Source organism: Mustela lutreola, chromosome 2, assembly GCF_030435805.1.
Source record: "Mustela lutreola isolate mMusLut2 chromosome 2, mMusLut2.pri, whole genome shotgun sequence".
NCBI classification, from domain to species: Eukaryota; Metazoa; Chordata; class Mammalia; order Carnivora; family Mustelidae; genus Mustela; species Mustela lutreola.
Genome location: NC_081291.1, coordinates 120,614,712 through 120,758,890, shown reverse-complemented (window position 1 = coordinate 120,758,890; position 144,179 = coordinate 120,614,712). Strand labels below are relative to the sequence as shown.

General features: G+C 36.1%; 2 protein-coding genes, 1 long non-coding RNA gene and 2 pseudogenes across 8 annotated transcripts; 1 reads left to right on the top strand and 4 right to left on the bottom strand.

Moving 5' to 3' along the window:
- The first annotated feature begins 25,440 nt into the window (after window positions 1-25,440).
- On the top strand, window positions 25,441-83,693 carry FXR1 (FMR1 autosomal homolog 1). 5 transcript variants are annotated; one of them, XM_059163383.1, is made up of 18 exons: window positions 25,442-25,633; window positions 43,201-43,253; window positions 44,892-44,985; window positions 55,424-55,495; window positions 55,913-56,061; window positions 56,277-56,370; window positions 56,815-56,931; window positions 58,093-58,263; window positions 60,035-60,113; window positions 63,758-63,867; window positions 68,472-68,558; window positions 69,944-70,001; window positions 70,089-70,151; window positions 75,281-75,484; window positions 77,234-77,434; window positions 78,158-78,238; window positions 81,733-81,824; window positions 82,615-83,693. In XM_059163383.1, the coding sequence occupies exons 1-18, from the start codon at window positions 25,583-25,585 to the stop codon at window positions 82,783-82,785; spliced, it is 1,947 nt and encodes a 648-aa protein (XP_059019366.1). In that variant the 5' UTR covers window positions 25,442-25,582; the 3' UTR covers window positions 82,786-83,693. The 5 variants fall into 5 exon arrangements, with proteins under 5 accessions (XP_059019364.1, XP_059019366.1, XP_059019365.1 ...); XM_059163381.1 differs by having other exon boundaries at window positions 25,441-25,633; window positions 69,944-70,151; XM_059163384.1 differs by lacking the exon at window positions 78,158-78,238 and having other exon boundaries at window positions 25,444-25,633.
- Window positions 83,599-87,596, bottom strand: LOC131824833 (uncharacterized). The gene is made up of 2 exons (XR_009351002.1): window positions 85,567-87,596; window positions 83,599-85,524 (listed from the first exon to the last, which is right to left on the bottom strand). It is a non-coding gene; the product is annotated as an uncharacterized LOC131824833 (long non-coding RNA).
- A 2,696-nt stretch (window positions 87,597-90,292) lies between these two features.
- On the bottom strand, window positions 90,293-96,620 carry DNAJC19 (DnaJ heat shock protein family (Hsp40) member C19). 2 transcript variants are annotated; one of them, XM_059163387.1, is made up of 6 exons: window positions 96,437-96,613; window positions 95,577-95,628; window positions 95,427-95,500; window positions 93,788-93,867; window positions 92,798-92,868; window positions 90,293-91,614 (listed from the first exon to the last, which is right to left on the bottom strand). In XM_059163387.1, exons 1-6 carry the CDS (start codon window positions 96,437-96,439, stop codon window positions 91,544-91,546), a joined length of 351 nt encoding a protein of 116 aa, XP_059019370.1. In that variant the 5' UTR covers window positions 96,440-96,613; the 3' UTR covers window positions 90,293-91,543. The 2 variants fall into 2 exon arrangements, with proteins under 2 accessions (XP_059019370.1, XP_059019371.1); XM_059163388.1 differs by lacking the exon at window positions 95,577-95,628 and having other exon boundaries at window positions 96,437-96,620.
- A 5,465-nt stretch (window positions 96,621-102,085) lies between these two features.
- Window positions 102,086-109,279, bottom strand: LOC131825581 (cilia- and flagella-associated protein 44-like; annotated as a pseudogene).
- A 403-nt stretch (window positions 109,280-109,682) lies between these two features.
- Window positions 109,683-110,647, bottom strand: LOC131824829 (syntenin-1-like; annotated as a pseudogene).
- Window positions 110,648-144,179: the final 33,532 nt, after the last annotated feature.

Below are 144,179 nucleotides of genomic sequence, written 5' to 3'. Positions count from 1 at the left end.
AGATACCAGTCAAGTGCGGTGACAGATAACATTCCTTGCATGTGTAAGGAATTTTTGTTAAACAAGACTCCCTGCCAGGTTGATTTAACTTAAATAAAGAAAACTCCCAGAGACTTTGTAAATAGTTTCTTAGAAGGCTATAAAACTGGTTTGGCTCTCAGTTAAGACTTTTTAAAAATCTTAATTATACTCTCTCAGCATTTTCAAACTGACATCCAGAGCCTTCTCTTTGTATTTTGACCAAAGATTGTTTTAAAATGTAATGAAATAGAATTGGGTTTTCATTTGCATTTCCAAAGGCACCTATACTATATTAGGGAGAATTTTTAAAAAGCACTGGTAAATCCACAAGAGATTTTCATTCTAATTTTGATTCACTCTAAATAATATTAGGTAGCTGTCACAATTTCATATCACTTGTGATTTATAAATCATGAGTGCTTTCTCAAGTTTTGATTGTATGATGACATAGTGTTCCAAAATGATTCAGATTTTTGAAGCTTGTATTTTAATAACATAAGGGCAAAAAGTGACTACTATCAGCTCTTAATTTTGCAGCATGTGCTATTTATTAATTTATTTATTTTTAAAGATATTAGTTATTCATTTGACAGAGAGATCAAAAGCAGGGGGAACAGCAAGCAGAGGGTGGGGAAGAAGCAGGTTCTCAGAAGTCGAGCCCCTACATGGGGCTTGAGCATGACCTGAGCCCAAGGCAGACGCTTAACCGACTGAGCCACTCAGATGCCCCATCAGCATGCGCAATTTATTTGATTCCTGCTCAGTGGTGTATGGTTTAGATCACGAGAGGGGAAAGTTCCACTCATTATTCATTTTCTGTGACCAAAGTTTGCCAAATATTCACCATTAACCCCTTGTGTTGTGTTTTGTTTTTTTAATAGATAAAGAATCACAAAAGGGTATGGAGATGTTGAATAATATTTTTGAACATATTTTTCAATCCCACGTAACATGTTAGTGACAAATCAGAATAGTCTTTTTGGAAATTTCAAAGGATGTGACTTAAGGATGTGACTTAACATCCCAAATGATCTTAAAATACTAATGCATTGATTGAACATAGCAATGAGTTGTAGCTGATGTCATAGAGCAGAAACTTATTATATTTAAGTTTTCCTAAGAGAAAAAAAAGGGCAAAATATATAAAAAGAATAAAAAATATAATAGATAACCAATTAGCATATAAAAATTTGTACTCTCGGGGCACCTGGTTGGTCCTCGAATTGAGTCCCACATAAGGCTCTCTGCTTTGGGGGAAGCCTGTTTCTCCCTCTCCCTTTGCCTGGTGCTCCCTCTGCTTGTGCTCTCCCTCTCTGTCAAAGAAGTAAATGAAATTTTAAAATATATATGTTCTCTCACTAAGAACTAAAAAAAAAAAAAGTAGGTATACACAGGGGTGCCTGGGATGCTCAGCCGGTGGGGCTTCTGGCTTTTGACTTTGGTTCCAGTTGTGATCCCAAGGTCCCGGATCCAGCCCCACATCAGGCTCCCTGCTTAGTGGGCAAGTCTGCTTGGGATTCTCTCTCTCCCTCTCCCCCTGCTCTCTTTCTCTCTCTAAAATAAACAAACCCTTTTTAAAAATTAGGTTTACATAGAACAAAGGCTGGAAGAATACATACTACTTTTAATAGTAATTACGCTGAGGAACCAGAATTGTGGAAGACGAATCTTTTATTTTTAAATTTAAAACATTTCTCTATTGTTTACATTTGTTCTAATCCAAAAGTTATGATGGTCAACAAATACTTACTGAGCTTCTATGGTACCAGCTCTGTATTTGGACTACATCAGTGAACAAAACTTCCTGTTGCTCTTCCGCTTCTATTCAGCTTCTATTATATTGGAGTTCCAAATACAGCTGAAACACCTTTAATACAAGTTTAATGTAAACTGCAGCAGAAAAAATTAACCGAGAGAACTGCATTCTCAAGCAACATAGATTTGTTTGTTTGTTTTCAGTGACGAGGGGGAAAAAGCCCATGCAAAGGTGGAAAAGGGACAAAACAAACAAATTAAGAATGGGAGTTAGTGATAATATCATAATAGGTAAACTGTCTTTATCTCCAACACTATGTTCCATGATTTCAAAATGTTATCTAAAGGATGAATCACAAAACTTAAAAGTAGACCAAGAACTGGAGTTAGAGTTTATATTTGTAAAAGAAGACAGTTTTTGGAACACACTTAAGAAACTTGTATGTTTTTGTAACTTGGGCGTCAGGTAACATGGGAAAAGGAAACCTATAAAGGAAATGAAAGTATAAAATAGTGTAATGTGAAGATTTGAATCTTAGTCCAACTTGTTTGGACTTTGTTTGAAGCTTTGAATCTTAGTCCAACTTGTTTTTAGCTAATTTGCTGAACAAGGTAATTGTACATATTCCAGAGCAAGAGCGTGTACTGCGTTGCAGCTGAATAAACTGAGGGGCCAACAGATGGCTTCAAAATCTCCCTTTAATTAAAAATTGACTCCCTTCTTACAAGAGCCAGTTCCTATTTCTTATTTAATATTTTCCATTATCAAATAGTGGCTTATACTGTTTCACACTTAAAAGGCTCTAATTTTTATTTGTGATCATATACATATTTCTCAAATGACTTTCAGACATATACATGATATGTATTCATATGTGTTCAGATATGTATGTGAACACCATACCATCCATGGGGTGGATGCAATTAGGTTTGATTTTTAAATGTTCTTAAGTGTATATTTGAAGATTTTCTCTGCTGCATGATACATGTTATCTGAATTTGTTTTAAATGCTACAAGAAAGTTCTCAAAATGCTATATATATCCTGTACTTTATAAGTCCTAATGAAGAAAACACTAGTTTCCAAGTACTCATCCATAATAATCATAGTTATATTCTTATTAAATACAATAAATTATGCTATAGAAACTATTCCACATATGATGGTGAGTTTTGTATCATATATTCATTAAACATTTGTTTTGATAGTCTTAGATTGTAAAAAATATATTTTATTATATATAGTATACATTTGAAACTGTTAATATTTATATATTTATAATATGTTAAAATATATCAAATATAACCATATATCACATATGTTCTTTTTGTTTTGTATGTATGTATTTTTTTCTACTTTATTTAACTAGCAAATAAGAAAAGAGGCAAAATAATACCAGTGGACAATGATTTCTTAATATTAGAAGAAAGAAAGAATATTCTTGGTGTACTTAATATTATTTTTCAAATGTTAATACTTATCAGTTAAGCATTCCACATTTTTAAGATCACATTTTCCTGGGAGTGAGGTGAATTATATATTATGAAGTAAATCAAAATACTCTTGATTCTTGTACACATGATTCTTTTAAAAGTTTCTTGGTAAAATCAAATAGTCATCCAAGAACTGATAGGCATGTTTTTTGGAATTCTCTATGACATTTTATTGTTAAGTTCTACTTTTGGTTTTATCTTCTTGAGCCAGAAGTTCTGTTTTATGGAATATGAACTAAACTGATCTGAATATAAACTAAACTAAATATAAACTGAATATAAACTAAACTAAATATAAACGGAATATAAATATAAACTAAATATAAACTGAATATAAACTAAACTAAACTGAAAGTCTTGAATTCATGCCTAAAACTCTGAACTTAAGAAATACAAGTTAATTGGAGCAGGTTAGAATGATTAATTAATTTTGCCATGATATTAGGAATCAGAAAGAGTAGGTTTGGGGTTTCTTTCAAATTTTGATTATTTAATGTCAGTGAAAATAGACACAAAATATTCCCATATTGTTTTAGTAGTCTTCAGTAAAGGATAGGGGAAATCAATCAATCACAATTGTTAAAGACCTAATTTGCCAGGAAATGAACACAAATGTTTTTTCTTCAGTCCCTACAATAATATTATGAAGTCAAAAATGTTATTTTCACCAGTTTAAATTTGAAGGAAAGTAACTTTCTCAATGTCACACAATACTAAGTCGCTGAGTGGTTAAACCAGGATTGGTGACTTCAGAAACTCAGCCCTTCATGACTATATCCTGATGCCCATCTGATTGGTCTTAATTTCCTCTTGTTTCCTGGTTTATGTTAACTTCCTTATTTTCATCCTACTTCTTTTTCTTCCCCCACCCCCTCTTCCTTTCCTTCCCCTTCCCAATATGAATGGAAAAACACAAGAGAACAAGTATAGCTTCATTATATTGGGAAAAATACATTATGAGTGTCCTAGACATTTTACTTTTGTTATTTTCAAATTATTTAGCATAAAGGTCAAAAGCAGCAGAGTCCTAAAGGATTTTATCAGTGAGGGACTGATAGGAAATTTAAGACATACTCAAACTAGACCATTCAAAGACAATTTTTTAAAAAGACTATTTTAAAAATGCCCTCTGGATGTAGGGCAACTACCATATGAGATAGTGCAGTAGGAATTGGGCTGTCTTGCCACTGGTAGGCCTACAGAGCGAGGGGGTTTGTGGCTTCCAGAACTAGGAGACTGGAAGTTCTGTGGAGAGGGCTGACAGGTACTCTGACCTTCAGCCAGTGGATGCAAACATGTGAGATAGTGGAACCAGTTCCCCATGGCTACTGCCTTCCTACCATTTCCCGCAGGGGCTCTCTCTTGGTGGCAACCACTCAAAGCTAGAAAGCAAAAAAGCCTGCTAGAAAGCAACCACTCAAAGCTACAGAGCAGGCTGAAAGAGAATGAAGACAGGGCCTAGGGAGGCAAACCGAAGATAATCCAGCACAAGGTCTAAATTGTGGTAAGAAGAAGCAGGACAGCTTCTCCAGCTAGGGATAATTCCTTATCTATCAGAAGCTTTCATTTTTGCTAATACCAGAAATAGCTTTTCCTGATTAATCCCACCAAAATTCATGTAACTTCTTCATACAAATTGCAATAACATTAAATATTTTATCTCTGCCTGATTAATTTATAATTTCTTTCATGAATATCATTGTTTCTAAGTTTTTGCAATGTATGTATTTCATGTGAGCTACTGCCTAGTCGTACAAAGGAGCAGGCCTATGACCTCTACATCAGATGGTTAGGCCCTGGACAATGCTCAAAACTGCTATGGTCCCTAGATACTAGCCGCAGGTAGACTGTATTGCACAATGCTTAAGAATAACGGCTCTGAGGGGCGCCCAGTTGGCTCAGTCAGTTAAGCAGCCGGCTCTTGGTTTTGGTTCAGGTCATGATCTCAGGGTTGCTAGATGGAGCCCCGCATCAGGCTCTGTGCTGAGTGTGGAGCCTGTTTGAGATTCTCTCTCTGCCCTTCCCCCAGCTTTCTCTCTCTCTCTTTCTTTCTCTAAAATAAATCTCTTTCTCCTTCTACTTCTACCCATCCCCCCTTTCTTTCTGTCTCTCTCTCTCTCAAAATAAATAAATAAAGTCTTAAAAAAAAAAAAAGATTAAGGGCTCTGGGGTTGCCTGGGTGGCACAATCAGGTGTCCAACTCCTGGTTTCAGCTCAGGTTGCGATTTCAGGCTCATAAGATCAGTCCTGGCAGTGGGCAACTTGCTCAGTGCAGGGTCTGTTTGAGATTCTTTCTCCCTCCCCCTCGGCCCCTGCCCCATGCTCGCCCACACTCTCTCTCAAACATATAAGGGCTCTGAAGCCAGGTTCTGCTACCTGCCACCTTTGTGCTATTGGGCAAATTATTTCTGCCTGTGCTACCTAGTCATAAAATCTGGAGTAATGGCACCATCAACTTCAAAAGGTAATTCCAAAGTTTGAGGAACTAACGTGAGCAAAGCGATTACAACAATGCCTGACACATTGTAAGCACTGAACAAATGGTAGCTTTATTATCTCAAAAACTAATGTTTCTGGTTTGACACAAATTGGCTGACTAAAAGGAGACTATGCATAACAGTAAAGATAGATTAGTATACATTACAGTTATAAAAGCAACTCAGTGACTTTGAGACCACATAAAGAAACATCAGAGCAGAAATCCTATCTAAATGGCCAATTTGCCACAAAAACATGATCCCAGAAACGAGTTTTGCAGTATGGGGTCTCACATCAAATCTGCTTTATATTTAAGTTGAGTATCATACTTTCCTTATCACCCAATACTTTACCAAGTATTTTTTAGTCATCCAAGTGACAGCAGGTCAAATCATTTTCCCCCAGCTCCTCCTAGCTGATCCCATATCTCAAATGTCTTGAACAAACCACTTTCCCTCTCTATGTCTCCAGTTCTAGTCTGGTTTCATTTAATGCCATTTTATTTTCCTTGCTCTTGGGGACAATTTTTTTTTTCACCATTTCTGTTTCCACGTTTCTCTTCTTAACTTTGTCTAGTTCACATTTAGGGCCCCGGATTATTCTCTCCAGAAACCTATAGCTTTATTGACTTTATTCCTGTCAAAAAATTTCTACCTCGTATAAAGTGATTGCTTTTGAGTAGTCATTTATGTATTCATCCTTAACGATTGTAGCTCTAAAAAGTGAAAGCACAGAAAGCATGTTATCATAGATAAATGAAAAAGTATTATTAGTAATCTAGCAAGCTCAGTGTTTTCTAAATTGTAGGCCATGACCTATTATATGTCATAAGCTATATTTAGTTGGCAGACTCTAGAAGTGTGTTAAACAAAACACAATGAGATAGGATGGGATTAAAAAAAAAGTAGAATGCAGCCATAAAATAATGTTATGTATTGTTTCATGAAATTTTGTTTTGGTTATTTATGTGTATGTATGCTTGGTCACCATGTAAAATGTATTTCTTACTCTAGCTCAATATATAAAAACTTTGAAAGCCACTCTAATATATCTCATTTAGTTGTTTGTTGCTTTAGAAATGCTCTTAGTCCTTTCTATAAGAACACTTTTATGTTTTCAATTAGTTGTAAGCTATTTGCAGGAAAGGACTCATTTCATTTACCTTTTGTATAACAGCTCCACCATTCAATTGACCAACATTACTGAAAATCTTAACACATACAATACACTACTAAGTATCTAATAAACATTGGCCATTTTGACATTTATATAGCTAAAGAAAATGAAGGCAGTGCTAGCTGAAAATACATCTATAAATGAAATATCCAATTATAATAGGTCTACAGTTTATCTTATTTGCTCAATATCATTAAATTAAATGAAAAATTCTCTCAATACTATATGCCAAGCCAGGCATTTTGCTGGGTGTTTAAGGGAGAGATGTCCCTGCTCCAAAAGAGTTCATGATCTAGAAGAGATGTGTGTTCTGATGAAAGAGAACTGAATTGTAAGTATTAAGTATTCAGTGTTTCCTCTCACACCTTTCTAGTAAAATAGCTATCATATTCCCATTTTAAAGAAGTGGAAACATGTTTAGAGATCTTAAGGTATTATTAGGATTTTAATCCCTCTAAATTCAAAACTCATGACTTTCTATTTTGTCCATATATTAGTTCTAAAATTTTTATGCGACTTACTTTGCCAAATTCCAGAACATGGAGAGCTGTAGAACTGTGACGTTCACATTTATTAACTAATCAATAATATTTTTTTTAGTGCCCACTATATGCTCATGTTCTAGAAAGAATATAAACATGTGAAAACTTAGGATAGAAATTAACTACCGAATTTAAGGAATCCCACAAAATAGACAAAATTGATTGCCAATCAATTTTGGCAGACTTTAAGAGAACTGCTACAAAAGTCAAATTGTAGAAAACTGCTATCGAATTCAAATAATTACAGTTAGGTCTGGTTACATACAGCATTGTAAAACATTTCAAAGAAGTCATAGCTCCCATCTCACAAAATTGGAATAGCCCTAGGAAGCACTGCTTGTGTGCCTCCCCCCAACCCATTCACTCTAAAATGTGTAAATCTGGACCAAAATGGCTGAGAATACCAGCATCAAGTAATTATGGTTTCCTGTAGTGGTTTTTCATAATTTTACAAAACTCACAGTTTCCTCTGTGGCAAACTTGCAATGAAGTCTGAAATGGAGAAAAGATAAAACCAAAGCTAATTACGTAGCAACAAATGGTCACATAGAGCAATACCGTTCCCTACCAAACAGTGTCCGATTGTTATACTATTAGAAACAATTCAATAGGGCTTCAATCTTGTTTACTTTATTACTTACTGGCATTGGTGCCAACCTTCAGGGGACAAGAGGAAGCTGGAGGAGCATAAATTTAAACAGCCTTTAAAAGTTTATAAAACACATTACTACATTTCATTTTCTCAAACAATCCTGTACGATACGTTCTGGCAGAGATTTTAGTTAATTTGGTGAGTAATGTGATTTTCTTTTTAAATTGGTTTTTCCTTCAGGGGTATTTACACAAGTGGCTTTATAAATATGTTCTTAAAATAATGCTGAAATCAAGAAAATATTTTGAAATACAGGATTCCTTGGTAATACCGAAATCCTTTGCATTTTATCTCAGAATAATTATGTATTGATGATTAGTGATGGTTAAATAAGTCTAAACTTTTTCATTGTCTTATTCAGTGTGCTTTGAGGCTTCCTGAATAATCGAACATTTTACATTTTTGGTTCTCTTGATTTTAAATTGCCAAGCAAGAAAGACTTAAACGTTTTTACGTCAGCTTTATATATTCATACCTTTTTTGAAAATACCTAAGTTCCATATACACTGATTCTTCAAGGGATTAGAATCCCAATTACACCTTAACATGTTTCCCGTTCTTTAAAGCGGGGATAAATTTGCTCACCTAAGGATAATATATTTGTAAAAATTAATTACCTGTTGGGCACTTGGGTGGCTCAGTGGATTAAGCCGCTGCCTTCGGCTCAGGTCATGATCTCAGGGTCCTGGGATCGAGTCCCGCATTGGGCTTTCTGCTCAGCAGGGAGCCTGCTTCCCCCTCTCTCTCTCTGCCTGCCTCTCTGCCTACTTTTGATCTCTCTCTGTCAAATAAATAAATAAAATCTTTAAAAAAATTAATTACCTGTCAAATGTCAAGTTTGTGAAGGCTTATGGATGTGTCTTTGAGTATTTTTATTTATGCAGCCTAGCCTTGAATGACATGGGTTTGAATTGCACAGGTCCATTTACATGCAGATTTTTTTCAATAAATATAGCATGGCACAATAAGTGTATTTTCTCTTTCTAATGATTTCTTTTTTAAAAAAATTATTCATTTATTTGACGAGAGAAACACATTAAGAGAGGGAACAGAAGCAGGGGAAATGGAAGAGGGAGAAGCAGGCTTCCCACTGAACAAGGAGCCCAATGTGGGGTTCAATCCCAGGACTCTGGGATCATGACCTGAGCCAAAGGCAGATACCTAATGACTGAGCCACCTAGGCGTCCCTCTTTCTAATGATTTCTAAATAAAATTTTATTTTCTCTAGCTTTCTTTGTTGTAAGAATATAGGATATAATACATATACAAAATATATGTTAGCTGACTATGTTATCAGTAGGCTTCTGGTCAACAGCAGGATGTTTGTAGTTAAGTTTTGGAGAGTCAAACATTATGAGGATTTTCTAATGTAGAAGGAAGTTTGCACCTCCAACTCCCTTCTTTGCTGAAAGGTCAATTGTAATTTCCATATATTCCAATTATAGATGTATTGTGTAATTTCTTATTTTAAGATCTCAGCTTAAACCTTACTTCCTCTGGGAAATAATGCATTGCATCTTCTCATGATTATATTATGATACACTGCCCTGGGGTCAAATAGAACCCAGTCCTTTCCCCATCTGGAACCCGCCTCATTTTATTGTAATTCCCTGTTCATTCACTTTCTTGCCTGATAAACCAAAAGCTCTTAGGGAAAAAGGACTCTATCCAGCATAACATACAACAGAATAAAAGCCTAATAAATACTTGCAAGGTGAGTGAAAAATCAAAGTTGAAGCTTTTTCTCTTTTTCATAAAACTTTATTTTCATTATTAAAGATTATTATTTAAAAAATAATTTTGTTAGTAATGCAATCCCCTAAGATTTTGATCACTTTACTCTTCTTCTAACCCATTAATATGAACATTTTTGCATGAAAAATGTAATCATAATAACAAAATAATATTAAAATGCCTTCACAACATATTTGCCTAGAAAGCTGGTGTCTTTGAATGAGGAGTCATTAAGATGGAATTCAGAGTTATCACACTTGTTGAGTTGCTATGAGTTAATTACATATTATTCTCTAAAAATGTCATCTTAGCAAGGACATCCTTTTCCCTAAGAAGATAATACTTAGTAGAGAAGAAAAAATGTTTCTATTTTTTAGCCATGGTGGAAAAAGAATTTACAAAGCAAAATCACAAAAAGAAATAAATCTATGGGGTGCCTGGGTGGCTCAGTGGGTTAAGCCTCTGCCTTCGGCTTAGGTCACGATCTAAGGGTCCTGGCATCAAGCCCCACAATAGAGCTCTCTGCTCAGCAGGGAGCCTGCTTCCTCCTCTCTCTCTCTGCCTGCTTGTGATCTCTCTGTGTGTGTCAAATAAATAAATAAAATCTTTAATATATATATATATATGTATCTTTTAAAAAAAGAAATAGATCTGTAAGCAACTTTCAGAAAACAGAATTGTAATAAAATATTAAGACTGCATTGCTTCTTTAACATTTTTTTTAAGTTTTCAAGCCATTTCTTAGCTGAATTGTATAAATTTTGGTCTTTCTTATGATGAATATCAACTCTATCTTAGTTTAAAAATACAATGTGACTTATGAATAAAAGCATGATAGTTTCTATTTTGATATTTAAGCTTATACACAATGTAATTTGTAAATTGGAGAATTCAAAGGAAATTGCAGATCCAAGAATGATCTCCTTTTTTTCTTCTTTTCTCTCACTGTTTACTCCCTGGGGAGAGGAGGGATAATTCACATAATATAAAAGACTTTACTTAACATATACCCATCAAAAGAATACAAGAGTCAAAGAAATTAATCATATATATGCATTTTTGTTCTTTATGTACTTGGCACTTAGCAAATGCTTAACACATTATATATATCCCAGAAGTGTTTAGTTGATGGTTGAAAGAAAAAGTTTTTATAAGAATTTGTTATTCTTAAGATCCCAGTAGAATTTTCGAAAGTGCTATTTTAATCTCCATACAAATGTGGATTTGCTTATATTGTTTACATTAACCAATACATCTAATAATACTTGGCAGAGATAAAAAAACTTACTTAGGGACAAGAACCTAGCTTTATTTAGTGGGCTGAATCCAATACAACTTCTGCATCCTGCTTTTATGGTTTCTTAAAAGCAGTGTGTCATTAGAACAATTACCGCAACTCCTTTTTCTTAAATCATTAGCCTATTCATGGGAAGCAGAATGGAAAACTCACAAAAGAAAAACAAACAAACAAAATAGTTAAACCAGGTCAAAAGATGCATCAAATCTAAGACAACCAAAATTTTTTGTCTACCCTCAGTTAGAGCAGAAGTCTTCTTTCCCATTTCGCCTAAATGAATCTACCTGATTTAATGTTCTTTATGTAGAAGTATATGCCTCTCAACATCATCAAGTATAGATTTAAAGCAAAACAATTTTAATCAAATTCACATGCAGATTATATGGGCTCCAGCCAATTCCTCTTATCATAATTGACCAGAACTGTGGTACTGCCGTACTTTATCGAGTTTTAGAATAATTTTCTTTGATGCACATTTCATATCATTATGAATGATACGGCCTGTTTAAAAATATGTCTTATAGGGGTGCCTGGGTGGCTCAGTGTGTTAAGACTACCTTCGGCTCAGGTCATGATCCCAGGGGCCTGGGATCGAGTCCCGCATAGGGCTCTCTGCTCAGCAGGGACCCTGCTTCTCCTCAACTCTCTCTCTGTCTGTCTCTCTGCCTATTTGTGATCTCTCTCTCTGTCAAATAAATAAATAAAATCTTTAAAAAAAAAAAAATATGTCTTATAAAATTGTTTCCCTCTCCTGTCTTACTAATTCTTGAGAATACTGAACAGTAAAAAATTTGGAAGTTATTTATTTCCATCTTTTTGGTTTTGAAATTTCCATTATATTGGAAATTGGAGTAAACACTATTAAATTTCAGCTGTTTCAAAATAGTTTTACTTATTCCAAATATATATAGATATATTTTAATAGATATATTTGTATGTATATACATATGTGTGTGTGTATTTATTTGTTTATCTTTAAGTAAACTCTAGGCCCAGTATAGGGCTTGAATCTATGACCCTGAGATCAAGAGTCATATGCTCTACTGACTGAGCCAGTCAAACACCCCCCAAATGTATTTTGAAAGTGTTACGAAGTATGTGTTATCTACAGTTATGTCTCATATAAATGGCATAGTCAAAGTTAGCCAAAGAAGTCCAAAAGACAAGGAATTGAATAGTAAAATTGGAAATGTCGATCATTTTTTTAGTTTGTAAATCATCTTTAAAACAGTTTTTAAGTGTTTAGCATTTTTAATGTTTAAAAAATGTTAACCATTTTTTAATGGCGGTATCAACTAACTTGCCAAAGATCATATAACAAATAGAAATTCAGGTCAGGATTCAAATTCAGTCTTTTTAAAAGTTCATCCACTGAACTGCTACATTATAACATTTGTACCATTACTAAGCTAATTAACTGGAATGGGCACAAGGGTTAGATGATAAGAGTTTCCTCAAAAGATGGTGGAGGAAGTCAGCTTAAGAGTGGCTAAATGGGGGGTGCCTGGGTGGCTCAGTGGGTTAAGCCTCTGCCTTCGGCTCAGGTCATGATCTCATGGTATTGGGATCGAGCTCCGCATCAGGCTCTCTGCTCAGCGGGGAGCCTGCTTCCTCCTCTCTCTCTGCCTGCCTCTCTGCCTACTTGTGATCTCTCTCTTTCTGTGTCAAACAAATAAATAAATAAATAAAATCTTAAAAAAAAAAAAAGAGTGGATAAATGGGGTGCCCACCTGGCTCAGTTAGTAGAGTGTGTGGCCCTTGACCTCAGGGCTGTGGGTTTGAGGCTCCTGTTGGGTGTAGAGGTTACTTAAAAAGAAAATCTTTTAAAAAAATGGACAAATAATGTCATAAAGTGAACCAAAAATAGGAATCTGAATTTGAGAACCAAATCTTATCTAATGACCTTCTGAACGTGCTTCTACTTTTTTCAGTCACCACTCGTGTTACCAGACCTCAAACTGCTCAGTCCTGGATTCTCTGCAGCACATAGGAGACTCTTTCTTTCTTTCTTTCTTTTTTTTTTTTTTTTAAAGATTTTATTTATTTATTTGACAGAGAGAGATCACAAGCAGATGGAGAGGCAGGCAGAGAGAGAGAGAGAGGGAAGCAGGCTCCCCGCTGAGCAGAGAGCCCGATGCGGGACTCGATCCCAGGACCCTGAGATCATGACCTGAGCCGAAGGCAGCGGCTTAACCCACTGAGCCACCCAGGCGCCCCGAGACTCTTTCTTTCTTTTGAAAAATTATATAGCTCCTCTTGAGTTTTTCTTCTTGTCAAAAATTATACTTAATTTAAAGAATCAGTTGATTCTCAAGGAATTTAGAAACTTCAGTGCCCCATGCCCAATATAATCATTTCCCCTTTCCCAGAGACAACCACTTTTAATTTTTTAGCTTATTATTTTGTATTTTCTGTATTTCTAAATAATATGTGGGCATTATCTACTAACTTTCCACTGTGGAAGAGTAGGCCTCAGCCCTCTTCTTTTTACTGCCTCTACTTTACATGCACACTTTCTATTGTTCTGTTATTATTCCTCTTACTTAGTGTGATTGGAATTTAGGTTGGATCAATATATTATATATTATAGTCATATTATATATGTATATAATATATATTCATATATTCAGAGCTGACCCTTAAAATAAATAAGAGTTATTTTCCTGGAATGACTTTTTTTTTTTTTTTAAGATTTTATTTATTTATTTGACAGACAGAGATCACAAGTAGGCAGAGAGGCAGGCAGAGAGAGAGGAGGAAGCAAGCTCCCTGCTGAGCAGAGAGGCCGATTGGGGACTCGATCCGAGGACTCTGGGATCATGACCCGAGCCGAAGGCAGAGGCTTTAACCCACTGAGCCACCCAGGCGCCCCTTCTGGAATGACTATATATTTTTCCTAGAGTTTTAGTATTTTTAAAATTTTGCTTAATGTTTTAATTACTAATCAACAATTAAATCCCAAACTCTTCACTAGTTGTCTATACATTATTTCCGGGCGCCTGGGTAGCTCAGTGGGTTAAAGCCTCTGCCTTAGGCTCAGGTCATGATCCCAGGGTCCTGGGATCGAGCCCCGCATCGGGCTCTCTGCTCCGCAGGGAGCCTGCTTCCTCCCCTCTCTCTCTGCCTGCCTCTCTGCCTGCTTGTGATCTCTGTCTGTCAAAAAAATAAATAAAATCTTTAAATAAATAAATAAATAAACATTATTTCAAGGAACACCTGGGTGGCTCAGTTGGTTAAGCATCTGACTTGGGTTGAGGTCATGATCCAGGGTTCCTGGGATCAAGTCCTGTGTCTGGCTTCCTGCTCAGCCCGGCAATCTGTTTCTCCCTCTCCCTCTGCATCCATCCACCGCCACCCCACTCGCCCCGCTCATGCTCTCTCACTCTCTCAAATAAATAAATAATTTTTTTTTTTTAAAGACCCCAAGATCATGACCTGAGCCAAAAACCAAGAGTTGGTCACTCAACCAACCATGTCAACTTGGCACCCCTAGAACCAGTATTTTAATTTAAGCATGAGACTAATTTATGTGAAATCACTATGGGTCTTTGTGCTTTTTAAGACTGATTCATCATTGGATTATGGAATCAATTCAATGGATCTTTATCAACATTAAAAAAAGTAATAATTAATAAACCAGGGTGTTTTGTACTAATAGGTGTTTATTTAAATGTTTGAGAAACATTGGCCTAAGCCTTGATGGGAATGAAGCATGCTATTTGAAGGTAGTGGCGGTTCTCTCCTTTTAAGTATAAACATAGTCACAGAAAAATAGGCTGAAGATGTTATAAATAATTGTGCTTTTAAAAGTTTTTACAGCAATAGTACATTATAATAAAATCTAAAGTCAAGTCCAATAAGATAACTCCTAGTTTTCAAAACTACTGAAGTCTAAAAAGGTGCTTTTTGGAATCCATTGCATCCTAGTTCATCTTGCATGCCTAAGAATAAAATTTGGAGATCTTATAAATAAATTTAGTTTATACAAGTGTCTGATAAAATTTCATATTTTTAAAGCTATATATTTATCATCCAGACTGTGGTTTCTAGATCTAATTCTACAATAAAAAGAATTGGGCTCTCTAGAGAAATTTCCATACCAGAGGGTGGAAAATTATAAAATGAACTTGGAACATGTTGTTGTGCAAGAAAGTAGATATTGTTTAAATAGTGATGAGCCATGTTAAAAGAACTTGCTAGCTAGTTTGAAGAGATTCCTGCTGGCCAAATCTTCAACAAATTGTGAATCAAGAGGAATATTTAGAAAACTATTCGGCTGAGGTAGGGAAAATACAAAATGAAACTGGGTCATCATATAGTAATAGAAAACAAGTAAATACACATAAAAAAATGAAACAATGGGAGTTTATCAAAAGACAAAGGAGCCAACCTAAAGAGCTTTCAATGGCCAAAGCTGGAACAATTTGAACAAAATAAATAAAGCAGTATTGGGTTATATCCAAAGTATAAAATAAATAACCTTGATTCTATATTTACATAATTAAATGATTGACTAAATAAATAAATGAGAGTGAAGGGACAAATTTCCCTTATGGAAGGATTTTAAAAAACATACGTAGATACTCTTTCTTTCTAGAATGAAGCTTAATCACACTTCTCCCTCTCTATTCTCCATTACCCTTTGCCTTGAGTATGGTTTGGATTTTTTTTTTTCTTTTTTAAGAGAGAGTGAGAGAGAGAATACACATGCACACACGGCGGTGGTGGTGGCGGTGGGGTGATGGACAAGTGGGCAGAGGGAGAGGGGAGAGAGAATCTTAAGCTGGACATGGAGCCCCATGTGGGGCATCATTTCACAACCCTGAGATCATGACCTGAGCCAAAATCAAAAGTTGGACGTTTAACTAACTGAGCCACAGCCACCCAGGCACCCTGGTTTGGATTCATTGGCTTCCAAAAAATATAGTATAGATAAGGAAGAATTGCAATGGAAAAATCCAGAAGACATAAGCTTACCCAAGTGATCTAGGTTAATATCATTAGTAATAAGTCATGTTGATGACATTTTACCTCTGTGGTATGATGTGATGAAGACACTTCACCTCAATGATATTACTCCAAATTCATAACTCCAGTCTAATCATGAGAAAACAATCAGATAAAACCAAACTTAGGGACGTTGTAAGAAATGTCTGACCACTATGTCTCAAAAATGGCCAAGGTCATGAAAAAAAAAGAAAGACTAAGAAACTGGGACAGACCAGAAGAGACAAGGAGACTTGACAACTACATGCAGTCTGGTATTCAGAGCTGGATCCTAGAACAGTGAAAGAGTATTAGTGGAAAAACAGTTGAAATATAAGTAAAGTCTGGAGTTTAGTTAATACCACTATACCAATGTCAATTTTTTGGTTTTAGCAAATCTATGATGATAATGTAATATGTTAACATTAGGGGGTACTAGGTGAAGGATATATGGGAACTCTGTACTAACTTTGTAATTTATCTGTAAATTTAAATTTATTCCAGGGGCACCTGGCTATCGGTAGAGCATGCAACTCTTGATCTCAGAGTTGTTAAGTTCCAGCCCCACACTGGGTGTGGAGCCTACTGTGAGACAAACATAAAAATCATTCCAAAATAAATTTTTTTTTAAAAAGAAGCAAATATAACTTAATAGGAAATGTTAACAAAGAACTGAAAGCAAAGACCTCTAGTATAAGGAAGCCCATAATCTTTCATGCAAGTTCTGGAAAATACTCAGAGATATGTGGAGGCCAGCAAGTTTCTAGAAATGATCACAGCCCCCAGATAATAAGAATTAGAGATCACCAGGGCACCTGTGTGGCTCAGTCCTTAATTTGTCTGCCTTCGGCTCAGGTCATAATCCCAGAGTCCTAAGATCCAGCCCTGAGTAGGGCTGCCTGCTTAGCGGGAAGCCTGATTCTCCCTCTCCCACTCTCCTTGCCTGTGTTTCTCTTTTCGCTACCTCTTTCTCTATGTCGAAAAAATACATAAAATCTTAAAAAAAAAAGAAGAAGAAGAAGAAGAAGAAGAAGAAGAAGAAGAAGAAGAAGAAGAAGAAGAAGAAGAAGAAGAAGGAGAAGAAGAAGAAGAAGAAGAAGAAGAAGAAGAAGAATTGGGATCACCTATTTTCAGTCTTTCATATTTAGAGACTTTGAGAATTTTCTTAAGGTCACACTTGGCCAGACAAGTCATATGAATAGCTATTTTGTGATAGTCTCTGCTCTAGGCTCCACATTTTGATGAAACCATACACTTTCTTGCATGAGCTTTCTGGCCTCATAAAGCCACACCTTTGCTTTATTTTACCGTTAGTGGGTTCCTATTGTTTTCAGGATAAAATGGAAACCCCTGGGCACCTGGGTGGCTCAGTAGGTTACGCATCTGCCTTGGGCTGAGTTCATGATCCCAGGGTCCTAAGATTTCCCTGCATTAGGCTCCCTGCTCAGTGCGGAGTCTGCCTCTCCCTCTGCCTTTCTCCCAGCTTCTGCTTGCTTGCTCGCTCTCTCTCCAGGTCAAAAAAATACTTAAAAATTTAAACCTCTTAATTTTTTGCCAAGGATCTCTACCCAGGTTCATCTCTTGTTCTCTATTCCCTATTCTCTATGCTCTAGCCATTCCACACTTTGGGAGCCTTCATGAGATCTTTTTCCTGACTAGAATATTGTGTACTTTACTACTGTCCCCATTCTACATGGCTAAATCAGGAATCATCTTTCTCAGGTTTCTGCATAATGGCACTTCTTCAGAGAGGTGAACTGACTACCCTAAGGTAACCACAACAGAATGGGGCCTGCCAAAGAAAACAGTTCTTTCACCATCTGGTCAAATATGCTTGAATAGTTTTCTTCCTCATTAAATTACATTATGAATGGAACTCCAAATAAATGCAGAAAAAGAGCAGCATTCCAATCATACTAACAAATTAAACTTTTTTCACTTGTCTAAGCACTTATTCTTACCTATTTGCACTTATAAATTTTACATAGTTATAATCACTATGCAGATTGACTTTTATATTCTGCTTTATTTTTTATTCACATATTGTTAAGCATTTCCCATACTGTTACATAGATTAGGTGTTTATTTTTATTATTACTATCTCATACATTCATTCATATTTAGAATCTACAATATTTGGAGTTCTAGGCAAGATAATGTTGTACAAAAGCAGAAATAAAATTGTGGCTCTAGAGGAGTTTATATCTAGTTTACATTAGTCAGACACTTTGCTTTCTATCTTTTATTAATATTATTATTTTAAATACTATTGTCTATATTAAGAAGATAATGTAAGATATATATAATATAATATAAGATAATATCATCTTGTTTTTACCCAACACAAGATACTATACTATACTATGTATCTTCTTTTTCCAGATTGTTCCATCTATAAATTACACTTACTCTTATTTTACTTCTCCTCATAAGCTTTCCCTAGAAAATCTTATCTGCTTTTTTTTTTTTAAGATTATTTATTTATTTATTTATTTGACAGAGAGAGATGACAAGTAGGCAGAGAGGCAGGCAGAGAGAGAGAGGAGGAAGCAGGCTCCCTGCTGAGCAGAGAGCCCAATGCGGGACTCGATCCCAGGACCCTGAGATCATGACCCGAGCCGAAGGCAGCGGCCTAACCCACTGAGCCACCCAGGCGCCCTCATCTGCTTTTCTAATATTTTTTTTTTTTCAAGATTTATTCATTTATTTGAGAGAGAGTGAGAGAACAAGTGGGAAGGGCAGGGAGAGGAAAAAAGAATCTCAAGCAGACTCCATGCTGAGCACAGAGCCCGATGTGGGGCTAAATCTCATAACCCTGAGATCATGACCAGAGCCAAAACCATGAATCCAAAGCTTAATCAATTGAGCCACCCAGGTGCTCCTACTTTCCTGTTCTAATGCTAAATATTCACCATAGACTCCCAAAACTTAATCTCTACCCTGCATCTCTATTAAAAGTTCACAGAATGTTTTGAAAACATCTCAAATGCAATGTTTCCGACAGAACTTCTTATCTGCCTCCACAACTCTTTCCTTAATGTTTTAAACTAATAATATCATTATGCACCCAATTGCCCAAATAAAAGCTAACATTTATCCTTGAGTCTTTCATTTCTCATTATATCTTTAGCTATTAGATCCCATTGCTTTAACATTTTAAATCTCTCAGTTTTATCTCTTTTTCTTCATTCTTATTGCTTTTATTTGGTTTCTATTTCTCTCTTACCTAGCTTACAATAGACTTTTAACTGGTTTCTGTCTTCACTACTGTGATTTGAAAATCTATCTTCCTCTCTACTGATAAAAACTTTCTTCCTTAAGACCCAAATGTGGTTAAATGATCTCCCTACTTCTTTCATTACCATCATTTATTGAATGCCTAATATATGCCAGGCATTCTTCTAAGTTCTTTATACATATTATTTCATTTAATCCTCCCTCAAGGTTTTAGCTAGCAAGTGGCAGAGCCAACAGTTTGACTGTAGTGTTGTTACTTTTGTATTATATTACAGCTGCCTTTCAGAAATATAATAATTCTAAACCTCTTAACATGATGGACATTCTGCAATAGTTGTTGTAGTCTTGAGTCTAAAGGCCTTACCCCATTCCTTTCAATGGTGTGTATTATTCAGTTTTATGGATAAGTTTGCTCTAAGTACTGCTATATGAAGAGTTAAGTTAGGCTCTGATTTTTATTTTCTTTCCTCTTTTATTTTTTGTTCTTAGTTGTGACTGGGAGTTCCTTCCCCCAATGAAAAATCCTTATGAAGAACTTTGCAACCTAATTGAGTAGATTTGTAAAATAAAGTCCTACAGTTTAAATTGCTGGCTGAAACAGTATGATTAATTTAAACATTGATATCATTTAAAAATGTCTCCTCAGAGATTGAACCAATTTACATATTTGTGTACTAATATGACCCTTTTCCAAATTTTTTCTACTTGTTTCATCAAACTTTATATACTATATATTTATTATTTATATATGTATATTATTTATAAATATATTTCAGAGAGGGAGAAAGTGGTATCTAGATCTATTTCTTTTGTTGAGAGTTTTAGTTGTGTTTTTAATATGTTTATTACCATTTATATTTAATATTATGTCAACTGTTCATGTCCTTTATTCATTTTCTTTGGGACTATTTGTGTTTCCTTATGATTTGCAAGAGATCTTTGGTAAGGAATATAATCATCTCCCCTTTCCCAGGCTACCTTTTAACTTTATGATAATTTATTTCCTTTGAGAAGTTTTAAATTTTCACGTGTTCAAATTTACAAGTCTCTCCCTATTGGTTTGTAGGTATTTTGCTTTGGTGGAATCAGTTAAAGGGACCTATAATTCCTGTAGTATTTTCCTGGTTATTTTTACAGCTGGTTTTGTTTCAATTATTTTGAAGCAAGTAGTAGAGTAAAAATTTTAGTAGCCTAAAATCATTGTCTTTACATTAATAAAATGTTCTTTCTCATATACACATAATTCAAGCTAGAAAATGACAGAGGTAGACTTCAAAGGGGCAATTCACGTTCAGAGCCCATGCTCTTAATTCTATTAATTATTCTTCAGTGGACATGTGATCTAATCCTTTTTGCTTTAAGTTCAACTTTGCATTAGGTTAGGGCCTTGGGGAGGAAGGAAATTCAATTCCTGACTTGCAAAATAAAACCAATATGGTTTCTTTCTTATTTCACCTTGATTTTCTGACATCCTAAGAATAGATTGAAGGATTTATTATAATATGAAGACGATGAACTCAATAGTTAGGTTTAATGTAGTTTTCTTTAATATTAATTCTTATACTCTATGTTTGATAATATCTAGTTAAGAAAATCAAAGATAACTGTGGAACAAAAGCTGAAATATTTTAAACTATGACTCCTGAGTTTTTCATTAGCTATTTATAAAACAGGGTGCAATTTGTTTTGGAAGCTGTTGGTTGAAATATTAAAAGTTAGTTCACACTTTTTTTTGAGTTTGTTTATTCTTTTCAGTAATTCTACATCCAACATGGAGCTCACACTCACAACCTCAAGATCAAGAGTTACAAGCTCTTCTGACTGAGCCAAACAGGCACCCATATTCCACACTTTTTAAATCTTTGTTTCTTCATGAAGGAAAACTCATAGTCTCAGTTTAGTCAAGTTAAAATTATTTTCCAAGGCAGTACTTTGAGAAGATTTAAAACGATGATAGCATGTTTCCATATCACATTTTATTATTACAATTCTTAGTGCCACAAAGTTGATAAAAATCTTGAATTCTTAGTGTTTTGGTATCTGTGATACAAAGTTTCATTACGCTCATGTTTAATTCTGTCTCTAAAGAACACTTTCTCCCCCCCTAAAGATTTATTTAATTATTTTAGAAGGAGGGAGGGGCAGAGAGAGAGGCAGAAAGAGAATCTCATGCCAACTCCCCCCTGAGCACCAAGCCCAATGTAGGGGCTTGATCTCATGACCCTGAATCATGACCCCAGCTGAAATCAAATCAAGAGTTGGACACTTAACCAACTAAGCCACCTAGGCATCCAAAAAACACTTCCTTATTTAATTTATAATTTTTTAAAATTAGAAATGTTACTACTTACCAAGACAGAAAATTTGTAAAACAGAAAACATGGAGGAAACTGATTCATCATGCTATTGCCTTAAGATAACCATTGTTAATATTTTGGTAGAAGTCTTTACAATGGGTTTTCATGCAATATATGTATATATTTTCTGTACGAAATTGGTTCCACATACAGTATTTAACCATCTTCTTTTTATAGGTATATTATAAACATTTTCTCAAATCTCATATAATAATCTCATTTCTCATATAATAAATATTACTCTAAAACTTCATCTCTAATGACTGCAGAATAATCCGTGGCATAGTATTTAAAACATGGTAATACTTTTTCATGTGAGAATCAAGTGATTTGCTGATTCCAAAAATTCCAAACAGTGCAAAAAATAACAATTATAAAATTTATGTCAACCGTAAGTCTGCTTTCTGAAAATATATACTATTAAAACACACACTGTTTTAAATGTGATTATGCAAGCTGTTTTGTGCCTTTCTTTTCCTTTAGAAAACTATTTTTACTTTTCCTTTTTTTCCAGTTTTTTTGAGATATAATTGACGTTCTTTTCTTTTAATAACAAAAGTCTTTTCAAGATGATGAAAATAGATCTACATCAAAATTTAAACTTTGTGTAATATTTCACTGTGAATATAACAGGGTCATTGATGGGGGTTTTAGAAATGGAAAAGAGAGAGTGTTCCTGGGTGGCTCAGTTGGTTAAGTGTCCAACTCCTAATTTTGGCTCAGGTCATGATCTCCAGATTGTGAGATAAAGCTGCATCGGTGGGGTGGGGGGTGGTCTGTGCTCAGCAGGGAGTCTGCTGGAGATCCTCTCTCTCCTGCTCCCTCTGCCCCTCCTCATGCTGGTGCATGCTCTTTCTCTCTTTCCCAAATAAATAAATTTTAGAAAAGAAAAGAAAAGTGAAGAGGAAGACTTAAATCCTAGTCTGCTACTTAAAACTTGTGTGATTTTAGATAAACGACTGGTTGCTGTGAATCTCAATTGCTTAATGGAAATCATGAGGTCTACCTAGCAGTAGTAGTAAAGTGTTAGCAGGAACAGGTTGGGGTGGGGGTAAACTCAAATGTTTTTAGCATCCATGTCCTGAAGAGGACCAACTTTAACTCTTCAAATTTCAGATAATATGGAATGCTTTAGTTTGTGTCCAAATGGAATTTTTGCAGCCCTACCCAAAGTCACTCACACTGGGAAGCAGAAGAAAACAATACACTGAAGGCGAAAAGAACAAGAAAGAAAGAAGGGAAGAAAGAAGCAAAGAAGAAGAAGAAAGAGAGAGAGAGAGAGAGAGAGAAAGACAAAGGAAGAAAGAGAGAAAGAAGAACTCATGAAGCAAACCAGATCCTTCATCCATTGCTGATGGAAATGCAAATGGTGCAGTCACCTTGGAAAAGAGTCTAGCAATTCCTCAAAAGGGAAAATGGAGTTATGACCACACTGAGTCAGGGAAAGTGAAAGACTCCATAAAAATATGCTTTTTGCTCCTTTTTCCTGCTTCCTTTCTTGCTAGGACCTGCACCTCCGCCCCATGTTACACATGTCTTATAAACAGCATCTATCCTCTTTGTAAAGGACAAGGAGTTAATCGTTCTCTAGAATAAACGGCATCTAAAGAAGGACCAGGGAAGCTATCCTAATGAGCATTCTAGACCACTGGAGCTAGACATCTGAATGCAAGACCCCCTAACTCCAAGGAATGACACCTGGGCCTTGTCTTTGTTCTAACAGGTTCCTGGATGCCTGAGAGGCGGATACACCCGACTCTGCCCTCAGCAAACCACCCCCTTCCCCCAAGCTCCAAACAAAAATGAGACTCCCTCCTTTCCTGTCTGAGTCTCCTAGACACTCACTCTGTTAATTGCTTTCTCTTTATCTTCAATGAACTCTGCTTTTACTTCCTGCTGGCTCATGTTTGATTTCCATCCAGTGTGAAGCCAAGGACCCTCTTGGCTGGTCCCAGCCTGCTGCATCAATATGAACCAGCAATTTCAATTCTAAGTATATACCTAAGAGAATGAAAACATACATCTGTTTACAATAACTTGTACAGGAATCTTCATTGCAGTATTATTCCTAATAGCCAAAAAATGTAGACAACTCAATGTCTATCAAAAGATGAATGAATTAATAGAATGATGTTACATATCCATGCAATGGTATATTTGACAATAAAAAGGAATAAGTAGTAACATGCTACAACATGGATGAATCTTGAAAAGACTATGCTAACTGAAAAAACTGTTATAAAAGACCACATACTGTATGACTTATTCATGTATTTGAAATGTCTGGACTAAGCAAATCTATAGACAGAAAGTAGGTTAGTGATTGTATAGAGCCTGGGCGTGAGTGAAATGGGGGGACTGCCCACAGGTACAGGAATTCTTTTCGGACTGAGGAAAATGTTCTAAAATTGTTAGTGGTGGTAGTCGCACAGCTCTGTAAATGTACTAAAACCTGTTGGACACTTTAAGTGGATGAAATGCTGGTATGTGAATTATATCTCAATAAAGCTGTTGGAATAAAAAGCAAACTAGGGCATTGTAATTCTGAAGGATCATAATAAGATGGTATCTAAAGTGTTGGACAGATAAAGTTCTTAACAAATGGTGGCCTTAACTCATTGAAGGAATTGTTTGTTTACATTTTCCTCACCATAATCAACATTTTAAAAAGATCATTTTATATATATAGCAAAACAATACTGAACACTGTTGCGGACTGTTTTCCTTCTGAACCTTTGGAGATGTAGATGTGTTGATGAGACGTTATGTACGTTATTTTTAGGACCCCGTGTCCTCAGAAGGGCTGGACCCATGGACAATTCTCTGAGTATACGGCGCCAGCAAAGATTTTTTAAAAGAATTTTTCTGTCAAAATGGTGATAAAACATCAACATCAAAGAGACTTAACATTTTTTCCAAAGGCCTTACTTTGGGAAAAGATTTTGGTATTGTTAGAATAGATATTCAAACTATCTCCGACATAATGCTTGGTAGAAAGCCATACAAGATGATTCTGCTTTGATCCTTTTCGTGGAAGTTTACAGGCGTTGCCGAAGGGGAAAACGTGGTGTCCAGCTCAGTACCAAGTTTCCCTGACTACTTCTAACAATGGGTATTAACGCAAACTCTCATGCAAGTTGTAAACCGTCTGAAAAAACTAGCTTCAATACTTAAGCCTGACTTTAATCAGTTGAAATGTTAACAGGTGGGGAGAGGGCTCCAGCGAACTGTGTGAGGAGGCGTGGGACTGTGAATTTGAGTGAAGAGAAGGCCACCGATTTAAATAAAAAACAGCGAAGTGAAAGAATTTGGGGGACACAGTGTGTACATTTTTAAGCTCCCTCTCCCGCCCAAAGGCTGTGCCAGTGGGCAACTGGAGCCCCCAAACTTGCTCTTCCCTAGATAACGAAGCTAGTCCGGGGCTGCCAGCGCTTGCCAGAAGTTTAGGGGCAGAATGCCCGAGCGCCGCGGAGAGCCGACGCGTGGGGCAGACGGCCTGCGGGCAGTTCACGCCGGGGCGGCTGGAGGTACCCACCGGCTGGGGCCAGGAAGCTGTGGGTACTGGAGGGCGGGGACGTAGGGGCGGGTAAGCAAAGGTCTGGCGATTGTGTCGGGAGGCGAACGGGGCGTTGGCAGCGGCGGGCGGAGCCCACGACCAGTGATGTAAGGAGTAGAGGGACCCCAGTGGGTGAGTCGGGGTTGCACTGTGAGACTCCAGGGGTGTGGGGCGGGGGATCCCAGTCCCCGCCCTGTTTTCCCCGCCCCTCCCCCGCCTCCTTTACGCCCCTCCCCCCTCCTCCCCTCTGGTTGGAAAGTTTCTAGAATCTCTTCCCAGCGGCCTTTGCGGTTCCAACATGGCGGAGCTGACGGTGGAGGTTCGCGGCTCCAACGGGGCTTTCTACAAGGTATTGACCCTGTTGCCGCTTTGTCGGGTGTTCTGGGGGCTAAGGCAGGTTTGGGGGAGGGCTGGTGGTCCCAAAGAATGAGGTTTGGAGTCGAAAAGGGCGGCCAGGCCGAAGCCGGGGCTGCTGGGTTCCTCGCTTCTCCCCCCTCCACCCGCGCGGTTTAACGGTCTCGGGGGCCAGGGCTCCGTTATGTTTTGAAACAACACGTCGGACACCTCTTGCGTTTTCCTACTTATGAACCTTATTTTTGGATGCTAGTGCGGCCCTTGGTGGGCCGGTGAGAAGAAGCCGAGTCGCTGCGGGGCGGCGAGGAGCTCCCTGGGAGCAGGCCTGAGCGCCGGGAGGTTGGGGAGTCGTGAAAGGAGGTGGTGGGATTGTGTGGTCACAGCCGCTCCCCCGCCCCTCGGACTGGGCCGAGCGGGAGCGCCTCGGCCCGCTGCTCCGACCCCTCCCCACCCCTTTGCTGGGGGTGGGGGGCGGTGTGTCGCGGAATCTTAAGAATTCACCTTTGTATTAGGGTCTGGGGCTAATAAACTTTAGTGTCTGACTGCGAAGCGGGTTCCGAATTGAGGGTTGAATCGAAGAGAAAACTAGAAAACCCAAGGTGGCGGGTTGAAATATTTTTGCGGCCTGGGAAATTGGGCGGCGCCTTACCCCTTTATTACGGAAGAAAAGGCTAGAGTTAAAGGCTTTAAAGTAAGATTGAAAAAATGAAATCGATCAGGGAGACTGCTGGGGAGGTGACTAATTTTTTTATATTAGTTATTCAGTGTTTTTGGAAAGAATTGTTGCTTTTTGTTTCTTCCCCACGAGGTTTTTTGTTTGTTTGCACCGGGAGATGCATTATTATGGGATGGGGATTGGAAAACAGAAGAGGAATTCGAGAGTAGAGGAATTCAGTCGGGGCTTCCAATGTAAGGGAGGGGGGTGTCACATTACTGAAAATGAAATCCTTTCAGTTTAGTTTTGCCATTGTAACTGTTTCTTGTCCTGATTTTTTCTCCAAAAGTATGTTACAAGATCAATACAAAATCTCCCCAGCTGTGTCTGTCAGTCAATCTTACTAAGTAAGCCAGGATCTCAAATGTTTGAGAGTCCTGGCTATTTTTATGAAGGGCCTCTCTTAATACAAGAGTATTGTGTGTACTCAGAATATATTCTCTCTGGGTTTCATTTCGGCCTACCTTTTGTCCCACGGGATTTATTTTATTTGGTGGTCGTAATTTCCTCTTGTTAGTGTTGTTTTCGTTTTGTAGGTTACTGATAAGCTGTATGGATTTGGTTTAACTGTCACGTGGTGATAGCATGGTGGGGAGTCACATTTGGCGTCTAAAAGGATCTCCCTAAGCTTTTTACCAGTTGCCTTAGGTGGTCAGCAAAGTAAAAACAGTGACTGCCTGGTGGAAAGGAGGCTTTTTGCTTGACTGGATATAGATTTAATATTTGGTGTCAAAAGATCTAAGTGAAATTTGAGTAGATACTTCATTGACTTCTTATTGAAACCTAGTAGTTGACTTCTCTGAGCCCAGATACAGTTGTGGCACGATGCACAAAAAATGGGCTTGCCATACTTTTGCTGTCCAGGGTAGGTAAGGTTCATCATTTTTGCACACTGCCCCCCGTGGAAAAGTTTCATATTCCCACTGTATGGTGATACAGTTGTGTAATGGATGTATGCTTTTTTTCCCCCTCCTCTAGGAAATTGAAAAATAAAATTTTTTTGCCTTTAGCTATTTCGTAGCATGTGGATGGTAGAAGATTCCTTTTTTAGTCAAGTATTGGTGTTGATCGCTATAGAAAATACTTATTTCTTATTTTTATTTTGTAAGATTATTTAAGGTTATCAGCTTGAAAGTCTTAAGATTGTTTACAGCATTTTTTTGTTTGGTTGTTGTTGTTTTTTTTTTGTTTTTTTTTTTTTTTTTTTTAATTTTACTTTGAGAGTGAGAGAGCATGAGTGGGGAGAGAGGGAGAGGGAGAAGCAGACAGGGAGGACGGCAGGGGGCTCCATCCTAGGACCCAGGGATCTGAGCTGAAGGGAGACCCTTAACTGACTTGAGTCACCCAGGTGCTCTGGTGTGGGTGTTTGTTTGTTTGTTTGTTTTCCCTTTTTTGTTATGTTTCGTTTTTTAATCAAATTCACAGTGAGTGTCCTGTCCTTGTTTTGGAACTCTGAAGTATTGTTGATCCTTATCCTTACTCTGCAGATCTGTTTGAGTCTACCTAGACTTTGAGTGGACTAATTTTTACTTCACAAAGAAAGGTATACTTTGGCAAAGGTTGGGAGGGATCCTAGCCACATTGTACTAAAATAATTGCACTTGAACGTTAGGAATTTTATGTCCTACCATAATCCACTTGCACATTGTGGAAACTGGGGTCTTCAGAACTCTGGAAGAGGGAGAATGGTGAGGTGGGAGGAGCCCTGGATTTGAAGTTAGGTAATGGTAAACTGAATCCCCATGTATTTATCTGTGCGTGCCTGAACATATATTTTCTGTAAAATGAAGGGTTTGAGTTCGTTCATATCCCCAATTTTTTAATCCCGTGGAACTGCTTGCTCACTTGGAAAAAAATTGATTTACTGCACAATTATTTTTAACTACATGGATTTTTTAGATTAATTTGCATGTGGTAAAATTTACCTTTTCTGGTACATAATTACATGAGCCTTGGTACATGTGTAACAACCCCCAACACGATGGAGATCAAAGAGTTCCACTGTTCCCCAAATTTCTCTTACGTACCTTTGTACGTACTCACCCCCAGATCCTAGAGCGTTTTCCTGTCCCCATTCATAGAGTATGCTGAGTGTTTTGAGTCTGGCTTCTTTCATTTAGCATAGCAGCAATTTAATTTTAAGTAAAATCCTCTAATTTAAACAATAATAGTGGTCAGTGAGGGCATTTTGGAAAGAAAAGTTGTCTTTGAATAACAGCTGTTAACATTTTGGTTTATTCTTTCGGTGGTGTTCTTCAGTGTGCAGGTGATTCTGATTTTCCTTCTTTTCTTCCCTTCCCCCATATACAGACACAGCTGTAAATGCTAATCGCAATAGAATTTCAAAATCATGGGTTTAGTAGAATTTCAAAATCATGGGTTTAATAAATGTAGACATTTATTAAAGATACTCTGGTGGAACTGAAACTTCTTACAAATTAATTGGAACCAGTGAAAAGCTAAAAGAAGATGTGACCTAAAATTAGGATGGTTCAAAAAAAAAATACTATGTTTTCTTTTTTTTTTTTTTTTTAACAGTGAATCTGTAGTTTGTTAAGGAGGTAAAAGCTTGATGTGCTTCTCTTCGCTCCTCAGCTTCTAAATCTTTGGGAATTGGGAAGCGATGTTAAGTACTTGATAGGGGATATAATTTTATATAAAAATTTGTTTATAGCCTTTTCTACCTAGAGTGAGGCATCTTAGGGTTTATACTATTGGCCATTGAAAGTGCTTTTATTTAAGAAAGAATTTACATTTTATGGTTGTTAGTGTATTTATAGAGTTGGGTGACCATTACCATAACCTTACTGTAGAACATTTCAGTTATCCCCCCAAAACCCTCTGCCCATTTGGAGTCATTAAAATGCTTAGCAACTGATATGTATGATACTGACTTTGTAATAGCATTCCAATTTGCATAGCCACGGGCAGAATATAATTTAAGTAGAGGTTGAAAGTAAGTCCCTCAATTTCTGGCTAATACAGAGGAAAGTTTCCATGGTGTTCCAAGGAAATGTGTAATCCTGAGTTGGCTGAGTGAAATTTCAGGCCTTCTGTAGAAGACAGGATTACTTTCAGGGGCACCTGGGTGGCTCAGTGGGTTAAAGCCTCTGCCTTTGGCTCAGGTCATGATCCCAGGACCCAGGGATCCAGCCCCGCATCGTGCAGGCTCTCTGCTCAGCGGGGAGCCAGCGAGTCCTCCTTTCTCTCTGCCTGCCTCTCTGCCTGCTTGTGATCTCTGTCAAATAAATAAAAAAGTTAAAAAAAAAAAAAAGACAGGATTACTTTCAGAGCTCTGCAATTTCTTTGACTGACTACAAATTTCAGAGTGCTACAGTATTTCCAAAATTTCCTGTTACTTTGATATTAAAATGAAATTTGAGAATAATTCAATTATGCAGTAGGTTTATTAGTATTAATGATGACCGATAGAATTTTAGTAGAGGAATTTCTTGAGAGTACTGAGTTTTCAAAGTTCGTGCTGAATATTGATTTCTTTGTGCAGATTAATTGAGGAAAAGATAGATGGTGGTTGCTTTAATATTAGGGACACTGTTAAGTTAAAAACACATTTCCACGTATTTTAAAGATAATTCCCAGTTGTACATTTTTTTTTTTAAAGATTTTATCTATCTATCTGACAGAAAGAGAGACCACAAGTAGGCAGAGAAGCAGGCAGACGGGGAGAGGGAAGCAGGCTCCCTGCTGAGCAGAGAGCCCAACATGGGGCTCCATCCCAGGACCCTGGGATTATGACCTGAGCCAAAGGCAGAGTCTTAACCCACTGAGCCACCCAGGCGCCCCCAGCTGTACATTTTTTAATTGAAAATTGTTTTTTGGCAAAAGATTTAATACTGTATGTATGGGGAGTCCACAATGGGAATTCCAAAGATCGCCCTAATCATTCATGTTTTAAAATGTGCTTTTATAAAAACATAAAAGAACTAAGATTTAACTGAAGAAGTCAATTTTTAGAAATTATACTTTTTTGTAATCTTATTTTTATATTATAAAGGCAATATGTAAGAAAAATCTGAAAACAAAAATGAAAAATATTTTTTATCTACCTAGAGGTATATATTGTCAAGGCCTTGGCTTTATGTACTTAAAACATGCTTTCTTCCATATTTTCATGCACTTGTATGTTTCTTGTAACATCATATGTCTGTGTGCATTTTGTAAGATAATAGTTTACTGTGTCTGTTCCTTGTTAGTCTATGAAGCTTATACTAGTATTTTCTGATTTTGTTCTTTCAAAAACTCCATGATATAGGTGTTTTTATTCCCATTTTATATACTAGGAAACTGACAGTAACAAGTAACTTATCCATACATACAGTGGAGCTAAAATGAGATTTAACTCGAGGACTTCTCATTTCCAGTGCCTAATTTAGTATAGCATTAAGGTTCTTCAAAGGAAATCTCAGAGTAGTGGGCATATACATAAGTACTTTTTCACAAAGACAGGGCAGGGTGCATGGGTGGCTAAGTCTGTTAAGTGCTTTTGGCTCAGTTCATGATATCAGAGTCTTGGGATCCAGCCCCTTTTTTGGGCTCCCTTCTCAGCAGGGAGCCTGCTTCTCCTCCTCCCTCTCTGTTCCTCCTTGCTGCTTGTTCTCTCTCTCAAATAAAATCTTAAAAAAAAAAAAGATAAAGCAAACACTTGATAATTCAAGAAGCATGTTCTCTACCACAATGTTAAGTATGTAACACACTAGGTTTTTATTTTTATTTTCGTAAGTTTTATTCATTTATTTTTAGTTATCTCTGCACCCATCATGGGACTCAGACTCTTGACCCTGAGATCAAGACTTGCGGGTTCTTCTGACTGAGCCAGCCTGGTACCCCAAACTAACGTGCCTTTTGTTTTGTTTTAGGATTTTATTCATTTTTTAAAGAGAGAGGTAATGTGAGAGAACACAAGCAGAGATGGGGAGAGGGAGAAGTAGGATCCCCATCCCAGGACCCTGGGGTCATGAGTTGAGCCAAAGTCATGAAGTCATTTAATAGGCTTAACCGATTGAGCCACCCATTTTTTTTTTTTTTTTTTTAATAGTCAAAAGGGTGATACGTGTTCCATGAGTGATCCTAATTCTTGAACTAGGGGGTCATAAGACCCTTTTTTTCTTTCATCTGCAGTATTAGGCAGTTTGATTGCTTTTAACAATTTATCTAGTGGTAGTATCTGCTAGGTTCTGTTGCTTAAGGTCCTGTCTAGTTCTAAGAAAGCTATTACTTATTGAGCACTCAGGTACGTATTAGACTGTGCAGGTACTTTATATGAATTTATCTCATTTAGTTTTCAGAATCACAGTGAAGGGGAGGTGATGTTAACAGCAATTGAGGAAACTGAGGCCAAGTGAATCTAGATCCATAAAATTAATAGACTGATTCAAGGTTCAGATTGGTTTTTCAGACTTCAGTAAAATATGACTTTTTAAAATACATATGTTAAAAAAAAACCCCAAATGCAACATTCTAAAAAACTGAAAATTTACTATTGATGGTAATTCCTACAAGTTTGCTGTGCCGCAGTACACAAGTCAAGAAATTAAGAAAACTGCTAAATATTTAGAAACATTCAACATCAGAAGCTTTAAAATCTTAACTATAGGAGCCCTTCTAAATTTGCAATCTCCATTTTTATTTTTTATTTTTTGAAGATTTACTTATTTTAAGAGGGAGCAAGCTATGCATGAGTGGGAGGGGCAGAGGGAGAAGAGAGAATCTCAAGTGGATTCCTTGCTGAGCCGGATGGGGGGGCTAGATCCCAGGATCCTGAGATCATGACCTAAGCTGAAACCAAGAGTCAGATGCATGATGACTGTACCATCCAGGTGCCCCAACTACCTGGGTTTAAAAAATATATATATTTTCTCTAAAAAGAGTCCTGTCAGCCGTACAAAAATCTGAACAGTTGTATACTGAAGCTAATACTGAGCTGCACTTCAATACACATTCTTAGCAGAACAATTTTCTAAATATACGTACACATTCCTCACATTACAGGATAGCTGTTCATCTTCCTTATTATTATCTTCCTCATCCTTTGAGCCTTTCGGCCTGCCAGGGCCCTTTTTTCCTCCTTCCAAGTGATTTTCTTTTTTAAGTTTAAATGTATGGCTTCTGAAGTTATTAATTACATACTATTCCTAATAAGGTGTTAATACAGTTGGAATAAAGAGAACTGATTGGGAGGATTCTTGGAGAAGTGATTTGATCTGTGTCTTCACTTGATAAAAATCTGTTCTTTTCAATGTGGTAGCCACTAGCCGCGAGTGAAATGTGCTAGTGTGAATTGAGATGTGCTTTAATTGTAAAACCTATACTGGATTTCAAAGAGTTAGTATGGAAAAAAAGAACGTAAAACAATTTTAAAATGGGATTACCTGTTAAAGTATTTTGAATATGTTGGATTAAATCTTTTTTTTTCTTATTTGAATATGGTATATGCTTAAAACTAGGTATATGCTTCAGATTAATTTTTTTTTAAAGATTTTATTTATTTATTTGACAGATCACAAGTAGGCAGAGAGGCAGGCAGAGAGAGAGAGAAGCAGGCTGAGCAGGGAGCCTGATGCGGGGCTCTAGCCCAAGACCCTGGGATTATGACCTGAGCTGAAGGCAGAGGCTTAACCCACTGAGCCACCCAGGCGCCCCTTCAAATTATAATTTATGCTAGGCATTTATTTATTAACAATGTAATGATTTTGCCTTCTTTTAAATGATTTATTTATTTTTTTTGACAGAGTGAGAGAGGGGACACCAGCAGGGGGAGTGGGAGAGGGAGAAGCAGGCTGAGCAAGGAGCCTGACTTTGGGCTCAGTCCCAGGATTCTGGGATCATGACCTGAGCCAAAGGCAGACGCTTAAGATTGAGTCCCCCAGGTGCCCCTAGACAGTTTTTTAAAAATGCTATTCTCAGTTGCTAGCCTCATATTGCTTGCTCTAGAAAGTATTTTGGGAAATACTTGAAATGCTTTTGTGTATGCATTTGCATTTTGACCATTTAACAACATGTAGGTTTAAACTACATGAATCTGCTTATATGTATAAATGTATTTTTGTCAATGATTTTACCATTTTTTCCTGGCTTTACTGGAAGAATACTATATATATGTGTTGATAGGTTGTTTATGTAATTGGTAATGCTTCTGGTCATCAGTAGGCTATTAGTATTACGTTTTGGGGGGCCCAGATGTTAAATGTGGATTTTTAGTTGTGTTGGGGTGGGTACCCCTATCTCCTGTGTTGTTCCAGGGTCATTGTATATGGAACTTTCAAATACCTTTTTTTTTTTAAGATTTTATTTATTTATTTGACAGATCACAAGTAGGCAGAGAGGCAGGCAGAGAAGAAGGGAAGCAGGCTCCCCGCTGAGCAGAGAGCCTGATGCGATGCGGGGCTCAATCCCAGGCCCCTGAGATCATGACCAGAGCCGAAGGCAGAGGGTTTAACCCACTGAGGCACCCAAGCGCCCCTTTTTCAAATATTCTTATGATGAGGCACCTCTGGGTAATCTTGCCACATAGTATTGCGTATTTAAAGGCTTTAGAATATTATCTGGCAGATGTTTATTAGTAGTAAGAGACTTTGATCTGTTAAATTTTCTAATATCAAGTCTTCATAAAGCAGAACAAAATGAATACAAAGGATTGCTTTGTTGATTCAAATATATATTATTTATACATACAACTTTATAGTTTATCTTATATTAAAAGATGCTGATAGCAGTGGCAAAACTGAGACAGCATTGAATCTTAGTTAAATATCAGTTGTTTTAACTTGTTTCCTTTACTTTAGCCTCAGCATTTTTTGCCAAGCTTTTTTGGGAGAATGAGTAGAGGTCCCTTCCAGTATTAATTGATGAAGTTTATAGTTATTTTTGGCAGATGAACATGGCATGCATGCGCTGTTGATTTCTTCAGGATCAAGACTCAGGCTTTCTGTATCTCTGCATTTCTTACAGGGCTTATTAATCAATAGTAAAACCTTTCTTTCCATTTTGTAACTTTTTGCTTTTATATGAAAGTTTTCAGATTATAGGATGTTTTTCAAGTCTTAAATTTTCCAGTGGCTTGTTATGTATCTTTAGTGTATAGTAGGGCTTCTGTACATGTTCATTGAATGAACAGCTGAATATCTCATCCTTGGCTTTGGGACACACTGATTTGTTTTTAATTTTAGGTAATATAATGGCATACATTCAAAATTAACTTCATTTTTGATTCTAATTTACGCAGTTGAAAAATTCTTTTTAGCTATTAATATATGGACCCTGTCGAGTTTTGGTGTTGTCACAGAACTTTACAGATACATAGAACTATGGGTAACTTCAGCCCTTTGCAACTGGAAAGTCATAATAGTTTCAGGTGGCTATGTGGAACCATTACGTAATTCCATTTCAAGAACTGCTGGATATGTGAAATTAACAAGCCAAGAACATTGATGTACAAGTGTTAGTAGGTACTTACACATTCTTATGAAATCTTCATATCTTCATTGTCATTTTTTAAAGCTCAGAATAGTTAAATGTTCAATATTAGTGAATGCTGAAGGTTGACTTGGAATTTTTTCCCATGTTAGAACTTACTCCATAATGCAGTAACTTTTCTAACGTAATCAGTAAATTTCTGGACTTTACTTGGAGAACATTTGTCCATTGATTTGCAATGACTTCCACTTGTAGATTGATTTGTGTAGGTCTTCAAAAAAAGTACTGCTTGAAGTTAAGAAATTTGATTGTAGTATTAGTCTTAAATATTTGTGCTTGTTATTGGAATCAAATTTCAATTCAAATCTTGTAGGTGGTGTAGGCATCAAACAAACCAGTTTGTTAATTAGAATGTAGATTTGAGATCCCTAGAGATGGAAAAATTAAAAAAGATAACAAAGTGGTGCTGTATATGTGTGGTGCTGGTTGATAGAATGCTTTAGGATATATCTCAGTTCTTTTAAAGAATATGCATACGTAGGCACTTGTGTAATTTTAACATGTAGGCATTAAGTGTTCATGAAGTTGCTTTGTTGTAAAGTTTTTCCCTTTTTTTCCTTGTTCCCCTTTGCCACGTACTCTTCTCTCATTCCCACTCCATTTCAGATAGGGTGTATAGCCAGGTATACACCCTACTAGATTTTTCTCTGCATTCAATTGTATGGTACATAGGTACATATTCATATACACATGAAGGTTTTTTTCCATCACTGCTCTATAAAATAGGATTGCGTTTTGGCTGTTTCCCCTTGAAGTGTAATTTATTTATATTTTTTAAATTAAACTTTTTAAGATTTTAATTTACTTATTTGAGAGCGTGCACATTACTTCCCAAAAGGCTTAACCCTTCCTGTTTTCTCTGTCAATAAATATAAAAGCTGTTCTGTACATCTTTGCCAGAAAATGGGTTCTGTAATCTTTAATTTTGGCTGTTCGGTTGGATATAAATGATTTTCTCAGTGGAACTTTCATTTGCAGATTTTAGATTCCCTCTTGTGAATTTTAATGTATGTTGGGCATTTTGATTTGCTTTTCCATAAATTGTTTGCCTGTTTTCCTATTGAATGTCTTTTGTCACTTTTTGAGACCTCTTAGGACTCATTTGAGTGCCCCTTCTCATTTAATACCTGTCGACTTTTTGGTATCTCTGGTCATAGAGAAGTTTTATTTTTTACATAGTGAACTGTTTTTTTTCCTATCAGGGCTCCAGAGTTTCCACTCCTGGTTAAATGCAGCATGTGTCATCTTTATACATAGAATTTCTTAAATTTTCTTGTGTTTTTATTTATTTTATCTTCACTATACGAATTATTTTTTAATATTTAGGCAAATGTGCTACTAATGTGTATTTAAAAAAAATTGTTTTCGGGTTTGTTTTGTTTTTGCACGTGAGGGAATTAGGAGGAGGATGCCCAGCATCCAGGAAAGCTCAGTCTCATTCAGGGTTGATAGAGCCTCCTGAGAATTGCTCCAGAAAGTCTCTGGAGTGCTCCGGAAAGAATGTAGAGATTCCTTGAAGGAGGACATTGTGACTTGCTTTGTGGCAAGAATACAGCCAGTTAGGAGTTTTATTATCCTTTAGCCCTCTTGTTTTACCTATCACATACTAAGTAGTGGATCTGAGACCCAATCTTAACAGTGAAACTACTGTACCTTAGTGAGATTTTTTTTTCCCCTTCCCTAATGAGTTCTTAATGTATCTGTTACTTGAATACACAGTCCAGGAACATAACATAAAATGTTTAATTGTAAATTATTTACATTGCTTGATATAAGAGCACCAGGAAGAAGATTTCTCATGGTATTTTTGGGGAGAGGAGTAGCTTTAAGTACTTTTGGCACTTGAGTGTCTTGGTATACATTAGTTTAAGAAGCTTTGATTCCTTTTGCAAATTGAGACATGTACAAAATTACTTGGACAATGACAATCATCTGTGCTAGGAACCTCTAAATTTCTTAGCATAATAGGGTGTCTCATTCAAATTATTACACAGAAGCATTATTTCCTCAATTCTTGTAAGTATAGTTCATTTAGCTAGTACCATTCTAGATCCATGGAAGAGAAGTTAGTTCGTTACCCATTGTGAATGCCTTAGTGATTGGGCTGTATTCTCTTAGAAGCCTGGTTAAAATATACTGTGCTGTATTCAATTTTATTTTATTTTTACTCTTGTCAAGTGGATCGTAACCTGTAGAGTGCAAAGCAGGACAAAAGACGATTCTGATTTTTGACATGTTTGATTTGAGGTATGAAAGTGAGCCAATGACAGAGGTATCTCTACAGTTTAAATTGCGGTTTAGAGTCTAAGGAATAGGTTAGTTTTCTATACAGATTTGGGAAGTTAGTGGAAGATCTTGTATAGTTTCATCTAAAGTGGTATTAGTTCTGAGAGACACTAAGAAGTGTTGTCAGTTAATCTGAGTGGTATTTCATACTTATCAAAAGATACCGTTATTTTTAAGATCTTCTAAGTAATCTCTACAGTCAGCTGGGCTCAGAAATAGGACCCTGAGATAAGAGCCGCATGCTCCACCAACTGAGCCATCCTTCCAGGATTCCCTGAAAGATGTCTTATAAATGCTTGCATGAATAAAATGGAAGATATAAACAAAATAAATTGGAGAAAACATCTTCACATTCAGATGATAGTGTTTCTTCTTACAGTATATTCCTCAGTGTCATGGAGAGCATTGATATTGTAAGCATACTTTAAAAGAGCTCTCTATTATCTCCAGGATTTTCTTGCAAGAATTTTCATCCACTCTGCAAGTTTTGGTGCTGGTGCTTTCTTGATTTTATCAGAAGGTGTCAACAGAACAACCTTCTGGTAAGAAACCTTAATCCTTCCTAAAATTGGCCTTCATTGGTTTGCTGAATGAAGTGTCAGGAGGTTGCAGTCAAGTGCTACAGAAAATTGCAAGCAAACCAAGTTTGAACAGGCTTGAACAGTGACATTTATACCCTGATTGCTATGTGGTTATCTGGTGTTCTCTAAGATTTGCTATCAGTTTGTAAGAAGTATCTTGATTTCAGGAATGCTAAATTACTAAATTTAGTATCTAACAAATTGGGCTGGGAAGGTAGGCTGGGGCCAACGGATGAAATCAGTAAATAAAATGGATACTTGATCAAAGGATAACAAGTGATAATGAGATCTCCAGTGGCAGTTCTTGGGAGGAGGAAGGAGGGGTGCATGGAAGGACCTGAGGTGAATTTTGCATAAATTATGCTAGTAACTTTTCTTTTCTCTTGGGTTGTTTTCCTTCCTCCCTCCCTTCCTTCCTTCCTGTCTTTCTTTTTAAAGATAGATTTATTTATTTATTTATTTGAGAGTAAGAGAGTGCATGAGAGAAAGAAGGTGGTCAGAGGGAGAAGCAGACTCCCCACGGAGCTGGGAGCCCATTGTGGGATTTGATCCCAGGACTTCAGGATCATGACCTGAGCCGAAGCAGTTGCTTAACCAACTGTGCCACCCAGGTGCCCTTTGGGTTTTCATAATAATTTTTATTCACAACGGTAACTGATACAGCTGGGGAAAACGGAGAGGTAGCCCATTTAGAGGAAACAGAGTTTAACAAACTGAGCCCAGTGTCTTTATGGAGAATTTATTTTAGTCCGCATATTTTTAGAAATACAGTATTTTTGTCAAGTTTGCCTCAGTAATTAAGTCATCAAATGAAATTTTAAAATTTCATGAAAGTTTTAGAAAGACTTCAGAGAGAAAAACTTTGATAGAAATATTAAAGGTAGAGTGAATCTTATATAAGAATATTTTGAAAGAGGAGTGCTGTGTGAGAACTTTTTACCTTTTGCTTATGAGAATAAGTGTGAACTAGAGACTTTTGATGGATCCTTTTGCTTTTACTACTTGAGTCTGGCGTCTCAGTAAACTCTTCTGAGAAGAATTTTGAGGTGGCTCAGTAGGTTAAGCATCTGCTTTGGACTCAGGTCATGATCCCACCTACCTAGGTTGGAGTCCCACCTCAGGCTCCCTGCTCCGCAGGGAGTTTCCTTCTTCCTGTCCCCTTCCCTCTCTCCCTCTCCAAAGAAATAAAATCTTTGGGGAAAAAAAAGAATTTTCAGGGCCTAAATCTTAGGTTTTGGATCTGGGTTTCCAGTCTAAAACCTTAGTTTAAATCAAGGATTCAAGTTGTCTGGTTCTGGGTGGTGTGCTGAGTATTAAGGTGTTTGAGTTTGTTTTCCTTTTGATAAGGAATGTAAATTTTGTGATGTAATGAGTTGCCATTACTAGTGGGTTTTTGAGAAATTTAAAGAAATGGCTGGATTTATTTGAAAGGACAGTTACCTTGCAGTCAAAGGAATTTTTCTGGATTAAGGTGTGTTCTTAGTGATTTAGTGGGAAAGTTCTCTTAAAGAAAGGATTCATGCATCTTCTTGGATTTGTAAATCACAGTTCAAAGCAAGGGCTTTTGATAAATTGGTTTTAAACACTAAAATTTTGTTTTATTTTGAGCGTCTTTTGGGTAATATCTTGCCTTTCCAGTCGTGAAGTGTATATTGAGCACCCCCCCCCCCCACCAAGAACTTTGTTTTGAAAAGGGTTTTTAGGAAAGATGCTTTTATTTCTTCAAATTAGTATTGCTACTAAAATTAGCCTTTTGGAATTTAAAAGTACAAATCAGGAAAAGCACTTTATCATCTGATTGAAAAAGAGTTACTGAGAAGAGCTCCAGAGAGATGAGTGTTTAAATTCAGCATTTATAGCCTCCTAGGTGGTGAATTTGGGGGTTATGTAGATACATGTGGTTTTAGCTTTCCTTTCACTAAAATGAGGGCTCTGGAAGGTCTGTAAATGAATTAAAAAAAATTTTTTTTTATTTTTTAAAGTAAGCTTTATGCCCCGTGTGGGGCTTGAACTCACAGTCCTGAGGTTCAAGAATCCCATGCTCTACTGATTGAACCAGCCATGTGCCCCATAGAAATTTTATTTTTAGAATCTGGTAACTTTCCTGTAGACCGGGTCCCTGGTTATTGTCCTTATTTATTGCTGTATTTATAATCTTGGTCTTTCAATTCCTGAAATAATTCATACCATGTTTCTTTCTGCTTAACCAATAGGATTTTTTCCTTCTAAAACTGCCCTCATCAAGCTGAAAACCTGTTTCTCAGCTGTAGTGTTCTCTGTCATCAAAAAACCACCACCAACAACAAAAGAACACAACTTGCTACCTTGAGTTATTAAGTTAAAGTAAACTGTTTTTAAGGCTGTATTTTGAAAAAAATCAGTTCTTCAAATAGTACTTACTCAGCTTAGGGATTTTCGCTGTTCTCTTTATTTCATCCCTTACCTTCATTTCACACAGTTTGTGACATTTCTAGGTTTTTAGTATGTAATGTTCTGTTTGTTGCTTTGTTATGGACAACATTCTAAAGATATTTTGATCACATTTTTGATGTGTTATATTGCCTGTTTCTTATTGATGATACTTTGTAGTTAAGAGTTTCACATATAAACATACAAAGGACCATCTTATAATGATGTTTTGGAATTTGCATGTTTGCATATATGTGGGAAGAGGAAAAAGAAATGTAAAAGATTTTGTTCTGAGAAATACAGGTCCTGGGCAAGATGAATGGTGACTGTGAAGAGACAGAATCCCCAAAGGTTGGATTAAAACACAAGGAGGTACAGAAGTTGTGGGGACATAAAATCATAAGGCCCTGCTATTGTCTTGTGCAGACAAATATGACCATTGTTATTTACTGTCCCCTGATTCAAAAGATTTTGGAAGTGCCTTACCCTGCTCTTTTTGGGCTTGAGTGTATAGGGACCTAGTATCATCATTTTGGTGACTTCGAGCATACAGAAAGAACCATGAGAAGTGATATCTGAGTCCTGCGTCAGATGGACACAATTTCATAGAGATCTGGCCATTAGAAGCACATTATCCCTAGAATCTAGGGTTTGGGGATTAGAGCATTTTTGCTAAGAGTTCATTCCTAATCTATTTAATCTTACGCTTGAAGGATATTAGTAATTTGAGTATGTGTCTGGAGTTGTATTTTTTCTTAAAGTTTTTGGAAAATGTGCACCCAAACAAAGCTGATGCTGGTGGTGGAAGTAAAGTGGGGATGGGTTGGAAAGAGTTGAATAAATGTTGACATTTAGGTAGAAAAACAGGATTCTGTTATAATGAAGAATGTAGAATTTCCCAGTGGCTTAGAGCTCTGATTTGAAGGAACTCATTTTGTAAATTATACAGAAATAGCAAAGATTTCTTGGTGAAACATTCTAGACTCTGAAAGTTGTTTGTGAAGGAGTAGAAAATTTTAATGAAAGCTGAAGAGGACTAACCTCTGATGGTAAGGTATATTTTACTTCATATTCATGAACTTGGAAATTCTGTTTCTGAAATATTCCTTACAAATGTTAAGGGTATTAATAGAGATAGATTTGCTGGTAGCATAACTGTTAAAGTGCTGATCAAAATCATTGCAGAAAGTGGTTGTGGTTGAACCTACTAGGAATAGAGAAATTCGTCAGGCTCTCATTATTATAACATGGTCAGATAATCAGAACTGGAATAGCAGCTCTTAATTTTTACCTTTGGGGAAGAAAGAGGAATAAAAATTGTCTCTGAAATTGCATGCAGGAACTGCTATAGCACTATTGGAAGGATTGTATCCCGTGTTTAGCCTCACATGAGGATATTTGCATTGAAATGTCCCATAGCATACAACTAAAGCAGGTGATAGACGTTTGAAGCTGAAGTGAGATCAGGGCCAAATACAAAATCATGCAATTGAGTAGCAAATGTGAGAAGAATGCAATGACTTTAGTTTTATTAGTTACCTACGTTTTGTGATTGGTGAATCTATATTATGAAGGAAAATGATTTTATATTTAGCCACATCTATTACCCTCTCCTTTTCAAGAGTTTCTATGTTTAAATTTTCTGGGGTAGTAGTAGTGATCTGTTTACTTTTCAGCTCTTTTCGCTGCGTGTTTGTTTCAGTTTTTGGTTTGCTGTTTGCTTAGAATAATGTCTGACATAGAGTAAGTATTTCAATATTAATAATTGTTGCTTTGTTTTTTAAATTACTCATATTTCTGTTTCCTGAATTTCTGAAGTTTTGTTGCAGTTTTTTCTTTTCTCTTTATTGTCATTATTGTTGGTTTATCAAAGTTCCTTTAGTATTACTAAAGTGACTTTTGGACAGGAAGATGAGGTAAACTGGAAGTGTTCATCCCTGCCTCGTTTTAACCAGGTACTGCAAGTGTGTTTATTTAGCTAGTTCTTAGTGATATTATGGAGTCTCGTGTGATAAAGATGTCTTGGAAGATTATTTATTGTGAATACCTTGTGGCTCAAAGTATGTAGGATTTGACTAAGGTTGTCTTCTTGACAGTATATAAAGGGTCACTTAATGTCAGCTGTAATCATACAAGTGCTACATGGACTGCACTCCCAAGGTTACACAGTGGCAGAGCAGGTATTTGAAGTTACTCTACACTCAAGTCCTTTGCTCTTTTCTTGAATGTCAGATCTTAACAGCTTGTTTCAGCTGTATCAAATGAAGATAGATTAAAAATACTGGTTTCAAAATTAATTTTAAGAATATAAAATCATCACTGATTTTTATTACAAATCTTTACATTCATTCCAAAATGGCTTTGAGGCAGTGTACTTATTGTAGTTTTTTTGTTTTGTTTTGTTTTTTGTTTTTAAGTGAAGGTGGAAGGGAACTTGGTAGGAAAAATTAAATTAATGGAAGTTTAGTATTCAAAATGTAATAATGCTTTTTACTAATGGCGGAGTGTAGTATTTATATTTGTAATTTCACCAAGTAGTATGGTGAACATTAAATCTCACAATTTTCGTAATTCCATAAGGTATGATGCTGTAATGAACCATTAAGTTAAAATTATGCCGAAAAATGTGTAAATGCTAGAACTTGGGATATGAACCTTGGCAGCCTGATTAAGAGCATGAACTCCTAGTCACAGTACTAAAGACAGCCTTGCTCACTTTGAGTATAGACTAATACCTATGATGTTTCAGGGATGTACATTGATTTTTTTCCCAATTCCAGGGTAGGTGACACTATGTAGAAACAGATTTAAAGAGGCTAAGTAACTTCTGAGGATGTGTAGCTCATTATTCCTAATTCCAAGCTTTGGGTTCTTTTCAGTGTTCCATGTTTGTATGTGTAATATAGGCTTTTGCAATTAATGTAACTTTTTTTAAGTGCTCTCTCTAAAGTGGGGCTTGAACTTAACAACCTTGGGATCAAAAGTTGCATGTTCTACTGACCAGGCCAATGAGGTACCCCTAATGTAATGTTTAACTGGATATTGACATGCTTTTGATAATGTTTTTGTTTTTTGCAGGGATTTATCAAAGATGTTCATGAAGACTCCCTCACAGTTGTTTTTGAGAACAAGTAAGTCATTTTTTGATCAATAGAGATCTTAAAGATTGGTTGTGCTAAATTCGTGTTTGCTTCTGGGTGTTCTGATTGCCAGTGGAAAATGATTTTTGCTTTTGGGTGGGAGTCTTCGGTTGTTTGATCATCTTAAAAGTTCAGGTAGTTCTAGTTTTGATGACTTTTCACCTCTTTTTCTTTCACAGTATACTTGTTACTTTTTGCATGACTTTTTTTTGTAAAAACATAATATGAACATGAATTAGTATTTTTTTGCAAAAATCAGATGGCACAAATGGGATTATACTATGCATAATTCTTAAAATCCCAGAATGTTGAAATGATGATGTCGAAGGCTTTCCAAATGGCTGCTGGTTTGTATTGGGCTGCCTTTAATTTAAACTTGGTATTAATTAGGAGAATCAGTTTTATAGTTGTAGGGCCTAGGCCTTGTTTAAAAAATGTGAAAGATGGGCACCCTGGTGGCTCATTCGCTTAAGCTCTTTCGGATAAGCGGCTGCTTTTGGCTCAGATCATGACCCTGGAATCTTGGGTTTGAGTCCACTTTGGGGGGGGGTGTCCCTACTCAGCGGGGATCCTGCCCATTCCCCTGCTCCTAATCCTCTCTTCCCAAGTAAATGTGAAAGTATGTTGGGCTTGGTTTGGAAGAGTTGTAAAGGAGCACTGTATAATTGAAGGTCAAAAGATGTCTTCAACTTTAACTTTCAAACTGATTCTGGAATGGCCTGAAGAGAGATCTGCCCAGCAGCTTTGCGTGTAGAAACATGTGTTGGGGTGATTCCTGTCTTTGCGCAGCTGCCATTTAAATAGTAATGGTGAAAAGAAAGCACTCAAAAGTCTTGTTTCCTGATGTTTTGCATAGCATCTTCAGTTGGAAGCCATAGGAATTTATTTGATATTTTATGTGCTAGTGTACCTCCCAAGCATATGAATATTATTAGAATAGGGAGGAATTTTTAATTTTATCAATCCAGTTTATACAGTATGACACGAAAAATGTTAGTTAAGCAGTAGTGAAGTTTGTTTTAATTTGGTCATATTTGCTATAAAGATAGAAGTCAGCTTTTCCCAAGTTTTGATATTAACATGTATATTTATTGCAGAAAATGTAAATTCTGTGTAAGAAAATTAAATCTTGAAATTCAGTTATGTAAAATAGCAGTAATTTTCTGCATTTCTGTGTACATGTGCACATGAATTATGAAGTTAATATTCTGTAAGCTCTGAAATTCTGTTCCTTTGAGAAGTCATATACTTGTAAGATTATTTGAAATAAGTTGGTTGCACTGTTTATTGACAATGTAGATGTGACATTATTTCAAGTCTGATTTATTACTATGAACTTAGCCTATTTCATTTTTAGAAAACTGTATGGACAGTTACACATAATTAGTATTTATGATGTTAATTTATGAACTTCATCAAGAGTCATGCAAAAATTTTAACAGACTAATTACTTGGAAGAATGTAATATGAATGAAAAAAAAAGAATAATATGAATGAAGCTTGCTTTTCATTAGGGAAAGCTAAATGATTAATTCAGATATACAACAGTAAGTGTAGACTGCGCTTAAATATTAGGGGCTTTTCGAATAATCTGTTTCAAAATTGTTAATTCCTTTCCTGATGTTTCAGCTGGCAGCCAGAACGCCAGGTTCCATTTAATGAAGTTAGATTACCACCACCACCTGACATAAAAAAAGAAATCAGTGAAGGAGATGAAGTAGAGGTATGTATTTTAAGGTTTTTTGTGTGTGTGACTTTGTTTTAAATAAATACACTTTTAGGAAAATCTGTTTAGCTGATAGTTTCGCTGGTCTTTCTGTTGTTAATTGGCTGTGTAATATATATAGCAGGGCTTGAGTTTTGGAGTCAGTTGGGATTCATGTCTTAGCTTTAACATTTTTAGCTTTGTGTCCTTGCTCAAGTTTCCTTACCATGAAAATAATAATTTTGGAGTTAAGAATGATAGTGTATTTGAATTGGTTTGTATAGAATATGGCACAGAGAGCTGTGTGGTGTTGGTTGCTGTTTTCCTTTTTGCTAATTACTTTAAAACTTTTCTTTTACTTTTTCTCTTAGTATCTTTATAATATATTAATAGTCCTTTATTGTGATCATTAATATAGTTGATACATAAAAATGTGAAATATTGTATACACATACTGTCTTGTTGAATACTTTAGAAATGTCCAGAAGATTTTAAAAGTACAGAAAACCAAAAAGGACTAAATAGGAATTACATGAGAAGAAAAAAACCACTATTCACTGTATTTGTCAGTCACAGGCTGTCCCCTATTTTTAAAAATGAAAGTGGGATCATATAGTGCTACTTCTTTGTACGTTGCTTTTTTCACACTACTGGAGTTTGGATGTCTATTTTCAGTATGTTAATGTTGTTAAATATGCCTGATGTTATGTGAAATGAAACATGGAAGTAATTGTCAAATGGAGGTGTTGTGAGTCTGTTGGAAATAGGAAACTTGTGATTTTCAAGAAATTGATGTAATTCCTTTGAGGTGCTCTAATATGCTAAATATGTTTTTCTAGTTTATGTAGGGTCGGGTTGGGGGTATCTGGAGGTATAGGAACACTTAAACAGATGAAATAATCTGTCTTAAATGTTTTTATAAGCACTTAGCAGTATGTATTCTGTGCCAGACAGTGTTCTGAGTCTTGGCATATGAACTCATTTAGGTATGTTTTTTACTTTTTGTAAATTCTATTGGTAAATTTCGAGTTCCTATTAATCGTAGATGTTAATGTGCTAGGAACCCAAAGAATGGTGGCACTTTTAATTCCTGGTAGCCTAAATTCCTTTCCATTCTGAAATTTGGCCTAGATTTTAATTACTTGCTCTAAATTCACTAGGAACCCTTTTGCTTTTGCTAAATCAATTTTGTTACGGCTTAATTGTACTTTCTCTTTTATAGTTCATATCCACCAAAAGTGGAAACTAAGGACTTCTTTCTAAGGAGTCTTGTAACTGTAGTCTGGGTGTGATATGTATTTGTGTCTTTTAGGGAAGTATCATAGATGGTATGGGAAGACACAGGGAAACAAAGTGGCGAAGTGTTTGCAGTAAATTAAGGAGTGTGAAATATGAAATAGGCTACTGGTGGGTACTGTGAATTGTAGCGGCGATGCTGCTGATTACTACTGTACTTGTTCACTTGGACTTTAGACTCCAGTGAAAATGTTTTTCTCAGCAATGAATCCTTTTCTAATCAACATCTTTTTGTAGGGAGGGGTAAAAATTTATATCTGTTTCAGAAGTTTTTTCCTCTGGAATTCTTGTGATGAGTCGGGGCAGGCAAGGAATGACTTCGTTTTGGAAATGTTCTGGAATTAGAAATGTGTGGTGGTTAGTTGTGAGACTAGTGCTTTTCATAGTTTTTAAATTTTTCAGATAATGATCGCGTCAAGGCTCAGATTAAAGGAAAAACTTGGTGGTGTGCTTGTGGTGGTGTTATATTGTGCTTTCCCCTGTCTCAGACTAAGTTGTTCCTGGACCATCTTTTTAGCCTGCCTCCCCAGCTGTATACAAAATATTGGTGTAAGAGATGGAACGATTTGGAAATTGATGATTGCAGAGTGTTTTCTTTCACATTGTCTTTTATGGTTCCATTTTGGTGAAGTTTGCTCCTTAAATTACGAGAATCATTATCTGAAATTAAGATGTCATTTTTTTCCACTTTTGAAAAATTTGAAAATTTGCATAAAGAATTTTAAAATCAATCTTGCCACCCATAGATTCCAAATTTTTGAAACTACTTACTCTTTTTAAAAATTTTTAAAAATTGTAATTCTAGTGTAGTTAATATACAGTGTTTGATTAGTTTTAGGTATACAATATCGTGATTGTGTAGGTTTATATGTGTTAACTCAGGGCTTATCAAGGTAAGTGTATTCAAAATCTCCTTCACCTCTTTCACCCATTCCCCTACCCATTTCCCCTCTGGTAACCTTCTGTTCTCTATACTTACAAGTTTGTGCTTTGGTTTGTCTTTTTTTTCTTTCCCCTTTGCTTTATTTCTTAAATTCCACATATGAGTGAACTCATACAGCATTTGCCTTTCTTTAACTTTGCTTATTTTGCTGAACATTGTTCTCTCTAGCTCCATCTATTCTTTTTAATGGCTCAGGTAATATTCTGTTGTGTGTGTATCTTTGTGTATACACCCCCTCCCTATCTTTGTCCATTCATCAGTTGATCCGCACTAGGGCTGCTTCTATAGTTTGGCTATTGTAAATAATCCTGCAGTAAACACTGAGGTGCATATATCCTTTTGAATTAGTGTTTTTGTATTCTTTGCGTAAATACCCAGTGGTGTGATTACTGAGTATTTAGGGTAGTTCTCTTTTTAATCTCCTCTGCCTTTAAATTGTACTAAAGTTTAATGAAAAAATGAAATGATACAGTATTATATAAAATAAAAAAACAAACTTCCTCTTAGTGTAGATATGCTTGTTTGTACACTCTCGCTTAAATCTCATTTACGAGAATTGTATTTTTCTTGGCATTTTAAAAGAGTTTAAAGTTAAATTGGGAATATGTTATATATTTGTGATTTCTGTATTCAGTCAGTTGGGATATAATGGACATTTTCATGCTGCACATAACAGATTTACTTGATTCTTTATGACCACCCCATAATATTTTTTAGTACAGACGTATCATAATTAGAAATTAAAATTACTGACAGATTTTTTTGCTATTGCCAAAAAATAAACACAGAGTAATGTCCTTAAGTAAACTGCTCTTCTGATTGTATGGAATCTTAAGTGGTTCACTTGCTAAATTGGAGGCGTATATATTTAAAATTTTGATGGTACCAGAACATACAATTTTGTCCTCCAAAAGTGCTAATACACGAAGGTGTTTGTTTCCTCATAGATTGACTGGCTGGGTTATTATTAAGTTGTAAAATTTTATAAAACTGGTAACAGGAAAGCTGATGTGTTCAGTGTTAATATTTATCACTAGTGATATGGAACATCTTTTAGTTTATTGGCTGTAAGCCAATATGAATTTTGTGTGTTTTTGTTTATGTGGATTTTGATGTAGGAAATCTTTGTATTTTATGGGTAATTTTTTATCTGTGGTGCTTTCTCCTGGACAGTTAAAAAGTATATTTAATGGCTTTTCCCATGAAGTTTATTTTATTCTAGTGTGCTAAGTTTTTGGTGTGGCATTCAGGATACTTTTTTCAGTATTTCTACAGGTATGGTCTTTGTTGTTTTAAGGAGTATTTTTTTGTTGTTGTTTTGCTTTTTTAAGCTTTATTTATTTTAGAGATGGTGAGTGGTGTGCATGTTAGGGAGGGGCAGAGGAAGAGTGGGACAGATAATCCCAACCCAACTCCCTGCTGAGCATGTGGCCCCATGTATGGGGCTCCATCCCACCACACTGAGATCATGACCTGAGCTGAAATCAAGAACCACTTAACCAACTGAGCCACTCAGGCTCCCCAGGAGTATTTAGGTTTTTAATCTAACTTGATACTTTTCTCTAGACGAATTCATTGCACAGTATGTTTTAGTATATTAACTTAAGTCATCAGCCACTGTTTCTGTCAGTCACATACCATATAGCATTAAGTAACAGTTGACGTTTGTATAGCACTAACATGTATAAGCTATAACTGGCTTTTTAAAATTTTAAGATTTTATTTATTTGAGAGAGAGAGTGGGCACTTACATGTGCAGGAGCCAGAGGTGGGGGTGATGAAGTGGGTTGAGGTGGGTAGAGGCAGAGGGGAAGGGACAGACACCACCACTATCACCCCCCCACCCCCCCACCCCCGCCAAGCAGGGAGCCCTACCCAGTGCTCAGTCAGAGGACTCCTGGATCATGACCTGAGCTGAAGGCAGATGCTTAACTGAATGAGCCACCTAGCACCCCCAACTGGCTTTTTAAAAAGATTATCTGAGTTTGACATAACAGTTTTTTGAGGGCGTCTTCTAAGCTCTATGAATACTTACTAAGCTTTCCAAGGTCACACAGGCTGAAGGTTGGGAAACCGAGACCAGTTCCAGTTTTTGACTTGAATGTTATTCTCTGATACGTTCGTTACACTATATTCATAGAGTGTTGTTAGTTTTGTGCCAGACTCACAACTCTTGTTCTTTTGTACCTCTAAGAACCCTTCTTCTTTTAAGAAGGGAAAGGCGACTTTGATTTGGTCATCACTAATGGATTTAGAACAAAAAGATACAGGAGGGAGATTTTTATTGAGTCTCTTCAGTCATTTAAAGTTCAGTATGACAGTTTCTTTCTTGTAAGTCAGGAATGGTTGAATTTTGACAATTTCATATGGTTTATCCTAAAATTTTACTACTGTAAAAATGTTTGGCTACTTGAGGTTCATCTTTCCAGTCAATATATGAGGGCTTACATGGAATTATAGAACATAAATTAGTGTCATGGTCTAATGTCCTTAAGGAAGCACTATATGATTTATAAGAGAAAGGAGGTTTTGAAACAAAGGTTTAAAATCCAAAGCCTTATTTTTAAACCTCTTAGTGGCTTTTTCTTTGACTTTTTAAAAAAGTGGCATGTGTTTTAAGATCTTTAACATTTGATAGAAGAAAAATTTTTCAGTAAGTGCTTGCTTTGCTGACTTTGCTAACTTAAGATTGCTAAGAAAGGGGTGCCTGAGTGGCTCAGTTGTTAAGTGTTGCCCTCTGCTTAGGTCATGATCCTGGGATTGAACCCCGCATCAGGCTCTGTGCTCAGTGGGAAGCCTGCTTCTCTCTATCCCACTCCCTCTGCTTGTGTTCTCTTTCTCTTTCTCTCTGTGTCAAATAAATCTTAAAAAAAAAAAAAGATTGCTAAGAAAATGCTCACCTCATGAAATTGGAAATCATGGGAAAATGATTTCTTTAAATTTTCTTAAGCTGGATATATAATATAGTATTCTGGGATACTGGAAGTGCAATCGAGAATTTTTTTTCCTGAGTGATTTCACATGTGAATTGTTTTGTTTTTTAATTATAGATACCTGCTTTGTTCAGGAGGTTAGTACATGAGCTCACACAAACACATTCCGTAGGAAGGCTAACACTGAAGCCAGTATATAATTCTACAAGGTTTTTCTCTTGGGTTTAACATATTTGATTAAAAAAACTTTTTTTTTTTTTTTTAAATTGTGGTGCTTTCTGGTTGAGATAAGAATTGTCAAGTTTCTGTTCTTGTGGCATAAACTTTTTTTTTTTTTTTTAAATGGTGACTTGTCAGATGTTATGTTCCTATGTCTTTATATTTCAATTATAATGTTGGGATAGATGCCTTGAGAGAAACGAGTAATAAGAACAATTTGAGATAAGAGACTCCCATATCTGAAAATTGAAGAAAAACTTTTTTTTATTTACTGAGAGAGGGAGGGGCGGGGGTAGGACCTGTAAGCCTATGTGAGATGGGAGAGGGACATAGGCAGATGGAGAGAGAGATTCTCAGATTCCATGCTGAGGGTCCCAATGGCGGGCTTATTCTCAGGATCTTGAGATCATGACCTGAGCTGAAATCAAGAGTTGGATGTTTAGGGGTGCCTGGGTGGCTCAGTCAGTTAAGCATCTGCCTTCTGTTCAGGTCATGATCCCAAGGTCCTTGGATCAAGCCCCTCATTGGGCTCCCTCCTTAGTGGGGAAGCTGTTTCTCCCTCTCCCTGCTGTTTCCCTTGCTTATGCTGGCATGCACACTTGAGCGCGCTCTGTCTAATAATAATAAAAATCTTAAAAAAAAAAGTGTTGGATGCTTAACCAGCTAAACCACCCAGGTGCCCACCCTTACCTTAAAATTTTTAAAATTCAGTATTTTTTTATACAAAACATGAAGATACATGTAGTTTCCATTTTGCCTTTGTTAATTATTTTTTAAAAGACTTTATTTATTTGACAGCATAAGAAGGTGGAATGGCAGGGAGAAGGAGAAGCAGGCTCCCCCCTGAGCAGAGAGCACCTATGCGGGTCGGGGATTGATCCCAGGAGTTGGGATCATAACCTGAGCTGAAGGATGCTTAACCTACTGGGCCATCCAGGTGCTCCTCTGTTCTACCTTTAAAAAATGTCTCAATTTGATTCTTGCAACCAGTCTGAAAATTTTATCTATCTGTAATTAGTCTTTCTTATAATGCCAAGTTTACAGTTAGTCTTAGGGCATGGGAAATTTGCATATGTTTAAAGAAGAGGTAAACATTCTTGATTGTTGTTACATGGGAAATGGCTATTTTCCAAGACTTTAAACCCATTTGTTAAAAGTATCAGCGACATAGTTGAATGAGAAAATACTATGTATAGGTAGATAAAACGCCTCAGTGTGTTCTAGGTGTTAAAGTTGCTTTCCTAATGTACACTTTCCATTTCTTTATGATAGGTTATAATTGTAATGAGAGGATATAGTGAATATAAAGGAACAATTATAAAACTGGCTGTTAAGATTATTCAGTTTAATGGTTAACATTATTTAGAAATACTCTTTTCAGTTAATTTGGTGAAAACTGGTTAAAAACCGTCTATTTTTGGTGTTCATATTTGGTTGTGACTTTGAAAAGCATAGTTAAAAACATTATTAACTTGATTGAAAGGTTAATAACATGACTATAATTCATTTAAGTAACTGTACTTTGTGTGTTAGAATTTAGAGCCTGTTTTGTAGTAGAGCTTGACTTGGAGTTATTTGGTGGAAAGAACCCAGAAATAGAATTCTGGAATTTGATTTTTCATGTTCCATTATCCACTCCATGAAATTGGACTTCTTCAGCCTGAGTACTGTTGTGCTTTTAGGTCTCTCACGGGTCCTCTTTGGTTTTCTTCAAGCTCTTCCTTGGATTTGTAGAAACTTAGAATGTTAAAACAATGAGTGAGGGCTTTTGCTTTAGAGTGTAATTTGCTCCTTGGGAATAGTTTTGAAATTTAAAGTCTGAATAAAGGTAATTTCTTTGAGGTGCTCCTACTCCAGTGATGGAGTCATAAATACAGTGAGCAACATCAGGGACACAGTATACTATGGCACAGTTTTAATGAGTCATTAAAGTGATTTTTTATCGTGTAAGATAAACTGTTCATTTTGGAAAGAAAGTGATTTGACCCACTGCACTCAAGTGGAGCCAAATTCATAGTGTTTGATTTAAGCTCATGAACTTGGATTTAGTTGGCTTTATGAGAATGACTTTGTCTTTCAGTAGTAAAATTTTTAATGAAGCTTACAGAGATAGATGTAAGTATAAAATGAAATCCAGAATTTTAATGTTCAGTGAGAGATAAAGCTTCAAGGCAGTCCAGAATGATTTATTCTCTTTATTTGGTGGTAAGCTCACATAGGAAGTCACATTCCTAGAAAATTTTATTTTGGTGAAAGTAGAATTAGAGCAAAGGGATTTAGGTAGTTTAAAGACCCATTCTCCCTCCTCCCCTGAAACTTTTAAGACACCCATTCACTAGGTACCAACAGATATTCCAGTCTGTTTAGCTGAACTTGCCTTTCTGAGATAGTACTTGGAATGGGCAATTCCCTCCTGTTCTTAAGGGTTTCTTTTAATCTGAGGCATACTGAGGGAGAAGGTCATCAGCACTTATCATTTGGTCCTGGTGGGCCATTTCTGAAAAAAATTAAGTCTGTTTACAGATAATTTCACTGAAGTTAAGAATAAAAGGATGCTGAGGGTCAACATTAAGTATCTTAATGAGCATTTAAACATAGTAAATACGGGGGTGCCTCGGTGGTGTAGTCAGTTAAGCATCTGACTCTTGGTTTTTGCTTAGGTTGTGGTCTCACAGTGGTGAGGTAGAGTCCTGTGTTGGGCTCCATGCTCAGAGCAGAGTCTGCTTGAGTTTCTCCTTCCAATGCCTCCCCCACCCTGAATAAATCTTTAAAAAAAAATAGCAAATACAACTTTTTATGCCATATTTTCCTGGTTTTGGTTATATATATATATATATATATATGAGTACAGGTCTCTAAATACTACTTACTGCTCATCAGCTGTCATGCATAAACGCAGATTAAATTCTCACAAATACTTATAATCAAATTTAAAACACATCTAGTAAGTTCTAGTTTATCATTTCATTCTGGTTCATCTTATACTTGGGTTAACAGAAATGCAGTTCTTTAAGAATATTTTGGAACTCTTAGTGGCTTCTAATTTTACCTTTGTGCTATGATTTATCATTTTCATACTTAACCAGTTGCACTAACTCATTGCATTTTTTGCATGTCTTGATCATTTGTTTCTTTCTAGTCATCTTTGTATACACAGCTACCTTTTGCATTTGCCCACTTGTGAGCTGTATGGGGGTACATTTTGGTGTACAGTCATAAAAGATGAAAGAATATGATCATATGTCCTTTTAGAAAAACAGAATGGTCCCGAGTCTTGTTGCATGATTTTGTATGATGAAGTCACAGTTTGAATGATTAACTGGGTGAGGATATTAAATTTCCTTTTTCTTCTTAGAAGTATAATGTTTGGGACTATTCATCATCTAAAGGCTTCATGGTGGGAGATTCTGCTTGTAATTTCACATTCATCATTAGAATCTAGAGTGCTGTTGTCTGTCTCTGCATCAGTCCAGATTCCTCTAATAATTGTGCAAGCCCTTCCTCTGTAAATTTTGTCTTTGCAGTTATGGGTGGAAAATTAAAAATTCTGAATTCTTAACTGTTCAGTGAAAACCAGAAGTAGACTGCAAGAATGGTGTCTCCAGTCTTTTTATACTTTCTTGAAAGACTATGCAGTAAAGAAACCAGGATGATGCAATAGTAATGCTATATTTCACTGTTGTGTTCTTCCAGGTGATACCATCATTCTTCTCTCTCTTGTTTTTCTTTTTATAGCCTTTTTTAAAGCACAGTTGGGAATAATTGATGAATGATGATGAAATAGTGAAGTGTTTCAAGATATAGAAAAAAAAACTAAGATCATTAGATTTCCCTCTAGATTTATAAGAGGTTCCATGAATACGTAAAATAATTGCAAGATAGAATGAATTTTGTTTTATTCTTAAGAAAAGTAAAATTTATTGTTTTTTGGAGACCAAAAAGATAAAAGTTACAAGATAGATTTGCTCATAAAGAATTGCAAAGCTAAAATTGAGTCCACTGGAGCCTGATTGGTATGTAGGTTTTTTTTCTGATCATCATGCACAGTGAAGTTGATGTGAGATTTTGGCTTATTCAGTTACATTTCCAGTATTCCCCCACTTTCATGATTACTCTCAGATCACCTCACTGAGTCTTTCGCTTTCTCTCCAAACTCTTTGCTTATTATCAGGTTGTTTACATTTAACCCAAAGATAGGTGTTAACATATATTGATAGATTTCTCTGTACTCTTAATATAATAAAGATTTTAATGTGGTTCTTCTTGGTTGTCTCTTCCAATACCCCTCCCCCCCAGTTTTCCACATACTGAAGATATATCAAGATGCTGTACCATTAGAAATATCTCTAATCCCTAAGGGAAACTTCTCTAATGTGTTATGTTACAAAATACCTGGTAATGACAAATACAGAGGATATAAGATAATTTTTTTTTTAAAGAAGAGGTTTGTAAGATTCTTATGAACCGTGCTACACGTACTAAATGTGTATAATTTAAATTTTTATTGGTCAGCTAAACAATTTTAGTGCATTTGATTTAGGCTCTTCAGGAAGGAATCTAAATTCTAAATATCATATCCTTGAAGGTTTTAAAATTGGGTTTCTTTAAGAAAACCGTTGATTTCAGCATCTTAGAAATATTGTTGTGATATTTAAAATGTCTTTAGTAATTTCTAGCTTATCCTTGTGTCTGATACTTGAATCATCAGAGTGCAGTGCTTAAGAGTGAACAGGATTGACATAAACTGTGAAAGAACTCTGTTTTACACTATGTTAAACTGCCTTGTGAAGAGCATTCTTTAAAATAATATTTATGTTTGGAAAATCTCCTGAATTTGGAATTAGATTTCCAAAGAGCCAAATTGCCTCAAAAGGGTTCAGTTTGTTTTTCAGTAATAAAGTTTAAACAGACATAACTCTTTTATTAAGTTATGGTTAACTAATTTTAGGGCAGTGACATTTTTGATTCTAGAATTTGATGGGATTTGGCATTTATCATAAAAGTCATTGTGATGTTGAAATCTTCCAGGATGAATGGATAAGGGCCTTTTTTTCCCTCTCCTCAGGTATATTCAAGAGCAAATGACCAAGAACCCTGTGGATGGTGGTTGGCTAAAGTTCGAATGATGAAAGGAGAAGTAAGTGATGTTTACACTTGCTTTGTGACTAGTTTCCAAAGAAATACCTCAACTCCTGGTTTCTGTAAATGTTAATTAAGTTCTTAGTTTTGTTTCTGAACTCCTAATTTGGAAATAGTTGATCATAAATTTTAAAAATTCATTAGACCGTTTATTTTTATTTGTTTTCTGAGTTTACAAACCTCAAAGCTTCTCTTCAGGGATACACTTCAGGCATGTGAGGACCACCAAGGTTCATGCTTGTAAGAGCCTATAATCTAGTTTAGGCAAATCAGATTGACGTAACTAAGCTGTGCTTAGTATTTGTGCCGCAAGGGGGAGGGTCTGCTGGTAAGCTGAGCAAGGCAATTAGAACTTCATTTAAAGCTCATTATTTTTGTTCAGATGGGATTTTTAAAGTATTTTGATGTCTTTTAGTTTTATGTCATTGAATATGCTGCTTGTGATGCCACTTACAATGAAATAGTCACATTTGAACGACTTCGGCCTGTCAATCAAAATAAAACTGTCAAAAAAAATACCTTCTTTAAATGCACAGTGGATGTTCCTGAGGATTTGAGAGAGGCGTGAGTAATTTTGTTTACTGTTGAATTGCTTTGTGAATTAAGAAGAGTGCTACAAAAATCTTTTTCCCAAACACCCAAAAACTTATGATAGAAAATCTTTTTAGTAAACAATGTTTTAATGGGTAGTGTCAAAATAAAATACTTAGTTTGCATTATAATTGCCTTCTGGTTTAATCTGTTATTTAGGTCTTAAATATGAATCAATTTCTCCCTAGGTGTGCTAATGAAAATGCACATAAAGATTTTAAGAAAGCAGTAGGAGCATGCAGAATTTTTTACCACCCAGAAACCACACAGCTAATGATATTGGTAAGATAACTACATGTTTTAAGGTAGCCAGTGGATGTTGCACAGGTTTTATAATTAAATATTTGAAAAGATAAAATGAACTTGGTGTGCAGTAAGTTTGTTAATACATACGGAAGAAAATTTTTTCACAGCTATAAAATGTTAATTTCTATCTTTTGTGGAAGAAAAAAATCTTAATAAGGCATTCTGAACAACATGATATTATGAATGTGTGGGATCCTGGATCCTCCCCTCCCCTCCTAACCCCAATCATAATTTGAATAGCAGAACTAAATAATGGAATTCAGAAAGGGAATTGGGGAATAGGATTACCTTTGGGAGGGGGAAATGGTGGGGAGAGAAGTATAGTAGATGAGGATCAAGGAAGGTTTTATGTGGAAGGTTCTTGTTTGTATTGTCTTGAAAAATAAGATTATTTTGAATGATTAACTTGTTTGTTTATAGTCTGCCAGCGAAGCAACTGTGAAGAGAGTAAATATTTTAAGTGACATGCATTTGCGAAGTATTCGTACGAAGTTGATGCTTATGTCCAGAAATGAAGAGGCCACTAAGCATTTAGAAGTAAGTGGGTTTATCAGAGTTTTTTTGTGTGTCCCATTTAGTTTCATAAGTATATTAATCAAGTTCCTTGGCTTAAACTACTTGACTATTAAAAGGTACCTTGGGACCTGTTTTGTGGTTGATTCCAGGCATCATTGTGCCCTTAGAGCAATTATTTTTTTGTTACTTTCCCCAAATAGCTTTTGTTTGCTAAATACTATTGAGTTTTTTGTTAGGCTATAGATAACAGGTGCCAAAGAACTTAGAAACTCATTAGGGATATCCAGTAGAACTATATTACTAGTTTTTCTTTACTCTGTCCTTAACTTTTTTTTTTACTACTCTGTCAGCTGTTATTCATAACACACTTCCATTAGTTAACTAGTGCACTATAATAACTGTTAGATAAGACGAGAGGAGGACACATAGCATGTAGGTTTTAAAAAAGAGCCTATTACTGCTTTTCTATCCCATCCTAAGGTACTACTTTGTTTTCTCCTATTCTTCATTGCCACACTATTGGAGAACTTCTTATATCAGTAATTCTAGAAAATTGTTTTAGAATGAACTATTTTTTGTAATCATGATTAAACAGACTTACCAAACTGTTTTTTCCCCTTCTGTTATATGATCCCAAAGGAGTATTCTTTAATTTTTTCTTAGTTCTTTTTGTTTTTTTAAACATTATGGTAAATTACAATATAAGATTTACCACCTAACCATTTTAAAGTGTAGAGTTCAGTTGTGTTAGGTCTGTTCATGTTGTTAATTAACCAGTTTCCAGAACTTTTCATTTTGTAAAACTGAAACTAAAGCCACTAGACAGCAACTTCCCATATCCACCCCTCCACCCCCTCAGGCAACCACCATTCTACTTTTTGTTTCTATAAATTTGACTACTTTAGAAATGTCATGTAGATGGAATCGTAAGAGTATTCTTTTTTTTTTTTGTTGTTACTTCACTAAGTACAGTGTCCTCAGTCCACATTGTAGCATGTGTCAAAATTTCCTTTTGAAGGCTAAATAATTTTGTATGCATGTATCTCATTTTGTTTATCTGTTTAGTGCACATTTGGTTTGCTTCTGCTTCTTGATGATTATGACTACTACAAACGTGGGCATATGAAAAGCCATTTGTTTTTGAACTTTTGTAATAAAAATTTTAATATATCTCTTTTATAGTGCACAAAACAACTTGCAGCAGCTTTTCATGAGGAATTTGTTGTGAGAGAAGATTTGATGGGCCTGGCAATAGGAACACATGGTAGTAACATACAGCAAGCTAGGAAGGTTCCTGGAGTTACAGCTATTGAGCTAGATGAAGATACTGGAACATTTAGAATCTATGGAGAGGTAAGCTAATGTCTGTCCCCCATCTCAGTAACTTTATTTAAAGAATTTTTTTGTTAGTAACTTTATTATAACTTGCTTGATTATATATTTGGAATTTCAGTTTCCCAGTGAAATAGTTTTAAAAATCAGTCAGCCCCAGTAACCATTATGTGTATGCAGGTAGATTGAAGAACTGTTGTATTATATGGGTCAATAAAAGATTTATAGAGTATTTATACATACTGTTCTCAGAAGTTTAAGCAGTTGCTTCTGATTTTAACTCAGTTTTATGTGCATTACAAATAATTTGCTTTTTTTGAGTGCTTACTGTGCCGGACACTGGCAGCTGTGAATAGCATATAATAGAGGAGCTTTTGAAGAACTTGAGTTTGGATAATATTTTTTGTCTCTGGTTAATTATGACATTTGTGTGAATTGGAAAATAACAAACCTGAGAAATAATTCAGACTTTCTTTAAGACCATGCCTCACATTAAAAAAAGTGGATGAGGTTTTTAGGGTGATGATTTCAAGTCTTAACTTTTTTTTATTAAGATATTTATTAGAGGGGTGCTTGGGTGGCTCAGTTGTTGGTCATTTGCCTTTGGCTTGGGTCATGGTCTCGGGGTCCTGGGATCAAGGCCTATGTTGGGCTCTCTGCTCCGTGGTGAGTCTTCTACCTCACTTATCCCTCTGTCTCCCCCTATCTCTATTAAATAAATTTTTTAAAATCTTAAAAAACAAAAAAAGGTATTTATGAGAGTGTGTGCATCTGAGTTAAAGAGCACAAGTGAAGGGGGAGGGGCAGACAGAGACCAGCCAACTCCTTATTGTGCAGAGAGCCCAGTCCATCCTAGCAACTTGGGATCATGATCTGAGCCTAAGGTAGACACTTAACCATTTGAGTCTCTGAGGCGTCCTTCACATCTTGACTTTTCATGCATAGTTCTTCTCATGAAAAGTTGGGTCATAAAGTGAATTAGTAGAGGCCTGATTTTTAAATTTTATTTCTGAAACCTTTGGAGCCATACTAACTACCTGATTGGAATTGTCTCTACCAAGTGAGTGAACTTGGAGAAAGTTACTTAACTTCTCTGCATAATTTTCCTAATTTCAAAATGAAAATAGTTGTGCTTACATTGCAGCTTGTGAGGATTAAAAATGCTTTAAAATTTTTGTGTGTTATATGACATGATGGGTGCATGATATACTTCCACTATAAAAGTGGAAGGTAACTTCCCAAGAACTATAGATTGTATAGAGGGTCCCTTTTCCAGTCTTCCAGTCTTTTAAAATTATACCAGTTAGAAGTAAGGAATTTTAATCTTATTTGTAGGTACTTTTTAAAAAGTATCTCCACAAAAATAGCTTTTAAAATAATTTATGTTGAAAATGAAAAGAAAAAGTGTGGCAGTGTAGACAGTGACAATATAATTAATTTGTATTTAACATTCACCTAGAGAAACTTAACATGGGAGTATGGACCTAATATATTTAGGATTGGGTTAAAATTTGGCTAACACAAGTAAGTTAAATTCTGTTTTCTCAACTTAGGTTTTTTTTTCCCCTTCCCTTAAAGATATTCTAATAGTATGGTTTTTTTCCTAGCCTCTTAATAATTTTTTTTTCTTTTTAAAGTACTTCATGAGTTATTTGAGCTGGAATGTCACTTTAGTGGGCTGAACAGAATCTTGTACTAGAACATAGTAATTCACAGTTTCTCATTTTCGTGTGTGTGTGTTTGAATTGGGGTTTTCTTCAGGGTTATATTTTATGTTTATTTTCTCCTGCAGAGTGCTGATGCTGTAAAAAAGGCTAGAGGTTTCTTGGAATTTGTTGAGGATTTTATTCAGGTTCCTAGGAATCTTGTTGGTAGGTATTTCTACTTAATGTTAAATAAGTTAAATGTTATTACTAATATAGCAATTTAATTGAAATTTAATCTTGTCTGATACTGTATTTTATTTATGGTTACATGGAGCATTTGATAGCCTTACTTGTTTTCTATTTTTAGTAAAGTAGTATGTGACTTGTTTCTCATTATTATCATATGATAAAGTAAAGATATTTCTTTCTGTACAGGGTGACTCGCTAATAAGACCCATGATTTTTGTAACAGTTCATCATTATGTTTTTTAAAAGCCATTTCACCCCTTGGGCTTGCTCTTCTTTTTCACTTAATGTGTTTTTATCACTCATATGTCCATCAGAATTGTCATAGTATTTCTGAGAAGGTGTTTGTGATATTTTTTTTCTTTTGTTTAGTGCAGAAGAAAAAGTAAGAGTGGAGTAACAATAGGGTAATAAACTTCTACACAGTAGGCCCTGAATAAATAATAATTGGTTGTTGCAAAGGCATAGAATAAGGTAAGAAGTCATGGGTAGGAGAGAAGAATGGTGATGATGATAGGAGGGGAGGTTTCACTTTTAAGTTTCTGACACCATTAATGGATATTATTTACCCATGGGCTATAAGTTAAATGACAGTACTTTGAGTGTGAAGCTGTAGTTAAAGGAGCGTTACCGCTTGGGATGAGTTGTTTAATTGCTTTGTTATTAATATTCTCTATATCGGTGTTATCTGTCTATTTAAATGCTGTTTGAGACAAATGGAAAAATTTTGGTCATATATTAAGTAAATACTCAGTGATTATCCTAAACCTTTAATAAAAAAGTAAGCATTAACATAAAGCAGAGACATTTACTAGGAGGGGCTTGAGTTTTTGCCCACTGCTGTGTCTCATGAGTTTCTTGACCTCAGTGAAAGAGGGCCTTTTGGACTCCATTTATATATAATTTGGCCTGTTTTGCCTTTTGGAAATGATTTTTTGCTATATGTGTTCTATTGGTCTAACCCTATTTAAAAAAAAATTACAGAATACCCCCCAGAACTTCCATTTAAAAAGATGTTTGTTTTGCCCAGTTAACAACTTAGTATACTCTGGGACAATAACAATACTGTGGGACAAGAATTTGGACAGTTTCTTGGTATTCAGCTGTTTACCTCTTACTTTTCCCAAGCATTTGTATAGGTGTGACATACTGCCAGATAAGTAAGCTCCATGTTATTGGTTCTTGTTCACTGTAGATTGAACTGCTGGGGAGATGAGATGTTAAAATTGAGTGTAAGCTTGAAGTATTTCTGTATAATTCTAACAAATGATTATAGATACAGAGTATTATCAAATGTTTATCATTGTCAAATGAAATCACTTTTGACAGGCTGCTTTTGAAAACGAGTCCCCTATTTTCTTTAAGTCACAATTATTGACACCTGTTGGTACTAACATTGTGGTTTCTGCTTTACAGAGCATAATTTAACTTAGGTTTTTTCGCCTGTAAAACTGTTTTGGCGATGAGGGTGTGAAAGGAAATTGGGGTTCTTTCCAGTGCAGCAGTTCTATAGAAGATAGCCTTGGTCTTAAAAGAGTTTTTGGTAGTGCTAATTTTGAGTAAAAATTCCCGATATTTCAGATATAAGGAAATTGGTTATTTTTGTAGTTCTCTGGTTTTTCTCTTTATTCATTTATCTGTGCAATGATGTGAGTACTTGTCATATCTCTTTTTTTCCTCTACTCTGTCTTGGTTTGCTTTGGTGAGTTGGGTTGTTTGGGACTCTTCAGAAAATAGATATTAGCAGCAACTAGTATATGTTGGTGAAAAACTCAAAGGTAGCCTAACAATTTCTTGGTTGTTGTATATAATAATACTACATTTCCCTCCAAAATGTTTTATGGGTGAAGCACTCTTTTGAAAAATAGTACATTTTTAGTCCAAGTGAAAAAGAAAAAGTGGACTGAGGAGTAAAAGGGAATGAGGACTACTTGGTGGGTAAGTTCAAGAGAATTCTCTTACACATTCAGGTTCTACGAGTTTTAGACCCTGACCATTCCCACCCCTCCTAAGTCAGATAAAAAATATTATGTGAACATTAATTTAAAAATGAATTGAAACTTTTCACCTCCTGGAAGCCTTCCTTAATCACTTCTTTACTCTGTCCCTTCAGCATTTATGCTCAGTGCTCAATTTATACTACAGGTGTGCTTCAGTTTGTCAATATGCTTTGGAATTTAATGGAAATGATCAGTTAAAATATTGACGGTCTCTGGTGGGACTAAATAAAACTTGCAGGTAGGTCCCTGCCACAGACCCCAGAAGGGTGATGGATGTGCACTCACCACTGGTATAGTTCATAGAAGGAAGGGGCAAAGATTCTGGGGGAGGGATTATGATACATCAGTCTGATTACTGTTTTTTCCGAAAAGACATTTGCTTATTTTTAGCAGGGTCAAGGATGGAGTTGCTGCTTGAGCTTCACTGTGTTAACAATGAAGGTTGCTTTTATATACTGCTGCTAGGGCTGCTCAGAGAAGACCTACATCATGTGAATTCCCTGTCCTACTCTATTTTTTCTTTGTACCTCTTCAATTGCTGCTGCTTTTAAACTTAGGGTTATTAATGGGGAAGGAGTTTTGAGAATAGGGATAGAAAATCCTGTAATGGTGTCTTTGCTGTATTGACCCATTTGCTCTTACTATTGTTGTTCCCTTATTCTTTAATGGAAACTATGTTCTCAAGAATGTGATAGGAGTAACTTCCATTTTAACCTCTTTCAACCAAAATTAATTTACTCTGGAAATAGACTGCTGATTTAGTTAAAGAAGAATGAGGGACTTGGACTTAATAACCTTTATAAGGGATACATCTATTTCATACAGGGAAGGTTACCTGAATATTTACTTCTGTTACCTGGTAACACTGTCTAGTACTGCTTTGCTATTTTTACAAGTTTGCTACCTTTGTAAGAATTAAGTTCCTAAGGGGAAGAGAATTTTCTACCCTCCTTTTAGTTTCTCTTTTAGTTAGAAGATACTTAATAACTGCTCTTTGACACACTTAAATGTTAAGTGTGGAGAAGGTAAATAATTTGGATTTTATGTCACTATCATATTTCATATTTAGGAAGACCGCATACCATATATATACTATATGTATTTGTATAGCTGTGAAGTACTTAAAAACTGTGAAGAATGTTAAATGCAGACATTTTATTTTGTTGAGGAGTATTCATTTTAAAAGATGTGTTGTGGATGAGTAGCAACTTGAATATGAAAGCAAGATTGAATTTGTTAACATAAAAATACATAAACAAATTGGTATGATTAATGCCAAAATAAGTGTTTCGTTTGCCTTTAAATAATGTCCAAGTTTTGGAATGGGTTGCATTGATATTTTAAAAATACAGAAATGATGTAGAGCACATTAAAAAAAATGTTTTAGACTTGGAAAATGACTTGTGTGAGCAGCATTGTTAGTCCTCGTTAATAATAGCCTTAAGCATTCTGAAGAGAAGGAAGTTTCAGATCAAGGATAAACCGTGAATATATTGAGAGTAAAAAAATGAAGCTTTGTTTTGTTTTTTAAATTTGATAGCAAGTCACATTATTGGGGCTGGTATTGGAAGGATTACCAGTACTGGTTTTAACTTATTGTTATGTTTTTTTCTCTTATTAAAGGAAAAGTAATTGGAAAAAATGGCAAAGTTATTCAGGAAATAGTGGACAAATCTGGTGTGGTTCGGGTGAGAATTGAAGGAGACAATGAAAATAAACTACCTAGAGAAGATGTAAGTATTATGTCTAATTTAATTTGTCTTGCTTGCTTTTTTTTTTCTTTCATTTTTTTTTGGTAAACTGTTCTATTCCTGGCTGACGTAATAATGTTATTTTATATTTTGGGGAGTTATATCTAGTCTCTGATGCAGTGTTGTTGTTTTTTTTCTTTTTTAAAAAATTTTGTTCCTTATAATACTGCTTTCCATGCTCAAGAAAACAAGTCTTCTTTCAGTTGTGAGCTGTGAGATCTTGGTTGGTTTCTCAGTACTTCAGTAAAAAGCCAGTTTTTGATAAAGTGGTTTCAGTTTGAGAATTTTAAGTTTTGTACTTAACAAAACAGTTTGTTATAAAGGAATTCTTAGTAAATAACCATGTACTTAAACCTTTTTTAGAATCCGAAAACACCGATCATTTCTTAATTGAAATCTGTAACCTTTTATGTTGCTATTAATTGTGACAGCAACTTTCTGAAATTTCCTTTCCTGTCTCTTTTCACATGTTCCAATGCTGTTCTTTACTCCTCAAACATAACTTTAAGGATATCTTAACTTCGGTATCTCCAGTAGCTTAAACTTTGTATGCCTGTGAATGAATATAAGGCAAGGATTTTCTCCCAAATGATCTCTCAGGAAGTAGCTTCAGTTTTACACAATGGATTATTGCTTGGAGAGCTCGTTAGCCTGTTGGAAAGAATGCATCTTCCCTAGGAGAATGAAAACTGTTCAGAAATCTAGCCCAGATAAACTCATATCAAGCATTGGATGTTGTAAAGATGCCTATTAAGGAGCCACTTCCTTTATTCCTTTTAATTGGAATGTAGAGGAAAAAAAAACAAATGAAGAGAAACACATGACTTAGTATTACAGAAGTGAGTACTTGCAGCTGAGGTTGGTTTCATCCTATACTGCTTCCAAAATTGCCATAAATCGCAAGTAACCTTTACTCTTAAAGCAACCCTCCCTCCTCTTGCCTTTGAGTGGAGTATTAAAATTGAGGTATAGGGACGCCTGGGTGTCTCAGTGGGTTAAGCCGCTGCCTTCAGCTCAGGTTATGATCCCAGGGTCCTGGGATTGAGTTCCGCATCAGGCTCTCTGCTCTGCAGAGAGCATCTCCCCCCCCCCCCCCCCCCACCTCCCAACGCCTGCCTCTCTGTCTACTTGTGATTTCTCTGTCAAATAAATAAATAAAATCTTTAAAAAAAAAATTGAGGTGTCATTAAAATTCAGACTTTTCCCCTCTAGTACCCCCTAATTTTAATGTATAAAAGAATGGTGATCCATTTGGCATACAACTACTCCATAAAATTGGCTTGGATATCAAATGTTTATTGGTCAGGGCCTTATATGAGTCAACTAAAAATTTCTTAGTTTAATACGAGTAACTGCTCTTTTCTTAGATTGATGTATCCCTAGTTGCTTTCCAGTATTTAATACTTGTTGCAGAGCTAATTCTTTGAAGTCTTTTTTCATAAATAGGAACTTTCGTGTACTTTACTATTTTTAGTTTTGGTTATTGTTACCCACATTTCTGTGCTAGGGTTAAGAAACTTAAATGCTTACAGAAACCAAGCTGATTATTAAATGATGAAGCAGGTTGGACTATACAAAGCAAGATACAGGGATAAGAAGATACATGGTCTCTTTCTATAAAAGAAGCAGATGCTGCTTAGCTTTAATCTGGTTGCTGTATCTTTCGATATTAAGAGAAGCTGGAAACTTAATATACAAAATTTAAAAATTTCCACAACATTGCATATTAAAACAAATTTGAAGGTGGTTATTCACTTATTTGGGGCCACCATTTCATAATTTAAGCTGTTAAAGTCCCCCGACAGACTGTTGATAGCTTGTTTACACTGAAGTTTTTGGTGACCACCTTTAGCCTGAGATGACCTTGCCCACCTAGGTATTATAGCAGTTATTGTCTATATTATTACGTATTTAATGATTTTCTCTCAACCTTAAATTTTTTGTTATCTTAGCAAACCACATTATGAATTCTGAGACCAAGAAATAAAGTCTGAATTCCCATACTCTTTTTCTCTGGCCCAATGACGTGTATGTACAGTTGCTCAATATTTTCAATCTGTTTTTAAGATTGGATTTGAGTTTTTCATTAAAAGAAATATGCTTATGTAAAAGTTAGGGTATAGTATATGTGTATCTATGTAAATGTAAATTTGTATTGATACAAATGTAAATATGTATCTATGTCCTGTATATGTATCTCTCCTGTTTCCATTGTGTCTGATAGAATTTAGACTGTTGTTGGTTGCCTTTTCATGTCTTTATTTTGCTGCTAAAAATAGGGCTGCAGCAAATATTCCTTCACTGGAGAGTAAATTCCTAGAAGTGGGTTTTTTAAAAGATCAAAGGGTAAAAGGCATTTAAATTTTTAGACCTTAGTTTTCCCACACATTCTTTCTACCAGTGTCAGAAATGGGTCTGTTTTCCACATACTTGCCAATAGAGAGTTTTAATTAGTACCATTCCAGAAAGGTGTATATGTTATCTCTCTGTGTGCTTAAGACATTTGAATTGTTTTGTTAAGCAGCTTCTCTTGCATATTTTTTGTCTTTATTACTAAGTTGTTAGAAGTTTTGCATTTTAAGGAAGCTAGTCTTTTTTTATTTGTAACAAATACTACTTCTTTATTTCCCCCAATATAAATTTTTAAAAATTTTTTTGTTTGGTTTGTTGGTTGTTTTTAGATTTTTGCTGTATGACTTAAGATTTTCTGCATTTTGTCCTGCTTGGCAAGATATTTCCTACATATAGATCATTTAGAGATCCATTTATATTTCATTCTCCGGGTTTTTTAAAAGTGTGTCAATTATTAACTCCCGATGGGAATTTTTTTGGGGGGGGTGTAAGATATTAGAAACCAGGGATCCTGCTTTATTTTTCTGAAGTGCTAGTTGGTAATGTCAGTGCAATCTATTAAATATAAGTAATCAGTTATTAGTATCTTTTTAAAAATCTAGAAATTTCACTGAAATAACTTTTAGACACAAATTTGTATATTCAGTATTAATCACTCTTTAAATTTTTTTATTATGGCTCAATAGTAACCATTAAAATATTTTGTAAACTGTGTCTTTAAGGTTATGTTCTTACCTGTGCTTTTCTCTGGAGGGAACTGTTGGTGATAGCATCTCAAATTCTGGGTCAAGGTGCATTGTATTTCTCTTATTCCTTGCAGATAATCTGTCTGGAATGATTTTCCTACTTGGTAAAATTCTATTTAACATTTACTTTAATAATATTCTTAGGAGTTCCCCTTAAGTTTCCACATCTGGGGTGGCATAATCCAAATCCTATTTAATATTCCTGTGTTTTTCATTGATACCACTAATGCTATGCATAATTCAGTATTTTTTTAAATTGGAGTATTTCTTAAAGTTACTTTTTGATGACTATTAAATTAGATACAGGTGTAGAATAATAATATACTCCTATTAATATGGTATCTGCTTAAAACATTTTTTAGATCTTTTTATTTTTTTAAACCCCTCCTTCATTTTTTATTCAGTTTGCATTCTTTCTTATCTGCCTATGACTTACTGAAGACAGGGTCAAGACTTCTTCCTAAGCTTAACTTAGAGTTTTTTTTTTCATGCCCTCTTAAGCCAATCTGTTAAAATAGCTGTTAGGAACTCCTCTGTAGAATTAAGAAAACGAGAAACACTGGAACTAGGGGAGTTTATTTAGGCTTTACTCATTTTTCCTTAGCCATTAGGAAGCTAGAAGTGTATTTTTTTGTAAATTGAGCGAAGTTAATCCTTTGATTTGCTTTAATATTGGTGACTAAATATTGGCCCATATCAGTAATTCCTTTATTTTACACTGTGTAAATGTTTGTTTGTGGCACTTCTGTTAATGGTCAGGAAGCACTACTTCCAGCACATAATAATTGACAGTTTTGTTATGTGAGCACATATTAAGGATAACCTGTCTAATGTGCTTTACCTTTTTAAAACCATCACTACCAGGTGATCTGTCTGGTCTATACATTTATACCAGTTTAAGAAAAATTTCTTTAAGGGGCACCTGGGTGGCTCAGTGGGTTAAAGCCTCTGCCTTCATCTCAGGTCATGATCCCAGGGTCCTGGGATCGAGCCCCACATCCCGCTCCCTGCTCAGTGGGGAGCCTGCTTCCTCCTCTCTCTCTGCCTGCATCTCAGCCTACTTGTAATCTCTGCCTGTCAAATAAAAAAATAAAAATCTTTAAAAAAAAAAAAAAAAAAAAAAAAAAAAAAAAAAAAAAAAAAAAAAAAAAAAAAAAAAAAAAAAAGAAAAATTTCTTTAAAAGGTGGTTTTATATATGGAGAAGGACTGAATTAGAAATTAGAAAATCTGATGTTAACTGGTATTTTAAAAGTAATTTAAATTTTCAGCATGCTTAAGTTGTAGGGCAAATACAATATGTTATTGAAAACCTATTTTAAATTCTATTGATTTTTTTCCCCTTAGTTTATTTTTACATCTTGAATTTTAGTATTTAATTATAAATCCCTTGTATTAGAAAAGTTTTCCAAATTATTTATTCATATGTGAAATTCAGGCTAGAACTTCGTTAAAGTATGAAATACTGAGGATGTTGTGTTTTCTTACAGGGTATGGTTCCATTTGTATTTGTTGGCACTAAAGAAAGCATCGGAAATGTGCAAGTTCTTTTAGAGTATCATATTGCTTATTTGAAGGTTTGTATACTGTTCACATATCACTGTTGCTTTATATGTTTAAATTACATCAATTTTTTGTATTTTGTATTAAATTTTGTATTAAATTTCAGATCATCAAATATTTTTTTAGTTCAGCTTCAGATTTACCCTGTTCTCTTATATGAGAATTTAGGAATAAAAGGTCTGTTGCCATAATAAAATTACTGGTCTTTTGCACATTGTTTCTCTTTTTCTCTGAACTTTTACATTCTTTCCTTACTGTTTAAGAAATGGTCTCACTTGTGTTCCTGTAGTTTGACTGTCATCACCTTACGTAAATATGTGTGTTATACTGAAACCCATTTTGTTTTTAGCTTGATGTTTTAAATGCAAATAGGTCAGGGAGTAAGATGGGCTTTCTTTATAACTGGTATTTGATCAGAGGTGGTACCCCATAGCCATCATTTGATAATTCGTAACCATTGTTTTTAAGATAATCTGTTTGAGTTGCTAAAGAGCAAAGATTATAATAAAAAAAAAATGGCCCATAAATTATTAAAAGTTGGAATTGTCATTTTCTACTTTTATTACTAGGTTTCTTTTCTGATACCCTCAGCACCTCTGTCTCTAGTAGGTTTTCCTTTTAGTCACTCTGTCATTGCTGCTATGTTAATATTTTAAAAGCACACATGATGATGTCATTCTTTTAAAACTCATGTTTATAATCTCCATTCAGTTTGGCATTTTAAAGCCCATGCTTTATCTTCCAGTACTCTACTACTTCTTAGCCAGGAGCTTTGGTCTCATCATCTTACCTTCATATTCTGTGTGACCTCGGTTTCTGAATGACCAAGTCTCCTAATTCATCTAGGCCACAACTCAGGTGTCTCCGTTTTGATGGAAAAGTAGGTTAATAGTCCCTCTCATACATGGCACCTGTATTTCACTTATCAGAGTTTTAATTTCTTGAGGGCTGAGTCTGGTAATATCATGTAATTATTTGCTAATTAATAAAACATTCGTCTGTTCATTCATTGTGCCAGAACTAAAACTCGAACTGTGAATATTGCTCTAGCATAAAAAACATTTATTCTTCTCTGTAAGCACCAAAAGATAGTTTCTTTTAGGTTTGTCTGTTAAAAATAACCCTTGAAGGTGGAGAGTCGTTTTTCTCTATATTGTATGCTTTGTAGCACTTAGCATATTCGGTGCTTACTAAGGTATTCAGTAAATATTCAGTGAATTGAGTCAGCAGATCACCTTGTGAATTGTATTTATTAGGTACACAGTTGTATTTTACCAAATAATTGACCCAGATCACAGCTTCTTTCATTGGTAGGGGGTGTAGTTTTAACTGTAGATTTTAAGAAGGTGAAAATGGTATGACAAAGAATATTTACCCTTTTTTGTTTTGCTTATTACAGGAAGTAGAACAGCTAAGAATGGAACGCCTACAGATTGATGAACAGCTACGACAGATTGGTATGGGTTTCAGACCTTCTTCCACCAGAGGGCCTGAAAAAGAAAAAGGATATGCCACTGATGAAAGTACCGTCTCTTCTGTACAAGGTTCTAGGTCTTATAGTGGAAGAGGCAGAGGTCGTCGGGGCCCTAATTACACATCCGGTTATGGTAAAAAAAAGTTTTTTTTTTTTTGTTAGTTGTTTTAGTTTAGACACTTCAAAACTTTTTGCTCAGTGTTACTTAGTTTGTTGTTCTGTCTTGGCTTTGGGGGCAGGAGATAGTTTTGAGATACATCTATGGTAGTGAAGGCATAGTTTATGTTAATGATAGTAAAAGGTATATGATGTTCCAAGCCACTTTGTAATGAGATCAAACATTGACATTTTGTTAAGTTGGCAGTTCGTGATCATTTTTATTCTGAGTATTTAGAGTAAATCTAGGTGGCATTTCTGTATACAAAAATGTATACATATCAAAACCTAGTAATTGTGATGATGCTGCTAGGAATCATCTTTTGCCTACTCTCTAGGAAAGTAATAATGAAAAATAATGCTAATCAGTGGGCCAATGTTATTAGTACATCTGTACTAGCTTTATAAAATACACTTTATTGGCTCACTTAGCAGTTTTGAATATAAATATCTCACATCTGGAATTATTTTATGAAATAACACTTCATTAAAATGGCTTTTTAAAAAGCCAGAACCAAATTAGCATTTTATAAATGAATATTTTTTTAAAATGTATTTCAGTATGAGGATGGGGCCCTAGCCTGTGTAGGAAGGGGCCAGTGGATGGTGGTGGTCAACAATTCTCTAATCCTGAATTTTCACTTATTCTTCTTCAGCTTTGGAGTTGTTCCATTTTTCTGCATTTGGAGTTGGATCTTAGCAGTGACCTGATTTTTGTCTTCCCTTGTTACCTTCCCTTTCTCTTCCCTTCTCTTTTCTCCGTTCCTCTGTGCTCATGATAACTGCTTTAGAAAAAAATAATTCATAAGTGTTTTCCAAAATAGAAGGCATTTAGGGAAAAATGGATAAACAAAGCTTACAGTATGCAGATTGCACACCCAGATTTCATGTTTTAAGGATCATCTAGTGATTCCAGAACTATATTAAATTTGCCTTTCATCGTTGTGTAGCTGAAGGGTTAATTATACCTTCCCTTTCATATATTGCCGTGTTCTCATTTCTTGATAGTTTTTATTATTTAAAGTTAACTATTGAAACTTGAAAACAACATTCTAGTAAAGTAAGTGCTTATTAGCATTTGAAGGGCAGAAAATTGTGAAGTACTACCGTATTTCCTGAAAATACGTTTACTATAAAAGACAATTAACCAGTAATTTCTTTTAAGGATTTTATTTATTTCTTGTCAGACACAAGTGAGAGAGGGAATACAAGCAGGGGGAGTGGGAAAGGGAGAAGCAGGCTTCCCGCTGAGCAGGGTGTCTGACACAGGGCTCGATCCCAGAACCCAGGGATCATCATGACCTGAGCCTAAGACAGATGCTTAATGACTGAACCACCCAGGCGCCCTGACAATTAATTGGTAATTAAAGAGAAATTATAGTGAATGATTCTGGAAGTACAAATTACTAGTACAGATAATCATACTTGGCTTTTTCGATGATAGGATGATGAATTCATTGAAGACTTCTATAAGTCTCTGTGGGAAGTCAGCTTACTGATGAGGCCAGTCTTTTTGCAAAATGCCTTTGTTGACAGTAGATAAAATTTTTATGAGTTAGTACGTTGTAATGAGTGGTAGAGGAATAACCTCTGGATTGAAAAAGGTTATGCAAGTTGTTCAGTAGATGGCACTCTTACCTCTGAAACTTTGCAGACTGGTCATAGTGTTATATTTCTTGAAATGGCTATTGAATTTGTGAGCTTGAGAGAAAAACGATTTGAACTTGGTTATAAATCATCTCTTACCTACTTAATATCCGGATATTTAGGTGATAATATGTAAATTGTGTAAGAAACATTTGTTCAGGGGTGCCCGGGTGGCTCAGGTGGGTTAAAGCCTCTGCCTTTGGCTCAGGTCATGATCCCAGGGTCCTGGGATCCAGCCCAGGGTTGGGCTTTCTGCTCAGCAGGGAGCCTGCTTCCTCCTCTCTGCCTACTTGTGATGATTGTCTATCAAATAAACAAAATTAAAAAAAAAAAACAAAAAACATTTGTTCATAGTGCTCTGAAGTTGGTATTTTCCCTTAGAGTGGGTGATGCTTTAAAGCTAATGGGCAACATTTTAAGACACAAAATAAGTCTTAAAATAAATGGATGACATGTTGAAGTTGATAAAATATAGTACTTAGCTATTCAGTTTAATGTATGTGAACGTTAAAAAAGGATGTCTTCAGAAATGATTTTAGTTTCAGAGAGGGGAAAATCTGATATACAATTCTGTTAAAAACAGCTTTTATTTGTTAGAGTCATTAAAAATTGGATTAGGTTCGTGAATCATTTTAGAGCTGTTTTCTTTTTTCATTTTAGAGTTCTATTTTAAAAAAATTTGGGGTTCATGGACTTAATATTTTATAAAATTAAGAGATGGTTGTAGTGATTTCATCAGTGTTTTGATGCTTTAACAAATCTCAAACTTAAAATCTTAACATAAATTTTTTTATCTTACAGTTTTCTAGGTCAGAAGTCAAACATAAGTCTCAGTGGGCTAAATTTTTGTTTTTTAAAGATTTTATTTATTTGAGAGAGAGTGGGAGAGGGTCAGGGGGGAACCAGACTCTTTGCTGAGCAGGGAGCAGGATGTGGAATTTGATCCTGTGACTATGGGATCATCATCGGAGAGAAGGCAATCACTTAACCAGTTGAGAGCCACCCAGGCACCCTCAGTCGTCTAAAATGGTCAGCAGGGCTGTGTGTCTTTCTTTGAGGTTCTAGGATAGAATTTGATCCTAGAGACAACCTTCATTCCTTTTGCATGTGATGCCCTCCCTCTTGTCTTGTAAAGCCAGTGTCTGCAGAGTTCTGCTCTCTCTTTGGTTCTCTGCATCTGAGATTCATATGGTTAGTTTGGCCTCACCTGAATAATCCATAATTCCCCTACTTCAGTATCCTTAACCTTATCACATATGCCAAGTCGTTTTGCCATTCCAGAAACATTTAAGCTTTTTAAAATACGGCTAAAACAAGAACATTAGCCAGTTCATTAGCCCTTTTTGTTTTTGACTTTAGTATCTGTCTTTTTTTTTTTTTTTTTTTTAAGATTTTATTTATTTATTTGACAGAGAGAGAGATCACAAATAGGCAGAGAGACAGAGAGAGAGATGAGGAGAAGCAGGCTCCCTGCTGAGCAGAGAGCCCAATGCGGGACTTGATCCCAGGCCCCTGGGATCATGACCCGAGCTGAAGTCAGAGGCCCAACCCACTGAGCCACCCAGGCGCCCCTAGTATCTGTCTTATCTGTCGAAATCTATATATCTTTTAGACCACCCCCCTAAGTATTTAGAATAATAGATTAAGGTTAAAGTTTAGCAAAAGTTTCCTTGCTTGTGATAATGAGTTAAATATTATGCTCTATTTCTGGAGAAAATAAAATAGGGACATTTGTAAAAATCTTAAAAATGAAATATCTTCACATTTTGGTAATGTTATCATTTACTTGTCAGTAAATTGAGAAATTTCTTACACATTCCAAAAGGTGTTTTCATGACTCTTGAAATGATAAATTGCCATTATTCTAACAAATCATGACATCATTTAGTAAATTTTTTGTCATTTGGAGAGAGAAATGTTTGGGAGATTCATTTTCTTTTGTGAGATCCTCAGCCCCAGACACTTGGGAATACTAGAAACTTGCTATATTTTTTCCCTAAAATATAGTTCCAGTGTATTAATCATTTTTATATAGTTGAGTGGTTGCACCCATATTTTTTAAAAAAGAATTACCTGTAAAGGAGAAAGGAAGTTGTTAGGCTCCTTCATTTGTTAAACTTAAATTTTATTTTGGGTACCTTAATACTACTTAAGTACATTGGAAGAGTTCTTACGTTTTACTTTCATCATCAAGTGGTAGGAGTTTAAATGTAGGGAACTTATAGTTTAACATGGAATTACTTTTATTTGGGAGATAAACAAAGGAACTTCAAAATCATGCAGCAGATTCATTTCTCTCAAGAGAGAAATGTTATGCACATTGTTAGGTGTCTGGAGGCACTTAGAGGTCCACTGTTGTTTTAAATACAGACCAAGTGGGTTGTAAATCCAAGTGGGTTGTAAATCCAAAGGGGGAAAAAAATGGAAGACAACACATGACAACATTGCATGATAGACACATATTGCTTTTAAGAAAAGGAGGGAAGAGGTCTGTTTTCAGTTAAATTGGTCTTAAACTAGGAATTGAACTGGGCTGTGAAGGAGAAGGATTTGGACATACACGATAAGAAGGGGTGGAAGTGGCATCCCAGAATTAAATATTAGATGTAGGAGTGAGTATTGCAGTGATTGAGTTATCTAAATCTGGCACTTTAATTGTGATATACTAGTAATGATGTTGTAGGCTTTTACAGAATATTTGCGTTGTTTAAATTTTTAAAAGGTCAGTATTAAAATAGGTCATTGAAACCTTAGAAATACTCTGTCAACCTTTAGAGTCATGATGAATTTTTCTTTTGTCAGGTTAAAGTTGTGTTCTCAGCATTCTTAAAATTTGTAATTTCACATAGTGTATTCTAATTTAAGCCACAGTTGCTCGTAAAACAATTATTTTATGTATAGCCACTAAAAATACACTCTAAGTTTATAAGAGACCATCAGTTATAAGAAACATTGTGATTTGAGAGATGTTAAGAGTGTGAAAAATGTGCTTCCTAGAATCACTGAAATAATGGGGGAGCATAGTACAATTAAACTGTTGTTTTTTCTAAATACGATTAAATCTGCTTTTAAATATTGGGTAGCAGTATTGTTATACTAATTTGTTTTTAAAACAGTAAATTGGCCAAATTTGTTTTACTGTTTTCCCATACTAACTGCATTTGCATATTATATATGTAAAGTTTTGTGTGTTTTCTGTAATACTGTATTGGCTCTGTTTCTGCACATCCAAACCAATTTTTAATTTTCCACTAGTAGATTCTGTATTACTAATGCAGTATTAACATGTAATTGTTTCTTAGTAAATTTCAGACTCAATTTTTATTTAGCTTTCTTTGAATCAGCCAATTATGGTTATTAAAATAATGATTTGTAGGAAATAATTTTAGAAAATGTCACTCCTCTTTTTCCCTTTAAAAAAAAATTGGAATCTAATTGGCCTATGTTCTCTTTCCCAAGGTACAAACTCTGAGCTGTCTAACCCCTCTGAAACAGAATCTGAGCGTAAAGATGAGCTGAGTGATTGGTCATTGGCAGGAGAAGATGATCGGGAGAGCCGACATCAGCGTGACAGCAGGAGACGCCCAGGAGGAAGAGGGAGAAGTGTTTCAGGGGGTCGAGGTCGTGGTGGACCACGTGGTGGCAAATCCTCCATCAGTTCTGGTAGTTTTTTATATACTATGTCAGCATCCTTACTTTGTAAACAGTATAACTTTATGCAAGCTAATTCATTTCCCAAGGCCACCCATTTTGGGAAGTGTCTTCTCGTTGAGGAAAGTCATGGAGCATATGGCAAGATAAGGAGAAACTAGGGTGTTTCGTAGTGAAGGTTTAGCTAGAATATTCAGGTCAGAGAAATTTTGGTTGATTCTCTCTTTTGAATAGTCTAAGATTTCTTTCTCTAATTTTGGGGGGCTTATGTAATTAGAGTATGTTTCTTCCCTAGAGTATTTGGGTTATATATTTGTTTGCCAGACCAACCCAGAAAATTCTAATGCACAGAAAGATCTAAGTAACTTTACATACTTAATATTGAAAATTAACTTAGAGGAATTTTTGCTTTACTATGTACTATTTTGGGAACAGGAAAAATTGTGAAATTAAAAATTTTTTTTAACTATTTGAGGAATTGAGCTGTCTAGAAGGCTGTTTAGAAGACTGAAAACTGAGGTGCATAAGCAACTTTTACAGGAGTTGAGAGAATGTTTTTCTTAGTATAATGGTTTAGAGGGAAGAATTGTCAGCAATATGTGTAATAGATTATATCAGATACAACCTTTACATATTTTTTTTGTATACCACTTTAAGGGAAACCACTCTTAATGTTATCACGTATGCCCTATTAAAGTTTATATAGTATTTTAAATGTTGTAGAACATACATATATATAATTAAATGTACACCAGACTTGTGTACAAACTACAAAAAACTTGGAACAAATCACAAAACTTAGGGGCTTTTAAAAAGGTACTCTAGTTCCAGTGATATTCTTTAAGCCCTAAGTTTAGTTGATAGGCATTTAGGGAAATACTTTCTATATTTTACTACATTACATTGCTATTTCCGGGGTTTATAAAATTGTAGTATGCTGAATTTCACAATAAATGTACTTTACCTAGTGCTTATGATTAATGGATAAACTTAGTGTCTTTTGCAAAGATGCTAGCTTGCTAGCTGTTACCAAAGGAAACTTAGAAAGGAAAAATCGTGATTAGGTGAATTTCTTCTGTAATTTGATTGGTGGAGGCAATAAATGCACATAGGTAAGATGGGTATTTTTTTTCTTATGAATTATATCTTAAAACTTCCCCTTTTCCACCCTCACCCCACCTTACCCCACCTTCACTCTTTTGTTTCTGGAGATGGGAGTACTGGTCAACATTCATTTCTCTATTTTCTTATCATCAGTTAGAATTTGAACCTTTTTTTTTTTTTTTTTTTAAAGTTTGCTTTTTTGTGTAGACTTGTTTTGATTGCTTCGGTTCATTAACATTGAACATAACATAACAAGCAGCGACACGTTGAACTCCATAAAGGAGACAAAGTTCAATATTTCTCTTCACTTTCATTTCTCTAGCCTCTGGGCAGGATTACCTAAGAATGCGAATATCAAAAGTAGCATATAATAATACACGTATTTCCTAATACATTTTCAAAACAAGTCCAAGAAATGGTAGGAAGCTGAGGGTATTTGTTCATCTTCTGCTTTAATTTTCATTGCCATTAAAGTTCTTCATATTTGTTATTTTCCAGGGAAAATAGTGATACAGAAAACATTTATTTGAATACAGAATATAGGGGGAGAATTAAAGTTTCTTTATCATTAGTAGATATTGTTCAATATAGATCAAAACATTGCTAATGACTGCAGCTCTCTTAAACAAATATTTCTTGCCTCTGACATGCATATAGTGCTCAAAGATCCAGACAGCAATCCATACAGCTTACTTGATAATACAGAATCTGATCAGACTGCAGACACTGATGCCAGCGAATCTCATCACAGTACTAACCGTCGTAGGCGGTCTCGTAGACGAAGGACTGATGAAGATGCTGTTCTCATGGATGGGATGACTGAATCTGATACAGCTTCAGTTAATGAAAATGGGCTAGGTATGTAAGCACTTAGGGAAAAGATACATTATTGTATAATATCAATGTATGATGCTTTTTTCAAAAAAAAAACGTAATGCAATTCGCATATTGAATTTTTCTTAGTATTTACTTCAACAAAGATAGATAGCTTTGTGTCTGTCTGAAGTGTCTAGTTCTTAGATTTGTATAGCTAAATTGGAAATCAGAAGGGTTTATTAAAGTGCCCTTTGATGCTATTAACTAAGTATGGATATTCAAACTGCAAGGCACTTAATACTCTTATTATTCATAAACCAAAATTGGGCTTTCAGCTTGCCTCTTTAAAATTTATTATAAATGACACTAGTGAAGGTATGTATAATGAGTAGACATTAACTTCCAAAGGGCTAAAATGTTAATTTTGCTTAAAAAAAAAAAAAGAAAAAAAAAAAAAACCAAAAAAACCTGAATTGTATTGGAAAGGAAGACTTTATTCCTGAATGATGGTAATTGTTGACTTTGTTCAATTAAGAGTTTAAAACCCTCTTAATTTCCAGATGATAGTTCCATTTTTAATCTATTTGAAATGCTTAAAACTACAAAATTATCTTCCTGTCAGTAATGCATGTTTTATCTTCCCTGTTTAATTAGAAAGTTCTCTTTCCCCATTCTTAAATGTTTGAAGGAAAGAAGTTTTTTTTTGTTTGTTTGTTTTGCTTTTGTTTTTGTCAGAATAGTTCATGGTAAACTTTGCAATTACAGATGATAGTGAAAAAAAACCCCAGCGACGCAATCGTAGCCGCAGGCGTCGTTTCAGGGGTCAGGCAGAAGATAGACAGCCAGGTAACTTGAGTGGACCTGTTGACAACACCAGGTCACAAGCATGAAAAAAATGTCATGTGTCTGCTTTCTAAATATATTACACTTAACATGTACACATGTGTGCATATACATTCAAGATGTGCATTGCATAAATTGTTTTACTCAACTAATAAGACTACTTCTCTTAAGAAAATGCATTCTTCCTTCACTCCGTAAATGTTTTAGTAACCTAATTGAACTAATGTTGTGTCTTAATTTTTTTTTTACATGGAAATACTGTTGCGAAGACCATTATTTTGTCCACTTGGCAGATTCTGCATACTTGAGTTTGGGCCTGCCATCCCAGGGACTTTCTTGTAGATTGTGATTGAGGTTGATTGGCAAAACGGGGCAACTTTTGCATGGTGCCGCTTACTATATCTGAATTCAGCACCTCATTTTTGTGGGCATTGTAATACCCACAGTTTGAAAAAAAGTATAAATGAGAAAAATACTTGAAAGTGTCTTTTTTCTAATAAGAGGAATGCATGTTGTGTTTTGTTTGTTTATTGTAGTGTGATGCCTTTTCCCTTACACCTACTAACTATTCAAATTAATAGTACTTATTTATTAGTTTTAGAATGTTTAAGTAGTCATAATTTTTCATAACTTCAAAGAAACTTTGTTTGCTGTGTCTATATTATTTTGAACATTATTCCATTTCCTGTATACAGAGAATCACGTGTATATTCACAATGAAGAAATTGTGTGCACCAAAAATAAACCCCTTTTAAACTAATCAATTTCTGCATTCTTTCCAAAGCAAATTCTTGAATGTGTTTTCCCCAAATAATGAATGTAAATTCAAGTATCTTTAATATTTTAAGTTTAGTGGTTGTAGAGACATTTGGGAAATGGGTTTAAAGGTGTTCCCATTCTTGAAGAAAACTTCATGTTTTAAAGATAGTTGTAAATTTAAAAGGAATTAAATACTGTCAAAAATAGCAAGTTTCCAGAAAATGTTTCTTACTGTTTTCCCTTCTCTTCCCTCTCTCTATAGTGTTAGAAATATCTTTGGATCAAGAGGTCATATTTACACTGTTTAAAGTTGGCATGGCAGTGAATACTGCTGAACTTTATAAATAAGAAAGTTCAGACTATCGTTTCGGGCTTAACATAGGGTAAAGAACAACATAATTTTGTTAACTAGGTGGATGGTGGTTTATTACCAAGTCAATGGACATAAAAAACATAGTGGTGTTAAAGAAGAGGTAGAGAGATTTCTGTGTGATATTAAGTGAAACTTGAGTAATTTGGAGTATCCAATAATTTGATGATTTGTTCCATACTTAAATTTATTCCTGTTCTACTCTGTTTTTGGAATTGTTGCTTCTCCTGTTCAGAAATCCTTGTCTTCTTGCCTGCCTTCCCTGTCCTTCCCCTAAAAGCCCCCTAAGATAGCATTGATGGAACAGGTGCATTATTTTCTCCTTGCTGCTGTCAGTACTTCTAGAAAAGTAGCCTCATCTAAAAATATGAACATTCCCTTATATACACAATCATTTCATTTGTTCTCATTTGCTCAAAATTTTTTGTTGACTTTTGTGTAAATTAAGCAGTGAATATTCTTTATTATACTTAGAAAGTGACTATATACACTTGTGTCCAGTTAATTTAGTTGGGCCCCTTAGGAAATTCAGTAGTCCAAATTTTGCTGCACAGATTACTGTATTTTTTTCCTAGGAATTGTATTATATTAATCTTTAATGCCCTTTCAAGTGGCTTGTTATTATAAGGACTGGCTGTAAACAGGCTTTGAGTCACCTTAGTTTGTTTCTGGTTGTACCTCCCTTCATGGCAGAGGGGTGCTGTAATTTTTTACCTTGCCAGCTAAGTGCCTCTTAATTTAGTTGATAACCATGTCAAAGTATATTATGCTGTGCATGTACATAGTGGATGAAGGGTTCTAAGAATTGTCACATACTCAAATTTAGCAATAAATTTGTGCAGCATGGTTTCCAAGTAGCTGAGTTCTTCAGGTGTCACTGAGGGCTGAAGTATAGAAACAATTAATTCATTAAGGTGCTCCCCAAACTAGAAATCATTTCTAGGATGATTTTGCTACCATGTATGTAGACATAATAATGAAATGGATTTGATAGTATTCCTCTTCCCAGTTTTGGAAACGATTACTAAATGTATTTGTGAATTAACTGGATTTATGTGAAGATTTTTATTTTAAAGCTCTAAATTACAATTTGGAAGAAAAGAGGCAGTTTTAGACAGGATACATCTTTATTTGGTGCTATTTCTTATAAATGATTTGTATTCTGAATTAAGTGGTTTCTTTGAAATTTAAGATTCATTTAGTCTCAGAAAATTTTGGATCTTATAAAAGCAGTATGTTAATTCGTGGTCACAAAAAATGAATTGTAAATACCATCCTGCTTCTTTATCAAAATTATTTATTTTCATATAATTTGAACCTGATGGACCATTTCTCCCCTAGTGACTTTTAATAAATACTTTAAAATTTACTTGAGTTTTCATTCTTTACATTAACTTGCTCTCATCCCATAAATTAAAATAAATGATATTTCATATAATGAGAGATTTTCCTCCAGTCTCTGGTAGAATTCTTTGAAAGAGAGCGATTATTTTGATATTTCTCCAAATTATGAATTCTAAATTGTAAGTCCTAAAGAGAAAAGATTGAGGTGTAAAGTGAGGCCAGAGTACTGTAGAACAGAGATGTTGCACTTGGGTTGACAGAAGAGTGTTAGCTTGCTTAGTCTCACTATTGCCATCTATGTCCTTGCAAACACACATAACACTTCAGTCAGTCCCCTGAAAGATTGTCAAAGCAGGGAAGAGGTGGTTACTGAATTAATGGTGGCACTTTTCCCACCAGGATCATTGTCCACATTTTTAGGGTGGTGGTCTGCCATCTTCAGTTGGCTTGTAGCTTTTTGTTTTGGATCATTCAGAAGGGTTTCTACTGTGGAATGTGAAAAAGGAACCATGAAATTCCACACTTGGATAGCTTACTTAGGCTTTAAAACAAAAAACAAAAACAAAAACAATATATTTGAGTAAATCAGATCTGATGAAAATTTCAAATCGAAGTATATATATAGCACACCATGATTTGTACCAGATATGTCCCTTTTTTTTTCCCCCACTGAGAATTGCAAACACTGGGCTTAGAATGCTGCATTTCCTATTCCTGGTTGTGGATTTCTGTATCAAACTTTATCCCACAACTGTAGAGTCAGTCAGAAGCAATGGCTGGATTTCTGTGAAAGTAGACTTAAATCTAGGCTGCTTTGGATCTCCAGCTTGGAATTTTCTGTTGTCAGCATTAAATCACACATATTTTTCAAGTTTTGTTTTTGGTTGGAGGTGGTACCCAGCTTAAAATTTTGAAATTGGGTTACCCACCATCAGTTTATCTTAAAAGTAAAATTACTCTTTATCCATAAATAAACTTTAGAAATATTTTTCAACACCTGTAATTTTTTTCTCATCTTCAACAGTCACAGTTGCAGATTATATTTCTAGAGCTGAGTCTCAGAGCAGACAAAGAAACCTCCCAAGGGAAACTTTGGCTAAAAACAAGAAAGAAATGGTAAGGAGAATTTAACCTGTAGGTTTTTGTTGTTTTTGCTTTTTGGGTTTTTTTGTTTTGTTTTGTTTTGGTATGGTTTAGCTTTATTTTTACTTTTTAACTGATTGTGTGATCGATCACTTGTTTCCCCAACTAGACAAATAATATTTTATTTTATTTATTTTATTTTTTTTTTTGGACAAATAATACTTTAAAGACTACTCTTGATTTTGTTCTTGGCGCCAGGTAACTGAAGATATGCATGCTTGAGCCTGGAATACTTTTCATTTAAAATTCCAAATAGCTTTTGTAAAATTCAGTTTACCCAAAGATATTGGGCATGGAGACTGTTGGCTTAATTTGGGGAGCAGTAGGCTATATATACCTCTTCTCAGTGATGGATGTAGACCTTTTAAGTTTCAATTCTTTAAATGCTTTAAGGGATTTGAAATGTAAATGAATTTCAAAAAAAAAAAAGGTGAGTAAAATAGGTGTTTATTTGCTTGGGGTGTATTAACTTTATGTCTTTTACATGGTGAGCTTTCCAGTGGTTAAAATTAGGTTCAATTTTCAGTAAACAAATAGATTATTCTGTAATTTAGCACTGCCGGGTACTAGAGAGAAGTTGAAAGACCAAAGAGGTGGAATACATTGGTATATGTTTTGAAAATTTAACATTTTAATTCTTTGATCCAATGTGGTTATGAAACTAAAATAATATATTAGCTAATTAATGTTTATATAGCTGTTTTCCTCCTCAGCTGTAGATTTCATTTATAAAGAAGTTGAAAAAGTTGTCTCCCTTTGGCAGGCAAAAGATGTGATTGAAGAGCATGGTCCTTCAGAAAAGGCAATAAATGGCCCAACTAGTACTTCTGGCGATGAAATTTCTAAGCTACAGCGTACTCCAGGAGAAGAAAAGATTAATACCTTAAAAGAAGAAAACACTCAAGAAGCAGCAGTCCTGAATGGTGTTTCATAAACTGAAGAAGTTCCTAGTTTACAGTTCTTTTACATTACATTTTACAATAGTGCTTGTACAAGCTTGCCAAAGATAGAATATGGATCGCCAGTCTTTACATCGCACTTTCAGTTCCTCCATTTGGAATTCAGAAAGGGGAGGGATCCTGAAGATATCATATGTTAAACATACTTTGACACCTACTGTGTTATAAAATATATCATCAGATGTGCCTTGAGAATAGTATATGTAACATTAAAAAAAAGTTGCTGGCTATAGGAAATGTTATTTTGTTTTCCAAATATGGCAGAGATGGGGGGAGGTGGGAGGGATGGGATCCCTAACGTAATATTCTTTATGAAAGCATTAGCTGCTTTTGTTACATTTTTAATAATATGCAACCACTTCTTCACCTGAGGAAAACTAGAATGAAATGCAGTCTAAAATATTTTGCACTGAATTGTAATTTCTCCATTAGTTTAGTCTGGAAACTGGTCTGTTTTAATGTGTTTTTTAAATGCTGTATGTGGAGGAAAATCTGCAGACCACTGGAATACATTTGTTAAATTCTCATCTGCAGGGACACTGGGTGATATTGGCAGTGACTGTTCTACATTGAGGCTTTGTTTGGTTTATTTATTAAAGTGTACAGTATTTAAAAATCAAACATAGCTTTAGTTAAAACACTAAGCTGAATTAGTCATGTCCATTTCAGACATAACCTGAACTACTGAAAAGATTCAATTTCCAGGAGGTTTATTCTGTATAGAAGTACATGTTAGTCTTCAGTAGAGTATCTTTTCCTTTTTTCTCTTTTTCTTTACTCTCTCTCTCTCTCTCTCTTTTTTTTTTTTTTTTTTTTTTGATTTTGGTTGTTTGATGTGCAATATGTTTTTGTATGCAGGTAGTAAATAAACTTTGATCTTCCATTTGCTGATTTTTAACTTTCTACTTTTTATACCAAATGTAGCAAAGTAGTTGGAGCTAGTAATAGTCTAGAATAGTAGATTGCTTTTTAAAAAGCATTTACACTTGCTCATAAATAGTAGTAACATATTAATTGGTTAATCAGTTTGTAATGCATCCTTTGAAATCTTAGCACTTAAAACTTTGTGAGACTAGATTGGTTTAGGGAATTGATCATACATTTGATACTAGTAAAGTCTTTATAATCTTATCAAAGGCAACTTTTGGAAGGCAGTGGGGTAAATCCAGAATTTTGTTTTGGCCTTTGATAATTTATTAAAAGTTATTTTTATAAAGTAATTATGGTGAGCAGTTTTTAAATAGTAGACCATTAACTTGGTTTCTGATATTCAAGTAATTTTGAAGGGTGTCATTGTTAATGATTGTATTTTTTGTATGTATTTTAGCCACATGGCTTAATTTTAGGACGATAAAGACTTCACATAAAGTGTGTTCAGAGTAACAATGATAAAATAATTATGCAGATGTATGTGAGGTCATATCAAATGTGGATTTACTGGAGGGTAAAGTAAATCTACATTTGGATTTACAGTGGAGGGTCCCCCCCGCAATAGAAATACATAGACCACTGAGCAAGAAAGACAGTCCTTTCTCTCATTTGGTATTTGAAAAGTGTTTTTTATGTGCATAATCTTTGTTATATACATAAAACTGTTGAGTGATTTTAGTTAATTTATAATGACTGAAAGACATTTCAAGGTACTGCTAAAAATGTATTTGCCACGGCAGTGTCCATATAACTCCGACCTCAAATTTATTATCACTGAAGTTAAGATGTGATGGTATTAACATGCTTTTTCCTAAACCCTAGTAACAGAATTTATAAGTAAGATGTGGTATGAATAGGGCAGTTCTTGAATTTTGAGTAACAGTATCAAATAATTCATACCCTGATTTTTAAAAACTTAACCCACAGACACCTTTTTTAAATCATTAAAGGTTAGAAGTACAGTTGTTAGCCTTTTTTTCTTCTCTTCAGTAACAGGGTTATAGATAAATTATAAGGTATGAGAATTAATTTCCAAATTGGTAAATACGGTATAAATAAAAAATGATTTCTCGTTTTCTTTCATGTAGAATAGATTTTACTAATATCCTTTCATAAAGATTATTTCATTGAGAAAGTAATGTAAAACCATCTCAGAAAATGGGCATAGTTGCAAGCAGTTCTTCAGAAGAGTAACCATATTCTAGGAAAGAAGTATCAAGATTTCATTATTTACAAGTGACTAAACCTCATGGCTTGTGTACTGTAGAACCATAATAGGCTTGCCTTTTTTTCCTAAGAGCAGGGAGCAGAGAGAATGAGAATCTTAAGCAGGCTTCACAGAGCCAGCACAGAGCCTGATGCTTTGAGCTCATAACTTTGAGGTAATATCTTGAGCCGAAGTTGAGATGGATGCTTAACTGACTGTGAGCACCAGACACTCCCCATAATAGGCTTTTCATGGGGTAAATACTTTGATTTAGAAGTGAAAAGGCCCACTCCTTGAAGGTAGGAACCATTTTTGAATCCGGTAGTCTTCCAATTATTTTGAGGGGTGTATCTTTTTTGGCTACTACTACACCAGTAGGTAAGATGTTGCTATTGGAAAACTTACTGGTAAGTTAGGACATGCTAAAAGATACCCCCAAAAAATCAAAAGTAAAGGTCTTGTGCAGCCCTCACATTCATTATACTTATGTGAAGTCACACAAGTTTATTAAGATTACATGGGGGCAAAAATCTTTTCCTGAAACCTTGGGAAGGCTAGTATTTTTGTTTGGCATCACCTTTTTATTCATTTTTATAGTTTTTATTTTTAATGTCTATACCCAGTGTGTGACTCTCAACCCTGAGAGTGAGTCACATACCCTCCCAACTGAGATAGCCAGGTGCCCTGGAATCACCTTTTTAAAGCTTCAAGTGGGCTTAAGACTTTTGCAAAATGGTGTAAATGGGTTTTGTTGATAGCTCAGTCACTGTTGGTAAAATTATAGTAGGAGTACACCAGTTTTTAAGTAGTTGTGTATTTTAATGTGGAGTTGAGAAGCAGCACATCAAACTGGTGAGTTCATGAAAACCCAACAGGCATTACTTAGAACCAGGCTGAGGGAGGTCACTTGAATGATTTTGCGCCAAAAAAAAAAAAAAATTACAGGTATATGTAAGTAATCTAAGAACAGATGACAATAAGCTAGTGAGGAAGAGGCAAAGTAGCTGGTATTTTTTTGTATTCCAGGTCTCCATGTCAGCCATTCTTTTGTTGCTGGGATCCATCATCTTCATGCTAAGTCACAAGTGTTTGTAGGTATTGTTTTCTGTGAGTTGAATGTGTAACTTGAGAAAGATCTCTGCAGAGTTGGCATCTAAACTAAATGTTGCAGTTAGATTGGGAAATTGTACCACTTGTCTTCCCACAGATACGCCCTTTTTTGAGGTTGAAACCAACCTAGTTTTCTCATAGGCTATGCCTACAATGAGCTTAGTTTATAAGGACAGATGAATGGACAACTAGCTATAATGAAGTAAGTCCTGTGTTGGATGACTGTTGGGATGAGGGTAAAGCAGACTTTTACACTTGGATTTTCTAGAAGGCCTCAAGGAACTTGAATTTGAACCAGATTTGTGTGTTTGACAAAATTCCAAAAGGCAAAAGATGTTTGGTGTGAAGCCTCACTTAGTTTCCTTTATCTGCTGTTTAACGGTTTGGATCCCCAATACCTTTTAAAAGGATATCTGGTATAGTGAATTTGGTGATTCCTTTTCACAATTTTTAGTTATTAGGAAGTGTTCTTGAATGGATAGTAGTTACAACCTTTGATAATATTGGGGTTTTATTTCAGGATTTGCAATAAAGTAATAATCACAGTCTATAATAGTTAAATTTTGCCAAGTGGTAGTAATTTGAAGTTGCACTCAACTGTTGACTGAAAATAAGTCAGTTATGTTAAGCCATAGGAAATTGCCAGTAATGGACCATTTTTGACCCACAAAAAGTGGCAATTTCCTATGGCTCAACCTAAATACATTTTTAAGTATGATCATTTACTCTAGAAATCCAAGCAAGAGCCTAATCATCCAGAAAATAAATCCCTTATTTCTTGATGAGGGATGTACATTCTTTAAGGAAATATATTTTGTAAGAAGGGTTTATCAGTGGATTGCTTTAGATTAAGAATCATCTGTACCTTCCATATTACTACTTCAAGTACTCAAATAAGGTATAAGCTATAATCTTTGTTAGAGAATGTCTACCAGTCCATTTGGCTTGCCTCTTTCTTCCTCTGATAATCTGAAGATTGTAGATATAGGTGTACAGAATTGGGAGCTTCTGTGTACCTAACCCCAGACATTCCCAATGTTGTAGGCAATCTTAAAGACAGAAAAAAAGCAAGGGCAAGAATATTTTTCACTGACATTACCAGTCTTAAAGCCTTCACTATTAAGTATACTAGTGAATAGCTTCTTAAATTTGTGTTTCCGTGATTGGTATGTTTTTCTTGGAGTGAAATTACAGAGAGATTTTCCAAATACCTTGTACCTCTTTTACTTGGACTGTCAAAAGTAATTTTTTTTTTTAAAAAGTATTACAGAGAATAGTTTTTTTTGTAGATAAACGAATTTCTCTTGTTGTCTGGAGCCTTTGCCTCAGCCTGGTTGAATTTCATTTTTTGACCTGTCATTATCAGATTGTAAAGAAAGAATCTGAATGTTACGTTTGAAATTCCATTAACTGTAACTGTACTGAATGAAGTAACAGCAAGTTAACATAATCCAGATTATACCTAAACACTAAATACTATGGGCTTTGTCCATAGTAATTGGACTAACTGATAACATTGGATAAGAAGCTCCTCTTTTTTTTGGTAATGAAAGAGTGTGGGGAGAGAGAGAAGGAGAGAATTTTAAAGCAGACTCTGCTTTGATCCCTTAACCCATGAGATCATGACTTGAGCTGAAACCAAGGGTTGGATGTCTTGAGCCACTCAGGTGCCCCTGTATAGAAGCTCTTCCTATACCCTGTTTCTAACACAACAGTTAGCTGTAAGCAGACACAGTGACCCTGAACAACAGTGCCAATTGAAGTTTCCTGGTACTCAGTGTTATTCTCAGTTCAGGATTCCATATATAACCAAAACCCACTCTAACATTTTAAATAGTGTTTTTGTACTTTACCTCAAATTTAATTTTTTTCTATCCTACTCTTCTCCCATTTGAACAGAATTCTGTATTCTAGCCAGAACCGTGGAAACTTAAAACCTAACTTTCTAATTCTAAATAATCCATTATGCCTGACTGAATTTTTTAAAGAATTATTTCTGATGCAGGGTTTTAAGGTAGGGCGTACATTTTCAATATACTGAGTACAGCTTTTTAGTTTGGCATAGTTCAACATGCTTAGGGTTTTGCTCTTGTGTTAGTAAGATGTTAATCTAATACCTTTCCATTAGTGGTTTTCTAGCTGCCTTTTTCTTGCTACCCTTTTTGCTTTCGTTATAAATTAAGGTTTGTGGAGAAAACCTTTAATCAAGCTTCTAAAATTAGAATATATGAGTATTCCACCTGCCCTTTTTTAAGATTTTTTATTTATGTATTTGACAGTGAGAGAGGGAACACAAGCAGGGCGAGTGGGAAAGGAGAAGCAGGCTTCTTGCTGAGCAGGGAGCCCAATATGGGGCCTAATCCCAGGACCCCTGGGATCATGACCTGAGCTAAAGGCAGAGGTTTAACAACTGAGCCACTAGGCACCTCTCCACCTGTTTTCATACAAGTTCTCAATTGTTTCTTAAATGGTTTGGGTGTTCTGGGATACTGATTTATATAACTATACTTTTTTTTTTTTTAAATGCTTCAGTAGGTATTCCTATCATTTGTAAATCTTGAAGGCAAGGTAATTTTCCTAAAATTCTAAGAGTGGGAAAAGATTTAACTTCCAGGACCACTCCTATAGTAATGTCAACGCGGAAGCAGGGAAGGTAAAATGGAATGGACAAAGAAGGGGAACTAAATCTCTGCTTTGTGAGATCTAACATTAAGGCTGTGGGTAGGAATTTCTTAAAACCTACATATTCGAGACTAATATAGGGAGAACCGTGTTACAAATGAACACAGTAAATTGGAGAAGACCCCTGGGCTTGCTTATAGTTTCATTATTTCAGAGTAACCTCTGAAATAATTTGTTATTTTTTGGTTCCCTGCCCATAAAATGTGGAGGAACCCTCACTTTTTAAGGTGGCCATTAACCGATGGGAGGGCAGAGGCCTAAGCATGTAGGTAGTATACTCAAAGCCTGGCTACTACTAAGTTTGACTTGAAACTGCACCTCTTATCTGTTAGTGCTGTGTGCATACCTACCTCCCCCTTGAAGAAGAAAAAATATACTGATAAAAAGGCCACAAGCCAAAGGTGTAATGACAGCTCTCAGACTCCAATTTCATTACCACCAAGGGATACATTCCTGGTTACCAAGTTTGTGACAGGTATCACAGTGCCGGTTAACAACACGTGGACTTTAGGTTTGAGAAAGATCAGCATTACTTAACTTCACAATATTGTTTCCTTACTTGTAAAACATAATTAAATGTTTGCTTATAGCACAATGCTAGTATACTGTAAGTAGTCAATAACATTACAAATCAAGTATTTTGTTTAAAAAAAAAAAACATTAAAAGATGAAGGCTCTTTCACACAGGTCATACTTGAACCAGTTACCCACTATGTTCTAGACCCTTCACACAGGTGACTTTTTTCCCAAGAAAAATGGTAGGTCTGGCTTAATCTACAATGAACTGTGGATTCTTCTACTTAAAGGTAAGCCTCGAAGAAATAAAACTTTACTATGACAGAAAAATGTGCTCTATTGTGTTATTTTGTGTTATTAGTGTTATTTTGAAGTATTTTTCATTGTTTTAATAGTTGCTTTAAAACAGGTGTGCTATTTGCACTAAACACCTGAAAATATACCCACTACATGATGTTTTCCCTTTTAGGGTTAATGCTTCATTGCCTCTGGGTATATTAGCCCATAGTTCTATTGTCCTTAAGAAATTTGCTTTTAACTTTTAATATCTCTTCTTAAATTTGTTTAGTCCAAAAGACTGAAACAAAAGTTAGTAAGACAAAATAGAGCCTCATCATTAGCAGATAATCTTACTTGCAAATTCATCTGTTTGCTAAAATTTGTAATCCCAAAATCAGTACTCAAGGTACTTTCCTGCTCATTTGTGGACATGCAGAGTGGTGAAAATTTTAAATCCCCCAATGCCCATAGTTATGCTTGCCTTATTTTACCATACTGTAGATAAACATCCCTTCTGTGGTCCAGTTAACGCTGTTTTTTTCACATTTTTGTGCTTATTAGTGATTTTCCTATTTAAGATGGCCTTCAAGCTTAGTGAAATGTTGCCTAATCTTCCTAAACACAAGAAGGCTGTGATGTAATGACAGGAGTTAGTGCTGGCTCTAAGTTTAATGTTAATGAATCAACATGAGGTGTCTTTCTAAGTAAAGACAGACAAGGTTAAATATTGACTGGCTGATAGAAACATGACCCAGAGATTCAGAGTAACCTTTATTTCCCCTATGAACACATGGTTCAGTATTTGCTCATTTCAGTGTTCTCAGTTAACTTCATAAGACATTACTATTTTGAATAATAGTGTACCTTCATATCCCTTATCCCTAGAAATAACTAGAAAGATCTATTCTACATAAAAGCCATGGCTGTGTTAAGCTGGTGCTTTCTCCTGCTCTAAATCATAACAAGTAGACTTAGTCAGATTTTAAGGAAATGGTGGAAAACTAAAGAACAGATCTGAAGTGCCCAAATCTGAAGTGCCAGTAAACACATTCCAACACCAAACTAATCTAAACTGACCTTGAGAGTCCTGGATTTTCCATTACTAAGAACTCTTAAGATGCTAAAGTTCAGATGATAGGTAGTATGATTTACCATCTTAGAGCTAATGATAATATTCCTGCTACAGGCCACAGACTTCTACTTCAGATGTCTTCACATGTCCTCTGGTTCAGATCCTTCTATATTTTATGTTAGACCAATAGTCTCAGCCACTTACCATAAATGTTATTTAAGTAACATTTATGACTTAATAAATTCAATAGTCCATGCTGAATGTTTACCATAAATGAGAGCATATCAGTTTTTAGTTTTGCTAATTATGTTTAAGCTTGATAACAAATGCAACAACTTACATTAAAAAACCCTCAATAATTTATAAACTTTCAGTTTAAGTGGCTAGTTCAATGTAAATACTTCTTGATTAGAAACAAGGCCTCTGCTGTCTAATCTTACACTGTTAACAGTTTTTACTGTATTAAATCTAAGTTCTGTCAATTATATTAGGGATATAGTTATATTTCTTAACGTCAAAGCTGTGGCTAAACTCTTAAATTTAAGGTTCCAGAGCAGTGGGGTTGATTTTCTGAACTTTGAGCAGCCGTTTCTCCCAATAAGATGAATCCCTCCTATAACAACCTCTGTACATTCCTTCATAGGATCACTGTATTTTAATTACCAATTTTTCAGTGTATCATTAGATTGGGGGCTCCTTCAAAGCCAGAGAAGGTCTATTTCTATTCAAATGGTTTTTATAATAACTGAATGTTAAATCCAGATATTTTATATGTGATTTAAAATTCTCACATTCAGAGAAAAAACTTCTACCAGTCCTTTGGTTTAGTTTGTACTAAATCATTTTTAAAATTTGTAGCTTTGAGGCATTTTATTATAAAAAGCTAACACTCATATACATAAACTAACAAGAACTTAAAATTCATCACACATTTACTTCATTTTTTAGCTTGACCTTCTAGTAAATCTTTAGCTTCATTGATTTTGGCTGCTATATAAGGAGATCCTCCTATAGGAAGAAAGAGAAAAAGGAATAGTTTTAATATGGCTTCTCAATTTCTGCTTGGTGAAAACCTATTGTTTCAAGGATCCCTACTGCTTATCCCACCTTTCAAGGTGGAATTAGCAGACATGGTATTTTGACTTTTTAAAATAACCATGACACAGCAACCACGGACCAAACTGTAATATATTTGGCAAATGGGAAATGAATTCACATGAAGATTTCCACATAAACGGCACTTTTAAAAACTTAACTGATAGAAACAATTTTAAAAAGACCCCACATATGTGACCTTGAAATAGAAGTTACTATTTATGAGGATTAGAAGTCATAAATGAACATGAGTTTATTGTACCACGTTACTTTGAAAACATGGTTCTCAGAGGTTTCTGAGCTTTGTTGGAAAGACCCCACTCTATTTCTGTCCTTCACAGATTTTCTCTGTTCCTGTTGTGCCTTCATGATACCTATGGGTGCTTTCCTACTACTCTGCTGGAGCACTGATTCTCAAGATGTAGTTCTCAGAGCAGCAAGCGTCAACATCCCAATAAGAAAATAGACCTTTATAGGCTCCACACTAAATGTAAATCAGAAGCCCTCCAACAGAAGCTAAATTTTGTAAAGGCTAATGCAGTCTGATACCAAACATTCTTAATGAAGGGCCTATCCTTTTTTGAGCAATGGAACATGGATTTTAGGTCTGTAGTTTTGTATTCCTAGTAATATTTTGCTTTCAACACAGCCAAGTCTGCTTAGAAATGTATCAGAAACAAATCTTACAGGTTTCTAAACAGGTAACCTCTAGTTCAAAGGTCTAAATGGACAGAAAACTAAGTTTTTAGTTTCCTTAACTGAAACTTAGCATTTCCTTTAATATAGACTCCCCCAACCAAAAAATGCAGTATTGATAGTATTTAAACTAGTAGTCATATTTTATCACTGTTGCAGATCTGAAAATAGTAATGCTTATCACTACTTTAAAATTACAGTGGTTACTAGGTAAGCTTATTATTCATGAATTTCTTACTCAGGATTTATTCTTTTTAAGACACTGGAAAATGGATGGATCCAGCCTAGGCAACAGCGCTCACAGAGATTTAGGCATTTCCTTTGGAATAGCCAAGAATTAAGTTCTTCCACTAGTTAACAGTGACTTAAAAACATGTACAAGAATTTAATGACTACTTACCCTTGTCTGGGTGATTTAAAAGCATAATTCGTCGATGAGCATCTCTTATTTTTCCTTTATTGGCAGTAGGACTAATTTAAAAAGAAAAGGATAGAGTTTACTTCTGAATCCTATCAAAAAATTATACACAAAGGCTAATTAAAGTGACTGTGAAACGAGTCAACGTCGACACAACACTATGAAAAGTGGTTTAGGAGCCTCTTCCTAACCTATAAGGATGATGAATCTTCTGAATGAGGGCACTAAATAGTTCCTTAGGAAAATGAGGCTTTTCTTTTTTTTTTTTTTTTAATAGATTTTATTTGAGAGCAAAAGCGCATAAGAGGGATAAAGGGAAGGAGCAAAGAAGAGGGAGAAGCAGACTCCTGAAGGGGGCAGGGAGCCCTAACTGGGGCTTAATCCTAGGACCTGGGGCTTGATCATGACCTGAGCCAAGGCAGACAGTTAATCTTGACTAAGCCACCCAGGTGCCCCAAATAGGGCATTCTTAAAAAATTAGTTAAGGGGCACCTGGGAGGCTCAGTCGGTTAAGTTTCTGGCTTAACGACTTTGGTTCAGTTCATGATCTTGGTGTTCTGGGGTAGAGCACCGCCCTGATCTCTGAGCTTAGCACGGAGTCTGCTACTTCTCCCTCTGCTCCTCCCCACCCTCATGGCGCGAGCGCTCTCGTGCGTTCTCTCTCTCAAATAAAATACTAAAAATTTAGTTGGGATTTTTTAAAAGGAAAGCTTGTTTAAGTATCTGGAAATGGAGATTTTCACTATAAAAAAAAGTTATAACAACATTGTGCACTGCTATTATTGGTTTAAAAGCCTATCTTTCAGTGAATTAAAAAGTGCTTATGTGCCAGTGTGCCTGCTCATTGGATTTTTGTAGGGAGTGTTTAGATCTTAAAATGTGTGTAACACTTTTATGACTTAATAAAAGGTCTTTTTATATTTTCTCATAGTTCTAGAGTTGTAGAAAAATGTTACAAATATTAGAAATTACCTTATGCCTAGTATTAATGCTGCTTCCCGTTTTGTCATTTTGGGTTCAAACCCACCTCTATAATAGCCACCACTGAAGGCCTGAAAGAGGAAATGCATTCATAAAAATAGATTAGAATAAAATTGCTAAGTGTTGAAAATGTTCTTAGCAGAAAAATTTAGACATTTCAGAGAACCTTAACTACAACTCTTGCAGCAGCATTTGTTTTATAAATAGCAACAAGTATTTTAATGAACATCCATTTTTCTTCCCCCAGAAACGATCTTAAAAATTTAAGACAAAAGAACTGTGTGCTTCAAAGCCAGTTCTTCTGGGAATAAAGTTAGCTGTGTTATTAGATAACACAGCTAAGAGGGGCACCTGGGGGCGCCTGGCTGGCTCAGTGGGTTAAGCCTCTGCCTTCGGCTCAGGTCATGATCTCAGGATCCTGGGATCGAGGCCCGCATCGGGCTCTCTGCTCAGCAGGGAGCCTGCTTCCCTTCCTCTCTCTCTCTCTCTCTCCCTCTGTCAAATAAATAAATAAACAATCTTAAAAAAAAAAAAAATATTTAAGAGGGGCACCTGGAGGCTTAGTTGGTTAAGCATCTGCCTTCAGCTGAGGTCATGAGCCCAGAGTACCAGGATGGAGGTCAGCATCAGGCTCTCTACTTAGCGAGGAGTCCGCTTCTCCCTCTGACCCTCCCTTCTTTTGTGCTCTCTCTCTTAAATAAAGTCTTTAAAATATCATTTAAAACATTTGATCTGAGGGGCGCCTGAGTGGCTCAGTTGGTTAAGGATGGCCTTTGGCTCAGGTTGTGATCCCAGGATCCTGGGATCAAGTCCCACATTGGGCTCCTGCTCAGTGGGGAGCCTGCTTCTCCTTCTGCCTGCTATTCCACCTGCTTGTGCTCAATCCTTCTGTGTTTTTTAAAAAAAAAAACCCAAGAATATGACTATATGTTAGAAAAACAAGTGCTTTGGATTTGGAGATCTTTTCAGGTGAGTGGTTCAAGGATATTTTGAGGGTAAAGGTTAACTACTAAAACAAGACTTTTAAGATATGTATTGAGAAAATCAGGCTACCAGCTCTGCTGACCTTGTTACATCAGAAATCATATTGGTAAAATCTACCATCACCCTATTCTGTCACATTCAGTCACAAAAATAAAAAGTACTGAACATGCTGTTAGAGCCAAACATTACATCCACTCATACTCTATAGCCTACTTAACTCCAGCAGTAGGTACTTTATAGCCTACTTAACTCCAGCTACCCAAGAATTAGGTAGTGCCAGGGCCACACAGTTAAGATGGATCACTTCAGATCCCTAGATCACTCCATGTTTGTCATGCAGAGCAGATAAGGCAAGTATTTGGACAAATGATGAGGTTAATAGTATCTAAATAAAGTAATAGTAACTTTCATGATACTGGAATTGTTAATACCTCAGCCCCAAGTCTGTCATATAAAACATTTGATTTTTGAGGATAACATTGCAAAGCTCAGAACGTCTAAACCTTCTTTGTGGGAAGCAAGAGAAGGGACCCAAAGCAATCTCTTAAAACTTCATGGATGTTTGGAAATTTACCCTCTTCAAGTGTGACTCTAGGCTTCAAACACAGGTAGCAAAGAATTAGCAAAAATGTTTAGTAAGTCTTACAGATTTTGGTAAACTCTGAAAAACTTGTTTTACTTGAGGCTCCATATGTTTCATGGCTTGCAAAACGTAACGGCCTAAAAACAAAAGCAAAATAATTAAAAAATCTCCAACCTCCCCTACTTCATTTCCACTCCCAAATCATAAACAAACCTGCAAATCCTGCAGCAGCAATGGTCAGTCCAACTGCTACCACTGTACTTGCCTGGTAAGGGGAAGCAGAGTAAGTAATTGACTTCTGGAATTCTCACCCCTCCCTATCATACCCGTTGTCCCATCCCAAACTCTTTTAAGTTTTATTTCAAAGGGAGAAACAACCTATAGGGAGAAAATAGTCTGCCCATCATCCTTTAAAAGGACTGCAACTTTTATCTCCAACTCCTTGTAAAGTATGGGATTTTCACTGTGAAAGATAACAGCGAGAGGATTTGTTTAATTTACAACAGCGAAGATGACGATTACCATCCCTTTGAAAACCTCTTGCACCTCAGGGCAGATGAAGCTACATTAATGTTCGATCAAGAACAACGGAAATAAAGTTTCCGCTAGAGAACTATTTAGACACTGCAGAATTTTGACATGTTTCAACGTTACACGTGGGCTTACCTAGAAGACTAGCTTTTCACAGCGCCTTTGGCACTGTGTCGTCTCACCCTCACTGTACGGAGGCCCAAATGTATTCAGGAATAGAGAAAAGATGTGTCGGCAAGGGCCAAGGAGAAAGAGCGAAGCAGAGAAGGTACTGTGAGCTGTGTCAGGGGAAGGACAAGTATAATCCAATGCGTTTCCACTAATCACTAAACCGCGTGGACGACGAACCAGGGACTGGAGCCATGTTAAGACCATAAAGGCCCTCAAGGATTGTGTCCTGGAGGGGTGCGGCTCTCTGGGGCCCTACATCTGCAGCCCACAGTCGCAGTGGGGACACAACCTCGGCTCCCTTCCTCCGAGGTCGCGACTTGAGATTGAGTCCTGGGCCTGGGATTGCTAAGGAGACCAGAAGGGCGACTCACCATGGCTCTGGCTTGGCTCCCCGGCCTCCACCGAGAGTGCGGTTCATCCCAGCCCCAAGGCCGCGGCCACCAATTCCCACTCCTCCAACAGACAGCAACGCGGCCACCCCGAACAGATACAAACCACCCAGACACAGGAGCCCCAGCAAATACGGCGGTAGAGGCCGCAAAAAGGTCGGAAAACTGTCGTAAAACGGGGCCGCCGCGGGCCAGAGGGGAAAGGGCGTTCAAGCAGTGGGCAGGTGCAGAAAACAACTTCGGATTGGTTGGTGGGTGGGCGGATCGCCTCCTTATTTGGGCTCCCAGCTGGGGATTCTCTATGTTTTGCCCTTTGTTACCGGCACGAAGGTGTTCGGGAATTCCTGTGGGGGAAAGGTACTGGTGCAGAAGGGCGAAAACAAATTCTGTGTAGCCTTACTCAGAACGCGTTCCGAATCCCCATCCCCCCCCCTCACTTTTCAACACTTGCATTCGCCTTTTATTTTGTTTATAACTGACAGGGGTAATGGATATCCTTAAAAATACCGTAACAGTTACACCGTGAAGCGAAATAAATATGTGGCAGGCCAGTATGGCAGACGAAAATATGTCCCAGAAAACCAAAATGACAAACCAAAATGTGTTTCAGCGGTGCTCGGTAGCATTCTCTTGAAAGAATTTTATTTTAATTTGTGACTTGTCAGAACTTTGTTTAAATATTTAGGGTTTTGTAGAATGGAATTATCACTTCAAAGTCAGTTAATATCATGATCATGGGATTCCCAAATCCCCCACAACTGAAAAATGCTGTTTAAAATTTCTCTTCCTCTCCTCAAAAACTAGGGTTTGGTGTTGCCATTACAGGGCATCAGTTTCATATATCCCTGCATAAATGCTTGAGAAGAGGAAAGTTATGGAGACATTAATGGAAGTTTAACAATGTTTGGATGATCAAATAAGTTTGGAGTTGCTTTCCACTTAGAACTTACAAAGTATTAGCAATCGGTTTACACTGCAATGAAATTCTGCTTTGATGAGCTGACTGCATATTAGACACATATGCAAATTTGCTGGCTTTGTTGTACTCATCTGTAAAAAGATTCTGCATTTGGTTCTTTAAGAATTCTAGCCCTGCAATTTGTTAATGTAATTTATTTTGTCAACCAAAATTTCTTATGTAAAGAATTTTTATTATGTATATTTTTGGTATGTACAAACTACAGCACATAGCTTGCCTGAGGAACAGGTTAACATACAGAAGCCCAGTCTTAGGAAACCAAGGATAGGCAATGTAGGGAGACACTTGAAATGGACAGGGCTGTTTGTGGGGGCAAGTCAAAATAGATGTACAACCTAGTTCTTTCACTAGTGTTGTATGACTTTGGATAAGTTATTTCTGACTCTGAGTTTTCTCATGTGTAAAACAAGAGTAATGATAACTACCTCACCAAATTTTTGTGAGGATAGAGAATTATGTACTCTGCATGTCATTATTGCTTAGTGTGTTGGCCATTATTATTATGAGGCATGTTGAAGTACAAATTGGTGTGCAGAGGCCCTTCCAATTCTCATACCTCACTCATGGTTGTAAGTCTGATAATCTTCTCCCTTCCCACTAAGGACTTGGAAAGAAGCTATAAAAGTAATCTTTTGAAATTTCCACAAACTGATGAATGGATAATCATTCCTTGCTTCTTCTAGCTTCTGATGACTGCCAGCATTCCTTGACTTGTGACGCATCACTTCAATCTTCAAGGAAGGTCAGTATCGTGAAATCACTCTCTGTCTTCATATTGGCTTTCTTGTGTGTAGATTCTCCCCTTCCTCCTTTTAAAGGATACATATAATTAGATTTAAGGTACAAGGCTATAATCCTGGATAATCTCCACAACTCAAAATCCTTAACTTAATCATAGCTGCAAAGACTTTGCCATATAAGATATCATTTATAGGGGTACCTGGGTGGCTCAGTGGGTTAAAGCCTCTGCCTTCGGCTCAGGTCATGATCCCAGGGTCCTGGGATCGAGCCCCACATCGGGTGCTCTCCTCAGCGGGGAGCCTGCTTCCTCCTCTCTCTGCCTGCCTCTCTGCCTACTTGTGATCTCTGTCAAATAAATAAAATCTTTTTTAAAAAAAGAGAGATATAATTTACAGATTCCTGATTTTAGGACCTGATCTTTTGGGTGGCTTTTATTTAGCCTACTACAGAGAGTAGGAAAAGACAAAAGAGAGAACTTGTGGGATAAGAGAATGAGAAAGGACTTGGCTCAATTTCTTCTCCCAAATTTGCCAGTCAGGTAAATAACTTCTTGGGGAGGAATAAATGAGAGGTGAGAGTACAGAGAAGTATTCTTGATTGTGCCCTTCAAATACTTCTTGACCATGACTCTTAGTAAGAAATATATTTTATATTGTGACCCAGAGGACAAATACATACTTGGACATACACACACTCACATATACACACAGAAACACACACATATGTACACACAAATACACATTGAATTTAATGTGTATTTATTTGTTTATTGTTACTTTTTTATGACTAGCACATTTTTTTATGTGCTTGAAAGGCAAACATAGTTTAGGGTGTACAGTGAGAAAGGGACAAAGATTCTTCAATAGAGAAGCAACTACACCAAATATTTATAGTAATAGGTACAATCTATTCAGACCTCTTAAATAGGAATATGAAAGAATCTTCGAAAGGAAACAAATCCTATATAATTTCGGGGACAGAACAGCAGCCTTGTCAGGTTAGGAGGACTTGACATTGCTAAGTCACTTTCTGCATTGATGCTATATTGCCTTCTTCACCTTTCTTTCTTGGTAATCAATTTATATTCTGGGACAGCTCAGTGGAGTAGCTCATTAATATGTATCCATAGAGCTCTGAATCTTAAGTGCTATGTTCTATCACTAATAGGAATCCAAATATCAGTGAGATCATTCTTAGGTGGGTATAGCCATGAATTCCCACGACCACTTAGCCTGAAATGAAAACGACACTCTCAAATTAGTTTAAATTGTTATGCACAATCAAAAGTGATTGTTAGAGATGATCTCTCAGAGTGATTTAACCTATCACTACTTTTATTTATTTTTAAAAGTATTTTATTTATTTATTTATCAGAGAGAATGAGCGAGAGAGAGCGAGCGTGCACACAGGCAGGCAGAGTGGCAGTCAGAGGAAGAGGGAGAAGCAGACTCCTGGCTGAGCAAGGAGCCCCGTGCGGGACTCCCATCTGAGGACTCTGGGATCATGACCTCAGCTAAAGGCAGCCGTTTAACCCACTGAGCCACCCAGGTGTCCCTAACCTATCATTACTTTTAGACCTGTATTTAAAAAAGCAAATGAGGGGCACCTGGGTGGCTCAGTCAGTTAAGGGCCTGCCTTGGACTCAGGTCATGATCCCAGAGTCCTGGGATCCTGGGATCCAGCCCCTCGGCAGATTCCCAGCAGGGAGTCCCTGCTTCTCCTTTGCCCTCTGCCACGCCCCGTACTTGTGCTCACTTGCTGTCAAATAAATAAAGATTCTTTAATAAATAAGTAAAAAAATAAACAGTGAATGACTTGAATAGAACATGGAAGAAAATGACATAAGTCATTTATGGGACTACTTAGAATATTAGTAGAGCTGCAAATGTCTTTAGAGAAAAGCCTCCTCTAGATAAAAGCTTCCTCCATTTTGTTAAAACATACTGCTCTGATCCATTCAGAGCTGATGAGTTTGCTGAAACCAGAGGTGATTCAGGAAACTAGGTAGTCTCCTGCTTTCTGCAAGTCCAAAGCAAACTGCTCTGTCTGCATGTCTTGCATTCTGAGCCCTCAAATAACTGCTCTGTGAAGTTAACAATGTCAGAATTCTGATTTGCGTTTCTTGTTCTAAGATATTGTTGGCAAATAGTTTGTAATTTTCCTTTCTTTTTAAGAATATGAAATGAATGTTTAATTCAACATAGAAAAAATGGAATAAATGTTCAATAGAAGAATAGTTACATAATTTGTTTCCCCCTCTGTAAAGTCAAAGTAATACTAGTACTTCATTGTATTGTTTTAAGAATGAAGTTAGATAATATGTGTAAAGAATATAGTATCTAAATAACATAACTGCTCGGAGAGCATACTTTTTTTAAAAAAAAAAAAGATTTTATTTATTTTTTTGACAGAGAGAGATGACAAGTAGGCAGAGAGGCAGGCAGAGAGAGAGGGGGAAGCAGGCTCCCTGCTGAGCAGAGAGCCCCGATGTGGGGCTTGATCCCAGGACCCTGGGATCATGACCTGAGCCAAAAGCAGAGGCCTTAACCCACTGAGCCACCCAGGCACCCAGAGAGCATACTATTTTTACTTCAGCTTTTCTCCTCAACCTGTATTCTCTAATTTAGCTCTTCCCAGCTTGGGTCAAAGTTCTCTAACTTGGTGCCACAATTCTAGAGAGTCTGATTATTCTTTCAGTTTTAGGCTCCAATGAGATGAGGTTATTCTGTTAACCCAATGGATACCAGGGAAATATATTCCTCTAGGCACCTGGGTGGCTCAGTCAGTTAAGCATCTGCCTTTGGCTCAAGTCATGATCCCAGGGGCCTGATGGGGAGCCTGCTTCCTCCTCTCCCTCTGCCTGCCGCTCCCCTTGGTTGTGCTCTCTGCCTCTGTCAAATAAACAAATAAAATCCTTAAATTTAAAAAAAAAAGGAAATATATTCCTCTGTGTCGTATTTCTCACAAACATGAGTTCTGCTGCATTGTTTTGTTTTTCTGATGGCCCTGAATCTATCTTCAGTCACAAATTACCAACTCTAAGGAATTAGGGCTGCTTGGCCTGCATGCCTGATTTGACCCTTTTTCTTTTGTTGGCTACTTTGTCCAAGTTTTCATTCACTTCTTCTCCCTTGGAATTGTGCTTTTCTTTTTTGTCCTCTCAAAAAATACTTAACATCAGAGTTTATTTTTCAAGGTTAAAAAAGCCAGGTTTTCTCACAGATTGTTAAGTGATAGTTTGTCTTGCCAATGGCTAAGCCTTGAGCTAACCAAGAGACAAATTTCTTAAAACATGATATGTTACAGATGCTTTCTTGCAGTTTTGAAATACAGCCTTCCAAGACTCCATATTCAATCCAGTGGGTTCCAAAATGATCTAAAATGGTTCAGTTCAGTTGGAAGTAGATGTTGGGTACAATAGTCAGTTCTTCTTTTTTTTAATATTTTATTTATTTGACACAGAGAGAAACAGCCAGAGAGGGAACACAGCAGTGAGATTGGGAGAGGGAGAAGCAGGCTTCCTGCTGAGCTGGGAGCCTGGTATGGGCCTCGCTCCCAGGACCCTGGGATTATGACCTGAGCCGAAGGCAGACACTTAATGACTGAGCAACCCAGGTACCCCTATAGTCTTTTCTAAGATAACCAAACTGGAGAAAAATTATTAAAATTTTATGACTAGATCTGGTCTTAGACTTTTTGGTAAGTTCACTTAAAATAATAGGATTGTTGCATCTGGCAATGAAACAAAACTTCTGATAAGCTATGTGTCAGAAATCTTGGATGGATTTGAGAAAAAAGGCAAACTTAAAGGCCCATGCATGGCTTCTTCTTATTCTCTTGTAGAGGCTGTATGGGTGAGAGGGTAAGACCACCTATCTGATGCAAAAGAACAACCTCTTCCTCTTTTCTGTCTAGACTTGGAGCCGTTCTGTGACCTTCTCCCTTGCCACAATATCTGCTTTCCTTGGGCCTGGAAGCCATTACTCTTCTGGTTTTGGAGTTTATTCAACCAAGAATTATGTTTCTCTTTTTGATATATTGATCATTCATCTGATGATGCTTTTGGTATATTCCTTTGTCTTTGTCATCAATGCCCATTGTACATGAGCAAGTTTTTCCTACCATGTCTTCCCTTGCATTCAATAATTCCTTTCAGAGTTTCTTGATCTTTAGCTTTTCAAGTGTTATATTCACAGAAACTGTCTGAGGGGTTTCTGGGTGTATCCCACAGCCAAACTTGTTGGTCATTATTTGATGAACTGTTTCTTCCATTTTGCTTATCCTTTTCATTGTCTCTCTCTCTTCTTAGATAAGCTGTTTACACCTCTTCCAACATTCTTTGTTAAGTTTTCGTTGCTTGGAATTTTCCTCATGGAGTTGTACAATTTGTTCTTATGACCATCCCAAGGAATGGTTAGAAAAGACCAAGGTTCCAGAAGGATCATTAGGTATTTCTCCAAATACCGCAAGCTCAATCCAGTAGAGCTTGAGTGGAATCACAACTGGCAGTTCATTCAGGTACTTCTGCATCTCTCATTGGTAAACCTCTAGGGCCTTCTTCACTACATTCAGGTTACTTGCCACAATTTTTACTTTTTTGGATTATGTCATATTCCTTTTTGATGTTATTGATAATTTTCTTTTCTTCAGCTAAGACCTCCTTAATGTCCAGCCTTTCTCTTAGAGTTGAAGGGCCAGGTCAAAAAGACCCATATCACAATTTGTTGGGAAAATAGAATCATCAAAAACGTCATCATGAGATTCATATTCATCCTCATCACTTTCCCAGGTGGATTCTTATTCACTTGATTCATCACTGTCATCAACATCATCAGCATCTCCTTCAACCTTCTTTTTCTTCATCCACTTAGTACTCTTTAAGACCTTAATGAGGAAATTAGAAAATTTATTGTTTTCTCCAATGGGAGCTTGGACACCGGTATAGAGTACCTTTTCTTGGTCCTGGAGCTTGGAAATTTCATTCTTTTTCTCTTCCATCTTGTTAAGAATTTCATTTATTTTCCATTGCATATCTGGTTCCTCTCTGTCTAATGAATTAATGTGCTCTTGAAGTACATTTTTGTTTCTCAAAATTCTTGAGGAGAAACATTTTTTGAAATAATGTGATATGGTACAGGTCAGACCATTTCATCTGAATATCTAGTTTTAGTTTCTGATGTCTTGGTAGATAGAGTTCTGCATCAAAAGCAACAGTTCCTTGATCCTGTTGGTCAAATACTATTGCATGTACAAGTGTTGAATCGCATCCCTTTTCACAGTCTCCAGTTTCATATCAGTTGGATTTGCTTTTTCAAATTCCATTAACTTTGTAGTATCTAGGCTGAGTGTTGATGCCTTTGAGGATCTAGGCAATGAATCTCATGTCATCAGAGCACTGTCCTTTCCAGAAGAGAGTCTGAGGAATCCTCCATTTGAGCCTGCAAGACACTGCCTTTTCATCCTGACACTTCATCTGCTATTCCTTAAAACTAGGAGAATTTCATCATCATACTGAAATCTCTTTTCTAGACTTTTTCCTGGGTATATCTGGGGGATTTGGGGAATAGAGATATGCTTGGATAGGAGAAGAATCGACTGAGTGCTCTTCAGTTCTTGTACCAGGCACTGTGTTTCCTTGATGACAGCCACTGTGAGGTCTTGGAGAGAGAGGATTCACCTGTTCATGTGCATTCCCTTTGAGGACCAGGGGATCTAGCTGTCCCCGTTTCTCTTTCTTCTTAGTGACATTTATTCTCATATGGTGAGGTATCTTATAGTCTCAGGCTGTCTTCAGATTGAAGTCTTTCATATACACTGGGTCTCTTTGATGGCTTCAGCATCTTTGGGATCTTCATAGTCATCATCAGGTTTACTCTTGTATAGTTCCATTCTTTTTTTTTCCCCCACCACTGAATCTTAAGTTGGGGTCCTTTTAGCTTTTAATATGTTTCTTCCTTTTCTCAATTTGATTTTCCACCATAATTTCTCTTAGGATATAAAGTAGAAATTTCTTACCATTTTCTTTTTTTTTTCTTAATTGGCATATAATGTATTATTTGTCCCAGGGGTACAGGTCTGTGAATCATCAGTCTTACACATTTCATAGCACTCACCATAGCACATATCCTCCCTAATGTCCATAACCCAGCCATCCTTTCCCTACCCCTCCATCCCCAGCAACCCTTAGTTTTGTTTCCTGAGATTAAGAGTCTCTTATGGTTTGTCTTCCTCCTGATCACATCTTGTTTCATTTTTTTCATTCCCTACCCCCACAACTCCTGCCCTGCCTCTCAGATTCCTCATATAAGAGAGATCATATGATAATTATCTTTCTCTGATTGACTTATTTCGCTCAGCACAATACCCTCTAGTTCTATCCATGTCACAAATAACAAGATTTCGTTTCTTTTGATGGCTGCATAGTATTCCATTTTGTGTGTGTGTGTGTGTGTGTGTGTGTGTGTGTGTGTACCACATCTTCTTTATCCATTCATCTGTTGATGGACTTGTAGGTTCGTTCCATAGTTTGACCTTTGTGGACTTTGCTGCTATAAACATTCAGGTGCACATACTCCTTTGGATCACTACATTTGTATCCTAGGGTAGATACCCAGTAGTGTGATTCCTGGGTCATAGGGTAGCTCTATTTTCAACTTTTTGAGGAACCTCCATGCTGTTTTCCAGAGTAGTTGCACCAGCTTGCATTCCTACCAATAGTGTAGGAGGGTTCCCCTTTCTCCGCATCCTCGCCAGCATCTGTCATTTCCTGACTTATTAATTTTAGCCTTTCTGACTGGTGTGAGGTGGTATCTCATTGTGGTTTTGATTTGTATTTCCCTGATGCTGTGTGATGTGGAACACTTTTTCATATGTCTGTTGGCCATTTAGATGTCTTCTTTGCTGAAATGTCTGTTCATGTCTTCTGCCTATTTCTTGACTGGATCATTTGTTCTTTAGGTGTTCAGTTTGATAAGTTCTTTATAGATTTTGGATACTAGCCCTTTATCTGATATCTCCCATTCTGTCAGTTGTCTTTTGGTTTTGTTGACTGTTTCCTTTGCTGTGCAAAATATTTTGATCTTGATGAAGCCCTAATAGTTCATTTTTGCCCTTGCTTCCCTTGCCTTTGGTGGTGTTTTGAGGAAGAAGTTGCTGTGGCTGAGGTTGAAGAGGTTGCTACCTGTGGTCTGCTCAAAGATTTTGATGGATCCTTGTCTCACATTGAGGTCCTTCATCCATTTTGAGTCCATTTTTATGTATGGTGTAAGGTAATGGTTCATTTAGTTCTTTTGCATGTGGCTATCCAATTTTCCCATCACCATTTGTTGAAGAGACTGTCTTTTTCCATTGGACATTCTTTCTTGCTTGGTCTAAGATTAGTTGACCATAGAGTTGAGGGTTGATTTCTGGACTCACTCTCCTGTTCATTGATCTATGTATCTGTTTTTGTGCTAGTACCATAGTGTCATGATGATTATAGATATGTAATAGAGCTTGAAGTCTGGAATTGTGATGCCACTTACTTTGGCTTTCATTTTCAACATTCCTCTCACTATTTGAGGTCTTTTCTGGTTCCATGTAAATTTTAGGAGTATTTGTTCCATTTCTTTGAAAATAAAAAAAGGATGGTATTTTGATAGGGATTGCATTAAATGTGTAGATTGCTTTAGGTAGCATAGCCATTTTCATAATATTTCTTTCTTCCAATCCATGAGCATGGAACGTTTTTCCATTTCTTTGTGTCTTCCTCAATTTCTTTCATGAGTACTTTATAGTTTTCTGAGTACAGATTCTTTGCCTCCTTGGTTAGGTTTATTCCTAGGTATCTTACAGTTTTTGGTGTACTTGTAAATGGGATTGACTCCTTAATTTCTTTTCTTCTGTGTTGCTGTTGGTGTATAGAAATGCAACTCATTTCCATGCCTTGATTTTATATCCTAACACTTTACTGAATTCCTGTATGAGTTCTAACAGTTTTGGAGTGGAGTCTTTTGGGTTTTCCACATATAGTATCATATCATCTGCAAAGAGTGAGAGTTTGACTTCTTCTTTGCCGATTTGGATGCCTTTAATTTATTTTTGTTGTCTGATTGCTGAGGCTAGGACGTCTAGTACTATGTTGAATAGCAGTGGTGATAGTGGACATCCTTGCCGTGTTCCTGAACTTAGTGGAAAAGCTTTCAGTTTTTCTCCATTGAGAATGATATTTGCGGTGGGTTTTTTCACAGATGGCTTTGATGATATTGAGGTATGTGCCCTCTATCCCTACACTTTGAAGAGTTTTGATCAAGAAAGGATGCTGTATCTTGTCAAATGCTTTTTCAGCATCTATTGAGAGTATCATATAGTTCTTGTTCTTTCTTTTATTAAAGTATTGTATCACATTAATTGATTTGCAGATGTTGAACCAGCCTTTCAGCCCAGGAGTAAATCTGACTTAGTCATGGTGAATAATCCTTTTAATGTACTGTTGGATCCTATTGGCTAGTTTTTTGGTGAAAATTTTTGCACCTGTGTTCAGCAAGGATATTGGTCTGTAATTCTCCTTTTCAGTAGGGTCTTTGTCTGGTTTTGGGATCAAGGTAATGCTGGCCTCATGAAATGAGTTTGGAAGTTTTCCTCCCATTTCTATTTTTTGGAACAGTTTCAGGAGAATAGGAATTATTTTTTTTTAAATTCTTGGTAGAATTCCCCTGGGAAACCATCTGGCCCTGAGCTCTTGTTTGTTGGGAGATTTTTGATGACTGCTTAAATTTCCTTATTAGTTATTGGTCTCTTTAAGTTTTCTATTTCTTTGTGGTTCAGTTTTGGTAGTTTATCCATCTCTAGAAATGCACCATTTCTTCCAGATTGTCAAATTTGCTGGTGTATAGTTGCTTATATTATGTTCTTATAATTGTTTGTATTTTTTTGGTGTTGGTTGTGATGTCTCCTCTTTCATTCCTGATTTTGTTAATTTGGGTCCTTTCTCTTTTCCTTTTGATAGTCTGGCCAGGAGTTTATCAATCTTATTAATTCTTTCCAAGAACCAGCTCCTAGTTTCGTTGATTTGTTCTACTGGTTTTTTTGGTTTCTATATCATTGATTTCTGCTCTGGTCTTTATGATTTCTCTTCTTATGCTGGGTTTAGTCTTTTTTTGCTGTTCTTTATCCAGCTCCTTTAGGTGTAGGGCTAGGTTGTGGACTTGAGACATTTCTTGTCTCTTGAGAAAGGATTGTATTGCTATATGTTTTTCTCTCAGGACTGCCTTTGCAGTGTCTCACAGATTTTGAACAGTTGTGTTTTCATTATCATTTGTTTCCATGAATTTTTTTCAGTTCTTCTTTAATTTACTGGTTGACCCATTCATTCCTTAGAAGGATGCTCTTTAGCCTCCATGTATTTGGGTTCTTTCCAAATTTCCTCATGTGATTGTGTTCTAGCTTCAGAGCTTTGTAGTCGGAAAATATGCAGGGAATGATCCCAATCTTTTGGTACCAGTTGAGACCTGATTTGTGACCCAGGATGTGATCTATTCTGGAGAATGTTCCATGTACACTAGAGAAGGATGTATATTCTGTTGCTTTGGAGTGAAAAGTTCTGAATATATCCGTGATGTCTATCTGGTCCAGTGTGTCATTTAAGGCCTTTATTTCCTTGTTGATCATTTGCTTGGTGATCTGTCCATTTCAGTGAGGGGGGGTATTAAAGTCTGCTACTATTATTATATTATTGTTGATGTGTTACTTTGATTTTGTTATTAATTGGTTTATATAGTTGGCTGCTCCCATGTTAGGGGCATAGATAATTAAATACCTATGAATATTTAATCTTGTTGGACAGACCCTTTGAGTATGATATAGTGTCCTTCCTCATCTCTTATTATCATCTTTGGCTTAAAATATAATTTATCTGAAATAAGGATTGCCACCCCAGCTTTCTTTTGATGTCCATTAGCATGGTAAATTGTTTTCCACCCCCTTACTTTAAATCTGGAGGTGTCTTTGGGTCTAAAATGAGTTTCTTGTAGACAGCATATTGATGGGTTTTGTTTTTTTATCCATTCTGTTACCTGTGTCTTTTGATTGGGGCATTTAGCCCATTTACATTCAGGGTAACAATTGAGAGATATGAATTTAGTGCCATTGTATTGCCTATAAGGCGATTGTTACTGTATATTGTGTCTGCTCCTTTCTGGTCTACTACTTTTAGGCTCTCTCTTTGCTCTCTTTGCTCTCTCTTTCAGTATTTCCTATAGGGCTGGTTTGGTGTTTGCAAATTCTTTTAGTTTTTGTTTGTCCTAGAAGCTTTTTTTTTTTTTTTTTTTTTTTTTAAAGGAAAGGGTTTATTTCAGGAAAGTTTTATTGATCAAGTATATTAGGGCAACATCGTCCCGACTGCATTAATATTAATCACAACCACGGGTTTGTCTAATGATGTCCTAGAAGCTTTTTATCTTTCCTTCTATTTTCTTTTTTTTCTACTTTATTTATACACATTTAATTAAGATGAAATAGGCATAAACCATAAAGAAAAAAATCAGGATAAAGTGTCACTTCCATTTTGTAGGGAGGGGTTAGGAAATGGAACAAATTATCTGGGAAACATCCTAAGACCATCCCAAAGTAGTGAGGTTACAGAATGTTAAAGACAAAATTAGGTATTATTCCACTTAATCTGTAAATGAATAAAGGGAGTCAAAAGTTTATCCTATTTGGTATAAGAATTTTTACATTTAATATGTAGTGAAGCATTTCTCAGAAAGCAATACCAGAAATTTCTTTTAGAAGAAGGAAATTTCCATTACACAATTGACTAGAAAATCTCAAATGCAACTAAGCAGCTATGCTATAGTTCAGTATGTACCATTACATTTTTCTGGGATAGTGTATATTTATTTCAGTTTAACACAGAACTGCATTTTGAGTTTTAGAAAGGCAGTAATAGTTATATTTTAGCTTTTATTCTAGATGCTTGACACAGTTAAGGTGACAGTTGAAGCATATTAAATAAAGTTAGTTATAATTAAATGATGATCAACACAATCTCTAGCAACCTACATACACGTATAATGCTTACACGGAATGAAACCAGTATACTTAATTGGTGTTTTACATGCACACATGTGCGCATGCACACACACAGAGCCCTTAAAAAAACCATCAAAAGCAATCATTCTACATGTACTATGGTTACACATTAAAAATACAATTATACCATAGAACTAAAGTAATATGAACAGCACTATTAGATATGTAAGATAAAGGTGATTGGTTCTAACACAGAGCTAAGCCTGTATCAGTCGTAATCATAATGGCTTGTAAAAGCATCAGGTTTATCCAGTAGAGAAACTACCCTGTGAAAATCAGTAAATTTGTCCAAAGTTTCACATCTGTAAAACCAGTTTAAGGCTATAACAATCTTGAAGTGTGAACAATATATCCAATCAAAAATGTAAGACTCCCAGCCATATGTAAGATAGAAAGGTCTTCATGCAGCATATGCTTTCTGGCTTCTGGAAAGCGTAATATAAAGTTAAGTTCCCCAAGAAGTAAACTGGAGTTCAGTGAAGTTTCCATTGTGCCATGACTTCTAAACCTCAGGAATGATATGGTCCATGAGGCTTTTCATAATGCTTGGTGCCATCCATTTAATAATATGTTCAAAGATAAAAGCAGGCATGATTGTAATAGTAACTGCAGTCTCAGATATTGACAGTATGTCTGCAGTTTGAGAATCCTTCAGCCCAATGACATACTGCCCATTTACTTCACAGATGTTATGTTCTGTGAGAAGACCATTTCTGGCTGCAGGACTATCTTTCCGTATGGATGTTATCTTTCCATTTTTAAAGATAAAGCCAACATGTCCAGTACTGTCCTTGTGCATGGTAACTGTCCGTTCAAAGGGCTGTCACAAACAGTCATAGTAATCTTCTCTCCAAAAGCCTGTTTGAGCACCTTTTGTGCTTTATCAGAGCTCCAGCCTGCACAGTTTTCCCCATTGATCTTGAGTACTTGGTCCCCAAATCTCAGACCAACCAATGAGGCTAGAGAATTTTCCTGGACCAGCTGAGCAAATATATCATTATCTATTGATTTAAGCCTGAGCCCAATTTTTCCATCTTGATCCTTTCAAAAAGTGACTTCACGAATCCTTCGCTTAAATTTCTGCTCTACGAATTCCAACATCATTACCAGTTACAGGAGCCACCATATAGTTCATATTGAAGTGTCCCTGAACTGGTGCTCCAGGGACCACAGCCATATTTGCATGGATTTCTTCTTCATTTAAACTCAAGTCCATGTACTGGGAGAGCTCCGGATACAATTTAGGGTATAGATTTCCATCTTGAGAGATGGGAGCAGAAGCTTCAGACAAAATTGCTGGGTTGCCAGGGTTTGCAGAAAAGGCATTTTGAGCCTGAATAACTTTGTCTACCTTCACGTCTTCAAGAGATGGGTACAGAGACATTTTTGCAGGATTTTTCTAGGCCACAAGGACCCGCTTACCCCTGTTGCTGCCTCGCCGCCTCCGGTAACTCTCTCCTTCTATTTTCAATGATAGCCTCGCTGGATATAGTATTCTTGGCTGCATATTTTTCTCATTTAGTGCTCTGACTATATCATGCCAGTTCTTTCTGGCCTGCCAGGTCTCTGTGGATAAGACTGCTGCCAGTGTAGTATTTTTACCATTATATGTTACAGACTTCTTGTCCTGGGCTGCTTTCAGGATTTTCTCTTTGTCACTAAGCCCTGTAAGTTTTACTATTAGATAATAGAGTATAGACCAAATCTTACTGATTTTGAGGGGGATTCTCTGTGTCTCCTGGATTTTGATGCTTGTTCCCTTTGCCATTTTAGGGAGATTCTCTACAGTAATTCTCTCCAATATACCTTCTGCCCCCCACCTTTCTTCTTCTTCTGGAATCCCAATTATTCTAATATTGTTTCATCTTGTGGTATCACTTATCTCTTGAATTCTTCCCTTGTGATCCAGTAGTTGTTTAGCTGTCTTTTGCTTAGCTTTTTTAATTTTCCATCATTTGGTCTTCTATATCATTTATTCTCTCTTCTGCCTCATTTATCCTGGCAGTAAGAACCTCCATTTTTTATTGCACCTCATTATAGCTTTTTTGACTTCAGCTTTGTTAGATTTTAGTTCTTTTATTTCTCCAGAAAGGGCTTTTATTTCTCCAGACAGAGTTTCTCTAGCATCTCCTATGCTTTTTTCAAGCCCAGCTAGCACCTTGAGAATCATCATTCTGAACTCTAGATCTGACATATTACCAATGTCTGTTTTGATTAGGTCCCTAGCCTTTGGTACTGCCTCTTGTTCTTTTTTTTGTGGTGAGTTTTTCTGCCTTGTCATTTTATCCAGATAAGAATATATGAACGAGAGAATAAAATACTAAAAGCATGGCAAAGACCCCAGAAAAATATGTGTTAACCAAATCAGAAGATACCCCAAAATGGGGAGAAGATAGGGGATAAAAAGAAGTTAAAAAATATATATATATATATATATGTATATATATATATATATATATATTATATATATTAGACTGGTGAATAAAACAGAGCCACCCACTTGATTTTGGTTGTATTTTGGTCTCTTAGAAGAAACTACCTCCCATGGGGCACCTGGGTGGCTCAGTGGGTTAGGCCTCTGCCTTTGGCTCAGGTCATGATCTCAGGGTCCTGGGATCCAGCCCTGCATCAGTCCCTCTGCTCAGCAGGCAGTCTGCTTCCCACCTCTCTCTGCCTACTTGTGATCTCTGTCTGTCAAATAAATAAATAAAATCTTAAAAAAAAAAAAAAAGAAGAAGAAACTACCTCCCAAAATTTTAAAGAAAGAAATACTTATGTATATACACAAAAATAAGGGTAAACACAATGAAGGGATGGAATATGAGTGTAAAGATGATAATTAAAAAAAAAAATTCTAAAAAAGGAGTTGAGGGGTACCTGGGTGGCTCAGTTGGTTAAAGCCTCTGCCTTAGGCTTAGGTCATGATCCCAGAGTCCTGGGATTGAGCCCCACATCGGGCTCTCTGCTCAGCAGGGAGCCTGCTTCTTCCTCTCTCTCTGCCTGTCTCTTTGCCTACTTGTGATCTCTTTCTGTCAAATAAATAAATAAAATCTTAAAAAAAATAAAAAAGGAGTTGATAAGATAAGTCAGTTGGGAAAAGAAAGGAGAAGAAAGTGGAGAGAATTTGCTCAGGCTGGAGACTAGAGCAAAGCTCTCTGCTAGATTTAGGGTATATTTTGATTTAATAAAAGAAGTTGTATTCCAAAAATTTTTAAAAGAAAAAACCCCATATGTGTACAAAAAATAAAGTTAGATACAATGAAGGATAAAATATGACTATAATAATGACTAAAATAAGATTTTTTTTTAGAACGGTATTATTAAGATGAACTAGTTAAAAACATGTTAAAAGAGGAAAGAGTAAAAGTTTAAAAAATTAGGATAAGAAAAAAAATTAAGAAAATTTAATTAACTTTGCAAGACTGAGGAATCATGGGGAGAAAGCCATGCATTCCATGCTTTGCTTTCCCCTCTGCTGGAAATCCTCTGTTCTCCTTGATCAGTGAGTTTGGTCTAGTCTGAATGTTCTTGCTGATCTTCTAGGGGAGGGGCCTGTTGTAGTGATTCTCAAGTGTCTTCACTGGAGGTAGAATTGTGCTGTGCCACTGCCAGGGTCTAGGCTAAGTAATCTGCTCCGGTTCGCTCTCAGGAGTTTTTGTTCCCTGAATGCTTACCGTAGAGCTCTGGAGAACAGGAATGAAAATGGTGGCCTCCCAATCTCTGGCCTGGAGGATCCGAGAGCTCGGGGCTCCACTCCTTAGTGCGCCCTTGGAGAAAAATGCTCAGTCACTTCCGTCTCCCTGGTTTCTGGCTGCTCTGAGCTCACCTGGCCTGTGGCTGAGCATTTCTGTCTCTGGCACACAGCGCCGTTTGGAGTCTCCAAACCCAGCAGATCTGCCACTCTGCTCTTCTGGCGGATGAAGGTCAGTCTCCCCAGATCTGCCACTTGTGGGGTCCCTGCTCAAAGAGCAGTGGCCTGACTGTGGCTCGAATCATTGTTTAAGGTAACCTGGAGCTGAGAGCTCATTCCTTGGCTCCATCTCTGTAGCTGGCTTCCCTGCTTTGATACCTGTGAGCTCTGCTACACTCATACACCCCTGATCTTTATGTGACCCCTTGGGACCTGAGACCACACTATCCCCGCAGGGACTCTGGCCTCGCTTAGCCTCTGGAGCAATGTCCCTCAGTGGAGCAGACTTTTAAAAGTTCTGATTTTGTGCTCCGTTGCTCTGCTACTTGATCAGAGCTGGCTCCTCCCTCCACAGTCTATCTTCCCGTTGCTTCAGATTTACTTCCCTGCACATCCTACCTTTCAGAAAGAATTCAATTTTCTGTTTTTAGAATTTCTGTTCTTCTTCTCTTCAATCTCCTGTTCGATCTGTAGGTGTTTAGACTGGTTTGATAACTAACTGAACTCCTGCGACCTGATGTCATCTTACCCTGCTACTCCTCCACCATCTTGATTCCTCCCCCTCCTTCTTTGCTTTTTAATTACAAGAATTATTGTCCTTATTTAGTCTGCAGTAGGAATAGAGGGCCAGTCAAAGACCTGAAATATGTTTGGCCAGAGTGACAGCGTTTAGGAGGCATGTACTTGTGAATAAAAGTTCTGCTTTCAGTCTGTGAGGAAGGAAAATTGAGTCACTCAGGATTTCAGCGGACCTGGAAATTGGGGTAGCCTCAGTGCCTTTTTGCAAATGGAGATTTTCCAGTCAATCCTCCATTTCATTCCATCTTTGCATGTCTTTTTCTGTTGTATTTCTCAGTTCTTTTCCCTCCTTCCCTAGCTAGGGTTCCCCTTGTATGTAGCAGCTTTATGCATTGAATAAATCAAGCCCTCCCTGCTGAGCTGTCAGAAAATGGAACTGACCAACAGAACAGTCTGTGTAAGTGCATCTTGTGCTGGGTCCAGACAGACAAGCACAATTATTTGATTGCAGGAGATTGCCACTAAATGAGGGTGAAATAGTGGGTCTAGACTTGTTGGTGAATATTATTAATAACATAGTGTCATGCATTAATAACATAGTGTCATGTGAAACAAAGCTACACTGGAGGGTCTGTCTGAAGTCCCATTGTAAATCACATTTTCAGGGAGGTAGATGATGGAGGAGACAAGATGTAATAAAGCAAGGTGTCTTTAGGCACCCATTTGGGAGTTTCAGTTTGACCCAGGGTAAAGTTAGGAGAATACATGTTGCCATCGTAAGTTATTTTTTGGCCAGAATGAAGCATGAGATTTGTTTCTGGCTAATTGTTATAAAAATATCATTACTATAGTGCTCTACTGTGGAAAATCATCTTTACTCTTATCTTTAGAGTCCTTGAAGAGAGGCCATTGCAAAAATGCCATGATATATGGAGTGTGATGTCCTTGATTACTGCATAGTCAACTTCCTTAGCTTACCCACCACGAGGGTCATTCCAGACTCTTCCACTTCTCCCTTCATAAACCTATTGTCCCACCAAATAGGATGCATCACCATCATTCTTCAGATGTGCTTTGAAGTTCACTGCCCTTGGACTTTTACTCAAGTCATTCTCTCTATTCCAAGTGCCCTTTCCTGGTCTCATCTCTGTCCATCAGTTAAAGGCCTAGATCAAATGTACCTTCTGTGAAGCTGTCTTTGTTTATTCTTCTTTGTTCATTGTGAAAGGTGTTCGCAAACTTTATATAAAGGAACAGATAGTAAAATGATGCTTTATAGGCCTCATATAATCTATTTATTCTTTGTTTTATCAAAAATGTGAAAACTGTCTTTAGCTCATGGACCTTGACAAAAACAAGTTAAAGGATGAATTTGGCTCATGGGCCTTAGTTAGCCAATCCATGGTCTAAAGTGATCTTTCTTTTCTTTGAACTTCTGTATAATTTTGTTTGTGTTACACATGCCACTTACCACATCTAGCCTTGTATAGCACTTATTGGTATGTGAGTATTTTCTCTATTGAACTGAAGATTCTTGACAGTTAAAATCATGTTTCTATGTCATCTATTATAATATTTGAACATAGAAAGTGACCAAAGGATACTTGTAAAAGGAGTGAATCAATTATTTATAATATCTTCCAGCAAGAACACAATTTATTTCCCAACCCTTCTAAGCTCTTCTAACCCTTGACTTTCTGACAGGTAGGTCTTCTACCTTTACTCTGAAGCTGGACGCCTTAATAAGGCCATCGTGCACCATAAATACAACTGGCATTAGACATAGAATATTGTTTTCATTTATTAGGTATTGTATTTATTGAGCACTTATTATGTGTAAAGCTCTGAGAAAACATCGCAGCCCCTCTGGTGCTTTTGCAGTCTTAGCTAGGAAGTATTATCTTATTATGAGCTCCCTTCCTGACATGTCTCAGCTGCACTTTTCTGTTCTTTAGATCACAACTTCATATTTGCTACTTCGTTTACCAAGGTGGAAGAAATAATAAAATTATAATACTAGAAGCTGACATTTATAAAATATTTAATTTATTTATTTGACACAGAGAGAGAGATAGAGCACAATCAAGGGGAGAGGGAGAAGCCCACTGGGCAAGGAGGCCGATGTGGGGCTACATCCCAGGACCTGGGATCATGATTTGAGCCAAAGCCAGCTGCTTAACCAATTGAGCCACCCAGGTGTCCCTAGAAGCTGACATTTAGTATATACTTTAAACAGTAATAGATATCCTCTTTAATATGTGTGACCATAGGGACATTAGAGAATTTATCCATAAGGAATTTATCCATAAGGAATTTAATGAAGCAGTTAACTATGTTTAGTTATTTTAGTGTCAATCTGGATAGGCTGGTGATCACAGCTATCACTTAACCAGATTATAGGAGATAAACCAGTCTGTTAGAGGCAGTATCTTGATCCACACTAAAGTAAGTAACATCAGTTAGCATGGGCACACGTGGTGGTTTAAAAATAAAAAATAAAATTTAGCCAGTAAGTGAAGGACTAGAGATTTGATTTAAGGTCTGTTTGAGTCCTAAACCTGATATTTCCAGTAAGTAATGTTGGCTTATGTTGTTTCATTCTGAGCACAGATTTGCATTGATATGAACAATGGTGAAACAAAACCTAAAAATAAGAAACAAAAATAAGTGCACATATGATTTATTGAAAGAAATTAAGATAATTATGGCAATCTCTGAAGAAAATATTTGAAGAGCGACTAAGTTCTTAATAGTCAAAAGAATACTGTTTGCTTCACACAGAATACATTGCCAAACAAAGCTCTTAGCTTTCCCAGTTCCCCCAGTGCTGTTTCCTCAGCTCTTTTTTCTCTTGCCACCATTCCTCAATCTGTTTTATTCCATTTTCCAGTTATATGTGTCCATTCAAAGTTTTCCTATTCCTTTGTATCATCTGCCTCCCCACAGTCCACACTCTGCTAAGTCAAATCTTAAGTTAGTTCCCAAGATTTCCAGGCACTGGTGTTTACCTACTCTATGATTTTATCCCCATGGGTATGGGCTGGACCTGTGAACACAGTGGGCTCATTGCCCCTTGATTAGATTAGGTAATATGGCAAAAGGTGATTAGAGAGCCATTCCTGTGGTTACATTACTTTCTGTAGGGAACAGTCTAGCAGACCAGAGTGAGATCCTCATGCTTGCTTTGAAGAAGTAAGCTGTCATGTTTCACAAGGCCTATGGTTAGGACTTGAAGATGGCTTTTGTGAGGGACGCCTGGGTGGCTCAGTTGGTTGGGCAGCTGCCTTCGGCTCAGGTCATGATCCCAGCGTCCTGGGATCGAGTCCCACATCGGGCTCCTTGCTCAGCAGGGAGCCTGCTTCTCCCTCTGCCTCTGCCTGCCATTCTGTCTGCCTGTGCTCACTCTCTCCCCCTCTCTCTCTCTGATAAAAAAAAAAAAAAAAAAAAAAAAAAAAATTAAAAAAAAAAAGATGGCTTTTGTAAGCTGAGAACAACCTGTAGGAGCTGATAGTCAGTAAGAAAATGGGGTTTTAGTTCTACACCTGCAAGAAATGAATTCTGCCAACAATTTCACTGAGTTGGGAAGAGGCCCCCAAGCCTCAGAGGAGATTTCAGCCCAGGCTGATACCTTAGTTTCAGCCTTCTGACAACCTGAGCAGAGAATTCAGCCACAGTGTTCCTTTCTTATCTTATTTTGGATTAGTCAAGTGTTTTTTTGTTTGTATGTTTGTTTGTTTTTTCAATTCCATCATTGGGGTACGTGGGTGGCTCAGTTGGTAAAGCACCTGCCTTTGGCGTGTGTCATGATCTCAGGGTCCTGGGATGGAGCTAGGTTAGGACCTCAGGATCTTGGAATTGAGCCCTGCATCTGGCTTCCTGCTAAGTGGGGAGCGTGCTTCAACCTGTTTCTCTCCCTCTGCCCTCCTGCCTGCCCTGCTTGTACATGCTCTCTCTCAAATAAATAAAGTCTTTTTGTTTTATTTATTTATTTATTTATTTATTTATTTATTTATTTTTATTATGTTCAGTTAGCCACTATATAGTACATCATTAGTTTTTGATGTAGTGTTCAGTGATTCATTGGTAGCGTATAACACCCATTATTCATCACAACACATGCTCTCCTCAATACCTGTCACCTGGCAACCCCATCCCCCAACTCCTTGCTCTTCTGAAACCCTCAGTTTCCTGGAGTCCATAGTCTCATAGTTCATCTCCCTCTCTGATTTCTCCTCTTTCATTTGTCCCTCCTTTTCCCCTATAGTTCTCCATGCTATTCCTTATGTTCCATATAGGAATGAAACCATATGATAATTGTCTTTCTCTTCTTGACTTTTTTCACTTAGCATAATCCCCTCTATTTCCATCCATGTCGATGCAAATGGTGGGTATTCATCCTTTCTGATGGCTGAGTAATATCCCATTGTATATATGTACCACAACTTCTTTATCCATTCATCTGTTGAAGAACATCTTAGCTCCTTCCACAGTTTGGCTACTGTGGACATTGCTGCTATGAACTTTGGGGTGCATATGCCCCTTCTTTTCACTACATCTATATCTTTGGTGTAAACACCCAGTAAAGCAATTGCTGGGTTGTAGGGTAGCTCAATTTTAACAACTTGAGGAACCTCTGTACTGCTTTCCAAAGTGGCTGCACCAGCTTGTATTCCCACCAACAGTGTACGAGGGTTCCCCTTTCTCCACATCCTCACCAATATTTTTGTTTCTTGTTTTGTTATTTTTTGCCATTCTAACTGGTGTAAGGTGGTCTCTCAATGTGGTTTTGATTTGTAGTTCCTTGATAGCTAGTGATGGTGAACAGATTTTCATGTGTCTGTTAGCCATTTGTATGTTTTCTTTGGAGAAGTGTCTGTTCATGTCTTCTGCCCATTTTTGACCTCCCAGAAAACAGGAGTCCAGGGCCAGATGGCTTCCCAGAGGAATTCTTCCAAACATTTAAAGAAGAATTAATACCTATTCTAACTGAGACTGTTTAAAAAAATAGCAACAGAAGGAAAACTTCCAAACTCTATGAGGCCAGTGTTATCCTGATCACAAAATGAGGGAAAGACCCCTATCAAAAAGGAGAGTTGCAGACCAATATCAATACCAATAAAAAGCTTCTGCACAGTTAATAAAGTTTTTTTTTTTAATTCCATTACTGCTTCTCTATTTCTTGTTGGTTACATACTCTTTTACAGTTTTGTGGTGGCTGCTCTTGATAGTACAGTATGGATCTTTAACTTACTAGAATCTAATATACGTTAATACTTATGCCATTTCTTTTCTCCTTCCTGCCCCTTGTGTTGTGTATTTTAATTATACATGTATTTTAAATACTTAAAACTTTATTTTTACTTTTTACTGTTAATATTCACTAATATTTACCCATATAGTACTGTTCTTTATTTTTTTTTTAATTTTTCTTTTCTTCATTTCCATGCCTCTTCCTGTGATCATATTCCTTTCACCTGAAGAAATAATTTTAGTATTTCTTTATTGTAGGCCTGTTTATGATCTACAGTTTTTGTTTGCTTGGAAATATCTTTATTTTGTCTTAATTATTAAAGGATATATTCACTATGTATATAGTTGTAGATTAATAGCTTATTTCTTTTATCACTTTAAATAGGCCATTTCATTGTCTCCAGCTCTCATTGTATTCTGTTGAGAAGAAACGTCTCAGTATAATTTTGTATGTGTATCATTTGGGGGGATGTGCTTTCAAGTTTTTGTTTTTTCTAGCAATTTAAATATAATATACCTAGATATGTATTTTTTAAATTTGCATTTCTTGGGGATAGTTTTTCTTCATAAACCTATGGAGTTTTGTTTTCAGTTTGAAAAATTCTCCATCATATTTCTTTAGGTATTATTTTTACCCTGTTTAGTGTTTTTTCTTATTCTGAAACCTTATGTGCACGTAAAAACTTCTTACTCTATCTGCTTTTTTTAACTCTGTGAATTTTTTATCTCTGACTAAAAAATCAACCCCAAATTTATAGCTTAAAGCAACAAATATTAGTTATTACATAGTTTCTTAGATCAAGAATTTTGGAGAAACCATAATTCTGGCTCAGGCTGTTTAATGAGGCTGCAGTTGAGATATTGGCCAGAGCTGTAGTCATCTAAAGGTTTTATGTGGCTAAAGGGAACTCTTTCAAGATGGCTTATTCATATGGCTTTTGAAAGGAAGTCTCATTTCCTTACCACATGGACAGCATGTTTCATAAGACTGATTGAAAGTACAGCTTTTTGGGAGTGCCAATATAAAGACAGATAGTTTTCTGGGGCTCCTATCATTGGGAAGCCTGGAATCAATTTTGTCATCCTTGCTGCTAAGCCTATCAGAAAATGTTCTTCAGTATCTCAGTCACTTCACCCAAAACTGACAAATGCCATCAAGGCAAAAGAGGCAAAGTTTGGATAACCTCTCTGAATCTCTGACTTCTCCATTATCTCAGATAAGTTACTCTTTAATCTTGTTAGCTCTCCTTGTTAATCTTCTTAGCTCTCCTGACTCATCCAGGTCAATGTTTAAGTATGTTTTTTTCTTTGTTGGTAGGATGATCTGAATTACTTTGGCCACCATCACTGAAATCCAAAGTCTCCCTGTTCTTTATAGCAATTACTAAAAACTAGCAAGATCTGATTAGAAACCAATAAAGGCTCTTAACAAAAAATATGAAGAAATTACAAGTTTTTTTTCTTTGTTGCAAAAATATTGCTCGTTTTCTTGAAATGGACATAGAAAATCTTGCATACGTTGCTTGAAAGAACAAATGATAGTTATCCCATTTACTTCCAATGAGGAGGAACACAGCTGAATGGTAGTAAGGGATCTCTGGCTTCATGGATATAATTTTCCTTGGGAGCTCTTGTAACATAGACTATAAATGGAATCGACAAGCTTATGTGGCATTTTGAATTTATAGTTGATAAGGAGGGAGGGAAGAGAGAAATAAGGAGAGAGGAGGGTGGAGGGAGAAAGAGAACAAACTAGTTTGCCATGATATTACTGCAAACCTAAGTAGATTTATATGTAGTCCTATGGGATAAACTCTCATGGAGTTTAACTGAATAAGGATTGTCATCAGAGAATACAGTTTTTACAGTTTTTATGATTTCAGTCCTTAAATTTAATAAGAATTGTTCTATGGACTAACATATGGTCTATTTTAGAGAATAAGTCATGTGTACTTGAGGGGAGTATGTATTTTTCTGTTACAGAATGGAGTGTTCTATAGGTGTCTGTTAGGTCTAGTTGGTTTATAGTGTTGTTTAAGGCTTCAGTTTCCTTACTGATTTTATGTCTAGCTGTTCTGTCCCTTACTGAAAATGAGGGTATTGGAATTTCCAGCTATTGCTGTTGAATTATCTGTTTCTTTCTTTAATTCTGTCAGTTTTTTATTCCTGCATTTTGGGGCTCTGTTGTTAGTCTTATGTAATTTACAAATGTTATATCTTCTTGGTTGACATTTTCTATCACTATACAATGTCATTCTTTGTCTCTAATAACAATTTTTAAAATAGTTTATTTGAAAGAGAGAGTAAGAGAACAAGCTGGGGAGAGGAGCAGAGGGAGAGTGAGAAACAGACTCCCCACCGAGCAGGGAACCTGATGTGGGGCTCAATCCTAGGACCCTGGGATCATGACTTGGCTTGAAGGCAGACACTTAAGTGACTGAGCAACCCAGGAAACCCTTTAATAACAATTTTTGTCTTAAGTTCTATTTTGTTTGATGTTAATATTGTTACTCCAGCTCTTTTCATTCCTTTTGCATGGTATATCGTTTTCCATTCTCTTTCAACCTGTTCGTGTTTTTGAATCTGAAGTGTGTCTATCGTATAAAGCATATAACTGGATCATGTTTCTTTGTTCATTTTGGCAATTTCTGCCCTTTAATTGGAGGGTTTAGCTCTTTACACTTTAAATATACTTACTAATAAGGTATGTATTTACACATGCCATTTTGCTGTTTTTAATATATCATGTCTTTTTTTTTTTTTTTCATTCTCCAATCTTCCATTACTCCTTTCTTTTGTGTTGAATAGATATTTTCTGGTACAGAAAATATCAGTTGTCACTTCTTTTACTATTTGTCTTAAGTTATTTTCTTCAGTGGTTACTTTGGGAATTGCCGTTAACATCTTAATGTTAGTCTATAAAAACAATTCTCATTAATTTAAGGAATTGAAATCATACAATGTATATTCTCTGATGACAATAGGATGAAAGTAGAAATGAGTAACAGAAAGAAATTGGGGAAATTAAACAACACACTCCAAAATAACCAATGGGTCAAAAGAAATCAGAAAGGAAATTAGAAAATACTGTTAAATTAATAAAAACAAAAATATCACTTATAAAAAAGGTAAAAACGTAGTAATTGTAACTTGATAGTTTTGTAGAAGATAGCAATTAAAGGCTCTTTGGGCCTGGTTTCTTTTTCTTTCTCTTTCTTTCACTCATTGATAAAAACTGGAAATGTAGACCTTTGCCACTTCAATTTATTCTATTCAGTTTGTTTACTTCTTTTTTAGTCACTTTTGTTAATTTTTCTTTTATAACAATCAAATATTACATCTACATTTTTTTAATAGTTTAGAGTTGAATATAACAGTCTTTAGAGTACTTTTATATGACATAATTTTTTTTATGAGAATTCAAGAAGAGCATAGCTTTTATCCATTCCAAATTTTATCATGGTATATTGTTCCAAAGTGTCAAAATCCCAGTGTATCAAACAAGAGAGAAAATATTTGGCTCAGCAAAGTCTACTTCAATCAGGGCATACTTTTGAAATTGTTTTCTTTGTTTCTCTGAATTCTTGCTTTTTCATCCAGAGACAATTTTTTTTTTTTCTGTATTTCCCACAAGTTTTCTCTTTCATGCTATAGATTTCTTGCAAATATCTTGTGATTTTTACCTGCCTATACTTTGTTGGAAATGAAGGGAAATGAAGATTGACTGGGAGTTTAATGTTAGGGATCTATACATTGTGTTGGAAGACCCTGAGTACTAGGATTAAGAAAACATTATTATGGGGTACCAGCACCCACAAAATACTAGCAAACTGAATTTAACAGAATATTAAAAGGATTATACCCCATGATCATGAAGGATTTACCCCTGAGATGCAAGGATGGTTCAACATACATAAATTAATAAGTGTGATACATGTTCACAGAATGAAGGATAAAAGTGATAAATATCTCAATAGTTGTAGATGAAACATTTGATGTAATTCAACATCCTTTCATCATAAAAACTCAAACTAGGCATAGAGGAAATATACCTCAATGTAAAAAACAGGCCAGATATGACAAGCCCACAGCATTACCCACACTAATAGCGCTGGTTTTCCCTAATGGGTCATTTCAGTTTTTTGGAACAATTTTGGTGATGAAATGGTGGCACTGGTAATAGGGTAGAGTCCATCAAAGAATCTCATGAATCTCCCTGTTTTTTTTTTTTTCTTTTTTTAAGATTTTATTTATTTATTTGACACAGAGAGAGAGAGAGAGAGGGGCGGTGGGGGGAACACAAGGAGGAGGAGTGGGAGAGGGAGATGCAGTCTTCCTGCTGAGCAGGGAGCCCAAAGCAGAGCTTGATCCCGGGACCCTGGGATTATGACTTAAGCTGAGGGCAGATGCTTAACAACTGAGCCACTCAGGCCCCACTGAATCTCCCTGTTTTCAATTGTATTTTTATTGTTGAGTTTTAAGAATTATTGGTATATGTTGGATAAAAGTTATTTCAGATGGTGATTTTTCTTTAAGTCTTGGGCTTTTCTTTTCACTCTTTTAATAGTGTCCTTCACAGAGCAGAAGATTTAAATTTCACTTACTTATTTCACAACTTATTTTTTATCATGATTTTGCTTTTGGTTTTGTGTCTAAAATAATCAGTCAAACTCTGGTCACCTACCTTTTTTCCTAAATTATATTCTCCTATATTATATTTTATATGTAGCTTTGTGTTTTACATTTAGGTCTATGAGCCATTTTGAATTAATTTTTTGAAAGGTAGAAAGTCTGTGTCTAGATTTCTTTTTTCCTTTCCTTTGCATGTATATTTTTTTAATGTACAGTTATTCTCCCACCATTCCTCAAAAGGATATCCTTTCTTTGTTGAATTGCCTTTGCATTTTTGTTAAGGATCAGTTGATTATATAAATGTGGATATATATCTGGGCTCTCTAATCTGTTTCATAGATCTGCTTGTCTATTCTTTCTTTCTTCCTTTTTTTAAAAAAAATAATTTAATTTTTTTTCAGTGTTCCAAAATTCATTGTTTATGCACCACACCCAGTGCTCCATGCAACACATACCCTCCATAATACCGACCACCAGGTTCACCTAACCACCCCCTTCTCCCCTACAAAACCCTCAGTTTGTTTCTCAGAGTCCACAGTCTCTCATGGTTTGTCTCCACCTCCGATTTCCCCCAACTCACTTCTCTCTGTCTCCCAGTGTCCTCTGTGTTATTCCTTATGCTCTATTCTTTCACCAATATTGCACTGTCTTAATTACTATAACTTTACTGTAAGTCTTGAAGTTAGGTAGTATCAGGCCTTTGACTTTGCTCTTCTACTTCACTATTGTGTAAGGCTATTCTTGGTCTTTTGTGTTTCCTTATGAACTTTCAAATCAGTTTGTAATATCCACAATCATTTTCTGGTATTTTGATTGTGATAGCTTTGGATTTATAGATCAAATTTGGAAGACTTGATAGTTTATCAATATTGAATTTTCTTATTCATGAACATGAAATTTCTACCCACATATTTCATTTTTTAACTCAGGGGTTTCTGTTTGTTTCTTTTATACAGTTTTAATTTTTCTACTGAGATTTGTCATATTTTCATTTGTTACAAACAAATTTTCCTTTATGTCCTTAGGCATAGTTTTTAAACTTTAAAATCATTGTTTGCTAATGTCCAGGTCATCCTCAGGGCACACTTTCCTGTCCTTTTTTTGAGTATAGTCATGTTTTGTATGTGTGTGTGTGTGTATTTCGTATGGTAAGTGATTATAGATTGTATCCTGGACATTTTATGCTTAAAAATTTGTTTAACGTATTTTTTAATTAAAGACTTTTTTTTTTTTAACCTTTGATCTCATTCACCCATTTCTTTCACCCTCCACTTTTTGCCTCTGGCAACCACTAATCTGTTTTTTGTATCTATGATCTTTTTTATTCTTTTTTAAAGATTGCAAATAAAGTGAGATCATACACTATTTTTTTCCTCTGTCAGACTTATTTTATTTAACATAAAACCCTCAAGTCTTGAGGTCCATCCATGTTGTTGCAAATGACAAGATTTCATTCCTTGTTAAAGCTGAAGCATGTGATATATATATGTAGATATATGTATATATCTACATATATATCAATATATCATAATTTCATTACCCATTCATCTATCATTGGACACTTAGGTTGTTTTCATATATTTCCTATTTTAAAGAATGCTATAATGAGCATGGGAATGCATATATCTTTTCAAAATAGTGTTTTCATTGTCTTCCTATAAATATCTAGAAGTGGAATTGGTGAATAATATCGATAATTCTATATTTAATTTTATGAGAAACCTCCAAACTGCTTTCCAGAGTTGCTGCACCAATTTTCATTCCCATGCAGAGAGCACAAGGTTCCCTTTTTTCCATATCTTTACCAAAACTTGTTTTTTCTTTTTGATATTAGCCATTCTAGTAGCCTCACTAGGTGTGAGGTGATATCTCACTATGACTTTGATTTTCATTTTCCTGAAGATTTTTATTTATTTTTTTAATTTAAAAAAATAGTTTATTTTTTTATTTGACAGAAAGAGATCACAAATGGGCAGAGAGGGAGAGAGAGAAGGGGAAGCAGGCTTCCTGCTGACCAGAGAGCTGGTTGCGGGGCTCGATCCCAGGACCCTGAGATCATAACCAGAGGCGAAGGCAGAGGCTTAACACACTGAGCCACCTAGCTGTCCCTTTCTGAAGATTTTTAAAAAGATTTTATTTATTTGACACATAGAGAGAGCAAGCATAAGCAGGGGGAGCAACAGAGGGAGAGGGAAAAGCAGGCTCCCCACCAAACGGGGAGCCTGACATTGGGCTCAGTCCCAGGACACTGGGATCATAACCCAAGCCAAAGGCAGACACTTAACCAACTGAGCCACCCAGGTACCACTCATTTTCCTGAAGGTTAATGATATTGAGCATCTTTTCATGTACTTTTTGGCCATTTGTACATCTTTAGAAAAAGGTCTATTCACATCTTTTCTCAATTTTTAAATAGGATTATTTGTGTTTTTTGCTATTGGATTGTATGACTTCTTTATATATTTTGGATGTTGACCCTTTGCCAGATCTATGTTCTGCAAATATCTTTTCCTATTTAGTAGGTTAACTTTTTATCTTGTTGATTGTTGTATGTTGTGCAGAAGCTTTTTAGTTTCATACTGTCCTACTTGATATTTTTGCTTTTGTTTTTACTTTTGGTATCAGATTAAAAAAATCATTGTCAAAACTTAGGTTAAGGAGCTTACCACCTATGTTTTCTTCTTGAACTTTTATGGTTTCAGGTATTACATTCATATCTTTAATCCTTTTAATTTTTGTATATGGTATGGGAAAGTCCACTTCCATTCTTTTGCATATGGCTGTCTAGTTTTCCCAGCACTATTTTGAAGAGACTGTCCTTTCTCCATTATTCTTGGATCCTTTCTTGTATATATATGTATGAATTTATTTCTGGGTTCACTATTCTTTTCCATTGATTAATATATCTGTTTTTATGCGATTAACTATACTGTTTTTAATTATTATAGCTTTGTAATAGAGTTTGAAATCAGGGAGTGTGATGTCTTCAGCTTTGTTCTTTTCTTTCAAGATTGCTTTGGGAATTTGGGGTGTTTTGTGATTCCATACAAATTTAAAACTGTTTTCCTATTTCTGTGAAAAATACCATTGGAATTTTGATAAGGATTGCATTGTATCTGTAGATTGCTTTGGGTATTATGGACATTTTAACAGTATTGATTATTCCAGTCCATGATCACAGAATATTTTTCCTTTTTTTTTTTTTTTTATCTAGTTCAATTCCTTACTTTATGTCTTGTAGTTTTCAGTATATAAGTCTTTCACCTCCTTGGTTATATTTATTTCTAAAATTTTATTCTTTTTGATGCAATTATAAGTGGATTGTTTTCTTAGTTTCTCTTATCAATAGTTTGTTATTAGGGTATAGAGGCGCAGCAGGTTTTTGTGTAATGATTTTGTATCCTGCAACATTAGTTATAATAAATGAATTATAGTAAAATTCTTAAAACATAAAATGCTACATTTTAACCATTTTAAAAGTGTACAATTTACTAACATTTAGTATATTCACAATATTGTGTAACTGTCACTGCTGTCTAGTTCCAAAACATTTTCATCTTCTAAAAGGAAACCTGTGCCAGTTGATTACTCACTTCTCATTCTCCTCTCTCTCCATCCTCTGGAAATCACTAATCTTCATTCTTTCTTATGTATTTGCCTACTCTTATATTTGATGTAAATATATATGTGTCTGGCTTCTTTAAATTAGCATTATGTTTTTAAGGTTAATACGTGTTGTTATATGTCTTGAGTATTTCTTTCCTTTTTATGGCTGTATAATATTCTGCTTAATATAGATATGCTATATACTTTTTATCCATTCTCCAGTTGATGGACATTTGGGTTGTTTCTACCTTTTGGCTATTGTGCATAGTGCTGCTAGAAACATTCATGTACAAGTTTTTGTTTGAAAACCTGTTTTCAGTTCTTTTGGATATTTATCTATGATTGTAATTTTTGGGTTATCCATTAATTCTCTGCTTATATCTTTGAGGAAACTCTAAACTGTTTTCCAAAGGAACTGCACAATTTTATATTCCCAACATCCTTCAGGCCTGAGAAAGCTCCAAAGTGTATGGGGTAGGGAGGGAGTAGAGAAGCCCCTGAGCTGATCCCTCAGGGGGCTACTAGAGAGGTCAAAAACACAACCACAGTTGTTTCAGAACAAGGTTCATATTTCTCACTCTTGTCACTAGCAAGCTTCATCAGGAATCTGGGACACCATCTTCATGGTTACCACCTGATCTAGGAGTGGATGGTAGGGATTTTTAGGTGAATAAGATATATGCTACAGTCCTCTCTTACCAAAATTCAGTAGTTTCTTTCTTTATTAAGTGTTCTCTTAGATGTTATAAATAAGTCTTTGATTAGATTCCAGAGTTCTGAAAAAGTTGATGCTGACTTTTTTTTTTTTTTTTTGGTCAGCTTGTCGATCACTTTAATGAGGGGAGTGAAGACTTGGAGTTCTCTACTCTGCCATTTTTGGTAATGTCAGTTGATATTTATTTATTTATTTATTTATTTGAAGATACTGATTTCTTTTGTCAGTTTGGCTCAGCTCAAACAGAAAATTTGGTCTTTCCTGTAAGAGAGCAGTAGCTGAAGTTTCATTTTATTTCCTCTAGACTTATCTAGGCTGATTGTAGTTTTCCCTGTGTAAACATGTTTCAAGAGTTTGCCAGAGATTTGAGCAGATATTATATACAGAATTTGGGACACTCTTTTCTGGCTATCTTCTTCCTGAGGTGTCATTTTTTCCCCCAGATGTCGTGGTTACATTGGAGTCTTTCTTTAACATGTTAAGCTTGTAAGATTGTATGTTTCTATCTAGTTTTTTAATGTCCCAAATATCAGGTACTTTTTCCTTGGTTGTGAGCTTTTAAGTAATTTAAGAAGAGTACTTACAGTGGAGTTTCAAGCATCTTCTAATAGGGGAAATTATATTAGGGATTTGGTATCTGTGTTAGTCTTCTAGATTTGCCATAACAAACAACCCAGAATGGGTGACTTACACAACAGAAATTCATTTCTTACCATTCTGAAACCTGGAAGTCTAAGACCAGGGTGTCAGGAGGTTTGGCTTTCCCTGATGCCTTTCTCGCTTGGTGGCAGATGGCCACCATTTTGGTGTATCCTCACATGGCTTTTTCTCCGTACATGCATAGAAGACCTCTGATGTATTTCCATAATGACACCAATTGTACTGGATCAGGGCCTCACTCGTATAACATCATTTATCCTTAATTTGGAGACAGGACCTCTTTAAAGGTCAGTCACAGTGGCAGTTAAAACTACAACATATAAATTTGGAGGAAAACATTTCAGTCCTTAGCGGTATCTTCTTAGTCTCCTAAGTGAGATCAAGGAGAGTTGTGTTTGTTCCTCTGAGGCAAACATGTAAAATTTAAAAATAAAAAAGAGAAAAATTCAAAATGAGTTTTCCGAAGAAAATATCTCAATTGTGGAGTTCCTGGCTACTCCTGGGTATCTGGGTAACAGTTGAATACCAGAGCATTCCTTTATTTTCCCACTAGTGAAAACAAAAGCTTCTCTTGTAAAAGTAATTATTTGAATATTTCCAAATAATTACTAGTCCTATTTATTAATTTATTATGTTTTAAAATTTTAATTCCAGTATAATTAACACACAGTATTATATTATTTTCAGGTGTACAATATAGTATATCTTGTTGATTGATTTGCAAATTCTGAACCACTCTTGCATCCTGGGAAGGGAAGCAGGCTCCCTGCTGAGCAGAAAGCCTGATGTGGGGCTCGATCCCAGGACTCTGAGATCATGACCTGAGCTGAAGGCAGAGGCTTACCCCACTGAGCCACCCAGGCACCCCTAAATACTTCCCTCTTAAGACTGCCTTTGTGGGGTGCCTGGGTGGCTCAGTGGGTTAAAGCCTCTGCCTTCGGCTCGGGTCATGATCCCAGGGTCCTGGGATCAAGCCTCACATCTGGCTCTCTGCTCTGTGGGGGGCCTGCTTCTCTCTGCCTGCCTCTCTGCCTTCTTGTGATTTCTGTCTGTTCAATAAATAAAATATAAAATCTTAAAAAAAAAAAAAAGAGAAGACTGCCTTTGCTGCATCCTAAAGGTTTTGAACAGCTGTTTTCATTTTCATTTGTTTCCATGGATTTTTAAAAAATTCTTCTTTAATTTCCTGGTTGACCCACTCATTCTTTAGCAAGATGCTCTTTAGCCTCTATGTATTTGAATTCTTTTCAAATTCCTTTTGTGATTGAGTTCTAGTTTCAAAGCATTGTCATCTGAAAATATGCAGATGCCTTAGATGGAACTGCAATGCCCTTGTGTGGGAGCACAGGCTAAGTAAGTAGCTCCGGATCACTCTGTGTGGCTTTTGTTGCCTGAAGGCTTTCTGTGCTGTTTTAGAGGATGAGAATGAAAATGGCAGCCTCCTAATCTCCAGCCTGATCTGTAAGCTTTCATCCCCCACTCCTCAGTCCACCCTCAAAGAAAAGTAGTCCTTTCAGTCCTATCTCACTGGTCTCCATCTGCACTCTGTGCTCACTCAGCCTGTGAGTGAGCATGTCTGTCTTAGGCATGTGACCCCACTTCAAGTTTCTAAACCCTTGTTGTGGTTTGTGGTTTATAGCAACACCAAATGGAAAGTCCACTTCTGGGCTTGCTGACTGCAGCCAGCTTCCATGCTCTGATGCCTGGGAGCTTTGCTGGACTCAGGCACCACCATTCTTCCTGTGACCCTGGGTATCCTGTTCCACCTAGTATTCTGCCCTGCTTCACGACTTGAGCACCTTTCAGGCAGGCACATCCCTCACCAGAGCAGACTTATATAAAAGTTCCAATTTTGCAGTCTGCTGCTATATTACTTTCTGGTAGCCAGCTTATGGAGGCTCCTGCCCTTGATAGTTTGTTTTCCAATATACCACTTCGGATTCACTTCTCTGCACCTCCTACCTTGTAGAAAGTGGTCACTTTTCTATTTCTAGAATTGCAGCATTTTTAGGTCTCCAGTTAAGTTAACAGGCATTCAGAATGATTTGATAGCTATCTAGCTGAATTCCTGGGACCAGACAAAACTAAGGTCTCTTACTCTTCCACCATCTTGGAAAATCTCTGGTATGACTTTTTAGTGTTTGGTAGAATTTGCCTCTGAAGCCAGACATGTGGTCCTGGACTTTTGTTTGTTGGGGGTTTTTTGATCACTGATTCAATTTTATTTCTGGTAATCAGTCTCAAATTTTCCATTTCTTCCTGCTTCAGTTTTGGTAGGTTATATGGTTACAGGAATTTATCCATTTCTTCCTGGTTGTCCAATTTGTTGGCATATAATTTTTCATATTATTCTCTGACAATCCTTTGCATTTCTGTGATGTTAGTTATTTCTCCTCTTTCAATTTTATTTATTTAACTTAATTTAATTTATTGTTTAATTTTATTTGAGTCCTCACTCTCCCTCTCTCTCTCTCATTCTTTCTCTGTCTCTCTTTGTGAGTCTTGCCTAGAGGTTTATCAATTTTGCTGATCTTTCCAAAGAAACAGCTCTCGGTTTCGTTGATCTGTTCTCTTGTTTTTTTGTTTATTTGTTTTAGTTTCTACATTATTTCTGTTCTAATCTTTATTATTTCCTTCCTTTTGTTAGTTTCGGGTTTGTTTGTTCTTCTTTTTCTAGCTCCTTTAGGTCTAAAGTCAGGTTGTTTATTTGAAAATTTTCTTGTTTGTTGTGGTAGACCTGTATTGCTAGAAACTTTCCTCTTAAAACTACTTTTGCTGGGGTGCCTGGGTGGCTCAGTGGTTTGAGTCTCTGCCTTCGGCTCAGGTCATGATCTCAGGATCCTGGGATTGAGGCCCACATCAGGCTCTCTGCTCAGGGGAGCCTGCTTCCCCCCTTTTTCTCTGCCTGCCTTGCGAGCTCTGTCTGTCAAATAAATAAATACAATATTTAAAAAAAATACTTTTGCTGCATCCCAAAGATTTTGGACTGTTTTATTTGATTTTCATTTGCTTCCATTAATTTAATTTTTGATTTACTCTTTGATTTCTTGGTTGACCCCTTCATTGTTTAGTAGCATGTTGTTTAACCTTTAAGTATTTATGCTCTTTCCAGATTGTTTCTTGTGTTTGACTTCTAGTTTCACAGCATTGTGGTTGGGAAACATGCATGGTATGACTTTGATCTTTTTGAATTTGTTGAGACTTGTTTTGTGGTAATATGTGATTTATTCTGGAGTGTGTTCCATGTACACTTGAAAAGAATGTGTATTCTGCTGTTTTAGAATGGAATTTTCTAAATATATCTGTTAAATCCATCTGGTCCAGTGTATCATCTAAAGTGCCTGTTTCCTTGTTGATTTTCTGTTTGGATGGGATCTGTCCATTGATGTAAGTAGAGTGTTAAAATCCCCTTCTATTACTATATTTCTACTGATTCGTTCCTTTATGTTCCTTATATTTGTTATTAACTGTTTTATTTATTTGGATGCTCCTATGGTTGGTGCATAAATATTTATCAGTGTTATATCTTCTTATTGGATATTGCCTTTGTTATTAGTAGTAGTATTTGTAGAATATTTTGTTTTTAAGTAATCTCTACATTCCACTTGGGGCTGGAACCTATAGCCCCATGATCCAGAGTTGCATGCTCCAACAACTGAGCCAGCCAAGTGCCCTGTCCCTTTTGTTATTATATAGTTCCCTTTTTCTCCAGTTATAATCTTTGTTTTCAAGTCTTTTTTGTCCTATATAAGTATTGCTATGCCCTACTTTCTTTTTTTTTCCTTTCATTTCAGCGTAACAGAATTCATTGTTTATGTGCCATACCCAGTGCTCCATGCAATATGTGCCCTCCTTAATACCCACCACCTGGCTCCCCCAACCTCCCAACCCACGCCCCTTCAAAACCCTCAGGTTGTTTTTCAGAGTACATAGTCTCTCATGGTTCATCTCCCCTTCCAATTTCCCTCAACTCCCTTCTCCTTTCCATCTCCCTATGTCCTCCATGTTATTTGTTATGTTCCACAAATAAGTGAAACCATATGATAATTGACTCTCTCTGCTTGACTTACTTCACACAGCATAATCTCTTCCAGTCCCGACCATGTTGATACAAAAGTTGGGTATTCATCCTTTCTGATGGAGGCATAATACTCCATAGTGTATATGGACCACATCTTCCTTATCCATTTGTCTGTTGAAGGGCATCTTGGTTCTTTCCACAGTTTGTTGACTGTGGCCATTGCTTCTATAAACACTGGGGTACAGATGCCCTTTCTTTTCAGTACATCTGTATCTTTGGGGTAAATACCCAGCGCCCTACTTTTTTTTGACATCCATTTGCATGATAAGAAAGTCTCCATCCTCTCAATTTCAATCTGCAGATATCTTTAGGTCTGAAATGAATCCCTTTCAGCACTTTGGATATATCATTTCACTCCTTTCTGACCTTTAAAGTTTCTGCTGAAAAATCTGTGGATAGCCTTATGAGGGTTTCCAGTGTATGTAACTATCTTTTTTTTTCTTTTCTCTTGCTGCTTTAAAAAATTTTCTTTGTCTTTGTCCCTTTTTTTTTTTTTTTTTTTTTTTTTTTTGCCATTTTAGTTACTCTGTGTCTTAGTGTGGACTTCCTTGGGCTGATTTTGTTGGGGGAATCACTGTGCCTCCTGGGTCTGGTTATCTGTTCTCGTCCCTAGATGAGGGAAGTTTTTAGCTATTTTTTCTTCAAATAAATTTTCTGCCCCCTTTGCCCTCTCTTCTTCTTCCCTATAATGTGAATATTATTATGCTCGATGGAGTCACAGAGTTCCCTACATCTGTTCTCATTGTGCACATTTTTTTTCTCATTTGTTAAGCTTGATTACTTTCCATTACTTTGTCTTCCAGGTCATTAATTAGTTCCTGTGCTTAATCTAGCCTGCTATTTATTCCATCTAATATATTTTTAATTTCATTTATTGTATTCTTTATTTCCGGTAATTTTTTTATTTCTTTGTTAATGGTCTCACTGATGTCCTCCACTCTTTTCTCAAGTCCAGTGAGTATCTTTATGACCATTACTTTAAATTCTCCATCAGGCATATTACTCATATCTATTTTGCTTAGGTCTTTTACTGTGGTTTTGTCCTGTTCTATCATGTGGGGCATATTCCTCAGTCACCTCAGTTTGTCTAATTCTCTATTTCTGTTAGGAAGTCAGTTACATCTCCTGCTCTTGCAGGTAATGGATTTATTTAAGAAGAGGCCCTCTAGTGTCCTGAAGTGCAGTGTCTCCTACTCTCTAGGACCTGGCATCTCAGTGCCTGTCTCCTATATGTGTGCCCTGTGTGTCTTGCTGTTGTGTCCTGCTGCTTTTTTCTTCATTCCAGTCATCTGCAAGGCTTTCTTTGCCTTTTATAGCCATGGTTGGTCCCTGGCTGTGTGGGTCATGTTTTAACAAGTTCTTGCTTATGAAATGAGCAATACCCTGGAACCAGTGCCCCAGATTGGGAGATGGCATGTTGGTGGGGTTTGTGATGGTCTTCTGGGTGAGGAGACCTGCAGCACCAGGACTGAGGCAAGCATGACTGAAATGGGAAGATCCACTGAAGCATGTAGGGGCAGGGTTGGTGTAAGCAAGTTAGGGAGGGAGTCTTTGTATAGTGGTGGTGCCTGCAGTGATTGCATGTTTATGTGGTGGGGAAGGGGAGGGAAATGGCACCATCCAGCTTCTTTGTTCCTGGGTGGGTCTCTCTGGGATCTCTGCCTCTCAGCCCATGCTCTGAAATGAGTAAATACTTCCCTCCTATATGCCCCAGACATTTTTCAAACTGGGGCTGTAACTGTACTGTCTCATTAAGGGTGTGAGTTTCCTAATGCTGTCTGGGCTCTCCCAGTGTTGAGCCTACTGATTTTTAAGATTCCAGGCTTTAAGTCTGCTGATTTTAATAATTCATGAAATTTTGCCCCTCTTGCTTTTAAAGCCAAATGCTATGGGGATTTGTCTTCTCTGTGTGGGTTCCCTGGTATGATAGTCTATTTTTCACCCTTCTTGGTTTCCTTCTGACATTGGATGGCTACAGCCCATTTTGCTTCCAAACCATATCTCCACCCTTCCTACCTTCTTAGATGTGCCCTCTTCTCTACCTTTAATTGTGGAGTTTTTAAAATGCTTGTCTTCAGGTTGTTTTCTGGGTTATTTCAGGTTGTTTTCTGGGTTATTTACAGTGATGTGAGTGTTATTTAGTTGTATTCATGGACCAAAGCAAGCTTCGTGTACTATTCTGCCATGTTCCTAGCCTCCCATGAGTTCTCTTTAAAAGCAAAGAAGAGATAACAAAAGTTAAAATTCACAGGTACTTTTTCCTGTCTCCCTAAGTAGAACAAATAAAAGTGCTGTTAGCACTGCAGAATCCAGAATGCTTAGGAGTTATTTTATAAAGAGAATTTAAATTGTTCTATAAATATCAGTTTCCTTTTAGATGGTACCTCTGAATGCACATAGAGCCTCAGTTGGAGAATGTTCTTTGAACACAAATATTTCAGACAGTGGTTTGAATAGTGTCATGTTGTGGCTGGTATATGTAGTTATATAAATATTTTCAAAATGAGAGTATACTCTAGACTTACCAGTCCACGTTCACTAAATTCATAGAAAAATGCTACTGGAACTATCTATTGGTCCTCTTTCTAAGAAACTGGCTTTCACAAAATGGTAACCAGGAACTCGCCTTTAATACCAAACTCTAGGCCTGTTTCAAAGATTTGCGAGTACCCCTAAGGGGGCCTTGTTATTTAACTTTTGTGCCAAGTCATAGAGATCGTATTTATTTAGCCAAATATTGGGACTCATGATTCTGATAATGGGATACAAAAATTGAGATTGAGACCATTCCAGCAAATCTAAGATACATGATATAAGCAAATCTAAGATACATACTATAGTATGTGGTATCTTACAAGGACAGGTCTAAAATGCCTGACAAAGAAAACCAGGGTGTCTAGTCACTTAATTGTTGCTAAAGAGAAACCCCTATTGGAATGGGTTGATGCTGGGTTTTCTATAAATCTTCAGAACAACTTCATAGGAAACCAGAGGATTCTGATTCACTTACGGCCTTGATAAAATGGAAATGATTGTAATATCCATGGGATGTCCACAGCTTCCAGTGTACTTTCTAGAACTCATGACCAGTATGGACTTTGTTTTTCATTCTGTTTGCTAAACCATTTTAAGCAAACTAAATGAATCTTTCTTTTGATTATGTTTCTAACTGAATTACCATCTGCTATTTGGAAATCATAATTAGTTTTGAAATTTACATTTAAATATAAATTGTGCACTATCACACTGATTGGTCTGAGTCTAGGATAAGGAGAAGAGAATTATTCTTATAGTTTGGTCTTATTATTCACTCCAATGCTTCATCTATTACATGGAATCCCAAATGTATCTTAAGAACCCTGATTGGTGTATAGAGGCTTCAAATGCTTATTATTCTTTCCTCAAGCTTCTCATATTTTCAGCATCTCTCATTCATTTAAGATGCAGTTTTAATTTCCATGGCCACTGTGGCTTTTCTGTGTTCTCTTAAAGGAAAACTGCCAAGGTTGATAGGTTCAAATTTGACTTTTCTTTCTAAGTGCATTTATACATTGCCAGGATCTTCCTGCTTTTTTATATGCTTTTGATTTTAATGGTTGATGCACTGCCAGTTGACTCAAGGACCAAGCAATTACAATAATGTCAGCCCTCAAATCTGATTGTATAAATCCAGAACAGTATGCTGCTTTTCTTTGTACTTAAAGAATGTAACAAGAACAGGGCCCAGGAATCAATTTAAGAACAATAGGCTGTTGAGTTAAAGCATCATTATCATTAAGAGGCATTTTTACAATGCTTGGCATTTTTTTAGTAGATACAATGATTAGATCTAGATTCCTAGCCCACTACTACCATGACTTATTAGGTGACCTTGGGCAGGTCACTCTAATGCGTCCTCATTGGTAAAAGAAGCAGTTGGATTGGATATTTTGCCAAGTTATTTTAGATTATTAAATTTATGATTAATAAAATTATTTTGCTAAATACTTTTTAAGTTTGTCCCACTTTTATGAATGAAAATGGAACCACAGTGGTATTAGAATTCAGGGTTATATGATAAGGTTTTTATGAAATTGATTTGAATTCCTAATTTTTGATCCACACTTACACAACTTTATTGATTTTAAAACTTGAGTAATATAAAGACAATCTTTATAGGAAAGAATATTTTAGACTTATGATGTTGACATAAAGTATTTATTGTAAAATATGTAAATTTTTAAGAACATAAAGTTAGGCATACATTTGGTATGCTTGTAGCTTCTAAGGAATTGAAAGGGATCAGTAAATTAAGCATAAACAATCTTAAAAAGATTGCATAATTTATTTTTTTTTTTTGCTGACGCCAAATCATCTGTTGAAAGTTGTGTTTGATCTCATCTGTTATGGGGTGGGTTTCTTTGAATTTGACATATCTAAATCATAGTGCCATGTCATGACTCAATTGTTTAACCAATTTCTTTTATTTAGTTGCACAGCAAACTGGGATATTATTTGGCTTCAACTCAGTACAAACATTATAATTTACTTATTTAATGTACCTTTCCTTTTTTCTCTTTAACTTGTAACAATAGAAGCAGGGCAACTTAGTGCCAGTGTGAATGTGACATAGACATGGGCACTGAACTCATGTGGCAGGAATTAGGAGTTGATTTGTTCATTAGTAATTCATATGCCAGAAACTTCTATGTCTCAGGCCCTGCTTTAGGCTCTGGGGATATGTAGTGAATAAAAAAGAAAAAGGCTCTGCCCTCAGAGAGTTTATGTTCCATTAAGAGTCATCAAGATAGATTTGGAATGTTAATTTTAGGTTATAATGAAATGAACATTAAAATATTCCTATAAGGATCTTGTAGTCCTTGGAAATAAGTCTATGTCACATTTCGAAGAGATTAGTAGATCCATATTTGAGAAAGATCGCTCTCTTTAGTTTCTTCCTTTTACATTATGAACTTCCTAACTTTTGTAATACATTTGAAAATAGACAATTTTATCAAGTTCTCAACTTTTAATATAATTTTAATCTGCAAGGAGTTGCAGCCTAGGCCATCCTGCCCAGTGAACTAAGTTAAGGCAGTGTGGCAACATGGAAAGAGCATTTGTTTAGCGATCAAAAGTCTGGGATTTTTGCCTTACTCTGATATTAGGAGATTGTTGTGACCTTGAAGAGGGCATTTAATCTCTCTGAACCTCAGCTTCCTCATCTCCAAAATTGCAAGGAAGCCCCGATCATTCATTCTTACCTTTTTTGGGGAAGTATAATCCTTTGAGAACCCATATCATTCTAAATGGCGTATGCACACAAAATTTTGCTTCTAAGTTCAGAAGATTTATAAATTCCCACCACTCAGAGGTAGTCACTATTAATATTTTGTTGTAAATGTTACTTTATTCTTTTAGTTACTGTTTCCCCCATCTTAATAAAATACTGTGGAAATCATTCCATGTAAAAAACTGGTCTCCTTCAATGTAATTTTAATGGATGTACCTTAATATATTTGAGCAGTGGCTTATTGCTGGACAGCATAGGAGATGCCTATGTCTATTGCCTAGTATCATTTCTCCCTCTTAGTGGTAATTGTATTCCATATTTCTTTGGTAAACTCCCACTACATAATTTTTAGCCATATGTTTTGGGTGAGATTGTTCTAGTAAAACCATATGATCAGGGTGGATATGTAGCCAAGTTACAGCTATTATGATATAAGAAGACATTTGTTAGAACTTCTGGGAAAAAGATTTTCGTAATCTGTGTTTGGTAGTGTTTAAATGATAACCATTAGCTAGTCTAGTTAGAAGACGAAACTGACCTTCAGAATAAGCAAACTCAAAGGATGGGTGCTGGTAACATTGGAACTGAAGATAGCCCTAAAATATGCCTCCTTTGGAGATTTTTCAGTTATAAGAGGCCAATAAATTTTCTTTTTGTTTAAACCCTTTTGTGTTCTTGGTCACTTGTAATCTAAAACACTCTAAATATGGGCATTTAGATTATTTTCAAAATATTGGCTCTTTGTAAATAATACTATATAAATAGCCTCACATTGTTAACTCTTTGGAATATCTTTAATTATTTCTTAAGTGTTAATTCCTAAAAGTAGAAGTTATGTTAATTTTTTGGTGTGATTATCAGTTTCTGTTTTCTGAATCATGTATGGCAGTACTGATTCAGTTAAAAATTGATACAAATTGAATGATTAATTGCCTTAAATCAGTGATAGTATAACATTTTGTTCTTTCTGACCCAGCAACCAATCTGCTATCATGCATTGCACTTTGTTTTATGCTTCTGTAATCTTCTGTTGGAAAAAGCTTTTTCTTCTTTCCTACTCATTTATTCATTCATTCACTCTTCCATTCACTTATATTCACTATCAGTATGTACTCTTTCATTCTTGTTTTCTTAAATGGATTATAATTCTTTAACATTTTAAAATAACCTTTTTATTTTGGAATAATTAGCTATATAGAAAAATTGTAAAGATAGTATAGGGAGAGTTTTGGGGTGACTCAGTTGGTTAAGAGTCCAGCTCTTGATTTTGGCTCAGGTTATGACCTGAGGTTTGTGAGATTGAGGCCTGTGTCGGGCTCTAAACTCAGTAGAAAGTCTGCTTGAGATTCTTGCTCCCTCTGGCCCTCCCCCTGCTTGTAAGCTCTCTCTCTCTCTCTCTTTCTTTCTCTTAAATAAATAAATCTTAAAAAAAAAAAAAAGATAATATAGGGAGAGTTTCTGTATAACCCTCTCACAGTTTTACCTAATGTTAATGTCTTACATGAACATAACATATTTATCAAAACTAAGGAAAAAAAAACCTAAGAAACTTAACATTGGAACATGATATTTGCTAGATTAGAGACTTTATTTGACTTCCACAAGTTTTTCCACTAATATTCTTTTTCTGTTTCAAGATTCAGTCCAGAATACCACAGTTCATTTATTTTATTATTTTTTAAAAGATTTTATTTATTTTCCAGGGAGAAAGTGAGAGAGAGTGCGAGAACAAGCAGAGGGAACAGCAGGCAATGGGAGAAACAGGCTCCCTGATGAGCAAGGAGCCCAATGTGGGGCTCTATCCCAGGACCCTGGGATTATGACCCAAGGTGAACACAGATGATTAACAACCAAGGCACACAGGTATCCCCAGAATACCACAATTCCTTTAGTTTATATGCTTCCTTAGTTTCCTCAGATCTATGATGGTTTCTTAGTCTTTTCTTGTATTCATAACCTTGGTACTTTTGAAGATTACTGGTCAGGTATTTTGTAGATACCCCCTTACTTTAGGTTTGTTTAATATTTTCTCATTATTAAATTGAGGTTATGGGTTTTGGGGAAGAATACCACAGGGGTAAGATACTCTTCTCATTGCATTATATTAAGTGGTACATATTATATTAACCTGCTTTGTCACTGAAGATTTTAACTTTGATCACTTGGTTAAGGTAGTGTCTGCCAGATTTCTCTTGAAAATTTCTATTTTTCCCTTTCCTCTCTCTATTTTTTTGGAAGCTAGACCCTACCCTTTGGAAGGTATCCCACACTGAAAGGGATTTAAATTAAGCTCTACTTCTCAAAGTGGGGAATATCTACATATATTGTTTAGAATTCATCTGTAAGGAAAATTTGTTGTGTTGCTCCCATTTATTTATTAAATCATTTGTATCAGTATTAACTCATGCCTATTTATTTTATACTTTGGGTTAAATTCAGTACTATACCATTAATTTTGTTGGCCATGTTGTTCTTGTTTCAGCCATTTGTAGTTCTTTCAGTTTGGCTTCTGAGTTTTTTCACATATTCGTCCCTAGCCCAGCACTTTCTTACTTTTGGGTCATCACAAATATGACTCAACACTGAGAAATCAAACAATCCAATTAAAAAATGGATAGGGACCTGAACAGACATTTTTCTGGAGAAGACATACAAATAGTCGAAGACACATGAAAAGATGCTTAACACCACTAATAATCAGGAAAATGTGAATTAGAACCACAATGTGGTATCACCTCACACATATTAGAATGGCTAAGATCAAAGGTACAAGAAAGAAGTGTTGGTGAGGTTATGGAAAAAAGGAACCCTTTTATAAATTGGTGCAGCCACTTGGAAGACAGTGTGGAGGTTCCTCAAAAAACTGAAGATACAAATAGTGTATGATCCAATAATTTCACTGTTGGGTATTTACGTAGGGTAAACAATAACTTGAAAAGAGTTATGCACACCTTTGTTTATTGCAGCATTATTTACAGTAACCAAGACATAGAAGCAACCTAAGTGTCTATCAATATATTAAGGGATTAAAAAAAAAACGTGGTATATCACACACACACACACCCTGGAATATTAAGCAGCCATAAAAAAGGATGAGATCAAGACATCATGGATGGACCTAGAGGGTATTAGGCTAAGTGAAATAAGTCAGTTTGACAAAAACAAATACCATATGATTGTACTCATAAATTAAATCTTAAAAAAAGAATAAAAAAAAAACAGAGAGCAGTCTCAGAATAATAAATAGAGAGAATAAAGTGATGTTTGCCAGAAGGGAGGTAGATGGGAGGTTGGACAAAATGGATGAAGTAGAGTGGGAGATTGAGACCTCCAGTTATGGAATAGGTTAAGTCACAGGAATAAAAAGCAGAACATAAGGAATATAATCAATGATCCTACAATAGTGCTATAACTGGTCAGATTGTAGTTATACTTGTGAACATTATGTAATGTATAAACTTGTCAAATCACTAAGTTGTACACCTGAAACTAACATTGTGTGTCAGCTATACTCAAAATGCTCCAGGTTAATTTTGTAATTTCCTTCTCTAGCCCTAGAATCAGCTATTTTTACAAATATTATTTTTTATTTTAAAATTTTCCAAGGTTTTCCCCTATGAGAACCTTAAGCAGGCTTCTTAGTTATTTTAACATGTCCCATCAATTTTTAAATCATATCATGAATGGATATGTATATTGTCACATATTCAAATTCCAATACTAATAATATTACTACTACTAAAAATAGCAATATAAAAATAACAAAGAAATAATGAACATTTAATGAATGTTTTCTATATTCAGATATATTTTAAGTATTTATGTGTATTAGTAGATTTAAGCTTATTTTATTTTGAAATTCCCTAAGTAAGTCAACTGTTATTTCCATTTTACAAATGAGAAAAGTGAGCCACAGAGAAGAGAAGTAAATCACCAGGGTCATACATCTAGTAAGAGGCTGAGCTAGAGTAAAATACTCAAGTACAGGTTTAAATATTTGAACTTATTTCAGCTCAGTGAGGATATATAGTATATTGCAGATATATGTAGCTTCATACAGAGAAATAAGGTCACAACATAAATTTATTTCCAAGGTATTATTTATTCTAAAGCTTCCCTTTTGGGGCACCTGGGTGGTTCGGTTGATTAAGCATCTGCCTTCGGTTGGGGTCATGATCGCAGGGTCCTGGGATTGAGTCCTACATCAAGCTCCTTGCTCATTGGGGCACCTGCTTCTCTTTTTACCTCTGTCGTTCCTCCAGCTAGTGCTCTCCCGCTCTCTGTCAAATAAATTTTAAAAATCTTAAAAAAAAATAAAACTTCTCTCCTGAATGAGTGATGGCTATGGGTGCTTCCTGTGGCTGGGGTCAGACTCTGAAGTTGTATGGGAGAAGGTTGAATATGGTTTTTGAATTTCAGAACATGGGGCCAAGGGAGCTCTGAAGTGCAAAGTTCAAGGTGTAGTAGACATTGTGGTGGCTTCTTCAACATCTGTTCTTCCACTTGGTCACCTGATTTTCATTTTACTATCTACTCCTCTTTGATTTAGCCCATGTGTTTGTGGGAATTTCACTTGACTCCTATCTCTTGGAAAGGGGTTGTACATTTAGTAACATAATACTGTCAACTGGCCAAGATTTTGGTTCAGAAGTGACACATGGCCTGATTTGGGCCAAAGATACTGGAAAAAATACTTTTTGGCAACATCTAAGGGAGAGTCTATATCTTTCTCATCTTCTGGGCTGTTTTGTTCAGATAAGAAGCTTGGAAGTGCTATAGCCATATTGCTACAATTTGTGAAGTTGGCCTGAGGATAGAGCTGATATTATGCAAGAGAAAGCAAAGAAAGAGTGAGAATAGATCTAAGTGTTCACACCACACCGAAACTGAACTGCAGATGGTAATTATGTGAGGTGATTGATGGGTAAATTAGCTTGACTGTGGTAGTCATTGAACAATATATACATATATCAAACTACTACATTGTATACCTCAAATAGGTATATTTTAGTATATATGTAAAATGTATATGCAAAATATGTACAAATTAATTATACCTCAGTGAAGTTGGAAATAAAAGATTGGGGATGTCTTTTAGTCACTGAATCAAGTGATTCAGAATCCTGACCCACCCCCAGATTTCTGACACACCACACAAACACTATTTTATGAAAGTTAATTGGAGTTGGATTTTATGTCACTTGTAATGTAACGCTTGCCATCTAATATAAGCAGTAAGGAAAGAATTAAGGCTAGAAAGATAGGTCAAAAGGTACATCAGTTTGAAAGAACTGGTTTGGGAAGTGGAGACTAGGAATATAGCATGGATCAGGAACTGGAGACATTAAGATAAAGACAGGAGAGTTAGAATGTTGAACAGGAGGGAGAAGAGCTAGAAGAAATTTTTTTTTTTTTTTTTTTTTTTTTTTTAGCTATCTGAGAAGAATTTATTTTTTTAATTTTTTTTTTAATTTTTTATTTTTGATAAACATATATTTTTATCCCCAGGGGTACAGGTCTGTAAATCACCAGGTTTACACACTTCACAGCACTCACCAAATCACATACCCTCCCCAATGTCCATAATCCCACCCCCTTCTCCCAAACCCCCTCCCCCCGGCAACCCTCAGTTTGTTTTGTGAGATTAAGAGTCACTTATGGTTTGTCTCCCTCCCAATCCCATCTTGTTTCATTTATTCTTCTTCTACCCACTTAAGCCTCCATGTTGTATCACCACTTCCTCATATCAGGGAGATCATATGATAGTTGTCTTTCTCTGCTTGACTTATTTCGCTAAGCATGATACGCTCTAGTTCCATCCACGTTGTTGCAAATGGCAAGATTTCATTTCTTTTGATGGCTGCATAGTATTCTATTGTGTATATATACCACATCTTCTTGATCCATTCATCTGTTGATGGACATCTAGGTTCTTTCCATAGTTCTTTGGCTATTGTGGACATTGCTGCTATAAACATTCGGGTGCATGTGCCCCTTTGGATCACTACATTTGTATCTTTAGGGTAAATACCCAGAAGTGCAATTGCTGGGTCATAGGGCAGTTCTATTTTCAACATTTTGAGGAACCTCCATGCTGTTTTCCAGAGTGGCTGCACCAGCTTGCATTCCCACCAACAGTGTAGGAGGGTTCCCCTTTCTCCGCATCCTCGCCAGCATCTGTCATTTCCTGACTTGTTGATTTTAGCCATTCTGACTGGTGTGAGGTGATATCTCATTGTGGTTTTGATTTGTATTTCCCTGATGCCGAGTGATATGGAGCACTTTTTCAT

Coding starts and splice junctions, on each gene's coding strand:
- FXR1 (XM_059163381.1), top strand. CDS start 25,583: ATGGCGGAGCTGACGGTGGAGGTTCGCGGCTCCAACGGGGCTTTCTAC. Junction 25,634..43,200: donor CCAACGGGGCTTTCTACAAG/GTATTGACCCTG, acceptor TGTTTTTTGCAG/GGATTTATCAAAGATGTTCA. Junction 55,496..55,912: donor TTCGAATGATGAAAGGAGAA/GTAAGTGATGTT, acceptor GATGTCTTTTAG/TTTTATGTCATTGAATATGC.
- DNAJC19 (XM_059163387.1), bottom strand. Junction 95,501..95,576: donor TGCTGCTGCAGGATTTGCAG/GTTTGTTTATGA, acceptor TTTTGTTTTTAG/GCCGTTACGTTTTGCAAGCC. Junction 91,615..92,797: donor TTTAAATCACCCAGACAAGG/GTAAGTAGTCAT, acceptor TTCTTCCTATAG/GAGGATCTCCTTATATAGCA.